At 33.1% G+C, this 141,560-nt stretch overlaps 5 protein-coding genes across 9 annotated transcripts; 2 read left to right on the top strand and 3 right to left on the bottom strand.

The window, feature by feature from the left end:
• Window positions 1-35,182: 35,182 nt before the first annotated feature.
• On the bottom strand, window positions 35,183-66,477 carry LOC120336938 (uncharacterized). Of its 3 annotated transcripts, XM_078109965.1 has the most exons (44): window positions 66,338-66,477; window positions 65,828-66,015; window positions 65,545-65,685; window positions 64,952-65,107; window positions 64,489-64,569; window positions 63,991-64,216; window positions 63,476-63,660; window positions 63,001-63,072; window positions 62,721-62,915; window positions 61,884-61,964; window positions 61,457-61,675; window positions 61,117-61,188; window positions 60,685-60,756; window positions 60,405-60,599; window positions 59,570-59,644; window positions 59,143-59,361; window positions 58,803-58,874; window positions 58,484-58,675; window positions 57,133-57,204; window positions 56,435-56,538; window positions 55,338-55,467; window positions 54,929-55,000; window positions 54,609-54,800; window positions 53,583-53,654; window positions 52,980-53,083; window positions 52,345-52,474; window positions 51,940-52,011; window positions 51,624-51,815; window positions 46,670-46,741; window positions 46,048-46,151; window positions 45,414-45,543; window positions 45,002-45,073; window positions 44,685-44,876; window positions 43,335-43,406; window positions 42,748-42,851; window positions 42,105-42,234; window positions 41,321-41,383; window positions 40,821-40,918; window positions 37,495-37,606; window positions 37,059-37,112; window positions 36,746-36,855; window positions 36,230-36,344; window positions 36,010-36,081; window positions 35,183-35,616 (listed from the first exon to the last, which is right to left on the bottom strand). In XM_078109965.1, the coding sequence occupies exons 2-44, from the start codon at window positions 66,011-66,013 to the stop codon at window positions 35,341-35,343; spliced, it is 5,355 nt and encodes a 1,784-aa protein (XP_077966091.1). In that variant the 5' UTR covers window positions 66,014-66,015; window positions 66,338-66,477; the 3' UTR covers window positions 35,183-35,340. The 3 variants fall into 3 exon arrangements, with proteins under 3 accessions (XP_077966091.1, XP_077966092.1, XP_077966093.1); XM_078109966.1 differs by lacking the exons at window positions 52,980-53,083; window positions 53,583-53,654; window positions 54,609-54,800; window positions 54,929-55,000; window positions 55,338-55,467; XM_078109967.1 differs by lacking the exons at window positions 45,002-45,073; window positions 45,414-45,543; window positions 46,048-46,151; window positions 46,670-46,741; window positions 51,624-51,815.
• On the bottom strand, window positions 66,476-81,653 carry LOC120336050 (atlastin-2-like). 2 transcript variants are annotated; one of them, XM_039403653.2, is made up of 15 exons: window positions 81,507-81,653; window positions 77,062-77,193; window positions 75,690-75,889; window positions 75,121-75,258; window positions 74,746-74,901; window positions 72,225-72,296; window positions 71,849-72,074; window positions 71,212-71,396; window positions 70,856-70,927; window positions 70,224-70,415; window positions 69,886-69,957; window positions 69,173-69,385; window positions 68,563-68,631; window positions 68,190-68,269; window positions 66,476-68,098 (listed from the first exon to the last, which is right to left on the bottom strand). In XM_039403653.2, exons 2-14 carry the CDS (start codon window positions 77,147-77,149, stop codon window positions 68,204-68,206), a joined length of 1,749 nt encoding a protein of 582 aa, XP_039259587.2. In that variant the 5' UTR covers window positions 77,150-77,193; window positions 81,507-81,653; the 3' UTR covers window positions 66,476-68,098; window positions 68,190-68,203. The 2 variants fall into 2 exon arrangements, with proteins under 2 accessions (XP_039259587.2, XP_077966094.1); XM_078109968.1 differs by lacking the exon at window positions 81,507-81,653 and adding an exon at window positions 77,442-77,531.
• Window positions 81,654-93,703: 12,050 nt separating this feature from the next.
• Window positions 93,704-103,377, top strand: LOC144431259 (uncharacterized). Its single transcript, XM_078119121.1, has 8 exons — window positions 93,704-93,738; window positions 94,586-94,768; window positions 95,178-95,408; window positions 95,798-96,013; window positions 96,511-96,817; window positions 97,266-97,516; window positions 102,160-102,442; window positions 103,062-103,377. Exons 2-8 carry the CDS (start codon window positions 94,750-94,752, stop codon window positions 103,375-103,377), a joined length of 1,623 nt encoding a protein of 540 aa, XP_077975247.1. The 5' UTR covers window positions 93,704-93,738; window positions 94,586-94,749.
• A 3,548-nt stretch (window positions 103,378-106,925) lies between these two features.
• LOC120336954 (uncharacterized) lies at window positions 106,926-112,212 on the top strand. Its single transcript, XM_078120462.1, has 5 exons — window positions 106,926-107,136; window positions 107,672-107,911; window positions 108,282-108,518; window positions 108,984-109,167; window positions 109,608-112,212. The coding sequence occupies exons 1-5, from the start codon at window positions 107,094-107,096 to the stop codon at window positions 109,882-109,884; spliced, it is 981 nt and encodes a 326-aa protein (XP_077976588.1). The 5' UTR covers window positions 106,926-107,093; the 3' UTR covers window positions 109,885-112,212.
• A 1,690-nt stretch (window positions 112,213-113,902) lies between these two features.
• Window positions 113,903-132,509, bottom strand: LOC120336945 (receptor-type tyrosine-protein phosphatase alpha-like). Of its 2 annotated transcripts, none has more exons than XM_039404754.2 (17): window positions 132,303-132,509; window positions 130,998-131,140; window positions 128,432-128,649; window positions 127,402-127,498; window positions 126,251-126,327; window positions 125,548-125,682; window positions 124,422-124,607; window positions 123,339-123,481; window positions 122,789-122,924; window positions 121,447-121,550; window positions 120,970-121,109; window positions 119,930-120,006; window positions 119,238-119,372; window positions 118,992-119,126; window positions 117,942-118,102; window positions 117,137-117,272; window positions 113,903-116,093 (listed from the first exon to the last, which is right to left on the bottom strand). In XM_039404754.2, the coding sequence occupies exons 1-17, from the start codon at window positions 132,326-132,328 to the stop codon at window positions 116,019-116,021; spliced, it is 2,124 nt and encodes a 707-aa protein (XP_039260688.2). In that variant the 5' UTR covers window positions 132,329-132,509; the 3' UTR covers window positions 113,903-116,018. The 2 variants fall into 2 exon arrangements, with proteins under 2 accessions (XP_039260688.2, XP_039260687.2); XM_039404753.2 differs by having other exon boundaries at window positions 130,998-131,143.
• Window positions 132,510-141,560: the final 9,051 nt, after the last annotated feature.

Here is a 141,560-nt window from a genome sequence, read left to right on the forward strand (position 1 = left end):
ATTTTCCAATGCTTGTTTCCTAGTGTGTCTCTCTTTGATACGTTACTCGGTATTAAAACAAAATTTCAAAACATTATGGAAACGAAACATGATATGAAAGTTGTACTTTCCCAAACAAAACTCAAAATAGATGACTTTGTGAAATACAAGCAATTGCACTTATCACTTTGAACTGCAATGATGACATGCATTGAATGAATGCTTGATATCAAGCGTTGCTTTGCTGCTTGACTTTAATTCTTCAGTGGACCGCGAGTCATCAAAAAATTGTACGGTGACCGTTATGCATATTTTTTCAAAAAGTTCGAGTACTAATGTTTTAGAAAGGCAATCAATTAACGCCAACCATACTATCTAACTTCACTTTTTTAGATTTTTTTGTAAGTAATATGCGTTTTGGATTTATTATACTTTAGATCTATGTTCTGAGATGAAGTGCTTTAAAGCATAGTGCCATATTTCACTCACGCCCACGTGAACAACAGTGTGACTTCCAAATTAAATATTAAAAAAAGGAGATATTGTATAAATATTTTTATCTATTGCATTTTGTTAAATTAATTCCTATTTCATGTACATATCGGCTCCATGTAGGCCTTGATTATAAATATTAGGTTTTGATAAGGGGTCCTGCGGGATGTTTTGTGTGTTCTTATGAAAACCAGCAAATGTTCACAAACCCAAATTAGACAGTTACACAACTAAGAGGAATATGTTAGTTCCATGAACTTCTTCTGATAAACGATTTGATTAGCAATGCGACAGTGCCCTCATACTTTCCTAATTTTAAGCAATAATGTGGGCAAAGCAAATGTAAAATGCAACTAGTTTTTAATTAATTAAATCTGTTATTACTTTATCAAGTAGGAGTTATCGGGTATTGTTCGGTACGGCCTATCGTTACAGCTTTTTGAACAATTTTAAGAACAGTGGATGTCAGTGTCTATGTCAATGGTCGTAGAACGGTTTATTCATTCAAATGCAAGATATGAAAATGCCAGACAATTTTCTGATTACGTTTACAGGACTGTTGCGTTTGAATAGTCATATCCTGGTTTACGCTATAGCATTGTTTGCCTTCTTGCAGTGTAGAATAATGAAATGGCCATGAACAGAAGATGTTCGTTTACGTTCCTTTAACAAAAATTTGTCCGATAGTTCAACTGCCCATTAACGCCAATCAAATATATCTAACTTCAACCCATTGTTTTTTATCATTTTATCTGTTTCTTATGTAAGTAATGGATTTTATTCAACTTTCACTTCATGTCAAAAGATGAAGTTCTCAATGTATATATTAAGTTTTATTAATGTTTTCTCATTCGTCTCATTTCAATTTCATATTGGATCGATTAGAAATATTATGTTTGAGTAAGGTTGGTCGGGGTCACGGTTGGCAATATTTTATGTAATTTCAAAAAAATAAAATAAAATGGATACAATTATATACATATTCATGTTTAACCTAAAATAAAAATGAAAATCTTCTTAACATCCATGCATCTATTGAGTTTATATTAATTTCTAGTCAAACACGTTATTTCATTTCTCTATTCCTTACATGTGATCTCATGAATATCGTCGAATATTTTGAATCCTAAATAAGATCTATATGAGAGTAAGGGATTTTATAGATATCACAGTTACACATTGTGCTTTGTAATGATCGGAAATCCTATATATCTGTCTTAGTATAATCTCGTATAAACAAAGGTAGCAATGACATTTGAAACTTATTTAGTAACTTTGTAAATTATTTTTGATGTTTCTTATTGTCGTACTTGTATAAATATTTGGAATAAAACTGTATAACAGTTTTACTTTTGATTGATATCCTATGTTATTGGGCAATTTTTCAGTAGCGTCAGCGTCATGTTAGTAAACGATTTTCACAGACAATATATGAAGAGGTAAACTAGGTCGATTGCCGCAGTACAGGTTTCTCATTCACATTCAAAATTTAAAATGCCAGAAAACTTTCCGAATTTTTTTTTTATAGAACTTGCAATTTTCGGATCGTCATATTCTGGCTTCACGCTGCAGCATTGTTTGTCGTTTCGCCACGTAAGATTGGATTACCCTTGTGCAAAATTACATGCAAATGAACTTTGAGTCTCCAGTTACCAGACTTAGTTGCAAATCATGACTAAGTCCGCTTGATCTCAATATTGCCATGCGGTGATGCATCTCACTCATGGACGTAACGGGACGGGACACCTTAATAAAAATTTCTTCAAAACAATGGACTAAACGAAGATATTCAAGTCCAAAAGTTTTTCACAATCCTGATGCTTGTCATTATTTAAAAAAAAAACGTATTTTATGACCTCCAACAAGTTCCGACTAGGAGAAAACAGACGGATTGACATTCTTAAATCAGACGGATTGACGTTCTTATCCACTTCACGCGTGTATGAACCAGAAACAGGATTTAAAAACAAGAGACATAAATATAAAAATTTATTCCAAATTCAGCCGTAATTTTACCTCGCGACAGTCATAATCTATGCTGTTTATAACGAAGACGAATAACTGGAAAATTTTCCGCTTATAGGTTTTCTGTGTGCAAAATTGAGAAGCGCATTTGATGCAACATGTGCTAGACTATTCTGGTGGAATCTACCAGGGTTTCTGTTTGCAAAATCATGGCATAATGTCACCATAAACAGAGCGGATAAAAAAAAAAAACTGGTTGACAATGAAACTTCTGTTTAAATACACGTGTCATTGACGGACCTTCATAGTCCATTCGACCTCCAACCATTGACATTTGTCTTGCCAGAAACGGTTAATTTTTAACAAGTTTTAATCGTCTGAAAATAAAATGAAGATAAATTAAACTCCAATTTCCATATTTTCAATTACTAACAGCATACTTAATTTAGAGTAAAATATATCTGGATCTGTAGTAGAAAAGCCGAAAAATCTGTTGTTTTGGAACATGTGGAATAAAACATACGTACATAACGCACAAACTAATTGAGTAACAAAAATTAACGGTAACGGATAAAACTTTAACAGATTAGATTAATTCATTAATCTAACTAACCTGTCGTTATTGTCGTAGTTTGAATTGTCTTTCATTCATAATTTAAATTAATCATTACCGGATGTATTTCAGTCTATTGAATTATAATTTACTTTTATCGTGCCTTTGTCTTTGCCTCTTGATGGTAACAATCTATGGCGCGCTATAATTTTTGCAATGATTCCATCTTTTTGCCACCGACATTTGCTATAACAGTATAACATATGCGAATGTATTAGTCAATTTTTCAATCTATCAACATTAGACTACATACTTTAATAAGAATATATATCTGAAATTTTTATACGGCTTCTATCACAGAAGTATATTTATTAGCGGCTATGTCATACATCCAAGCAACATATAGATTTCACCGTTAGCCCGCTCATGTCTTCGGTTTACACGGGAACTTTTGCTAGAAACGCTGATAAAGAGCAGTAACTAATTTTAACAATGTTTAAATGTTGCATATATATACATTTTTCAGGTAAATTGCGTAAAACAATCAAATTCTAATAAAGGTAGAAACGAGAATATCGGTCAAAGACTGATAGTCCGGCAGATAAGGGGACCTTTTTGGCCCAAGTTTGATTTCAGACCTAAAGTTTTTTTTATTTGTTATTATTTATCTTGGGGTCATTACCCATCATTTATACATGGTTGTGGAGTTTGCAGCCTTGAGCAATTTTTTTTACGGCTCGATATTTGTATTAGTGTTTTTCGTCAAACCTGTGCATCATAATGACGCACAACCTGAACAATAACCTGTTACAATACTATGTTTAGGTTGTGCGCAATCTTGGTGCACAAACTACGCAAGCATCAACTTTACTAGGAAATGAAATCAATAACTTTTAGGTATTTGTTGATATGGAAATACTGTCGAAACAAACGCGTAAAATAAAGAGTACTATTTTAAAATACCCGTTTTTGTTGCAATTAACAATACAAGCCTGCTAATGCAGTCGCCAGTGTTTCAAGTGGATATACACCCGGTGGAGAACAGTCAATTATTTGTTAGCGAGAATTGTTATGCAGCGGAATGATCACGACGACGCGGTGAATAATAATGATATCACGAGAACAAGAATGAGAAAATTGCTACTTTTATAGTATATCCCTGGGAAAGAATGTAGTTCATTCTAATGTTCTATGCCAATGCTTTTCAAACTACCAAAGATTCTCAACACTTTTGCTTGTTCTCTTCTACGACGCGGTGAATAATAATGATATCACGAGAACAAGAATGAGAAAATTGCTACTTTTATAGTATATCCCTGGGAAAGAATGTAGTTCATTTTAATGTTCTATGCCAATGCTTTCCAAACTACCAAAGACTCTCAACACTTTTGCTTGTTCTCTTCTATAAAAATACATTGTTATTATATATTCGCATTTCCACTGTTTGTTCATACTCCCAGATAACCGATCAGCGGCCTCCAAGGAGTTCGGGATCCTCTTTTAAGAAACCCTGTCATAAACCAAAAGAGGCGACCGTGCCTCTCTTGCCTGTTGTCCTGCTGTCTTTGGAATTCAGCTACAACAAAAATTTCACGAAAATGTATTTTTAAATTTTATGATTTTATTAATATTCTCAACAATGAATAATATACGGGTGGTAAAATGTCAAGTCATTCCAACAACATGGTCATGTTTTGCAATTTACAACCAATATTTTGTATGTAACTTTGTTTGACAGAGCCCCAAGAGCTCTAACTACAAATATCAAAAATGTGAGGCCAAATAGGTCACACTACAACATTGCTGTATTTACGATAGATAACAGCTTTACCAAAAAGAATTACATGAAAAATGGTAAAATAAAGATCAATTCAACAATATCTACTTGGTGATATGCATCTGTTGATGATTTTATGTGTTTGTTTAGGAAGTTTAATAACAGAATTAATTGTGGTTGTTGGGGATGTTTTAAAAAAAGGTTGCATGGAAAAAAGTTTTCACAAAATGTTAAGATTTGATAGTAGTGGAGAAGTAGAAAAATACTTCCATGTTTTTTTTTTCGTTTGATAACCACGCCACAGAACTTCCCCGATAAGTATACGCAGCAATTGCGAGAGGCAGAAATGCCAAGATGTGATTTCATCGCATTGCAAACCAATATTAGCAATTCTTATATATATTCGCGCATTCCCATCTGAACAGCGTGGAAAAGATTATACCCATCTACACACTTTAAGAACTATGTCAGATGAGCGTCATATTATCGAATATCAGTAAAGGAATAGTGCAATGGGAAAAGACATATAAGGCGGAACTTTCAGTAGTATGCAATCAAATAATCTTATTGTAGAATATATATTAAAAAAGATTTCGTCACGCCAACTGCAGTTCGAAACTTTTTGTCTCTGGCTGAGCTTAGATACCAATTGGCACTCATGTAAACTGGTAAAACTGTAAGGTGCACTAAGCAGATACTAAGAGTATCCATCCCCCAACTGTCATTTGAGTGGTTACTGCTGTTTTTATTGCAGATGTTACTGATCCTTTTGTATTAAAGATTTACTGGCAACACTGATTTAAGGATGTTGGAAACCAACACGCAATATTACAAAACTTACTCTCAACACACGGTTTGAATGAATGAAAATGCTTAAACTAGTATACTTTAGAACAGCATACAAATTCCATGGAATGAAATCATACACAAAAGCTCGTCAAAAACCTATAGCTGAATAATCAAGTGGAATTTGATGCATATGCGCAAAAATGTGCGCGTTACTATACGTACAACCGAAGCACGCAGGAAAATGTGTGCGATGTACTAGTATTCAAAACGTTTGACTCAACAATTTTGGCATAACAGGTGCACATCTCGGTTTCGCATACGCATACCTTCTATCTCCACAAGAATATATCAATTTTGCCAAAGTCAGTGCAGCACTGAAAGGTTACGGTTCTTCCAAAAGAAAACACGTTACACATTTTTAGATACCAGTGGATAGTTTTACATTGTCATGTACGGAGTGAAAGACGAGGTCAAATATTCCAATCCAATTCAACTAACAAAAAATATTTCCCAAGTCCCTGAGCTTAAACTAGGTAAACGAAATGCGCGCGACAACGCAAATGTAGTTTGAAGAGCGCAATAGAAAGTGGCTAGATGCTGCCGATGGATCTTGGCTTTTATTAGTGAAATAAACTACCATTTATTCTACTAAAATTGAATTTCTGACATTAGAAGGAGATTCAATGTTACTATGCATGCAAAACTAAACCATGTAGTTATGAAATAATAGTTTTTAACAAAAAGGCGCTTCTGAAGTATTCGTACCAAGATGGCGCACAACCTGAACACTGTATGTTTACCAGATTAGGGTTCAGGATGTGCGTCGTCTTGGACCGAATACTTTAAATCCACTCAACAATAAAAAAAACTTTATGTCCCAAAACAATGTTAAGGCCCGATTCTGCCGGACTACAAGTCCCTATTGCCCTCTGGACAAGACACAATTTCTCTCATGCGGAGAAATAAAATTTTGTGTTTTTAGCACTTCTACCAATCTAATATATATGTATAAGAGATTCGAGCAACCGTTTCCTCATTACTATTAAAATATTGTAGCTACTACAACTACAATTTAAATAGGATTGTAACTTTATGAGATTGAAATACGAAGACAACAAAATTTTATCGTTTCTCATGCCAAAACCTCAACCTCATTCTGAAAACCTCTTTTCATACTGGCTCGCTCATCAAGCAAAATGACTGACGCTTCGAGATTGACTATGCATTCTAGGTCAATACGTAGTAATATTTCGACATACGCAAGAATTTATTATGAAATAATTGACTCATTGAAATAACGTAGCCCTATAACGGGTTTAAATAAACCATGTATCCTATTTGGTGTAAAAATATCACCCTTTTAAATTAATATAGACTATAAAAATCTATCCAGTGAATGACCTCTGTGAGATTGATTTGATATCAAATTGAATGAAATCGAAGAAAATGACTCAAAACGAATACCATATTATTAAATACAAACGCACATATATTAATAATGCAACACAATGCATATTGAATATTGGGTTAAGTAAACACCTCTTTTGCGATCACAACGAGGGATACATTTGAATAACCTGATGACGCACGTTTCCTACCTGCCAATTGATTTTGTTACATTATAATATTTATTCATTTTTCATATCGCGCATTGTTTTTGCATGACGAAAATAAATATCTGAATCTGAATCTGAACACTGGTGAACATGCCGATGTAGAGGAACTTCCGCAATGCGATAGAAGATGCGGATTTTTTAGTATTATATATACATTAAACTCTTACGTAAATGACATAAATATTAGAAAATAAATTAGGATCTGTCCTGAAAATGCCCTTAAAACACAGCAGTTTACAGAGAGTTGTGGACAAACAAAAAATTTGACTAGCTCCAAATGCTAGTGTTGAACTAGTGCAAATGACTTGAGAAAGCACATGAGTGATCTAATTCAGTATCATATGACCCACCTTTGGGAGAATTTTAATACCTCACTGTTATCGACACTGATCTATAAGAGCGCCTCGCCATAAGACGTTCAATACGCAAATGACCATCATTGCCGGACGAAACTACAGTCAACATCAGCATGACGTAAGAAGCGTGTGGCTCAAGATTCGTGTTGTGAGTGACGTAGTGTGTGTGACGTAGCGTGTGTGACGTAGCGTGTGTGGGTGGGGTACAAAATTCATGATGCATTTTGGTAAGTGTCAACTGCTATTTCCTTCTGAATCTGCTCAATTAAATTCACGTCATGTGTAGTGGCAATCGACTAGATACATCTTCTGTTGCATTGGTATTCAAAAACGTAACAAAATATAATTTTGTTGACTTTAAAGTAAGATTCGATACAATTTCGATTCCATTGCCGTCTCACTTATATTTCTATGCAATTACAGTGTGCTATGAAACCTAATCAAGACCCAAGCAAGTTTAAAGCTCATGCGATGGAAAAAAGCTAATGTACCGAAAACCTTTTCTCATTTTTGCACAGTAATTAAAATTAAAATAAAAAGTGCAGGATGGTACCCAGAATAACAAACAAGTATTTTAAACATATTCTGGAGATACCGAAACTTTTGAGCAGACCATCCTATATTACTGAAATTTTTCGGTACAATAATACACAAATAGAAGTTCAACTGTGAAGATGTTAAATATTTTTTTTTCAGTTTCGTAGAAGTAATTAGGTAATTTTTGGTTCTGTTATATTATTTTTTACCACGAAGTAATATTATTTTCATTACTTTAATTGCAATTCAGATTTTCTCATTATCCACAAAATCAACAAATTGTAATGTAAGTATAACTGTCTCTACAAGATTACAGTCTACTTCAGGAAATGATTTTTCGTGTTCTTTTCTACCGAATACAGTTCGAATTTTAAATAAAACAGAAACATGGCTTTTACTTAAACAGATATGCGTTTATTAGACATTCTAGACCGACCTTCAAATAACGCATGCAAAACCAATTCCTTCCACGATCGAAATTTGCCCTCTAAAAACTAACCGTGTTTGTTAAACATTGAGACACATTTATATTATTATAATAATTTATGGATGGGTTTGAATCACGCCACATTAATCTTCTGTAAGAAATGCAATAAACGACAAAGACATGTTAAGAATGAATCGAACTGAAAGGTGTTATGACAAGGAGATACCAATAAACTCTGTACATCCTATTAATATGGTACACCATTTATAGTTTTGGTACACCCTGGGGTGTGCTGTACACTCAGTTGCCAAGCACCGTTCGAGACAGACCTTCAAATAACGAATGCGAAATAAAATCCGCCCACGATTGAAATTTGCCCACTAAAAACTAATTGTGTTTGTTAAACATTGAGACATGTGGTTGTGACTGGCATACTGGTAGGATTTATTCGCATCACATTAAGTATCCCTATACACCCGTGGACACACCGAAAAGGTTGGACTACACCTCGATGACGAGCATTGTTTTAGACAGACCTTTACACAATATAGCGATCGGAAACCGCCCACCTATCGATCTTGTGGCGTGTATCCTTCGCTTTGACTCACTAGCGACACCGCGTGTCTCATCACTAATTAATTAAAACTCGTTAATGATACAAATAATTTATCCAAAATCAATAGACTTCTGGTCCGAGATATGATGAAAGCACATGCAACCTAGCTTTCGTGAGATATCGCGAATGTCTAACAGAAAAACAAATACCTATCAACATATCTACCGATCGGGATCGATAAGTAATACCGAATACAAAACCAGAATTCACAGACAATCGAAAATTGCCCGCTACTGACTGTGCTTATTGGACACTGAGACACATTTATATGACGATCATAACCTTTTTGCCCAAAATGCATGAAACGACAAAGGTATGTTGAGATACCAATGTGATCCGAAATAAAACATGAATAAATGAATAATTCAGCATGTAGCAGTGAAAACATTTGTTTTAGAGTTCGCCTAATAATGATGTTATTCGAAGAAAGTGGTGCAAAGCTTCTCATTTCTCCTGAAAAGACTGGTTATGTTAGCATGAATACTCCTATTTGCTATATTAGAAAGCAGTGACATTTCAATACTGAAATCTGATAAATCTTTGTGTACTTTCTTTGCTGGGAATTTTGGTACTCCCGTTGTATGTATACCAGGTTAGGGTTAGGCCCTAAATTTATTCCGTTTTTCCTTTTCTTAGTTCAATTACGAGTTCAGGACTGTCTGCGTTAGGTAAATGAATACACCCCCTGCCCATAGGCTTCAGTCTCCGAACACAACTTTATATAAAATAGGCGAACAAAATTAGTTCCCTCCCTATTGATACACATACTTCTAAAGCGACAGAATTTCTCCAAGCTCATTTATGGTCTATGTGGTTAGATCAGACATGCAGCCTTCACATATACATTCATTATTATATTTATAATTAGCTCATATATGTTATGTGCATAAAATAGTGGAGTCATTAGAAAGCGAGTCGAGGCATTAAAATTTTCCGAGATTTTCGGGATAGTTATAGACACTTATCAGTGGTAATATTTTTATCTTTTTCGAACAGACTAAATAATAGTCATCTACCACACCTTTGGGCAAGCGTTCATAGCGATTTGTTGTCCGAGCCATTACAGAATGGCAAATGTTCATATACACAGATGAAAGCGATTAATATTGTCGAAAAATTCTAAAGCGGCAATGGGGAATGCGCGAAAAAAAATGTTTTTACACCCCCACATTTTGTTTGTTTTTAAGGTATAAATATTCTCTGACCCTACACATCGTTGTTGTAATAAATATTGAGCTTATTTTCGACAAAATTGTATTTATCTTTTCGTGTGATCCATAGACATCGTAGTTTCATTTGAAATATGTGAGCTAGGAAATCAGAAATTTTTCAAAACTCATTTTTAATTCATATACTTTTGTATGGTCATATATAGATAAATAATAATTCAGGCGTTGTTTCAAATGAAGATAAACTAATTAAACTTGTCCACAATTATCACACTAAACACGCATCACTACTATTTTGTGATATTTTCTCAATTCGCAATGTCCTATGTTTTAAATTTACACCCGAATGCATTTAAATATTTTGTATTTGATTCGCACGAAAGCAGCAATCCATGAAACCAAAATCTCGACATAAAAGTTGCCTTCTTGCTCGGATGAATTGTAACAGTGTTCCCAATTGCAAATATTTTATCGTTGGTCATAAATAAATCCTCATAACTGGAGGCATCTCAATATTTGAAATGTTTTTGCATTTAGATTTAATTTCACTAATACATGCTCTTAATGAAATATTTTATCTTCAAATGGATTTCAATGCGTAAAGAATAAGAGGAGCGCATTAATCCAAAACAGAACTAGTTCTGTTGTATGGCCTAAAATGAACTACAGTGTCAAGCTGAATTGTGAAAATAAATTCCAGTACAGGATTAGAAATACTCCTTATGAAAGGTTCATACTTCTATGGTCGTTATAAAATTTAATTTTTTTCCAAAATAAATCTTGATAATGTTTTTCTACATTCGTTTCAGCAACTATTTTGCAAAACCGAGAAATTGGGTTCAGCAAGAATTTGGAAGTTGAAAATGCTTTAGTGAGTTAAATTTAGTATAAAGTGCGGTGTGAGTGAAACTAATGTAAAATCATATGAGTTTGATTCATTTTTTATAAGAAATCAGTGGAACAAGAGAAGCCAGAATTCTCCGATACACCTATTGATACACAGTCGTGAAGTCTCAATGGTGTGATATTTTGTAAACAAGAAATGGAAAGATTAATTAGTAATTTGAAACGTTTTTTAAAGGGGGGTCTGGGAGCTTAAATCACAGACGATTCATTTCAATCTTGCTATAATGTAAAATGTGACTCAAGTTATGTGTGTTCTTAAGGTGGCTGTTGAATTTCTACAACAGTTTAGATTGCATTGAATGATTATACTGTACAATCGAGTGAATTTAAAATTCGAATTTCGTTTAACTCTTTATTAGTTAACACGAACCAATAAATGTTTTTATAGAGTACGAAGAGCGAAAAGAAATTGACACCTAACTTCTAATAAATTTGCCATTAAAGTGTGTTTTTGAGGTATTTTAGAGAGTATTTTTGATTATTATGAATTATTCTATTCACATTTTTTTCCTAAAACCTTGAAATTTTTTTCTTTTTGTTTTTTACAGTTTTACATTTTTTACAATATTCAGTGTCTTTTGTCTTTCTGCAAAAATGACAATTGACGATTGTTGTGAAGCTGAGTGCAATGTTAACAAATGTAATGATAGGAAAGGCTGCGACAAGTTCTGTGCAGTATTGCTGGCGGTGTATTCGATTTACAGCTTGATATCAACCATTGCAACCATTATATCGAACAGATGGCTCGTTGCCAACAACGAAAGTGCATCGCAAGGGCTGTCACAGCTATGTGGTGTTGGAAATGAAGTCAACTGTACCAGCTCAAATAGTTGTGTACAATGCAAGGACATCGAAGGAAAGACGCATTGCGAGTCATTTGGTGAGTATAAATAGAAATTGGATATTTTATTTTTTTAGTCGCAATTTTGTCGCCTGTGCTTGTTGGCAGTCAGGATAAAAAGACTTCCTAGAAACTCTGCATAAAAAAAATTGTGGGCTAAAGTTTGAAAATTAACAATAATATAATAACAGTGAAGCTCCAGAAATTCACTTAAATTTAAAATTGATTTCAACTTACTTGCATTTAGTGAAAGACAGAGTAGTAATAAACTCAAAATATTTTTTAAAGAGTAAACCTATAAAATTTATTTAAGAATAACAATACCAAAGCAAAAATCCAACAATATAATATCAAACGTCTTCATAGTATAGTTTAAGTATCTTCTCCCTAAAATATTATACAATGCAAAGGTCAATAAATTCTTAAAAATCACGTATTTTTCTCACTACCTTCCTCCACCACCTTTCATTTTGAAAACGCTCATATTTCTTTTAAACTATTTCAGACCGTGGATTTGACGAAAAAGTTGGGTTCAGTCTTTTAATTGTCTCTGCATCACTTCGATTCATTTCCTGCGGCCTTTCCACCGTCGTTGATTGGTTTGTCACCATCAACAAGTGTTGCTCAAACTGTTCTAGCCCGCAATTTGTGACCATTGTTACAATAGAATCTATTGCTGGTGCTGCTTATTTTCTACTATTTCCATTATGTGATTTGTTCTATCAAATTTTAAAGACTTGAAAAAAAAACTTTTTAGTTCCATTCAACTCATCAGTTTTTTCAAAACATTATAATGACTTATCTGAACGTTTGATTGCGCAATCTCTTACCCAAATAGACTCATATAGACAATTCATTTCATTTAATATTCGACAGTCATCGCCCATAATCGTGGATATCTCCAATTATTTAACTTCTAAACTCAGTTTTCCGTCCTAATAAAAAAATAGAATTAACAGCAATATTCGAGTCCAATGTTTCTCACAAACTCGATGCTTGTCGTTATAAAAAAAAAACATATTCCTAAAAAAATTCTTTGAAACAAAAAACAAGACAAATGAGACAAAATATTAGAATACAAATGTTTCTGATTAGCATTCATTTCCAATTCATGAGTTCACGAGTGTAAGAGTGAAAAGTCAAGTGACCCAATGCGAAAACAAGTACAAACTTTTTTTTTTATTTCAGCATTTAAAATAGGCTGATTGACATTCTTTTCCAATTTAGGAGTGTAAGAACCTGAGACAATGTTTACAAATTAAATGACATAATTAATAAAGTTTATTTTATTTAAGCTATAATGGATCTCACAACAGCCATAATCTACGTCTTTTATAATGAAGACAAAAAACTGGAAGATATTCCGCTCATAGGTTCTTTGTGTGCAAGATTGGGAGGCGCATTCGGCTCAACATGTGCCAGAGTATTTTCGTTGATTCTACCAGTGATTCTATTTCTAAAATCATGGTATGAAGGCCCCATTGACAGAGCTAATTAAGTAAACAAAAGAACAAGCTGAAAAAGAAAACTCTAATCTAGCAACGTAACTAAACGTATCGTTTGATGAACTTTAAAACTTCAATTGTGGGCCTTTTTCTCAATAAAAATGACCAAATTTATCCAGTTTCAATCGTTACAAATTTAAGTGAAGATAAATAAAACTGAAGCTTTTAAATTTTCAATTCAGTAATATAACTCCAATTCAATTCACTAACTAACAACATACTGTTAATTCTAATATACTAATTGTGCAAATGTGCATATCTGACATTCTGTATATATGGATGTATAGCATATCGAAGTGTTCTGCTATCATAAATTTTACTCAGTACGAACGTACATCAATTAATGCCAGAGTATATGATGAGATATCAATTGGTACTTATTCGGGGTACAAATATGTGGAATAAAGAAAACTCCTAGATCAAGTGTTTGTTAGTTGACAAGCAAGTTTAATAGAATTGCATTTGTATGTAGGATTAAGTGATATTTTGTACACTCGTAATATTATTATCGTGAAAATATTAAGATGTAATTTCCACGCTTCCAATCAACTGCACAAGATACCAAGTAAGAGAAGAAATATATTATGCTTTGTGAACACAACAATTGATCCTGGTGAACAAAACTAACAATCTGAAATTATAATAGTTAAGTCGTTATTCAACGATTAAGTAAATCCGCAATTATTGACTTTATTTCAAAGCCATTCTTAAGTCAACAAGCATTGTATACCCAATGTATACTTGATATGTTCCGTATAATGCAATATTTCTGTATGTGTTACTGCCTGCAACATAGTATCTGACGAACTTGGAGCGCTAGGGGGCAGAGCCGGCAGTAAGATCTGCAACCATTGCACAACTGCATGTGAACGTACTCAGTTTTCAAACCAAAAATTAAAAGTAAATTCATGAAGTAAATTTATTTACGGATTAACGGTGTAAGAACAACTCGCCAATTATTCCGTACCCATTAATATTACATTCATTGTCATCTTTTAATAGAATAAAAACATAAAAAACATTTATTAATGGAATACATTTATTTTTACGGTTCACAGATGTAACAACAAATAAGCGGCGTTCCCTCACATATACAGTATACGTGAAATATTGTCGATGCGTGTGGAATATACAGTTCGCCGAAACAGATGCCGAAACAAATTGTATGCACATTAAATTTACAGCAATAGCTTTGTATATAAGTAGCATTAATTTCCCACTCTTTTTGAGATCCAATTTTAGTGAATATGAATCTCCCAACTTGAATTATTTGCATTAATTTTGCATACACATTTGCTTGTGTTCTTATAAACATATGAGCATGGAAGCAGGCTCGTAGCCAGTATTTTCAAAAAAGCGGGTTTCAAAATCGAAAATTCCCTTTCTGAAACAGTCGCCGAGATTACGCGCTAGTGAAACGAGCCGACTTTCTAAGCGTATAACGACTTTACTGTAGTGTAAAATATTCGCTTCATGTCAGCAACGAGAATCTATTTTTTTTCTCTATCATTATATTAGTGTAACGTAACCTGCGGTTGGGTCTTCTTGCGTCAAAATGAAAACATTACTTCTCTGAAATACCACGTCAATCTGTTGACATAAAAATAAGTATTTAGTACTTGTATACTATTTAGTTTTGAAACTTATATTTGCAATCTTGCGAATTCGTTATCGCCGTTAGAAAAAATTTCAAGACCTTCAATAAAATCCCGTAGAGTACAATTAAATATATATAAAGTACATCAGTATATCGAAAATACATATTCATCGCTTCGAAATCCGCACATATTTTAAAAATCTTGCGTTATTTATTCAATTGTCTTCAATTTAGCATGCTTTTGCGTCGACAAAATAAAAGCATCACTTCTCTAAAATACCGGGGCAATTCGCAGAAATAAAAACGTGTAATAAACTCCCCGATTAAGTTTTGCCCGATTTAGTTTGAAAGCATCATGGCAAAACAATTATGTATACTTAAAATTTCAAATTAAAGTTATAATGATGATAAAAATGAAAATAAATTTTGACATTTATTACAGATTACCATAACTCTAATATGCAGCAAATTTAAATACAATATTGGTTAAACAAGTAAATAGAATACACAAAGGCTCGAATCACAATAAAACTTTCCAATTTTAAAGTTTGAAAATTACTGATATACTTGCATTTGATACGAAGGTAAAAATTTAAGTTAGTCAAAAAACAATGAAATATTTGTAGAATCTGTAATTAACGTGGACTAAAAAATTATTAGATATTGAGAAGATGCCTTAGCAATGACCGGACAGTAATGTGTTAATTTCCAATATTTCCCGATTGAACAATAAATAGGCCTACGCATGAAATACATCACACCCACCATTGTCTTTAAGGACAGAAACGTACATACAATAATGATATGCCATCATATTAAAAAAAAGGACTCACACGCAAGAAAAACAATCTGTAGTTAGAGTGAAAAATGTAAAATATTCTCGCATGTTTAACACACATTTTATTGAAACTTAAGTTATCGATTGTAGTTTTTGAAAACAGCGATGAGCAACAGACGCCATGTAATCTTAATAAACAGATATAAAAATAAAATGAGACACGGCATAACAAGAATAGCTACAACAAAATAATTATAATATTGATAGGTACAGAATTTAAAAAAATGACGACGTCACGTATTTTGCAATGCCAGAACTGTGACATACTTTTAAATTTTAATTTACTTTTTATTTAGCTGGTTTGAAAAATACAAGAATTGCCTCATTTTGCGAAGTTAAGTTTTTTTCCTTAATTTCATTTCAGTGAGTTTTTCGAGAATGAAAATTGCGCTTCCACAACCACCAATATATCCCAGTATTATAGTTTCTTCGGTCCTTATAGTAGATCCCGTTCAAATTCAGATAACCACAGCTATTATTAAACCACCATGGCCCTTTACGATCGAGTGCACAATTTCCCGCGGATCCATAGTTATCAAAATCTTCTGTAGTGAAGTACATTTCGTTGTGGTAAAGCATTTATTTCATCTTGGATTGGTCCAGAATTGTCTCCAACTTTCAATCGATATTTGTCTCGCCCAGAGGAAATATTGAATATCTTGTAGAATAATTCGTTGCAACTTAAAAGTCATTTGTAGGACCCTTAGGGCGACTCGTTAATTTGGAACTCGCGGTAATCAAAGGAAAAATAAATATGACGTTTTGATAATTCAAATTTACTGAGTCATTTTAAGTCCTCGGAATTTGAACAAAACTTGTCAAACAGTAAAATTAAAATTGTGATACTCACATAAGATACAACACACATAACATGAACGCCGCTATTGCCAAAATTATTGATCAGTTACTTGTATTGAGTGCAAACCATCTATAATAAAATATCTTGTAGTCGATGAGTCTACGAAGCGAGAGTTTCGTCGAGGTATGATAATGATGAACAAAAAGGAAACTTGGATCGCTTGCTTTCTCTCCATTCAATGACCAATGTATTTAAAATTCCCGAGACTGGCAAATTTTTCTTTTAGGATTTTAGGAGTTAATGTTAGAACAAATGCATTACTACTTTATTTTATGATTTTTTTCTGGCCTTCCAAGGAACTTCTATGGTTTACCCCTTTATTTAACCTACTTCTAAAAACGTGCGACTTCAAGTGGATTTTTCTCAGATAGATGATATCAACGAGTGTTTTTATGTCTATTTACATTTGTATAAACTGGTTCTTGAACATAGACTGAATGACTGCTTTTTGGTGTTGCCGAATTCGCACGTCATTCAAAAATCATGTTCTGTTGTTTCAGTAAAAAATAGACAATGACACATTTCAATGAATATTGAAATAATTGCTTTTTAATTTTTTGTTCTTTCTTTTTTAATCTTACCCAATATTTACTTTTATTTCTAGGTCTAATAGTTAACTACTCAACCATATTTAGCATACGTGATATTTCCTTCAAAATCTCCCAAATCTATTCTGAGTTCGTAGTTTGCATTCTTCGTCAGCTGGTGTATTGTCTCCAAACCTGTAATTAAATAACATCAAAACTATAAACAAAGAAAGAGATATAACACCAAAACGAAGGAACAGTTTAAACTATTATATCAAAATGCATACAAGTTAGCATAAGTAACCCTGACCAATACGTTGTGAAATAAAATTAAAATCGTTGTCTGCGGTAAAATATTTAGAAGAAATTTGTAATTTAAAACTTGGAAACTACCGTAATTTTTTTTTAAATAATTTCTTCTTTGTACATTTTTCATTGGAACTTTATAAATTATGATTTAAAATATTGCCGTTCTGATAATTCAGAACATTTGATTCAAATTCGAAGAGTCCGAGTTAATCAGTTAGTCTCTTTAGAAAATATTTAGGCAACAATATACTTTTAGTCACCACGACCTCATGATCAGCAGTTTGTGATTTTACATTAATTGTTGATCCACCTTACCCAACCAAAATTCGTTGTTCAATTTTCCGAATCCTTTTGCATAATCTTCCCAGTTTCTACGAAAGTTTTCTGAACCATCGCGTCTACGTTGAAAAACCTTTAAAAAATTTACGAGTTTGAATTTGTTATATATAGTTTTTTTCTATCGTCATGAGCTAATATCGTTTCCCTGGAAGCATATCCGCTTCTAACAATAATGTATTTATTAATTCCAAAATGTGTTTATCAAGTTTTATTGTGACCCGGTGGCATAAAATTTAGTTTTGCTTTGACAAATAATAATGCCAAGAAGCTGTAAACCGTGGTTTCATCAGTAATTTTCTAATATTGCACGAAGTCTAGGAATACTTAATCTAACCAATATATTACCAGCGTTTCTACACGATTTCATGTTGAATTTAAATCAATCGGCGTAATTCAGGTTTACTAATTAATGAAATCAAATCAATGTTCAATAACAAAGATAAAACACTAACTTACAATCCAACCGCCTCCGTCAGTTTCAAGATCGCAATAAACCTCAATTGGTTTATCTTCATATTCCGGATAAATATCAAAAACGCCACCAGTTGCATTCAACACATTTGCTTTGGAACGAATGACTTTTGTGCCATCTGTTGGAAAGTTTAAAAAAAAAGACTATTAATTTGTAAAAATGGTTTATATTTTGCATATTTATTAAAATTATCATGGCAATATTTTTCGAAAGTTTATCTTTGTAACAAATTACATTTGGTAATGGGGTAAAACGAGTAAATGTATTAGTGTTAAAAATGTGCCTGGCTCGCATGATTTTTTGTAAGGAAAACATCCTGAAACACCGATTACTAATACTTGAGATAAGAAATATTAAAAAGATAAATTGAATTAGGAATTCATTTTTTATATGCTCTTAAACTGACATAAAATATCAAAAGGTATACATTTTAAATAACAATTTCAGCTGACGTTTTTCAACAAGATTTTTTTTTTATGAGTGCAGCAATTTCTAAAATATAATATTTAATGTTTCTTAAGTTTAAACATGTTGCAAACGAATTCATTCAGAAAGCGGTAAAGAATTTCATACCTCGTCAATGTAGAACCTTCATTTTTAGTAATATGAAATTTGAGTGTTAATTAAGGGGCCATATTTGCAAATTCGCCTTGGGTTATTTGACTCAATTATGTATTTTAAGTATCTTTGGACATTGCGCAATAAGTTTGTGATTTTTTTTCAGATAAATTATTGCGATTACCGTGGTGTAGATTGTCATCGGTTATACTAACAATATTTTATTTATAATTAATATAGAAATTATAAAACTCACCAGAACCGTCGTCTTTCTGTAAAAAAATAAACAAACTGATAAATAATTAGGTATTTTATTTATAGTATCCCCCAAAGTATGCAAAACAAGAAAAATTGTCTAATATTTTGTTTTGAACACAACGTAATCTGTCAGAATCATTTGAAAAAACAAAGCGAACTTATTGATTATTTTGCTAAATTGTTGTTGTTGATAATTTGAGATATCTTCTTACTTGGCAATCTCCCACCGATACCAATTTCCCGTTGACCAACTTTTTGATGCAAACTCCATCTATAAGAAATAAACGTTTGTTAGAAATACTATAAGATAAGCAAAGCAAAAAAATATTTAAAAATGTTTCATGTGTAACGTTTGAAATTTAAACTTCGTCTTTATAACAAATAAATTGTTTGTATTCTAAATTAGTTTTGAAGTTTTGCTTTTTTCAATACGACAGAAACCTAAATCTGAACTATATTTTAGTTGAAATTCATTTGTTCAAACAATGAATAAATATTATTTTTCTAAAAAAAAACTTACCAGGAACTTTAACACCAAGTGTATAATCAGTAAGGCATAAAAAAAAAGTAGAACCCCATAAATTGATATGAAAATCATTTCGTTAAATTCTATTGTGCGAAACTTTTTGATGCAAGGAATCAAAGATAAAAAAGAAATATTGAATAACTTGTGTAATTCGTCTTCAGCATTTTAATATCTGCTAATAGAAATCCAACATTGATAATCCAAAAAATACATATACATATTATTCTTTTGAACCAAACGTGGTGGTTGTTGGCCCAGATCTCAGGGTATTTTTGAAAAGTACACAGTAGCGCTTATTAGCAATGACGTCTTGTACAAAACTATTTGAAGCGAAACACGTATGAAAACGTTGTAATAGAACGACCACCGACCCATAATATACCCATAAATAACTTGAATTAACACATTATGAATCTAAGTGATTGCTTTCAATTTGCGCAAGGTGTATGAAAATAAAGCAATCGCTGTAACAGAATTTAAAACCACAGCAATTATAAATGATGCAATAACAAATAATATGTCGTCAGTCATTTTGCTTGATGAGCGAGCCAGTAAAAGAGGTTTTCAGAATGAGGTTGAGGTCTTGGCATGAGAAACGATAAAATTTTGTTGTCTTCGTATTTCAATCCCATAAAATTACAATCCTATTTAAATTGTAGTTGAAGTAGCTACAAAATTTTAATAGCAATGACGAAACCATGGCTGAATTCTTTTATATTTATATATTAGATTGGTAGAAGTGCTAAAAACACAAAATTATATTTCTCCGCATGAGAGAAGTTGTGTCTTGTCCAGGGGACAATTAGGACTTGGTATTATAGTAAAGATATATGAAATATAAAAAACGAGTAGATAGATTTCGTTCACATCTGAAACAATTTTATTATTACTGATGACCAACAGAAACTGACATGTTATTTGTTATTGCATCATTTATAATTCCTGTGGTTTTAAATTCTGTTACAGCGATTGCTTTATTTTCATACACATTGAGCAAATTGAAAGCAATCACTTAGATTCATAATGTGTTAGTTCAAGATATTTATGGGTATATTATGGGTCGGTGGTCGTTCTAGCACAACGTTTTCATACGTGTTTCGCTTCAAATAGTTTTGTACAAGACCTCATTGCTAATTAGCGCTACTGTCTACTTTTCAAAAATACCCTGAGATCTGGGCCAACCACCACCACGTTTGGTTCAAAAGAATAATATGTATATGTATTTTTTTTGATTATCAATGTTGGATTTTTATTAGCAGATATTAAAATGCGGAAGACGAATTACACAAGTTATTCAATATTTCTTTTTTATCTTGGTTTCCTTGCATCAAAAATTTCGCACAATAGAATTTAACGAAATGACTTTCATATCAATTTATGGGGTTCTACTTTTTTTTTATGCCTTACTGATTATACACTTGGTGTTAAAGTTCCTAGTAAGTTTATAGTTCAGATTTAGGTTTCTGTCGTATTGAAAAAAGCAAAACTTCAAAACTAATTTTGAATACAAACAATTTCTTTGTTATAAAGACGAAGTTTAAATTTCAAACGTTACACATAAAACATTTTTAAATATTTTTTTGCTTTGCTTATCTTATAGTATTTCTAACAAACGTTTATTTCTTATAAATGGAGTTTGCATCAAAAAGTTGGTCAACGGGAAATTGGTATCGGTGGGAGATTGCCAAGTAAGAAGATATCTCAAATTATCAACAACAACAATTTAGCAATATAATCAATAAGTTCGCTTTGTTTCTTTCAAATGATTCTGACAGATTACGTTGTGTTTGAAACAAAATATTAGACAATTTTTCTTGTTTTGCATACTTTGGGGGATACTATAAATAAAAAACCTAATTATTAATCAGTTTGTTTATTTTTTTACAGAAAGACGACGGTTCTGGTGAGTTTTATAATTTCTATATTAATTATAAATAAAATATTGTTAGTATAACCGATGACAATCTACACCACGGTAATCGCAATAATTTATTTGAAAAATCACAAACTTATTGCGCAATGTCCCAAGATACTTAAAATACATAATTGAGTCAAATAACCCAAGGCGAATTTGCAAATATGGCCCATTAATTAACACTCAAATTTCATATTACTGAAAATGAAGGTACTACATTGACGAGGTATGAAATTCTTTACCGCTTTCTGAATGAATTCGTTTGCAACATGTTTAAAATTAAGAAACATTAAATATTATATTTTAGACATTGCTGCACTCATAAAAAAAAAATCTTGCTGAAAAACGTCAGCTGAAATTGTTATTTAAAATGTATACCTTTTGATATTTTATGTCAGTTTAAGAGCATATAAAAAGTGAATTCCTAATTCAATTTATCTTTTTAATATTTCTTATCTCAAGTATTAGTAATCGGTGTTTCAGGATGTTTTCCTTACAAAAAATCATGCAAGCCAGGCACATTTTTAACACTAATACATTTACTCGTTTCACCCCATTACCAAATGTAATTTGTTACAAAGATAAACTTTCGAAAAATATTGCCATGATAATTTTAATAAATATGCAAAATATAAACCATTTTTACAAATTAATAGTCTTTTTTTTTTTGAGTTTTTCCAACAGATTGCACAAAAGTCATTCGTTCCAAAGCAAAAGTGTTGAATGCAACTGGTGGCGTTTTTGATATTTATCCGAAATATGAAGATAAACCAATTGAGGTTTATTGCGATCTTGAAACTGACGGAGGCGGTTGGATTCTAAGTTAGTTTTTTATCTTTGTTATTAAACATTGATTTGATTTCATTAATTAGTAAACCTGAATTACGGCGATTGATTTAAATTCAACATGAAATCGTGTAGAAACGCTGGTAATATATTTGTTAGATTAAGTATTCTTAGACTTTGTGCAATATTAAAAAATTACTGATGAAACCACGGTTAACAGCTTCTTGGCATTATTATTTGTCAAAGCAAAACTAAATTTTATGCCACCGGGTCACTATAAAACTTGATAAACACATTTTGGAATTATTAATTACATTATTGTTAGAAGCGGATATGCTTCCAGGGAAACGATATTAGCTCATGACGATAGAAAAAAATATATATACCAAATTCAAACTCGTAAATTTTTAAAGGTTTTTCAACGTAGACGCGATGGTTCAGAAAACTTTCGTAGAAACTGGACAGATTATGCAAAGGGATTCGGGAAGTTGAACAACGAATTTTGGTTGGGTAAGGTGGATCAACAATTAATGTAAAATCACAAACTGCTGATCATGAGGTCGTGATGAATAAAAATATATTGTTGCCTAAATATTGTTTAAAGAGACTAACTGACTAACTCGGACTCTTCGAATTTGAACCAAATGTTCTGAATTAACAGAACGGCAATATTTTAAATCATAATTTATAAATTTCTAATGAAAAATGTACAAAGAAGAAATTATTTTAAAAAAAATTACGGTAGTTTCCAAGTTTTAAATTACAAATTTCTTCTAAATATTTTACCGCAGACAACGATTTTAATTTTATTTCATAACGTATTGGTCAGGGTTTCTTAAGCTAATTTGCATGCATTTTGATTTAATAGTTTAAACTGTTCCTTCGTTTTGGTTTTATATCTCTTTCTTTGTTTATAGTTTTGATGTTATTTAATTACAGGTTTGGAGACAATACACCAACTGACGAAGAATGCAAACTACGAACTCAGAATAGATTTGGGAGATTTTGAAGGAAATACCACGTATGCTAAATATGGTTGAGTAGTTTAACCATTAGACCAAGAAATAAAAGTAAATATTGGGTAAGATTAAAAAAGGAAAAACAAAAAATTAAAAAGCAATTATTTCAATAATCATTGAAATGTGTCATTGCCTATTTTTTACTGAAACAACAGAACATGATTTTTGAATGACGTGCGAATTCGGCAACACCAAAAAGCAGTCATTCAGTCTATGTTCAAGAACCAGTTTATACAAATGTAAATAGACATAAAAACACTCGTTGATATCATCTATCTGAGAAAAATCCACTTGAAGTCGCACGTTTTTAGAAGTAGGTTAAATAAAGGGGTAAACCATAGAAGTTCCTTGGAAGGCCAGAAAAAAATCATAAAATAAAGTAGTAATGCATTTGTTCTAACATTAACTCCTAAAACCCTAAAAGAAAAATTTGCCAGTCTCGGGAATTTTAAATACATTGGTCATTGAATGGAGAGAAAGCAAGCGATCCAAGTTTCCCTTTTGTTCTTCATTATCATACCTCGACGAAACTCTCGCTTCGTAGACTCATCGACTACAAGATATTTTATTATAGATGGTTTGCACTCAATCCAAGTAACTGATCAATAATTTTGGCAATAGCGGCGTTCATGTTATGTGTGTTGTATCTTATGTGAGTATCACAATTTTAATTTTACTGTTTGACAAGTTTTGTTCAAATTCCGAGGACTTAAAATGACTCAGTAAATTTGAATTAATAAAACGTCATATTTATTTTACCTTTGATTACCGCGAGTTCCAAATTAACGAGTTGCGCTAAGGGTCCTACAAATGACTTTTAAGTTGCAACTAATTATTCTACAAGATATTCAATATTTCCTCTGGGCGAGACAAATATCGATTGAAAGTTGGAGATCATTCTGGACCAATCCAAGATGAAATAAATGCTTTACCACAACGAAATGTACTTCACTACAGAAGATTTTGATAACTATGGATCCGCGGGAAATTGTGCACTCGATCGTAAAGGGCCATGGTGGTTTGATAATAGCTGTGGTTATCTGAATTTGAACGGGATCTACTATAAGGACCGAAGAAACGATAATACTGGGATATATTGGTGGTTGTGGAAGCGCAATTTTCATTCTCTAAAACTCACTGAAATGAAATTAAGGAAAAAAACTTAACTTCGCAAAATGAGGCAATTCTTGTATTTTTCAAACCAGCTAAATAAAAAGTAAATTAAAATTTAAAAGTATGTCACAGTTCTGGCATTGCAAAATACGTGACGTCGTCATTTTTTTAAATTCTGTACCTATCAATATTATAATTATTTTGTTGTAGCTATTCTTGTTATGCCGTGTCTCATTTTATTTTTATATCTGTTTATTAAGATTACATGGCGTCTGTTGCTCATCGCTGTTTTCAAAAACTACAATCGATAACTTAAGTTTCAATAAAATGTGTGTTAAACATGCGAGAATATTTCACCTTGATACTAGGGCTGCCAATTGATTTTGTTACATTGTATTATTTATTCATTTTTCATATCGCGCATTATTTTTGCATGACGAAAATAAATATCTAAATCTGAATCTGCTGAACACTGGTAAACATGCCGATGTAGAGGAACATCCTCAATGCGATAAATGAAGAGGATTTTTTTATGGTCATAAAAATTCCAATACCTTTCAGTTCTCAACACTGATCTCTAGGAGCGCTCCGCCACAAGACGTTCAATACGCAAATGCCCTTCATTGCTGGACGAAAGTACAGTCGACTACAGCTACATAATGACGTACCGTGTGTGGGCGGGGCACAAAAGTCATGATGCATTTTGGTAAATGGCAACAGCTATTCCCTTCTGAAGCCGCTCGATAAAATTTACGTCATGTAGTAGTAATCGACTAGATACATTTTCTGTTGCATTGGTATTCAAAAACGTAACAAAATATAATTTTGTTGACTTTAAAGTAAGATTCGATACAATTTCGATTCCATTGCCGTCTTACTTATATTTCTATGCAATGACGGTGTGCTATGAAATCTTATCAAGACCCAAGCAAGTTTGGAGCTCAAGCGATGGAAAAGAGCTAATGTACCGAAAACCTTTTCTCATTTTTGCACATTAATTAAAATTAAAATAAAAAGTTCCACAAGTACAGGATGGTACCAGAACAAACAACAAAATTCAAAGTATTTTAAACATATTCTGGAGATACCGTAACTTTTGAGCAGACCATCCTATATTACTGAAATTTTTCGGTACAATAATACACAAATAGTTCAACTGTGAAGATGTTAAATATATTTTTTTCATTTTCAAGTAATTAGGTAATTTTTGGTTCTGTTATATTATTTTTTACCACGAACTAATATTATTTTCATTACTTTAATTGCAATTCAGATTTTCTCATTATCCACAGAATCAACAAATTGTAATGTAAGTATAACTGTCTCTAGAAAATTACAGTCTACTTCAGGAAATGATTTTTCGTATTCTTTTCTACCGAATACAGTTCGAATTTCAAATAAAACAGAAACATGGCTTTTACTTAAACAGATATGCGTTCATTAGACATTCTTGGCCGACCTTCAAATAACGCATGCAAAACCAAATCCACCAACGATCGAAATCTGCCCACTAAAAACCAATCGTGTTTGTTAAACATTGAGACACATTTATATTATTATAATATTTTACGGATGGGTTTGAATCACGCCACATAAATCTTCTGTGAAAAATGCAATAAACGACAAAGACATGTTAATCGAACTGAGAGGTGTTATGACAAGGAGATACCAATAAACTCTGTACATCCTATTAATATGGTACACCATTTATAGTTTTGGTACACCCTGCTGGGGTGTGCTGTACGCTCAGTTGTCGAGCACTGTTCGAGACAGACCTTGAAATAACGAATGAGAAATAAAATCCGCCCACGATCGAAATTGACCACTAAAAACAAATTGTGTTTGGTAAACATTGAGGCATGTTGTTGTGACTGGCATACTGGTAGAATAGTTCGCATCACATTATCCTTTTGTAAAAAATACATAAAACGACAAAGATATGCTTGAAATGAATCGAAATGATACAAAGCTATTATTACAATCAGATAACAATAAAACCCTGTACACCCTATAGATGTGGTACATCCGGGGTATGATGTACACTTAGTTGCCGAGCAATGTTTGAGACAAACCTTTATATAACGAATGCGAAACTAAAATACGCCCACGATTGAAATTTGCTTACTAAAGTATCTGAAATTGACATTATGATACGCAGATTCGATGTGAACGGGTTAAACACATATGTTTTTGTTTTATTTTTAACAGGTTGCCAATTTTCTATAACTGTATAAATACATATGAAAATAGCGTAATTGTCTACCTCACAATACTCGGTACCGGTATACCCCTATACACCCGTGGACACACCGAAAAGGTTGTGCTACACTTCTATGACGAACATTGTTTTAGACAGACCTCCACACAATATAGCGATCGGCGACCGCCCACCTATCGATCTTGTGGCGTGTATCCTTCGCTTTGACTCACTAGCGACACCGCGTGTCCCATCACTAATTAATTATCAACTCGTTAATTATACAAATGATTCATCCAAAATCAATAGACTTCTGGTCCGAGATATGATGAAAGCACATGCAACCTAGCTTTCGTGAGATATCGCGAATGTCGAACAGACAAAAAAATACCTATCAACATACTTACCGATCGGGATCAATAAGTAATAACGAATACAAAACCAGAATCCACAGACAATCGAAAATTGCCCGCTACTGACTGTGCTTATTGAACACTGAGACACATTTATATGACGATCATAACCTTTTTGCCCAAAATGCATAAAACGACAAAGGTATGTTGAGATACCAATGTGATCCGAAATAAAACATGAATAAATGAATAATTCAGCATGTAGCAGTTTAAACATTTGTTTTAGAGTTCGCCTAATAATGATGTTATTCGATGAAAGTGGTGCAAAGCTTCTTATTTCTCCTGAAAAGACTGGTTATGTTAGCCTGAACACTCCTATTGGCTAAATTAGAAAGCAGGGACATTTTAATACTGAAATCAGATGAATCTTTGTGTACTTTTTTTGCTGGGAATTTTGGTACTCCCATTGTATGTATACCAGGTTAGGGTTAGACCCTAAATTTATTCCGATTTTCCTTTTCTTAGTTCAATTACGAGTTCAGGACTGTCTGCGTTAGGTAAGTGAATACATCCCCTGCTCATAGGCTGCAGTCCCCGAACACCAATTTATGTAAAATAGGCGAACAAAATTAGTTACCTTCATATTGATTTGGAATTTTTCCAAGCCCATTTATGGTCTATGCGGTTAGATCAGACATGCAGCCTTCACATATACATTTATCATTATATTTATAATTAGCTCATATATGTCATGTGCATTAAATAGTGGAGTCATTAGAAAGCGAGTTGAGGCATTAATATTTTCCAAGATTTTCTGGGTAGTTATAGACACTTATCAGTGGTATTATTCTTTGCTTTTTCGAACGGACTAAATAATAGTAATCTACCACACCTTCGGGCAAGCGTTCATAGCGATTTGTTGTCCGAGCCATTACAGAATGGCAAATGTTCATATACACAGCAGAAAGCGAATAAAATTGTCAAAAAGTGGTAAAGCGGCAATGGGGAATGAGCAAAAAATAAATGTTTTTACACTCCCACATTTTGTTTGTTTTTAAGGTATAAATATTCTTTGACCCTACACATCGTTGTTGTAATAAATAATAAGCTTATTTTCGACAAAATTGTATTTATCTTTTCGTGTGATCCATAGACATCGTAGTTTCATTTGAAATATGAGAGCTAGGAAAGCAGAAATTTTTCAAAACTCATTTTTAATTCATATACTTTTGTATGGTCATATGTAGATAAATAATAATTAAGGCGTTGTTTCAAATGAAAATAAAAAGCAAACTAATTAAACTTGTCCACAATTATCACACTAAACACGCATCACCACTATTTTGTGATATTTTCTCGATTCGCAATGTCCTATGTTTTAAATTCACTTCCGAATGCATTTAAATATTTTGTATTTGATTCGCACGAAAGCAGCAAACAATGCAACCAAAGTCCCGATATAAAAGTTTCCTCCTTGCTCGCATGAATTGTAACAGTGTTCCCAAATGCAAATATTGTAATGTTGGTCACAAATAAATCCACATAACTGAAAGTATCTGATTATTTGAAATGTTTTGGGGCTAAAAGTTAATGCAAATAATACAGGCTCTCAATGAAATCTTTCATCTTTAAATGGATTTCAATGCGTAAAGGATGAGGGTAGCGCATTGATCCAAAACCTAATCGTTTCCGTTGTATGACATTGAATGAACTACAATGTCAAGATGAAATGCCAAAATGAATTCCAGTATAGGATTATGAATACTCCATATGAAGGGTCCATACTTCCCTCAACGTTATTAAATTTTTAAGTCCATTTATATTTTCGGATTTTTAATCAAAATTAACAGGGTTATACTCCTTCATTGGCTAAATAAAACCAATATATATTTTTAACGAAAAATATGAGTGCAATAGAAAAAAGGCCAGAAGTTTTACTAAAATGGTAAAGAAATTTTGCGACCAATGCCTAATAAATATGTAATGAAATCTTGTTTTCGGGTACTTGTCGTATCTTTGATTTTTATGAATTCGTCGATTCGATTATTTCCCCAAATACTTTTAATTCTTTTTCTACAGATTATTATTTTTGTACAATATTCAGTGTCTTTCTGCAAAAAATGAAAATCGACGATTGTTGTGAAGCTGATTGTAATGTTAACAAATGTAATGTAAGAACAGGCTTCGACAAGCTTTGTGCAGTATTATTGGGGGGGTATTCGATTTACAGCTTGTTATCGACAATTGTGACCATTATATCGAACAGATGGCTCGATGCAACAACGAAAGTGCATCTCAAGGGCTATCATAGCTATGCGGTATTGGAAATGAAGTCAACTGCACAAGCTCAATTAGTTGTATACAATGCAATGACACTGAACAAGAGACGCATTGCAAATCATTTAGTAAGTATAAATATAAATAGGATGTTTGTCGGTCATCGGTCTTCAGACTGCCCAGACTGGCTGAAAGAGTAGTTATAGAATTAGAATACGAGACAGTGAACTTCTAAAATATATTTGACAATGGCATAGCAAAAAACAAACAATATAATATCAAACACTTGGTATAATTTGAGTAACACCTCACTTAATAAATTCTACAATACAAAAGTATATGAACCACCTATTTCATCGCACTCCATTTTTTGGTACCACTTATAATTCATTCCATTCATTTCAGAACGTGGAATCGACGAAAAAGTTGCATTCGGTCCATTGTCTCTGCATCACTTCGTTTCATTTCTTGCAGCCTTTCTGACGTCGTTGATTGGTTTCACCATCAAAAAGTGTTGCTCTGAATGTTCGAGACCGCACTTTGTGACCATTGTTACATTGGAGTCTATTGCAGGTGCTTATTTTCTACTTTGCTTATTTTCTACGGTATGATATTTCTATCAAGTCTTTATTCATGTATTATCGGTTTTAAAATAATTTTTAGTTCGATTCAACTTATCAGTTTTTTCAAAACATTATAATGACTTAACTTAAAGTTCGACTGCGCGATACTAGAGATACTAATATAGACACCATACGTTTTTGAAATGATTTTACGATTAACATTTGGAGCTCATCGACTATGATCGTAGCTGGTTATGAAGAGTTTAGGATCTCTCCAATCTATTCAACTTTTTAAAGCCAATTGGTCATCGTAATAAAACGTATTAAATAAAGATTTTCGAGTTCAAATGTTCCCCACAAACTCGATGCTTGTCATTATAAACAAATACTCACTAAAAATGTATTCGAAACAAAAAACTAGACGAAAATATTCGAATGCAAAGGTTTCTGATTGACATTCTTTTCTAATTCATGAGAGTAATTTCAAATGATATAATTGAAAAATCTATTTTAATTTCACCTTCATGGATCTTGCCACAGCCATAATCTACGCTGTTTATAACAAAGACAAAAACTGGAAGATATTCCTCGCATAGGTTCTCTGTGTGCAAGATTTGGAGTCGCATTCGGTGCGACATGTGCTAGAGTATTCTGGCTGATTCTACCATGGATTCTATTTGTAAAATGATGGTATAGCGCACCATTGACTGAGCGGATAAAGAAACAAAAGAACAAGATGAAAATGAAAATACTAATCTAGCCTAGTAAATACACGTATCGTTTTATGAACCTTCATGTCAATACAGCTTCAATCGTTGACATTTGTCTCGACAGGAATGACTAATTTTTTAGCAGATTTCGAAATAAACTAAAAATAAATCAAACGGAAGTTTTCATGTTTTTTATTACCAACAGCATACTATTTTAGAGTAATACATATTTGGATCTGTTGCAGAAAAAAGCCACCCCGCCGTCACTCAAAATAAAAAAAAATATTCATTATCCAGTCATTCATTCCTAACCCGAACCCTAATTGATAATTACTAATTTTTTATTTTAAACGTGCGGAGGTCTTTTTCTCAAATCTCACATTTTTGCAGTCTACTAAAGTTTCAATTCTTTTTGCATGCTTATGTATATAATCATTGGAAGGGCGCTTAATTGAGCAAGAACACAAATTGGCTATGGCAACATTTAACATAAACCAGGAAAGTAAAACGTTGTTCCGGTGAATAAACATATATAGTTATTCGCAGCTTTCACATTGCGTGTCTGTCTGCTTTTGTAGCAAATATCGGCCGTTTATAGATAAACGGAATATGGAATATTTGTTTAGTTTTAAAAATCACAAATTGAATTTTTCCCGATTATATTTATTGATTCCAAATTATCTTCTCATGTCAATTAAAATATACTAATCGTGCGAATATGCCTATCTGTGTAGTGTAGTGAGGTTTTTCTGCTATCATGACTTTCACTCAGTCAGAACGCTCAAAAATCCATGCCAGAGTATATAATGATATATCAATTGGTACTGGTGCGTGTACAAATATGTGGAATAAAGAAAACTCCTAGATCGAGTGTTAGTTAGTTAAAAAGCAAGTTTAATAGAATTGCATTGGTATGTAGTGTTGAGTGATATTTTGTAGGTGCTCCCGCGTAGTATGTAAACCAACATGGCGGGCACCGGAACGCAGTATGTGTATCAGGTTAGGGTTAGGCCATAATTTCTGGTACAGATACTACGGAAGTCACTTGGCTATTCCCCGAACTGGTAATAGAACTAAAATAAGTTAAATCGGAGTGAAATCATGGCCTAACCCTAACCTGGTACACATATTACGTTCCGGTGTCCGCCATCTTGTTTCACATACTACGGGAGCACCATTTCGTACATTAGTAATATTATATCTTGATAATATCGTGCCGTATTTTCCACGCTTTGAGTAAACTGCACAAGATGGCAAGTGGAAGAAGAAATGTGTTATGCGTTTCGAACACAACAATCGATCCTGGTGAACGAAGCTAACAATCTGAAATTATAATAGTTAAGTCGTTATTCAACGATTAATTATTAGCCGCAATTGTTGACTTTATTTCGAGTCCATTCTTAATTCAACAAACATTGTATAATCAATATATAGTTTATATGTTACGTATTAATTAAGCAATATTTCTGGATGAAATTGCCGATGCACGTGTACATATAGGTCGTTAAAACAGATGCCCAGATAAAATATGAATACAAAACATTTAATTGCTTTCTATAAAATAAAAAACAGATAAAAAATTAACCATGAGTTTTTGAGTCTTAATTAATTCATCATTTACATTTCGAATACATTTCCATATAAAGTTTAGATTTTCCACAGAGAAGAACTTAACTTTTTAACTTTAAACGTGAATGAAAAATGCCCCTCCGTCATGAAATTATATTTTAGTAAAATCTCCAGATTTAGAATCTCACAACTTAAATTATTTTTTTTTTGTGCAATTTATTCAAAAAAAAATTGCATATTTCCTTGTGTTCTTATGAATCTATATGTAATCATGTCTGCATGGCGCACCTAAATTCCCAACCCGCGAATAAGATGATTTAGTTTGGCCGTTGAGCTTCTGGCTACTCATTTAAAGTTAAAGTGTTAAAATGGTTTCCGACGGCATGGTTTCCGACGTTGTTATATTTTTGGCATAGATACAACAGTCACGAATTTTTTTTTTTATGTTCGTGCTAGCTGTATAACTGCAACAAACAACGAATGGTGAAGTAATTTGCTGAAAGTGGCATTTACAATCTAACTTATTTTTAGAGTTGTTGAGTGAATACCAGATATTGGATGTTGTAATAAATGATTTGAGGCAGATACAGACATACATTTAGCAGTACGTTTATCAACCTTGTGCAAACAATCTTTGTTTGATGAATTGCATTTAATTAGCATAGTTGAAAAAATATCTAAGCTCCGAAGTCTTATTGATACTGATCATTTTTTCACAGTTTACCTTTGAAATATCAGCTTACAAATACATGCCGCCATTGGAGATCATATCAGCCACCAAATTAATCACGGTCAAATAATCTAAGTCTGTTTTGCTAAGAAATGATTTTAAAAAATTGTGTAAGTAAGATACTTGGATGATGTCGCGCTACCCGCATTCTGTTTCGAGTATATTAACTTATGGGAGAAACGAAATAGGACCATTTCAATTTTATCATGGTCATAATGACATTTCAGTATTGGGTTACACCCCGTGCGATAAATACGAAGTTACATCTTCGCCTAGTGTATCCGGCACCAAGGTAATTCTATCAGAAATTAAATACTAAATATAAACAGCTTTGTCAATTGTATTTTTCTGCAAATCAATAACGGTTACTACAATCTTCATTCTTAACGATTTAGATAAATTAAACATTCAACATTTTAACCAAAATATAAACGATGAAAATCAGTAACACCAATGTAAATTAATAAAAGGCTAGTAATGTATTAACAAAATAATTTTAATTGTTCTTTACAGATCATTCAATATTTGTCACATTTGATGAGATGTTAATAAATATACACGCGCTGATGATACCGAATGCTGAATTTATTACAATCACAAGAATTACAGCAGTCCGACTAACATTTTAAATTTTCTACTTCGCTTATCACGCCGATAATTGATTGATGATTGATTGCTCACCGGAGAGAAAAACATTTCTTTCATCTTGAGAAACCTTTCACACAACTGTCTAAATATTCTAAAACTCTATAACCATCCCGGTAAGTATGACCAGTGGCGTAAATTAAACTGTGTGGTGTGATACAATATGAAATGACGGATACTACGTTAGTTTTGTGAAAAATGAATAAATGAAAAAAACATTTTGCTCACCCCGAGTAAGATTTAGTTGAGAATCTGAACCTCAGAATTCAAAGAACCAAGAGTTGAAATAATAATTTAAAATTCGGTGCTCCCGAAGTATGCGAACCAAGATGGCGGACATCGGAACGTAACATGGGTAACAGGTTAGGGTTAGGCGATAATTTTTTTCAATTTTCCTTAATTTAGTCTTATTATCAGTTCGAAAACTAGCCAAGAGCCTCCCGTAGTATTTATAGCTGAAATTATGGCCTAACCCTAACCTAGTACACATATTACATTCCGATGTCCGCCATCTTGGTTCGCATACTTCGGGAGCCCCAAAATTGCAGCCACAACCATTCTATGATATCGCAATCCAAAATTAGACCAAATATCAATATCTTTCTTTAGCCTTTTATTGTTGTCTGCCTGTACCGTCGTGTTTTAATATTATAGATTTGAATTACATCGCACGCGACCGAATTTTAATTTGTGCGACAACTCTTGCAGCCACAGCTATTCTATGATATAGCAAGCAATCAAAAATCCGATAGGACATCAATTTATATCAGCAAGTTTTCTTTCCTGATTGATCGAGCGTGTTCTGGGTATCCAGTTACAAATACTTCTTTGAATAAATACGTTTGATTTTTCTACTACATTTTCAGACTTGTATCACGGGTGTCTCTACTCGCGCCTTCCATCACCCTAAAGTACCATTTTCTTTTATTCTTTTATATTGTTTATTCATAAAGTGAACTTTAGTATGGTGGAAAATTAAATTACTAATTACGGAGTGAATGAAAATTGAATGGACATGTAACCAATTGGTATTAAACAAGAAGCAAGACTAATTCAACAAGCATCAGTGCAAACGCCGATCACAAACGATTGTGCTATATTCGCAAAGTATGAATGGATTATATATTAATGTTTAAGAGTATATCGAATTTTTTCTGACAAAATATGACCATGCTGCACGGTCTATTATTAGATCTTTTTTCATTTATGTTAAGCCACTGTTGTGAACATGACGAAGACAAAATCAACATAATTTGTTTTGCTTGCAAATGTACATAAGTATTTTATCTTCAAATCTAAAATAACGTAGTTCTTGGTGCTCTTTAATTCAAATATATATTCCAGATGTCAAGAATATTTGTGAATGTACATGAATTAACCCCACATTTTCATTTTAATTCCTGAAGGCTATTGTCTGTATTTCCTGATATATGTTTATATTTCACTTTTAGACTAGCATTAAAACTGTACAAGAAAAGTCAAACTTCTGTTAATATGTTTTATTACTCTGCGTTATAGAATTGTTAAATAAACAGTGCTTAAACAAGGCCAACAACTATTAAATTATTAATATTCCTAATTCCTATTAAATATTCCTATTAAATAAAAATAACATACATACAGTTTGCAACATCTTTAAAAATGACCAACATTTAACCAAAACAAAAATTAAATACCTCAAATACATTTCTAAGTCCCAAAGCAAATACAAGTACTACCAGTATCAGAAAATTACGACGTACTTTATTTTCTTCATTCACAATTTTGATATTATCTTCAATCTCGTTGCTCAGGTTGTTTCGTTCTTGCTGCACAATTGCTGACATTTTTGTCTTCAATAGGTTTGTCTTTCGATCAAACATTTCCATTGCTGTTATTTTATGCTGATTACACAAGTTTTGAATTGTAGAATCATATCTTTGAGTATGCTGAAATATAAATATGGTATTACAAATAAAACACGGTATGTTAGTTACCATATATTGCTTAAGGCGGTATGTATCAAAATTACGAAAGAAGGCATACGATTAGATGTCATTGTTTAAAAACGTTCGCTATAACATTATTTAATTAAAGTAGTACGATTTTTTTGGAATTTCAATTATTACTTAATGTGTCTGGGGGATAAGTGTTATGATTTTTTTGCCAATTTTTGCCAATTAGATAATTAGTGAAACTTAACTGGCCCATTCAAGTCAGAAATGATTATAAGTGGTAAACATATAAAATATTTGATTTTTTTTTTTTTTCTACAGAATAAACAAATCAATGTATATTTTTAACTATGATATAGAATTTTCAGTGAGACTTGTCCTACTTACGTTTCGCATTTTGTTCACAAAAAGATTGTATGCTTCGCTTCTCGCTGTTTTAACTTGAGATTTGTTTGTCTCCTAATTTAAAAATAAAAATAAAAAAGAATTATAAAAAATACAAAGAGAAACCACATCTACCATCTATTTTTTATTTTATATAAGTTAGTTGTTTAATTTCTTTTATCCCATCATTAGTTTGTCAAAAGTAGAACAAATATTCACACACATGCTCTTGTTTCTCGAGTTGTACTCTAGCTTGTTCTGTCTTGTTCTTACTCTTGAATATTGAAAACTTATTCTCTATTTCTTGTCCCAATTCCTCTTTATTATCCTTGGTGATACTGTTACAAATAATTAGAAGCATACTGAAGTTATCTAGTAATTGGCCACTGCTAATGGAAAAATTTAATTGTATATTACCCAAGTATTATGCAAATGTGATATATCTAATATTGGAAGAAGTGAAAATGTTAGTTTCTATCGTCGATTGAAGCATGAATATCTTATCAGGAAAATTAGGAATGTGGAAATAAAGTTTTTGGTAAAAGTAGCAATAGAAATAATTCAGGATATGTTTAAAATGATAAAAAAATGAGGTAGACACGTTGAATTATAAATAATTTATTTTCTTACTGAATGACTCCCTAAACTGATGGATCGCTGCCCACAATTGCAATTTTCCAAATGTATAAATTTTTTGGGCAAACCTGTGCTGCAGCTTATTAAGACATTTAAAGCATACTTGTCGCTGCCTGAAGCTCTTTCAAAGCTTGTAAAAGCATTCTCTTTGAGCGCTGTGTGCTTTTCCATGAGATTTGTGTCGCTCGGAGGTGAAGAGTATTGAGATATATGCTGTAGAAAAACAGTTACACATCTTTAATAATGACAATCACTTAAATATTATTTGTTCATATCAGTAAAACTGAAATATTAAAACATAACAAATGTCAGAAAATGGTTTATGCAATAATATTACCAAAAACTGGTTTTTCATTAATAATTTTTTATAAGATTAATCAATTTAATGTTTAATTAACTCCAATGAACATACTTACCATTTCCATGCTGTCGCAATAATCTCTCACTACTTTCTTTGTTTCCCTGCGTTTCTAAAAACACGTAATATCCTATCAGCAGATTTAACAACAACAACAACAGTTGATAACGCAGGAGGAAAATTAGCCAATTTCACAAGATTTTTTAAACATTGAACAAATAGGAATATCTAAAAGTTATAAAGAAATTGACTGAACAATGAGTTTAAAAAATATATCTTTTCGTATTTTTTGGCGAGTGACATAAGTAATTTCTGTGAATATAAATTCAGGTAATATCTCGTTTTATTTGCAATATTAACCAAGTCGCAACGTTATACATACGCTTAGACGAACGCATGTTTTCTTTTGCTTTTGAATTTCCAAAAGCACGCTATGCCTCGATATTGATTATTGTTTGCAGCGATTAAGCAACACAAAGACAATCTATATTCACCTTTTTTTCAAAATCTGCATCCTCGTTGTTTTTATTTATTGTCTTGAATATTTCAAATCTATTATCCATCAATGATACCAGTTTTTCGAGATCTTTTGCAGTGTCACAATTTCTGCACAAAACATACACAAGAAATATTAAACAACACAGAAATTGAGTAAATTTTAGTATAAATACCATTAAGCAGTGATCAATCTGGCCAAACGGAAAAGTCTTAATAAAGCTTGCAAGCTTGAGGATATTTTCATAAAATCTCCGATTTTTTTTTATCAGTGGCGTTGGGCTATCTGATGTGGTTCCTAACCGTTGTGGTCCGCAGACCGATGAAGCTCCAAAAGGTATTTATGCCGGTCCGCGAAGCTTTTAAGGCGGTCCTGTTGAAATATGTTGTTTTGCAGTTTATAGTCAACAGGCAACCGCTTGGTTACCGAAAAGAAAATCTTGCGGTGATTTATAAAAACTTTTGAACAGCGGTTAATCTTTTTCAATGCGCACTTAACTGCTTTTAAACGGCTTATTTTACCACATTAGCAACACTGGATTGATATCTGTTGTTTGAATTAGCAAGAAAGTCACACGAGTGGGCTTCGAGAAAAACGCTTAGCTAAACGTCTAGAATTCATCGTTTTATAAATACGACCGATTTCAGTAAAGCATGACAGGACAATTTTTTTAGGAGGCTCTCGATTTGGAAGATATGCATATAAGTGGCTCGTTCTGTTGGATATTCCATACATTATTGCCTTTAGTCATTTAATTTTAACCCTGCCATATTTAGATTTGTTCCCATTGTGTTTCGTAGACGTTATCAAATAATAAAAAAAATTAATCGTTGATAATAATAATACGGTATCAGTATATATGTAAAGCAACCATAAAGAATTCAAACGTATTATACCCAATTTTATATTTTTATATACACCAGAATGAGAGCCAATTCAAGATGTTTACGAGGGTTTCATTCATGCCTTACCTTGTTCGTTGATATGAAACGCTTATATATATTATTAGCAATACCGAAGGCTACCCCCGTCAACGTGCATTGACGACGAAGGAAGTGGAGCAATCTGTATATTATACGATATGATACGAGTAAAAACAATAATAGCAAACTTGAATAAACAGCTAATTCAATTCTAGCATTCATCGACCATTGAATAAAATAATTATCGAATAATCAAATCACCGATCCCTTTTTAAAAATTTAAATAAATATTAATTACTTCATAGCAGAGTTGCTGACGAATAGACCCACAAGCTGCTTTGTTGCTACTTATTGTGGCCTGTTATACTCGTATTATAATTATACGCATTTTGATGTCTATTGTGTTAATAATACCAAATTGTAAGTCACCCAACGCGCCAATCATGACAAATATTTCCCTAAATATAATTTGGAATTACTCAGCAGCGGTTGTAGCTGTAGGGTATCGCTTTGTTGGGAATTCACACAAGAATACGTTTGTATTCTTGAAAATAATTATTCAAAACCAGAACTTAATCCTTCTTTGGGCCTGTGTTTACTGACTAACAAATATTCTATTCACTAATTACCTGGTATTGCATCACAAATGAGAGCGATATTCAACGAGATTACACCGCAGCATCATTTCGCGGTAAAGAACAAATCATACGTCTCTAAAAATCTACGAGTAAAAGTGGCCCTAATGTTTGGTGAGTAATTTGATATTGAAAATGACAATCAAAATCGGAGTAGTTATTGCATAATTGATGGTAGAGTTGCCGTCATATTGCGTGTTTGATAAGTGTGATATAAATTTCCCCGACGGCGTCTTGGCGACGAGTAATCACAAATTTCGATGTCCCCGTTTTGATACGTCGCCCAAACCCGTTGTTGAATCTTGCGGGTGGCAAAAACAATAAGTACACTTGTTTTAGCCCACACCACCCCCTCAAAGCACGTCGTAACGCTACTCAACTTTTTGATTTTTTTAATACGTTTATATTTGATGGTTTTGAAAGTTAATCTAAATTGGATGAATTATTATCAGTAGCAAACCTTTAGACCACGGCATTGTTTTGAGACAAAATTACTATCAGGAATGAGTTTATCATTTTTGAGATTATTTTTTCCACAAATTAAATAAGAAGACAAAATTTATTGTATTTTCATTTCATCATAAGTGAGTGCAATTAGAGTTTCAAAGATTTTGCGCAGAACATCAATTATTCTTCGCAAAAAAGTTTTCTCTTTTGAGAAGTGACGTAATTCCGGACATTGTTCCAAGCCATTGTATGGAATCACCAAAACTCTAAATTTGTGACTTAGAGCCCTTAATTCCTTTTAAATATTTTTCACGACTCCCTAGTTCTAGCATTGTGCATCTAGGTACCACCATTAACATATACAGTGTCTCGTACTAAGGAATTTCAGAATCATGAAACTTTACAAAATCTACTCGTTTATATATAATTGTGACGCAACTACCGCCTCTCGTCGAACACTGGTTGTAGCTTCAATATCACCAACCTATATTTCTCCATATTGTTTGCCAACAATGGCTGTTATTGACTATAGAGCGGGGGTTCTCAAACGGAGACCGGTGGCCCCTAAAGGGGGCCACGAAGCAGTTCAAGGGGGGCTTCGGCACAAGGCTAGTCCCGTTCAGGCGTTCACCGCAGTTTTATTACCTGAATAGATTATTTGTGATCACAGGGTGTATTCTGTTTCTGAATTGTTTGATCATAAGGGAATACCAATCAAAATAGTTCACGGGTAGGCAGTCTAACCTGCAGATGGACGATTTCGCTAGACTGCGAGACAATCTTCAGAATCGTATTATAGACGCACAAATCCAAATGTAAAGTCCTAATGCCCAAAATACGAAAATGAAACTACGGTTATGTTGATTTTAAATAAGTAAATCGAGATGAGAGAGAATTACTTGCATTGCTCGTATGTAATGAGCAATGAATCATTACGTCCATCTAAACTCCAAAACCACCGCGACAAACATCGCCCCCAGCAGGTAGAAGGCATTGACATCAGTTTCATGGTTGTCAAGCGAGTTAGATTTAGAGGAAACTAGATCCAGAAACCGTCTTGATGTTGACAGAGAAATTTGTCAGGCTATATCAAAGGGGGTGCCTAATATAAGAAACGTCGTCAGTTGGTCCCAAGTGCAAGATTTCCAATGATTATATTTTTAAAAAGCTTCAACTCTTTTTGTCTGTAGTACTATTCAACACGTGTATTTTTTGGAATGGCGAACGGGGGCCACGAGTGCAAAAAGGTTGGGAACCACTGCCTTGTTCAAAGCATAAGCGAGGATAAGTCGTATAAAAATAGTTCATTCACCACTCACATGCTTGAACAAAGCTCCTTGAATTTGTCTTTAGCCATCTTTTGAAATTTTGAGTTTTCTGCTTGTAGATTATCGCAGCTTGCACCATTGATTAAAAGCTAAATTATTTTATAATGAATGAAACAGTGTGATTCATAACTATTACTTGTTGTCGCACTTTATTTCAGCAAACGAACCTTGTACAAGAGAACATGGCGAAACAACATAGCTCTCAAAAAGGTATTGTAAAAATAATTGCTGTTTTTTTTATATTTTACTGTTGCCATGTAACAATATTTAGGTCTGTAAAATACTACAGATTCATTATTTTTCCATTTCTCTAAAAAAACAATTTACAATAAATATTTTTAGAAATTATCGTCTAATTTTTCAAATGTCTTTGATTAAACACATGTTGAAACTCAATGAGTCAAGAGGAGGGCAGCTTTGTTAAAAAGTAAATAGTAAACAGCCAAGAAGTTAAATGACTGAATTTATACTTTCGTATTGATATGGATTACCTTGTTCATTTCCGTTTCATAAATATCTAATGCTTCCTGAACAAATTGACCAGATATCATTGTCTGCAAATAAATAAACAATGTTTATTCACTATTTTTGTTTGTTTTTGAAAATCCTGATCGAAAAAATATACGATGACAGAAATAAGGGAGTATGCCATTGTTTGTAACAAAATTTCAATTGTTACTTTGCAAAATTATCGAATATGTACTGAACTAATTGTTGAATGTGAATTTTAATCCTTGGAGGAACACAAGTATTTTTTCTATCTGCATAAAAATATGATCTCATATTCTCGAGACAATGAGATCATTGATATTCCTGCGAAATCTATGCCATTCCAATTTATTTTACAATATATGTACAATACATTTGACCTTAATTACTGCGCCGATGGTATAAACCGGCAATAATATTAATCTTGCTCAACTAAAATTTATCTTATCAAAAACGAAACGAACCAGTTCTTGATTGGTCAAAAATATACCATCTTGCCAAAAAAGTAATAAATAAAGATAAGGATTTATCTACAAAACGGAGAAATCCCAAACGCCTTTAAATAGATAACTTAACCCATAGTGAAGGAGAAAAAAGGAGACGAAACAACACGCAACAATAATATAATGATATTGATTGATAAAAAATGAGCTAGATGTATGACATCGTTCAATGAAGGATGTGCCATGGTTGTTTGCTACAAATTTTAGTAAGTGTGTACTAGTGTATTCTTAGTGTATCAGATTTCACTCAATGAATGAATTTTTGAAATTGTAAATTTCCTACCTCCCTCATTTCTTGCAAATGTATGTTATTGTCATTGCTCTGCTTGTAAATGCTATTGAATCTCTCTTCCATTTTATTATTCAATTTTTGTCTGTACTCTTGCACATTCTCAGATGGAAGACTTGGATTTCTGAAACAGTATTTAAAGAGCCCGAATGTTACTAATACTAATAATAAATATATTATTGATTGATTATAATTAGTTTTTGAACCCTCAATTGGCAACAATAACCCTCGAGTTGAAGGTTGTTTTCTACAAATTTTTAGGTATTAGATCGCATATCTAAATTACGAGTGGAGACGTGCCCTATAGCATCCTATCGTTGAATACGCTGAATAGAACTTTAGCATACGATTTTATAAATCTATGAGTGATTTTTTTGAGCTTATTGGTTGACGATGAAAAACTAATTTTAAAGTGACAATACAGAATTGAATGAGTAAACTCGGCTTTGTAGAGTTCAGAATATAACATCACAAATTAAGCCATTGAAATATCTCAAAATATCATTTACTGGCAGTGGTAACTTTATCGGAATGACTTAATTAAAAACATTCTTCAATTTTTTTTCATTTTTTTGCCCCAAATTTCCTTGCATTCTGTAGAAAATAGCATACGTCATCTACACCTATTTAATCTCACATATTCGCAATTAATCCATTGAAGTCTTTTGCAGCTTTTTCTCTGTATTCGTTATGTTTTTGGATGAAATCATTATTTTTCTCCCATTTATCATCTGAAGTAATCTGAGATGAAATCATAGGTAAAAGTTTATGGAAAAATTCAAATAACAATCATTTATTAAAAAAAATGTGTTGACACTTACTTGGAAAAGTTTTTTATCAAATGAATTGAATAACAACTACAAACAAACACTATCGAAATTTTTTACTCAATACAATTTCATCTATTGCATTATTATTTTGCCAATATCAAGATTCGGATTCTATTAATAGAACCAAAATCAACATTTTTGGGGCCTAGAACAGTACACTTAGTGGCCAATTAAATCTTTCTCTCAATATCTAGGTCCTCGCATCTGGAACATATACATTGTTAGCAATTACTGAAATGAACAGGACAGCTAGCGGGGGTAAAGAGCGCGACAGTGAGATTTTAAATTTACAGTATAAGGCAGATATTATGTTGAATAATACGACTACAGTTCTGTCTTTGACTTTTTCCGAAATTAAACTATTATAACTGGTCTTGATCTTTGTTTAAATTACCTGTCTCATCAGTTGATCATATTCATTCACTGCATTTTCAACGTGTTGTTCATATTTCAATCCTAAATCTCTCTGAAAAAAATTAAATAGGTCATTATTAAGTTTTACTTCTAAAAAACCGGTTATATCGGATTTCGATCTGTCAACAACAAAAATATAAATACAACGAGAGGATTGAAATTGCATCCGGGCATGTAACAATTAATTTTGGCTCAATTTTACTTTATGTTTATCACCCTATTGTCGATAATATCTGCATTACTACTAGAGCTGGGAAAAATACTCGAATAACGAATAAAAACTCGAATAACGGATAGCAAATCGAATATTAAAATATTCGAATATCCGGTACTACATGACCTGCGCCGCTTTTCTTGGACACGAACTCGCGCGTTTATAAATCAGTCGTGAATTGCAAGAATTCATCTAGCGTTCACTGACAGACCAAAACAGACACATATGAGAAGTCGTTGTCTTTGCGTTATGGAGTTTTTTTATTTTATTTTACGTATAACGTATCGTTTCATTCCCTATTTTGCAAAAAACGTACCGAAAATTCCGTAAGTTAAGAAGCGTAAAACCAGATGAGGTATTTTAATCAAATTTACTAGATTTCAAACCTCCTATGCCCGGTGATATGTAATTAACCGTTTCTTGCATGACCGGGACATTAAATTTATTAAATTGGGATTTAAAATGACGTTTCGAGAGATTATACATTGGAAAAGGCGATTTTATGTCATCAGAAAATCAGAGTTATATAAATAGCATCGATTTCAAAATGACCAGACAAGGTTTTTTTTTTTAAAAGCTGGTATTAGTTACATGAGTGTGAAAAACACTTATTGAGTTGTAACCGGATAAGAAAAGACAAACCATGCTCCCTTCAATGTACTTTCTATCAGCTCTGCAAAGGTCCTTCCATCCTTGAACAAGTAATGTTTCGATATTTCGAAAATGTGAACATCTTACTCAACCATGCATGGTTGGTGGAGTGTTAAAATTGTAAACAAGAGCAGAACGTAAAACAATTACGTTGTAACAACGTACACTGGCACATTTACGAAATGTCGCATCTATTTTTATTGAATATGATTGCATTCGTTGTATTTTAAAGCATTATAGTGGTGTCAGCCGTGACATTATCAATATCGTCAAGTGAAGTATGAAATTTGCAAACTCTTTAAACAAAATTATGAATTACTCCGTAATGATTTTAGCTATAATAACCGTTGGGGTATTGTTTTGTTGAAAAAAGAATGTTAAAACTTGAGGGAATTATTTATACATACCGTATGACCCATGAAATGTATCTGTAAAAACCAAAATGAATTTCCTAATTTTCAATACCTTGTTGTTTTCATTCACACGCTTTACATTTTCTGTAAAGTACTGTTCCATGTTTGTAGACAATTTTTCACGAGTATTTTTCACTGTAGCATAATCATCATATTTCGCTATTTCTGTATCATACTCTTCCAAGCATTTTTCGTACTCGGTCTTTCGAAGACTTTCAATGTCCATGCAGTATTCGTCTCCATACTAAAAAATGTGTGATAAATGTTATATATCTTCGTTAAACATATTAATTTGAAGATTTAGAGATGTCCCTGCGCTTGTGAGTTGATCATTATATTTTTATTTGCAGCACTAAGCATAACACTTACCTGGGAAAACGCTTCTTGAAACTTGGTCATAACTTCACTCGCTTCTTGATTAATTCCCAGTTTATCCATATGCTGAAAAATATTAGGACATTCATGTTAAAATCGACACCGATAGTAAAAGTGCCCCCCGTGCGGTTGAATTGGGTAATTATGTTGATTCAATTTTATTCACTATTTTTTTTGAGGGGGGGGGGGGGTTTCTAAATGAGGATTTTTGATGACAGAGGTACGGGAGTATGCCATCGTTATAGTTACCCGTCTAACCTCACAAATATAATAATGATATATGAGATCGTTCAATGAATGATGTGCCATTCAATATTGATTGTTTGCTACAAAATTATGATACACAACAAGTGTATTTCTTCAAATTTTACTCAATGAATAAATTTTTAAATTAAAAATGTTCTACCTCTTTCACTTCTTGTAAATGTATGTTATTGTCATTGCTCTGCTTGTGAATGCTATTGAATCTCTCTTCCATTTTTTTATCCAATTTTTGTCTGTACTCTTGCACATCCTCGTGTGGCAGACTTGGACTTCTGAAACAGTATTTAAAGAGCCCGAATGTTACTAATACAAATAATAAATATAATATTGATGAATTATAATTAGTCTTTAACCCTTTTTTGGCAACAATAACACTTGAGTAAAAGGTTGTTTTCTACAAATTTTAGGGCATTGGGTCGCATATCTAAATTAAGAGTGGAGACGTGCCCTTTAGCATCACCTCGTTGAATACGCTGAATGGAACTTTAGCATACGATTTTATAAAGCTATGAGTGACGTTTTAGGGCTTATTGGTTGACAATGAAAAACTAATTGTAAAGTGACAATACGAAATTGAATTAGTACACTCGGCTTTGTAGAGTTCAAAACATAACATCACAAATTAAACATCTGGAATATCTCGCCCATTTACTGCCAGCGGCAACTATATCGGGATGACTAATTTAAAAACATTTTTCTATTTTTTATTTTTATGACCAAAATATTCTTGCATTCTGCTAAAAATACTATATGTGTCTACATCCATTCAATCTTACATATTCGCAATTAATCTATTGAAGTCTTCCGCAGCTTTTTCTCTGTATTCGTTATGTTTTTGAATGAAATCAATATTTTTCTCCCATTTACCATCTGAAGTAATCTAAAATAAAATCATATGTAATAATTTATCGAAAAATTCAAATAAAAATCATTTATTAAAAAAAATGTGTTGACACTTACTTGGAAAAGTTTAATGAAAAAAACCTAAAGAATCCAATGAATTGAATAACGAACAAAGAGAATAACAACTACAAACAAAAACTCTCGAAATTTTTTTATTCAATACAATTTCATCTATTGAAATATTATTTTGCCAATATCAAAATTCAGATTCTATTAATAGAACCAAACTCAACATTTTTGGGGCCTATAGAACAGTTCACTTAGTGACCAATTAAATCTTTCTTTCAATATCTAGGTCCTCGCATCTGGAACAAATACATTGTTAGCAATTACTGAAATGAACGGGACAGCTAGCGGGGGTAAAGGGCGCGACAGTGAGATTTTAAATTTACAGTTTAATGCAGATATTATGTTGAATAATACGATTACAGTTCTGTCTTTGCCTTTTTCCGAAATTAAACTATCATAACTGGTTTTGATTTTTGTTTAAATTACCTGTCTCATCATTTGATCATATTCATCCACTGCATTTTCAACGTGTTGTTCATATTTCAATCCTAAATCTCTCTGAAAAAAATTGAATAGGTCATTATTCGATTTTACTTCTGATAAACCGGTTATATCGGACTTCGATCTGTCAACAAAAAAATATATAAAAAATACAACGAGAAGATTGAAATTGCATCCGGGCTTATCACAATTAATTTTGGCTCAATTTTACTTTATGTTTATCACCCTATGGTCGATAATATCTGCATTCACTCGGTAAATTTTATTGTCATTTTAGGGGTAAAAAATTAAAGAATCGTGTCGGTAAACCGATTCACCGACTAAAGTCGGTAATATTCACCGATATTGGAGGCGTGGCGTTAGTCGATGTTGCGCGCGAACTATGGTAAAGGAGAGCAGCCAATCAGACGATACATTTCAAACGAGGAAATTATTACGCGCGATTTTTTGTTGCTTTACTCCAGTGTTTCCCAACCCGAGTCCGCGGTCTCAAATGAGTCCGCGGAGCGTTTGAATGAGTCCGCAACGAACCAGAAATTCAGCCACTTTGCGATTTACGTTAGAATGTACACAAAACATAAAAAGTCATGTGTATATCCGCGGGTTCAATCTATATGCGGTCGCTAAAACCCATGGGTTAGGGTTCAAATATTCGTAAAACAAAACATAAAAAATTCCATAGGTGCAATAGTATACAAGTGCAATTGTCGTGGGTTCAAATGTACGTGGGTTTAAATGTAATAGAACCGGATTTCACAACTCACTTGTGGATTTTCGACGAAAACACGTCAATGGTGGCAACCCAAATTTCCTAAATTGAAAAGCGGCAATACAAAATACTAAGAATAAAACGAAGAACACGATAAGTTTTGTTTTATGATGGTCCGCGACCGATTAAAAACGCTTTTTCGACATTGCAAATCGCAAAATTTTGGCTGCTACCGTACCAGGGCAATTTCCCTTAGGATTATTTGCTTTACTGCCTCCACATTGGTACGTACAGTACTGGCGTAGGTGTTGTACGAACAGCTCAGATTTGACAAATTCACAAAAATACGAATCAAAACAAAATATAATCGGGCACTTTACCACGCATTTTGGTGTTCACGGATTGTCATCATATTTTCTGAGTAGTATTGCTTTCATTTCGTCAACACAACCGCAGATTAAAATGATCACAATAAAATTAATAATAAACCATGGCGATTAATATGTATTTTTGATTTAATAATATACCTCAAATATATTTTTAATAAGTACTAAATCAAGTTGTACTTTCTAAAAATTTATATATATATAGCAGATAGTAGGATTTTTCTAACGGTTATAACAAATTCGCAAGATCGCAAAAAATATGTATCAAAACTAAGTATATATAATCGAACAATATATTCTCACATTATTATGTTCACAGATTGCCATTGAATTTTTTTTATTTTAGAGAAGTAATGCTTTCATCTTGTCGTAATTCAACGCAACCGCGAATTATCATGAACACAATTAAGTTAAAATAGGAATACATCTTAAATTCTCGTCGTTGTCATGAATCGAATATTGTGCGACAGAAAAGGCCATTGTTGAAATTCGTTAAAATTCTGTTGTGTTCGGTTTTATTGCCTGTTCACACAGAGTATACGGTTGCAATAAACGCACCTTGAGTCCGCAGAGGGTTTCGCCGGTGAGAAAATAGTCCGCGACCAAAAAAGGTTGGGAAACGCTGCTTTACTCCATAATTTGTCCGTTCGATTGACGAATACCAGACTATTGAACTTTGATATGACGATATTTACGTCAGTCGACAGCAGTTATACCTTAGTTGCCTTTGTTATTACTGAATTGGCAGTATTTCTGTAAGGCAATGCAGCTTGGAGTCAATAATGTCAGTGTAGGAGATGTGTTGTTTAGCGTTGAATATTGTATTGTATTGAATATTGTATTGTTTAGTGTGATTGTAGTAGGGCATGATCTACCGTACCAATTAATATATTCTGCTTTAAAGCTATACCAGTCCAGCAGTCTGCCAGTATAGCAGTACAAGTTTGGTTAGACCATCGTACGACGTACGTACTGACGTAAGTAGGCTACATCCATGTTACACTGTTATGTCTATGGATACATAACACAGCATAAACTTGATTCGTATTTCCAGCAATTCTCGATTTTTGTCATTACTGCAGTACACTGACAAATGCCAGAATGCAGAAATATAAATACAGTATTCCCTCGCTCAGTCTATACAGATCTAGGCTTTCTGGATTTTTTTGGTATCTAATTACGGAATTAAGATCAACAGACGCTTCGTGTCGATCGCAGATCTACGGGGAACAAGAGACTAGGAAAAGGGGTGATGTTAAACCATTAATCTGTTACTGCATTGCAGCATTAATGGACTGTAGCTTGAAGAATATGGCTTTGAAATATACAGGTATCAATTAATTATATGCCTATATATTTATTTACTGATTAGATTTATATACAGAATTTGAGCATATTTTATATTACATATTTAAAAATTGTTTCAAGCTTTATTGGAAGTAATTAGATATTCCGATATTTGATTTAGGCCCGCCCAATTTACTGGTACATACATGCTTTGAGTTTGTAAAATTAGAAATGCACATAAATTACTCATTATACAAGTATAATAAAGTTTGGGTATGTATACATTTCCAACAACAGTGGTTTCCCTTTAGAAAACTGAAGAATCTAATTAGGAAGGCATGAACAAATTGTCTGCCACAGCACTTGACTATGGGAAACTCCAGGCTTAGGCTTCAAAAAATTTGACATTATTGGATTTACTAACATGTTATTTCAAGGAAAAAGAAATATTTGAGGTTGGGTATAATGTTAATTCTAAATTGCAAAAAGAGATACTTTGTCATCTGCTTTGGGAATATGTATTTGGGGTGTAATTTCAGGGAGTATTAAATGTTTGATTTCTTTTGAATATAATTCCAGATACCGCTTCCATCTGATCTACAAAGTTATGCAATTTACTGGAAAACTCTGTATCGATTGATTGGCCTTTGATTTTTGGCAACTGAAGGAGAAAAACAAATATGAAAGTTTACAGAAAGGTTGGATATTGTAATGAATGCTAGTACTCGTTATTGAATATTTTCAGAAGTTGCAAAAAGACTGGATTGGTTGATTGAATACTAAAAAATGTTGAATTTTATTCGCAAATCGAATAGTATTTTCAAATTTTGCCTTTTTTATTGAAACTTCTTGTACATTCCATTTCAGATAACTTGAAGATATGAAAAAGAAAATGCCATGATTTTGTGAAAGCAATGGAATAGTGCAATACATTCAGCACGGACAACACTAACCCGAAAAAACTCCTCTTCTGCGAAAACCATTCTCTTCTTGGATTTCAGGGGCTGTCAATAGAAACTTGTTTGAAGTGGCTATGTAAATGGACACCCTGCAAGCAAAAACTTCTAAACGAGAAGTTCCTGCCTACCTCGCGTTTCTATAGTTTCACTATACAATTTTCCATATTCTATCATTTTTCAAACTTTTATCATTCATTTCACGTTCAGATTTATTTTATAAATAAATCTTGTTACCTATAAAATAGTCTGTGATTTTACTGTTCTTGTCCTGTAAAGTGTAAAAAAGCCAGGATATTTACGGTAATTTTTACCAGGTTCTGAATATAAATTCACCGAATTTGAAATGTAAATTCACAGGTTAGCGCCGGTAAATATTACTGCGTATTGCCGGTGAAAATTACCGGAAAAAAATGTAAGAATTACTAGGTGTACCCTGTAAAATTCACAGATGATCTACAGCATTTTTACCGAAAATTCGAGTAATTTTTACCCTAAAATCATATTAAAATTTCACAACTATATTCCTGAATATATAATGCAAGGCGATTGCCGGTAAATATTTCTTAGAGTGCTGGCAAAATTACTCGAATAACGAATAGCAACTCGAATAACGGATAGCAAATCGAATATAAAAATATTCGAATATCCGGTATTACATGACCTGCGCCGTTTTCTTGGACACGAACTCGCGCGTCTTTGAATCAGTCGTGAATTGCAAGAATTCACCCAGCGTTCGCTGCCAGACCAAAACAGACACATATGAGAAGTCGTTGTCTTTGCGTTATGGGTTTTTATTTTTTTATTTTACGTATAACTTATCGTTTCATTCCGTATTTTGCAAAAAAACGAACCGAACATTCCGTGAATTAAGAAGCGTAAAACCAGATGAGTTATTTTAATTAAATTTACTGGATTTCAAACCTCCTATGCCCGGTGATATGTAATTAACCGTTTCTTGCATGACCGGAACATTAAATTTATTAAATTGGGATTTAAAATGACGTTTTGATCGATTATACATTGGAAAAGGCGATTTTATATCATCAGAAAATTAGAGTTATATAAATAGCATCGATTTCAAAATGACCAGTCAAAGTTTTTTCAAAAGCTGGTATTAGTTACATGAGTGTGAAAAACACTTATTGAGTTGTAACCGGATAGGAAATGACAAGCCATGCTCCCTTCAATGTACTTTCTATAAGCTCTGCAAAGGTCCTTCCATCCTTGACCAAGAAATGTTTCGATATTTCGAAAATGTGAACATCTTACTCAACCATGCATGGTTGAGTGGGAGTGTTAAAATTGTAAACAAGAGCAGAACGTAAAACAATTACGTTGTAATAACGTATACACTGGCTCATTTACGAAATGTCGCACCTATTTTTATTGAATATGATTGCATTCGTTGTATTTTAAAGCATTATAGTAGTGTCAGCCGTGACTTTATCAACATCGTCAAGAGAAGTATGAAATTTGCAAACTCTTTAAACAAAATTGTGAATTACTCGGTAATGATTTTAGCTATAATAACCGTTGGGGTATTGTTTTGTTGAAAATGTATCTGTAAAAACCAAAATGAATTTCCTAATTTTCAATACCTTGTTGTTTTCATTCACACGCTTTACATTTTCTGTAAAGTACTGTTCCATGTTTGTAGACAATTTTTCACGAGTATTTTTCACTGTAGCATAATCATCATATTTCGCTATTTCTGTATCATACTCTTCCAAGCATTTTTCGTACTCGCTCTTTCGAAGACTTTCAATGTCCATGCAGTATTCGTCTCCATACTAAAAAAGTGTGATAAATGTTATATATCTTCGTTAAACCTATTAACTTGAGGATTTAGAGATGTCCCTGCGCTTGTGAGTTAATCATTATATTTTTATTTGCAGCACTAAGCATAACACTTACCTGAGAAAACGCTTCTTGAAACTTGGTCATAACTTGACTCGCTTCTTGATTAATTCCAAGTTTATCCATTTGCTGGAAAATATTAGGACATTCATGTTAAAATCGACACCGTTAGTAAAAGTGCCCCTATGCGGTTGAATTGTGTAATTATGTTGATTCATTTTTTTTCACTATTTTTTTTTTTTTTTAAATCCTAAATGAGGATTTTTGATGACAGAGGTACAGGAGTATGCCATTGTTATAGTTACCCGTCTTACGTCACGAATATAATAATGATATATGACATCGTTCAATGAATGATGTGCCATTCAATATTGATTGTTTGCAACAAAATTATGATACACAACTAATGAATTTCTTCAAATTTAACTCAATGAATAAATTTTTAAATTAAAAATGTTCTACCTCCTTCACTTCTTGTAAATGTATGTTATTGTCATTGCTTTGCTTGTGAATGCTATTGAATCTCTCTTCCATTTTATTATCCAATTTTTGTCTGTACTCTTGCACATCCTCAGATGGAAGACTTGGACTTCTGAAACAGTATTTAAAGAGCCCGAATGTTACTAATACTAATAATAAATATAATATTGATTGATTATAATTAGTCTTTAACCCTTTATTGGCAACAATAACACTTGAGTAAAAGGTTGTTTTCTACAAATTTTAGGGCATTAGGTCGCATATCTAAATTAGGAGTGGAGACGTGCCCTTTAGCATCACCTCGTTGAATACGCTGAATGGAACTTTAGCATACGATTTTATAAAGCTATGAGTGACGTTTTAGGGCTTATTGGTTGACGATGAAAAACTAATTGTAAAGTGACAATACGAAATTGAATTAGTACACTCGGCTTTGTAGAGTTCAAAACATAACATCACAAATTAAACATCTGGAATATCTCGCCCATTTACTGCCAGCGGCAACTATATCGGGATGACTAATTTAAAAACATTTTTCTATTTTTTATTTTTATGACCAAAATATTCTTGCATTCTGCTAAAAATACTATATGTTGTCTACATCCATTTAATCTCACAAATTTGTAATTAATCTATTGAAGTCCTCCGCAGCTTTTTTTCTGTATTCGTCATGTTTTTGAATGAAATCAATATTTTTCCCCCATTTACCATCTGAAGTAATCTAAAATAAAATCACATGTAATAGTTTATTAAAAAGTTCAAATAAGAATCATTTATTGTAAAAGATGAGTTGACACTTACTTGGAAAAGTTTTTTTTATGAATATTTGAATAACGAACGACCCGAATAACAACTACAAACAAACTCTATCGAAACTTTTATCTCAATACAATTTCATCTATTAAATTATTATTTTTTCCAATATTAAGATTCAGATTCTTTTGATACAATCAAACTCAACATTTTTGAGGTCTAGAACAGTTCACCTAGTGGCCAATTAAATCTTTCTTACAATATCTAGGTCCTCGAATCTGGAACATATAGATTGTTAGCAATTACTGAAATGAACGGGACAGCTAGCGGGGGTAAAGAGCGCATCAGTAAGATTTTGAACTTACAGCATAATGCAGATATTAAGTTGAATATTACGACTACAGTTCTGTCTTTACCTATTTCCAAAATTTAACTATCATAACTGGTTTGATCTTTGTTTAAGTTACCTGTTTCATCAGCCGATCGTATTCATTCACTGTATTTTCAACGTGTTGTTCATATTTCAATCCTAAATGTCTCTGAATCAAATTAAATAGAATATAACTCAATTATACTTCCAATAAACCAGTTGTATCAAACTTTGGGCTGTCAACAAGAATAATATAAGTACAAAGAAAGGGTTGAAATTGCTGAAAATTCACCCTCAGCGTTCGCGAACAGACCAAAACAGACACATTTGAGAAGTCGTTGTCTTTGGGTTATGGTGATTTTTTATTATTTTATTTGACGTATAACGAATCGTTTCATTCCCTATTTTGCAAATAACGCACGGACCATTTCGTAAATTTAGAAACGTCAAACCAAATAAGGTATTTTAAATAAAAATTTACCTGATTTTAAATCTCGTATGCCCGGTGACATGTAATTAAAAAAATAAAATTATTTTTTCTGTATCATAGATAGCAATTTTCCGTAGCATGTAATGCTTTTTAGACCCCCAAGACTGCTAAAACACGCGTATTCCAGCGTTCGATCGGACCCGCGACCTGTTTTGATCTAACTTGACAAATAAAAATTTCAGCCCCCCCCCCCCTCTTTGAAAATTTCTGGATACGCCCCATGAACAAGTAATGATTCGAAAATGTAAACATCCTACTCAACCATGCATGGCCGGTAGAATGTTAAAATTGTAAACAAGAGTAGAACGTAAAACAATTACGTTCTAACAACGTACACTGGCTCTTTACGAAATGCCGCGCCTATTTTTATAGAATATGATTGCATTCGTTGTATTTTAAAGCATTATAGTAGTGTCAGTGGAGATATTATCAACATCGTCAAGTGAAGTATGAAATTTGCAAACTCTTTAAACAAAATTGTGAATTACTCGGTAATGGTTTTAGCTATAATAACCGTTGGGGTATTGTTTGTTGAAAATTTTTTTTTAAAACTTGAGTGAGTTAGTTATACATAACGTATGACCCATGATATGTATCTGTGAAAACAAATATGAATTTCTTAATTTTCAATACCTTGTTGTTTTCATTCACACGCTTTACATTTTCCGTAAAGTACTGTTCCATGTTTGTAGACAATTTTTCACGAGTATTTTTCACTGTAGCATAATCATCATATTTTGCTATTTCTGCATCAAACTGTTCCAAGCATTTTTTGTACTCGGTCTTTCGAAGACTTTCAATGTCCATGCAGTATTCGTCTTCATACTTGAAAAAAATATGATAAATGTTATTTTTATCTTCGCTAAACCTATTAATTTGGGGATTTCGAGATGTCCCTGCGCTTGTGAGTTGATCATTATATTTTTATTTGCAGCATTAAGCATAACACTTACCTGGGAAAACGCTTCTTGAAACTTGGTCATAACTTCACTCGCTTCTTGATTAATTCCCAGTTTATCCATTTGCTGAAAAATATTAGGACATTCATGTTAAAATCGACACCGATAGTAAAAGTGCCCCTGTGCGGTTGAATTGGGTAATTATGTTGATTCATTTTCATTCAGTGTTTCTGTTTGTTTTTGGAATTTCTAAATGAGGAAATATACGATGACATAAGTGCAGGAGTATGCAATTGTTATAGTTACCCGTCTTATGTCACAATTATACTAATGATATATGACATCGTTCAATAAATGATGTGCCATTCAATATTGATTGTTTGCTACAAAATTATGATACACAATTAGTGTATTTCTTTGAATTTTACCCAGTGGATAAATTTTTAAATAAAAAATGTTCTACCTCCTTCACTTCTTGTAAATGTCTGTTATTGTCATTGCTTTGCTTGTGAATGCCGTTGAATCTCTTTTTAATTTTATCATCTAATTTTTGTCTGTACTCTTGCACATCCTCGTGAGGAAGACTTGGATTTCTGAATCAGTATTTGAAGTTGTACAAAAATGAACAAGTATTTAGGCAATGACGTTTCATAAGTAAACGCAGGTATATATAATTCAGCTTTGGTTGAGCGTAGATTTATCAGATTAAAACTAAAGGATCCGTATTTAAAGGTGTTTGTTTATTAATGTATGATTTCAATTTGAATGGTTAATAAAAGCTATTATCTTATAAGTATATCCTTATCGTACACGTTTGTAGTTAACACAAACAAGTAAACAAATTAGCATCGTCAGAAACTGTCCGGAATATAAATAGCATCGAAGTGTTGAACTTTGAAAGCTGGTATGAATCACTTAATAATAACAAATAAATAAAATTAATAATAATTAAATGACAGCCGTGAATTCTTATAAATGAGTTTAAGTTTGCTTAGAATGTATTTTTAGTAATCCACCACATCCTTTGCACAATATTGTTTTTAAAAATGTGAATATTTTTCTCCACCATGCATGGCGGAGGTCGCTTTGCTGCGCCTAATATAGTCGGCAATTCTTTTCAAAGTTTTTATGCATAAATATTTAGGGCGTGAAGTCATGAAATCGTTAAGTGAAGTGTTGATTTTGCAAATTCCGTAAATACAATTAAGAATGTCTCGGTAACTATTGAAGCTACAAAATTGGTCGTGGTGTTATTTTATTGAAAAATAACGGAAGAAAACGATAAACATAATATCAATTAGCAATAATTAGTGCTTAACCCTCCGCTAAACACAACAACCCTAAAGTACAAAATTGCTTTCTACAAATTTTTGGTCATTGGGACGCATATCGCAAATAAGATTGGGAACGCGCTCTTTGGCGCCATCTCGCGGAATAGAACTTTAGTATACGCCCTAAAAAGTTAACAAAATTATTTTTTACTGCCATTTTTATTTCCCAAATAGATTTCATTGCATTCTGATAAAGATACGATATCTTGTCCACAACCATTAAACTTACATATTTGCAATTAATCTATTGAAGCCTTTCGCAGCTTCTTCCTTGTATCCTTTATGTTTGCGTATGAAGTCATTATTCATTTCCCATTTACCATCTGAAGTAATCTGAAATACATCAAATGTTATAGTTCACAAAAAATTTCAAATGAAAAAAAAACTGCTCACAAGATTTTCATCAGTTTTAGGCATCTTTGATACATAAATCTCGAGTTTAATGTGATATTTCTATTCGAATATATCATAAGAAAATAATCATAATTAATAGAAAGGTTGAGTTCACACTAACATACAATTTTTTTTTAAACAAATAATGAACAACACGAATAATAAATACAAACAAACACTATCAAATTTCCATCTTCGTCTTTTTTTTTTTTTTTCTATTAAAATTTTGTACAAATAACAAATTTTCAATTCGAAGGTTATTCAACCAAGATTTTAAAAATTTCAATATATTCAGAATATATTGATGCAGCCACACTTAACCTAGAACAATTCATGTATCAGCCAATTAATTTTTATTACATATCTGTTACCTTGTTACCAATTCTTAAAAACTAGACTGGGGGTGGAAGTAGAGAGCGCGACAGGACGATTTCAAAGCATGATGCAAATATTATTTTGGAAAATACGACTCTGTGTGTGACATTTTTTCTTTTTAAAAGTGACCATTCATATCTGAATCTGTGTTTAAATTACCTGTTTCATCAGTCGATCATATTCATTCACTGCTATTTCAACGTGTTGTTCATATTTCAATCCTAAGTCTCTCTAGAAAAAATAAAATAGGTTATAATTCAGTTATATTTACAATAAACTATTTTTATCAAACTTTGTTCTGTCAACAACAATAAATATAAAATTAACAAAAATGTTGAAATTACATCCAGGCATATCACACTTAATTTTAGTAGCAATAATACTTTATGTTCATCACCAGAATGTTGATAATATATGCAATACTACACAAATTCACAAATTTCAAAACAGATTGCAAACAGCTTAGATACACTCTAATATTAAAACGAGAAAATTGGTCGGAGACCGAAGACTTATCGATCCAAACTGCGGTTTCGATTCATGACCTTATAGTGACACTGCGTGTCCCATCACTAATTAATTGATAACTCGCTAATTATACGACATAATTTATCTAAAATCAATAGGTTTCTGGTCCGAGATATGATGAATGCACATGCAAATTTGAAGCAGATTCAACCACGCCTCCGTGAGATATCGCGTGCATCTAACATACAGACAAACAGATAGACAAACAGACAGACAAACAGACAGACAGACAAACAGACAAACAGACAAACAGACAAACAGACAAACAGACAAACAGACAAACAGACAAACAGACAAACAGACAAACAGACAAACAGACAAACAGACAAACAGACGAACAGACGAACAGACGAACAGACGAACAGACGAACAGACGAACAGACGAACAGACGAACAGACGAACAGACGAACAGACGAACAGACGAACAGACGAACAGACGAACAGACGAACAGACGAACAGACGAACAGACGAACAGACGAACAGACGAACAGACGAACAGACGAACAGACGAACAGACGAACAGACAAACAGAGAGACAATCACTATCCCTACTTTCGATTGTAGCACCAATGATTAATGATGCTGTTTTTACTACTGAAGGGTAATTTTCATTTTAATTATTAAAAGGAAAGTATCTATATTTTCGCAGAAACATTTTGATTTTTCTTGTAGTTTTACTCCTTATATTAAAAAGGCAACGGGCCACAAGAATTTCGGCGTAATGAGAATGGGCCACGAAAGAAGTACGTTTGAGAAGCACTGGATTGAACAATATGTCTGAAACAGGAAAGTGATATACGATGGTTCAAATTAGGGTAAAGTAATAGATTCAGATTGAGGTTCAGATAATTTATTTGTATATTTGTGTTTCTTTACGTTAAAATTAATTTGAAAACTCAAACATAATCGAAATTTACAATGAGATTTTAAAAATGACATGTATGTAGAAAAACAAATATTAATTTCCTAATTTTCAATACCTTGTTGTTTTCATTAAAACGCTTCACATGATCTGTAAAGTACTGTTCCATGTTTCTAGACAATTTTTCACGAGTATTTTTCACTGTAGCAACGTCATCATATTTCCTGGTTAGTGAATCATACTGTCTCAAGCCTTTTTTGTACTCGGTCTTTTGAAGATTTTCAATGTCCATGCAGTATTCGTTTGCATACTTGAAAAAATATAAAATATTTCAAAAATTTAGGATTTAGAGATTTGTCTACGTTTGTTAATTATTTCTTTTTCGATTTTTTTTAGTATTTTTTTAGAATTTTTGAAGCACCAAGCAAAACACTTACCTGAGAAAACGTTTCTTGAAACTTGGACAAAACGTCACTTGCTTTTTCGTTGATACTAAGTTTATCAATTCGCTGAAAAATATGGAGACATGTATGTTAATGTATTTTCAACAAATATGTAACTATGATGTATTGTAAATATGTGATTCGATTAAAAATCATCAATCTTTTTCAAAGGTGATGCCGAGTTTGCGCAAATATATACTTGTGCAATTTAGTTACACATTTTCACCCACGCCGATAGTAAAATGCCCCAATGCGGCGGAGTCGAGTTATTAGGTTAATCCATGCTGACAAGATTCGAGCTAGAATAAATTGATATTTTAATAATGCATCATACCTTTTCCAATTCTTTCTTTTCTTCCGCGTATAATCTTCTCTTTTCAAATATTTTGTAATTAGTAGATAAACGTTGTTCTAAAGCTTTCCGTTTGTTTTTGATCACACTCGGCATCACTCGTAGCCAGTCTTTAGTTTGCCTATCAAATTCCAGCAATATGGAATCACTCAATGTCTTGTTTATTCTTTCAAGATCCTTTTTCGAGAGTTTCGTGAGATCCTGAATTGAAAACTTACTTTATAGCACTGTTTATCCTTGATTAAAGGTTATTGGATAACACGACATTACTAATGAGTTATCAGATGGTGTTTATACCGCGTATTAAATGTATTATGCATTATTTTGTGTCACTCAGTGACAATAGATTAAAAATAACATCAAGAATATCATAAAATTTTAATTGGCAATCGCCATATTCGCTACTCACATGTTCTCCCATTGTTCCTATGTACTGAGTTACCATGGCGGATGATAAGTTATTGATTTCTTCTATTACTTTGGACTGTATTACAACAGAAATTTTTTTATTCAAAATCAAATGATTTTAATCATCATTAATAAATAAATCTTGAAAAACCACTGATATTTATAAAAAGTATATTATTCTTTATATTTGGGACTGTGAAATGAAATAAATAGAAATACCAAGGCTATGTATTGGCAGTCATTCAAGCGTATGTTTCCAATATTTTGGAAATACCCAATGTTTCTTTTTGACATTTTCTAACCAATTTGTTACAACTTGGGCGATCGGGTAGGTATGAATTTAAAACAAATTTCTCTTCCCAAACAATGTTTAACCCCAAGATCGGGGCTTACGCTTTGACCAAAGTCTAAAGAAAAATCGAATCAAAGGTCGGTATTTGAAATCTAATCTTGGCAATATTGATTCAATAGAGAAACTGTCAAAAACATTCTGTTGTATTCCACTCAACTTACAGAAATGGTATGATAAATTGAAAAAAAAATTATTTTTTTTTCTATAAATTCATTTTAGAAACCATTCTAAATATTACGCCTGATACAAGATAGAATAGAACAAAGTTTTTTGAATACGTATTCAGTTTCGGGTACGGTATCAACAATCATCATGTGAGCTCACAATGCCACACGTGTTTTCAAAAGTAGATCTGTATGTTGTATTACCATAGTAAATATATAAAAAAACAATCAAAATAAAAAATTAAAAAATACATAACATAGTCGATTCACTAGAACCTTTTTTCTAAGATAAAAAAAGTAATGAAAATCGAATTTAGCACCTTTCTTGTTTCATTCTCCTGCTCCACAATTCTATAATAATCTTCACATTCTTTTATTGCATGTTGATGTGCTTTATCTCTGTCACTCTCTTCTCCCAATGTTGATATTTCATAAAATGTTATCGTGGCTTCGCCAACTGCATTATCGTGAAATTCACGGAGAACATCGGTGTCGGCAATTTCTTCGTGAACAATCTAAAAACGAGGTAACAGTTAACAATTGCATTACTATTTTTATATATTATTGGTTCCCAATTGGATTATCAGACATTTCTATTACCTCTGTCATCACTTCTTTGTATCTGCGTACAGCTCTTTGAACAGCTTCATCATTATTAGCTCGAACTGTGTTCTGAAAGATTACAAATTTTGCAATATTTATAGTTTCATTTATTTGCTGAGTTTGAATTACATTACAGAAGTACTATGCACGACGTTATAAACACTTGATTACCTTTATGTATTAATTTGTATTGAAAAGATGACAGATAAAAACGACCATTCGGTTATAATAGAGTGTTGTTTGAATTTATTTATTTATTATTATTGAAGATTTTCAATGTCCATGCAGTATTCGTTTGCATACTTGAAAAAATATAAAATGTTCCAAAAATTTAGGATTTAGAGATTTGTCTACGTTTGTTATTTATTTCTTTTTCGATTTTTTTTAGTATTTTTTTTAAATTTCTGAAGCACCAAGCAAAACACTTACCTGAGAAAACGTTTCTTGAAACTTGGACAAAACGTCACTTGCTTTTTCGTTGATATTAAGTTTATCAATTCGCTGAAAAATATGGAGACATGTATGTTAATGTATTTTCAACAAATATGTAACTATGATGTATTGTAAATATGTGATTCGATTAAAAATCATCAATCTTTTTCAAAGGTGATGCCGAGTTTGCGCAAATATATACTTGTGCAATTTAGTTACACATTTTCACCCACGCCGATAGTAAAATGCCCCAATGCGGCGGAGTCGAGTAATTAGGTTAATCTATGCTGACAAGATTCGAGCTAGAATAAATTGATATTTTAATAACGCATCATACCTTTTCCAATTCTTTCTTTTCTTCCGCGTATAATCTTCTCTTTTCAAATATTTTGTAATTAGTAGATAAACGTTGTTCTAAAGCTTTCCGTTTGTTTTTGATCACACTCGGCATCACTCGTATCCAGTCTTTAGTTTGCCTATCAAATTCCAGCACTATTGAATCACTCAATGTCTTGTTTATTCTTTCAAGATCCTTTTTCGAGAGTTTCGTGAGATCCTGAATTGAAAACTTACTTTATAGCAATGTTTATCCTTGATTAAAGGTTATTAGATAACACGACATTACTAATGAGTTATCAGATGGTGTTTATACCGCGTATTAAATGTATTATGCATTATTTTGTGTCACTCAGTGACAATAGATTAAAAATAACATCAAGAATATCATAAAATTTTAATTGGCAATCGCCATATTCGCTACTCACATGTTCTCTCATTGTTTCTATGTACTGAGTTTCCGTGGCGGATGATAAGTTGTTGATTTCTTCTATTACTTTGGAGTTGGACTGTATTACAACAGAAATTTTTTTATTCAAAATCAAATGATTTTAATCATCAATAATAAATAAATCTTGATAAACCACTGATATTTATAAAAAGTATATTATTCTTTATATTTGTGACTGTGAAATGAAATAAATAGAAATACCAAGGCTATGTATTGGCAGTCATTCAAGCGTATGTTTCTAATATTTTGGAAATACCCAATGTTTCTTTTTGACATTTTCTAACCAATTTGTTACAACTTGGGCGATCGGGTAGGTATGAATTTAAAACAAATTTCCCTTCCCAAACAATGTTTAACCCCAAGATCGGGGCTTACGCTTTGACCAAAGTCTAAAGAAAAATCAAATCAAAGGTCGGTATTTGAAATCTAATCTTGGCAATATTGATTCAATAGAGAAACTGTCAAAAACATTCTGTCGTATTCCACTCAACTTACAGAAATGGTATGATAAATTGAAAAAAAAATTATTTTTTTTATAAATTCATTTTAGAAACCATTCTAAATATTACGCCTGATACAAGATAGAATAGAACAAAGTTTTTTGAATACGTATTCAGTTTCGGGTACGGTATCAACAATCATCATGTGACCTCACAATGCCACACGTTTTTTCAAAAGTAGATCTGTATGTTGTATTACCATAGTAAATACATAAAAAAACAATCAAAATAAAAAATTAAAAAATACATAACATAGTCGATTCACTAGAACCTTTTTTCTAAGATAAAAAAGTAATGAAAATTGAATTTAGCACCTTTCTTGTTTCATTCTCCTGCTCCACAATTCTATAATAATCTTCACATTCTTTTATTGCATGTTGATGTGCTTTATCTCTGTCACTCTCTTCTCCCAATGTTGATATTTCATAAAATGTTATCGTGGCTTCGCCAACTGCATTATCGTGAAATTCACGGAGAACATCGGTGTCGGCAATTTCTTCGTGAACAAGCTAAAAACGCGGTAACAGTTAACAATTGCATTACTATTTTTATATATTATTGGTTCCCAATTGGATTATCAGACATTTCTATTACCTCTGTCATCACTTCTTTGTATCTGCGTACAGCTCTTTGAACAGCTTCATCATTATAAGCTCGAACTGTGTTCTGAAAGATTACAAATTTTGCAATATTTACAGTTTCATTTATTTGCTGAGTTTGAATTACATTACAGAAGTACTATGCACGACGTTATAAACACTTGATTACCTTTATGTATTAATTTGTATTGCAAAGATGACAGATAAAAACGACCATTCGGTTATAATAGAGTGTTGTTTGAATTTATTTATCTTTGGAACAAAACATTTACTATTAATCGATTACTAGTGATATTCTAAAAACTTAGCTCAAGGCAAATGCAAAGTGGTAAACAGCATCATTACAGTTGATTGCTTTGATTCAATCTGTAAAGTTTAAAATGTTTTTTCCATATTTTGGATTAATTACATTCTCTTTAACGGCTTTCGATTGTGTTGTAAATCATATATTTATTTACTGTAATGCATACTTCGAGCATTGTTCCGATTTCTGGAAGTTTTCTATCTCTAAATGATTTACTGACTGCTGCAAGAAGATTCGTCAACGCACTTGCAGAGATAGGCTTTCCAAACATTTGTTTCGAAATCAGATTCCTTGGATGCAATGCGGTCTCAGTGAGTTGCATTGTGTACTCACGGAAAATGGGTTTAATATCTTTTTAAAAAAAAAAATTATTATAAGGAATTACTAGGAGCATGACTGATAAAAATAATATTATATACCTCTGATAATTAACTGTTTTAACGGGTACTATTCTCAAATTTCTTTGAAATTATTGTTTCTTTATTACTAAATATGCTTCATGTTATCTATTCTATAGCAAATAGAATAAGAAAATATGCATTTTTTTAGACATGTGGCACACATACAGCTGTATTATACCGTTAAGCCACTACGTTTGTTATTCATGACATTATAAATAGCAAATGGTATTAAATAAAGGTTTTATTAAATACAACCCTACATAGCAAGTAGAAATCCCACCTGCATTTGTAAGGGTAGACTTTTCTCCTTTGTAAACTCCTTTTCCTGGTGGCGGCATGAGAAAACCTTTGACTTCGTTAAAAGCGCGATGCACTGACTCTTTCACTTGATTCACGGTTTTTGATTTTGATTTGACTTTTAATATTCTATCCAAGTACTCGTCACCTCCATTCCCATATTGGTATTCATCATCATTAACCCAGTCTCGTATCAAAAATGTCAATTTCTATCAAAAAAAATCACAAAGTTTAACAATAACTTAGTCTTGTTCCATATCAAAGATATCATGTTAATACTACAATATGGTAATGAACAGTGTGTAGTGTACTAAACTACAAAGACGTATATGGAATTCTAACGTTGTTTTGCTCATCGTTATATCGCCATATCATGTAACATTTTCTATAGTAATTTTGGTGGTGTGTGATAACGCCTGAGCAGAAAAATATTATAGAGCAAAGTAGGGTAATGAAAAATATGTTTATAATTTATAAAGACCTGAAACGTTGTTTTTTGTTTTCCTCTTTCATCTCTTCCTTCCTGGAGGCCAACAGCGACACAGGCGTATTCTACAGAAAGCTGAAAATTTACAGACATTGCAATAACTTTGCAATGTAATGACAAAAAAATGACATATTAAATCTGAATTAGCAACAGGTTTATAGGCCATGATCCATTGACTGAACGGATATTGCGTACAGATGTTTGTAAAAATTATATTCAATCAAGTAGATCAGGTAAATAGCTACTGGTAGATAGTAAGAAGGTAAGTAGTTCATCATGTTATCTTATTGCCTCGCAACTCATAGCGTCTCTCGGATTTCAAGTCAGTGAATACTAGACAACGAAAAGTTGTGCAAATTTCTGGACAACCATTTCTATAAGGTTCAAAATATCGAAAGCCACACAGGATCTTCTAATTTAATTCTGTTTAACTGAAGCACAATTTACTTTAATTTACCTGCAAATGTTCCAGATCTCTTTCCTGGAGCCGGTTTTGAATGTTCAGAATCTGATGCGAGCAAAGTAAAGTGCTGATTGACATGATCTTAGCATTAGTGTCTGGCGTGTTATTATTGTCAAACAGACCTTGAGTGTACACAATCATCACCGAAATCTGTTCAAAAATGATCAAATGAAAAAATAAAACAAATTTGCTTGAAAAATAACATTTTCAACTTGGTCATGCAAAAATGTAGTTTAATTCATTGTTATACATGCAGTCTTAGAAAATTGAAAAAGTGGTAAAGCTAAAGAGGATATTAAAACTGTGTCTTTCAATGGCTATAGATACAGAATCAGGTTTCGGTCGGGATTTTAAGTTATCCGACATTGTTAAGTGGATTAATCCTTAACATGCTCAGGCATAGAAATTCAAGGTGAATTTGAATTTTCTAAATTATAGATATTCCAGTGGGAGTGGTTCAAAGTGTATAACACTTTAAAGCAATTAAATATAACCTGCTCATTTAATGACAAAAAACTATCAATTTTTATTAACCCTCTACTAAAAATGTGTGATAAAACAATTTATTATTTTAAATGATAATCTACCTTTATTCCATTTTCCAAAGGAACGTCAAATATCTCTGGCCAAACATTGATTCCATTTCTATGAGGATGTGAACCTCGTTTCCAATCAAATCCATCTTGTAATTTTTTATCATCAGATCCTAGCCAATTGCTATTTTCCCACTTGAAAATGATTAAAATTAATAAAAGTGAAACTTTTGCAGTTTTTTCTTTACTACATGGGTAAATTTATTTTTTTTAATCTCAATTTTGCAAAACATTTTGTGATAGTCTTCTTATAGTGAACGTACGTATTTGCACTCACCCCGTGTTCACGAAGATATCGGATAAAAAAGTTCAGCATGAAGGATTTTCCAGTTCTGTATGAACCAGCGACAGAAATGATTGATAGATCTTTATCTTTAAGTGACCCGAATATTTCAACCAGTTTATCATTATCAACAATAAATTTTCCCTGATCTGTTATTCGGGCAATAGCTACGGGTTCCATTTCTGTATGAAATAAAGTGAGTATGGTTAACTAAAAAAATTAGTGAGCTTAAATATTGTAAATGATAGAGTTATATGGGAAGCCTATGAAAGAAAATGGAGAATATTAGCAATATAATATCATTTAAGCATTCATCAGCTAAGTGCCATTGAGCTTGCCCAAAGACACATATGTAAAGCAAAAAATCTTTTCATGCAGCTTTTGATAGCTGTAGATATTTGTATTTATCGAACATCAGCAATCATATCTTAGAATTGAAATTAGTCGAATTTGTTAGGTAATTGTAAGAGATGATTGTGGTGATTTTATTCTGAAATTACATACCTATTGAAATCAAAAACGGAAGTTTGCAAAGTCGTAGAATTTGATCAAACGCCTGGTTGTACTTAACGTCAACTGAATGTTCACCAATCAAAAAAACTTCTAACCATTACTAGAATATATGAAAAGTAAACCTGGAAACTGAAAACAATAATACAAGTTAGATTGCAATGAATATCGCATAATCAGAGTATTGCGTAATACTTTACTACATAACTGTGACCAATTTAACCTATGTTTGGAGAAAAAAATTGAACATCAACTATACAGATGCTATGATTTTTAAACTCATGTGAAATGTTGGAAAATATGCTATGAATTATATAAATTGAAATAGAAGTTATGTTTAATGAAAACGGTGCTCCCGTAGTATGTGTACCAGGTTGGGATTAGGCCTTAAGTTTATTCCGATTTTCCTTGTTTTAGTTCTATTACTAGTCTGGACTGTCTGTGTTAGCCAAGTGAATATACCTCCTGTCCATGGGTTTCAGTCCCTTTACACAAATTGATTTAAAATAGGTGAACGAAATTAGTTATCTCCATATTGGTACCTGTACAACTGGAGCGCCGTAAAAACAATATACAAAAAGTATAAATGGAAAAAATATGTTTTTAAAGTTGAGCTTATGCACGAATTGTAGTTTTAAAGTATACATATTTATGTATATAAAGTCTTATAAAATACAATCAGCGCAAAATAATAAAATTAGTTTTAACTTAAAAGATAAAGTAAAATGAGCTGCATTCAGATGTAAAGCTGCCGAATAGAATGAACGAATTTGTATAAAAGCCGACAACATGGGGCCAGTGAGAAGAGTAATAAATCTTGCAATTTTGACACCACTGATTTAACGATCCATAATTTGAAAGAAATGTTTATCATTTTTCCCGAAATGAGAATAATTGGGTAGGCAATGCCAAATTCAGAATTAAAATATTTAACCGTTTCCGAATAGCATAGCTACTTAATTATTAGTGACCGCTGTTTGGGGGAGAAATAATTTAATCTCCAAAGTAAAATTTAATAATATAAAGTGCACGAACAATGATAGATAGAAAAAAATGTAGCAAATGACTTGATCAAAAATTTAGCTCAATATTTTGTCTAAGTGTTGCATGGTATATTTACAGATGTAAAAATTAGGTGTATTTTTTCGAAACGTTCAACATTTGTAACTACAAAAAATTATCAGCTCATGACATTCAATTGATTATAGGCTTCCATATGTTATCGTCGGACTTCTATCCAGAAAACAATAACTCTAAACCGGAAGTTTTTCTAGTTTTGTAGCACACATTATATCTGTTTTACTGCTGTTATGACCTTAACTGCATATATGCTTACGTCAATCGGGATTTGTTAACACGTAGTTTATATGTCTATATTTCTTTATAGTGTCTGTTGTTTTTTACACTTCAGTGATTGCTGGTATTATCGCTCAGGTATTCTTTTTATTTGTATTTTAGTGTGTGCTCCTGACCTTGCTTTAAAAAGGGGCGCGTGTGATAGAGAACCAATAGAAAGCAAATTAGATAGACGCTTCAGCGCTTGTAGGAATGTTAAATGCGCAAAACGGGTAAACTACCTGTTACGTGCACCTATATGAGATTGTTTAGGGCTTAAACTTGTAGAATTTAGTTGTTTAAAATTATCTGTTTGAAATTATAACATATATATATTGTTTATTCTCATATCATCTTGGTGAGCAGTATCCACATAAATGGAAGAGAAAGTTCGACCACTTCGTGCGTCGTGGAGTTGAACTGAAATTATATATATATGCTTGCATTAACATTACCAAAGAAGAAAAGTCACTGTAACACTAGACTAAAATAGAGTTATATATATACATACCGCTTCATTTTTTTCTATAAATTCCGATTAAATTGATGTTTTATGTGTCTTTCCCACTCTGCCAGGTCACTTTGATAATACTGTGTATTAACAAAAAATTACACGTGTGATAATAACTATGATAATAACAACTCAACGTCTATTAAGTTACAGTGGTGGACTGTAAGTAACCCCCGAGTCGCAAGCCAAGTCGATTAGCGGGCCATTCAATTTGCAAGTGCGAACCCAAAATCGCGTCTATCACTGAGCCTTGTCTCTCTGGCGGTTTGTTGATGACGTGCCCGAGTCCCCCCCCCCCCCCCCCCCCCCTTTATCACGTGATCAGCCTCAGATAATCGAATATATTTTGTCTTAATGAATAACCGAAACTTACCCCACAAATCGATTGTAAAAATTCTTCTACCGTCTGTTCATGTTCATTAAAAGTCAATTCTTGTTGTCGCTACAATAAAGTATAATCTAATATAAGATGTGTTTCAAAGTCAAGATATAAAATAAGATTTATTCTCAGATTTTGCTGGGCTTACTGGAATAAAGTGGCCACATGGGCTGTTTTGCTAAATGGCATTGGTTGTAGAGGCGACATTTTTGTTGTTAAAAAATTGGATTTCAATGTGAGTAAAAGAAAAATCGATTTTAAAATTTCAAATTTTTTTCAGTACTCGGTGGATTTTCAACAGAAAGGTATCTGTTTTATTGAATTCACGAGAACATTGTCGCCAAGCGTGGCCACCTACGACGTGGGCTTTGTGGTCGTTGGCCTTTTTTTTCGTGCCATTACATTTGAGCATCTTTTTTTTTATCTTTATTTCTTATTTTAAACGAGTTATGATAGCGGTTAACGGGAACCCATTACTCCAGTCCACGTATTTCATATGTATACTTGGTACTGATACTGATTTTTAATATCAGATTAAAGATTATTTACGGATATTGTTTCCTAGAATAAATGTTATCTGTAAATGATTGGTAGGGTATATCACCCTTTTCAGGTCGAGGTTTCTCTGATTCTCCAATTGAAACTCGTGATATTTTTGTTTTATTTTGTTTTCAAGATCCTTATCATATTTCAAGATCTGATCATGATCAGAATTTAAAGATGCAACTTCACGTCGTAGTAATTGCGGAGCTGCTTCACGATGCTTGTCATGAAACATTTGAAGCTCGCGATGAGACAATGCTTCATCTCTGAAATCCTGAAATAATATAATTTGTACTATTATATTATAAATATTTAATTCTATTCCACGAGATGGCACTAGATCTGAATTGCTAATCAATTGTTTTGTATGTCAGTAAAATCGTACAAATAAAATGTTTGCACTCAAGCGCATATGTGTTTAGTGAACGGATAATACATCGGAGTCATGCAATTTATTTTCGCCAAAATAGATAGAATAATTTGAAAACAAAAATAAATAGAAATAGGGTGCAACATGAAACATTATTGTTTTTAGTTTAGTATCTATTTCCCAAACTGGCTTTCAAAACCGTGTATCAGCGTATCGCATTTTGAAACCTACAGGATTATTTGGATTAAATTTCTGCACTCTGAAATGACATATTGTACTTATCAGATTACCCTGGCTCCTAAAAAACTGTTACGATTTAATTGATGTGTCAACATTATTTGCAAATATAAAAAAAATAGTAAAAAATAATATAAAATTCCAAGGGATTTCTACTAAGAAGATACCTTGTTCATGTTACTTTGATAGTCAGACAGACATCTTTCTTTAGCCCCTGACACGACCTCAGTTTGTTTTCTCTGCAAACAGTGAGATAAATAACATGAACAAACTACAATGATTAAGGGAAACGTATTTAGCTTTTTAACGTTGTTTGCAACGACCAACATGTCAAAGGTATAAAATTTTGATTAGTGGTGTGTAAAAAGATTTCAGAATGAAGTCACAATAAAGTAGTGGTTAGGATAATAGAAAAGTGGTGCAAAAGTGTTATCTCGTGTATTTTAATCGTTGGCTCAATGTTGAGTTCAAAGCATAAGGAATCGGAATGTTGTTTTTATCTTACCAATAAACTCGAATTTTGAATCTTCATCTTTGACAAATACTCATTGCAGGTTAATTCAGTTTGTCTCAAATAATTAATTTTGATATCATCACTTCCGAATGTTGCATTTTGTTGAAAATTTCGTTTTGCGTTTTTTATTGCTTTCTCGTGATAATTTGCCAGTTTCCACTCCTGGATAGCTTGCTTGCAACTCTAATATACAAATTAGAATAGTATGTTAGAACAATATAACTAACCAATTGCAAATATTTAATGACTCAAGCTACAACAGACATTAGTTGGAAAAAATTTCGCGTTGCGCATAGGCCTAAACTAAACAAAGTATAAAACAAAATATGGAACAGCGTTGTAGGGACCGTTCTTCAATTCTCAATTAATAAATATTTCAAATGTATTGTCCTGTTATATTCCGAGAAACACAATATTCGTGAGCATTCCCTTTTTCCACGGGGTTAATAAATTGAGTAGGCAATGCGCACCGGAAAATAGTAGCTTCTTACTTATCGTAGATTTGCATAAACACAACAGTGAAGACGATAATTAAGTAAAACTATCAATATGCTCACCGCATGTCCAATAAGATCGTGCTAAGATTTATTGGGGGATAAAACCGAATTAAGGCCCTAACTTACCTTTTCAATTTCAACTTTATACTTCTCAATAGATGCCTGCATTACTTTTGTGCTGAATGAATGAGCAGCTTCCTGTGTGATAAAAATAAGTATAAAAAATTCACATTTGGAGAAAATCATCAATATCAAACTATATCAATGTAGATGGAAAATTCATTTGTATAAGTTCTGAAATCAACGCAATTTTTTTTCTACGTAAAATATCTAATGGTGTAAAACTGTAAAATATAAATTCAAATATTCTAGTTGATAAGCTTCTTCTGAAGATTTTCAACCCAAATAGTCAATCCAACTAGTCACGTTTTCACCAAGACAAAGATTCATTTAAATATACAACATCGAAACCATTTAATCACCTCATATAATGTCCTGATTTCTGGCAGTTGTCCCTGATTGAAGCAATGACTAACTGTAGACATCAGTTCAAGTATTTGATTTCCAGTCAACGTTTCATCTTCAATTTTTTTGATGACAAGGTTTTTTGGATGTAAAACTTTTGTGGCAAGTTCCTGAACCATGGTCATGAAGTCTTCATCAAGATCTATATAAATAATAAACAAAAGATAAAGATACAGGAACAGGAATATGAAAAAATTCTGGTATATAATTTATTTATTGATTGATATGTATAATAAACGGGTGATAGATCACAGTCAACCAAGTTTAACGGCTAAACAGCTTTATGAAAAATAATTTTTGAAAAGTTCGAAGGAACATACGAACGAACGAATAGATTAAATGACCATTTTGCGCCAACCATGTATGAAATTTGTTCAAATAAAATTAAAGTAAGAAAAAATTTAAATAAGATTATACTTACTATTTATTTATCTTTGTAAATAGGAAGTGGAGCATATTTAATGAGCCCAAAATTAAATTATTAATTTTATTTGTCAACTTGAACAGCCTATTTCAAGTCACTTCAATAAAAAACTGCTACTTAAACATTTAAATTTCAAAGATTTTAAAAATAATAAAACATTTAAGTCCCACCTTCATTTGTAACATTTATTTTACTTTTGGTCAGCACATCATCTCCTGGATGAGGCATCAGGAAACATTGAACGTTACTAAAAACGTCTCGTACTGATTTTTTCACGTTGTTTACTTCAGTTGATTTTGATGTTCGATTCAAAATTCCATCGAGATAATTCATGCCGCCATCACCATATTTGTGCTCGAATTCATATTGCCAGTCACGAACAAGGAAAGACAAAGTCTGAAAAAGAAAAAGAAAACGTATTGCTTTTAAGAATGACTGCAGAAAAATGGTACACTAAGTTTTCATTTTCACAATAAATTGAATTCTATAGAAAAAGTCAGTTGAGTACACCATTTGGTTGCAAACGATATTAATGGAACGTCATACCTGAAATGGTTTATTGCGAATAATTTCTTTCCTCACTTCTCTTGTCGCAGCGTTTGCGTGAATACTGCATAACTAAAACGTATAAAACAAAATAGTTGCATATGATTAATTCCAGCGTGGTATTTCATCACATCTAGGATTGTTTCGTTAAATATCATTGTTTCTGATGTTGCTACAAGTAACCTTTTGTTAAAATATTACAAACAGTAGAGCAATGCTGAAATAATGGGACTCGAGGTCCAGAACAAAGTTTTTTGCAATACCGATACCGTAGTCTTCCCGTTCCGACCATTCCTATGATCGGGAACGCAAACGTGGAACGCCACACCACACAGTGCCTATTTTTTATTTTCGATGAGATCATTACAAACCGAAACCAATACCACAAATCCTCAAAGAAATTTTAAAATAACTAAAATCAATAGCTTTTAGCTATAACAAAAATTTTAAAACATTGAAAATAGGTTCAGTATTTGGGGGGGGGGGGAGGTGGGAAATACTGACTACACTAATAACAACATCATCAACAGCAAATAATCGCAAAAAAAAAACGATTTATGGGTGTATTTCGTGTCCATTAATTATCAAAAACTTCCCGCCAAATCAATCTGAGTCTTCGGAAATCACCTTGCTAAAATTATGATTTAAATAAATATCAATAATATTACATATTGTTAATGCGTTTTGTTTAACGTTTGGATATTACTGTTTTAAATTCTACCTTGCTTTATTTGTGCATCGCTACTCAAAAACTTGTGTTTCGTGTTAAAGGTAGGTTTAGGAATATTTACGTTACATAAAAAAAAATTGTCACCATTTTGTGTTTTAGTAAAATTATCATGAACTGGTTGCATTAAAAAGAATGTTGAATATAATTATACTCAGCGATTTAATTCAATATTATGATTGACTCGTGGTATTGTTGTTTCATGAGTGCTATACAGATTTTTGATTATACACAAAATAAACTTCACCAGACCATTTCAAGAATACTACGTGCACAAGATGTTGTTGTCTACTTATTTAGAAAAAAAAATGTTGAAACCAAATCTCCTTGGAACGTTTAAAGAGAAAATATGTGTTGTTGTGCAAAATAAATATTACCCATCCATGATGGATGGTTGGAATCTTTGTACAAACTGTTTGTATTTACTACGGGTTTGAAGAACGCCATGATCAATGAAACATAAACAGTACGCGCAGACAGTATAATGCATTGACGAAATGGGAAATTCCAACAACTTTTTGTCTTAGACTATATTCGAACAAAGGCCACGTAAAAGACATTTAGCCTACATGGTTCAATTATGAATCACCTAAACACAACGCGGTAATAATCTCGCAAAACTTTACATTTTCAACCTAGTTCAGGTAATTTTTGTTTAAGAAAATTGTGTTTAGATTATTCCTTTCTTATTTTCAGAAATATATAGAATTTATTTTCTTCCTTTTTTTATAAACGGTGCCGATAAAATATGGTGATCCAATTGTATGTTAAATACTTGTATCAGTCGTTTATATTAATAAAACCAAATAACATTCGTGATATAAGTTTATACACAAACTTGGTCTGTCTATCTTAAAGTAAGCGCCTGAGCTGGGGCTTTATATTTGATATTGCGTATTTCACTTCGTTAAGGATATCACATTTTGAAGATGTTGATCTTTGCATTTAAAAACATACATTTCTAAAGCAAATCACATTGACAAGTTTTAAAAAAATTGTGTTGTTGTGCTATCTAAAAAATATCCCTTCCGTGATGGATGATTGGAATTTAGTCGAAAATGCTTGTTTTTACCACAGGTTTCAAGAACCAGTGAACCATGAGGCATACAAACCGCAGACAGTAGATCGGCTTGACGAAATGTTGCATAACGTCGTAAATGGCGAATTCCGGTTACTTTTTTCAACTTACATTAAATTAAGACAAAGACCACATAAAATACATACATGATTCAATTTTGTGTCATGTTCAACTGAACGCAGTATTAACCTCGCGAAACATTACTATTTTAACCTAGTTATAGCTGGTACTTTTTGATTAAGGAAATTGTATTTAGACTATTCCGATCTCATTTACAAAAAATACATACCATATTTCACTTTTTTAATAAACAGTGCAAATAAAACAAGCTAATCCAATCGTATGTTAAATACTCGTCTCAGTCGTTTATATTGAAAATTCGTGAGAGCCATTTTAAGCTTGATCGCAGCGCATGCGTGCAAACACTCGAGATACGGATAGAATGTCTATGCAATATTTATAGTTAAACAACAATAAAGAAGGTTAAAGTTGAACCTAAAAACATAAAATTTGCTGGAAAATATGTTGGAAAATTCGGAAATCACATTGCTGCAATTATGCTTAAAGGCTTCCATAAATTGCCAATTAAAAATATAGGTGTGTTATACCTCGTATTCTTGCTAGTTTTCATTAATATGAACGACTGAGACAAGTATTTGACAATCAGTCTTACAAATTCGAGGTCGTGCATAAATTAAATAAAAACATTAACAAACCTGCAAATGCTCCAGATCTCTTTCTTCAATTCTGTTCATAATATTTAGTATTTGGTGTGAACTTAGCAAAGTGCTGACAGATAAAATTCTTGCATTTGTGTCCGATCCTGTATCTGTATCAAACAATCCTTGTGTATCCATTAAAAGAACAACAACCTGTTATTGAATAAAACAGAAAATATTCAGGTGATTACTTTTATCGTCTCAAAAGAAAAGAATTTTACAATTAGGTCAATTCAAACAAAGATCTTCTCTTCTCTTACATTAAATTGTTCAATTTTTCGATGAATAGACACTTTCAATTTTATTTTATATCATTTGGACGTATTAAAAATGTTCTTCTGTTAAATATTACATGACGGAAATATTACATACGTCATTTCCGCAATCTTCTACAACAAAAATTTCCGGCCACATTAATATTCCTTTCGTATGCGCTTCTGTTCCTTTTTCCCAATCAATTCCATCTGTAACTTTGGTTGATTCATTTCCAATCCAATCACAGTTTTTCCACTAAAAATAAAGAGTTGAAAATGATAGCAGCTTTTCTCTCTAATGATAAGAGTCGATTGTTATAATTGCGAGCAAAAACATTTTTGCATTCATTTCATGCAATTGAATTTTGAAATAAATAGACGAAATTTAGCACGAAAAATAATATTTCAAAAAAATAAATAAAAGAAAACCTCACCCTTTGCAAAATAAATTAGATATTTGAGCAATTTAATTTTAACAAAAATAGGCGAAATCTAGCACGGAAAATAACTAATCGAAAAATAAATAGGAGAAAATTGGGGTTGTTATTTAAACACAGTAAAATTATATCACTTCTTTATCAAAATTGACTGAGTTAAAAAAAATAATATTTTAAATGAAGTTGACATAAAGTATAAAGTACTGACTGAAAAATCAAACTAATCAAAATTTGAAAAGTAACAACCTACCCCGTTTTTTCGCAGATACCGAATGAAGAAATTCAGCAGAAACGACTTCCCTGTTCTGTATTGCCCAGCAACAGAAATGATAGATATCGGTTTATCACCTATCAAGGGGTTTGAAAGTATTCTTTTTAGGGCATCGAGATTTAATTGTAAATGACCATCTTCGTCATGTGCAATGGGTATAAGCTTATGGTCTGAATTACCTGTAGAATATATTGAGTGATATTTAAATCGCTAATTGCATGGCAGATGCAGTGAAGGGAAATTGGATAGCCAGAGTCACTTCAATATAGTCAAGATATTTTTCGATCAAATCGAATAATGTTATACACATATATAAGATATATGAAACACAAATATATTAATGACTGGGAGAAATAATTATAATGGTACAGATAATGGTGGACTGAAAGAGTGTGATGTCTGATTTCAAACTTTAAGGCCACGCTTATGTTATATTGTTACTTCATTGTCTGTCTAGGGATCAGCGTTTCCCAAACTTTTTCGGCCACAGAACACCAAAAAATGAAAGGGTGAAATTGATAAAGAAAAACGTTGTAATTGCAGCGGTTGCCAACGAATTCGTCATGGAGAGTTGCCAAATGCACCGCGAAAACTAACAGAATTGTGTTAAACATACCTAAAATATGATTGAATATTTTACATATTTCATTTATTATAAATGTTTTATTGTACCTTCATTGAATGCTTTGTATATGGATCAACAAATTTATTTTACAGTTCTATGTCGTTTACTTTCAATTACGTAGTGTCTGCCTCTAATATCACGTCTAATAGAGATTGTACTTGCTGCAACTTCGTAAGCTGCAGTTTATTTATCTGCTGAATCGAGTTTAGCGAACATGAGTACTTTTTTCAGCATTTCGAAGTAAAACCAGGCAGAGATGGCGAAAGAAGAGTTGACCGTTTGCCTTAATCTTTAGACCTGTTTGTTTGTCTATACCTCTATAGCAAAACCAAAAGGATTGCTGCAAACTTGATAATGAATCTAACAGTCAAAAATCTAGGCCGACGGTTAACGAAAATGCCACTACCCTACCTTAGTTAGTTCGCTTTATGCCGACGTTGACGCGATATTCAACGGTCATTTGGGCGACATATTCACGATCCCTAGATCGCCATGGCGACCCATTTAGACCTATTTTTGATTTATTTTTCTCTGAACGCTCGGAGACGCTCGCGGAACACAGTTTGGGAAACGCTAGTCTAGATTGGGAATTGGGATACGTTAAGACACTGTGTAGAATGTAGATAGTGTTTTGAAACAAAATTAATTGATTCTGTGAAATGTCTCATTTGTTTATTTAAACAACCAAAATAATCCATTATTATTTAATTCATGTATATAACTCACTTTGTCTTCTGTCAATAGACCCCTGAGCTCTGTTAAGATCTTCTCGATTATATAACTTGCTTGAAATTGTTTTGCCACCACATGCCATTTTCTCATATAAACATTGCAATTATCCACAAACTCCAATTGTATCTATACAGAAAAAAATATTATATTTTCAAATGATTATATAATTAACAACATACATTTTTCAATATAATACTGCCTTTTACTTCTTCTTTTCATAAAATAAATACACAAAACATTAATTTTCTGCATTCATTTTTAAACTGAAAAAAGCATATGTATAAATAGCACACTACGATCAGAATGAAATATTCAAAGTAGGTATTTTCCCAGAAATGTCATATGGTCAATCAATCGAGATTATCTCCAATTACCTTGTTCTTAGAATATAGTAACTCGTAAGTTCCAATCCATTATACCAATTAGAGCTTAGGATGAACAGCCATTTACTAGTGAGATTTAATTCAATAACTGTTCAGATTACAAATAAAATGTTACCATTTCATTTCTATACATATTATTTGCTACTTTCGTAAAAGTTTAGAAATAATCTAATCTAATTATCTTACAAGAAGGAGGAAAATATAACCTGACGATGCACTAACTAATATCGGCAATAATATTTACAAATGCTCTTCTTTTAAAAATTATAAGACACACTTTTTAATGAAATAATGGGATAAATAAATATGAAGAGAAGCTCTCAAAACTGTCATCATATTGCTATGCTTATAAATGTCAGGTATGGAAGTCAATATTAGGACGGAAAAATTGATATAATTACGTTAACGACTTGTAAAGGGAAATCGAACTCAAAGCATGAAATATTTCAAGATTTTTGCTGAAGCGATACTACTTCATATTAATCACGTTGCAGATTGGAATTGATTACAACAAAGCTTGCTTTGTCTTAAAACAGATATAGATAATTCAAGCCACGTAATATTTTTCCGATTGACATCGTCAAAACGAAAGTCACTAAGACTAATTAAAAAAAAACTTGAATTGAAATATAAAACACGATAACATTATACTCATTGTGAAATGAAAGGACAAGTGACAAACTAAAATAATTGCATGTCAAATATTGTATACTGTCTGGATATGTAAACTAAACCAAACCAATAGTATTGGGATATCAATATATGCTATTACATGGTGAGAATTATTTTTTTTTATCTATTATCTAGTTTGGTAGAACATAACAACTTCAAGCGCATTGGATTTATTTATTCTGTATGTTAATGAAATCGCTAAAACCGACCAACTCAAAAATCCCCTAACCAATAAAACCTACTTTTACAGTATTCAGTTAATTCTTTTCTATACAATTCATCCAATATTACAAATTAAGCATGTTTTAAGAGCAAGTGAATTGTCCAGTGGAATTCTAATATTAAAAACATGAATAATGTCATAAATACAAACAGGTTTACACTACCAGTACTTACTCCCAGTAATATCGCTATACTAACTTATTGAATGTCATCATTGCAAGCATAAATATAAACACTAATTTTCATCATTTCTTACAATTGTATACATTATGTAACTGTGAAGGTAAATCCAATACACAGCTGTAAAAATTCTGTATAACTAGATAAAATGTGTAAATGAAAAACCAATACACAAAAAATGCGTTTTATAAGCATTCGGGCAATCTCTTACTTATACAAAGATTCGGATAAATCAAGTTTGTTTTCCCATTGAATTTATGCCAATATTGTAATGGTTTGTATGCTAGTAAAGCTAAGTATGAGTCAATAGTTTATTTCAAAGTTACAGTCAAATAAATAAATGCCTTTTAAAAATTTACATTAGGCTTCAATTTAGGTACTTATTACGTCAAGTGATACTGTATTATTAATAGTCATTCTAAAAAATCATAAAATAATTTCAAATATTCGTTTACGTATCTCTATTATAAAATATTTAAAATGAGAATTGTGATATTATTCTTTGTCCCAATGTCCATTGAAATCGGCATAGGGTAAAGCATGAGGTGTGTGAATAAAATAAGATATACTTATACATAATATTTCTTGCGTATAATAAAACGTTGTTCGGACATATATAAATATAACCAATTAATCGTCAATAAGAGAAAACACTTATGCACATGAAATCGCTATCCCAATTCGCTCACTTTCAATAACTTCCCAACATTGGGTGCTATGTGCACTTACATAAAGTTTACCGATCGGAATAATACTGAAGTTTTCAAAGGTCATTTGATCAAATTTTTGATAGTTTTTATACCTATTATTATTCCAAAGTTATATTTACTAAATAATTCAAATATTTCAAATTACTTTGTCACATATTTCTACGAGATGTACAATTTCATCAAAGAAGTGATTCAAATATAAAGTGGTCTCGTTATACTTTTTGTTGTTATTAACGTCTCTGAACTCAACTAATTATTATTGTTCATCGGTTTGAATTCTTCCCACAAAGGAAAATTGTTAATCTATTGTAATAGTTTGTTCCGTCGTGTTTTAATTTTATCAATCTTCACCACCAATAGTCACCAGAGACAAACAGCCCCCCATATATAATAACCTTCGTAGCATTCGATTTTCCGTAACCTTGTTATACTATCAAACAATGTAATACCTGATAATTTACACAATTCAATTATTGACAAAAATGTTTACTTCCAAATACAAGCTAGGTTTGGCTCTTAATATTTTTCTAATGATATTATGTTAATACATTTTTTTTTTAAGTTAAAAATTTTACCTTACGATAAGAAAATTTACATTTTATTATTTAATGTATGCACAAAAACTTTGTAAAAGCGAACAATAATACCAAATATCATCTTTCGTTAATCTACATATAATGCTTACTATAAACTGGATTTACTTGCAATATCATGGGCTTTATTTTAAAACAAAGAGGGGTAATTAAAGACCCACATTTACGTGTTTCCTTGAAATCGCAAGACAGTGTGTGGGGGAAACAGAATAGTCAAAATGGACAATATCAGATTATATATTTATTTTGTAGAGATGTAGATAAAAATTTTATTGTTATTACTATTACAACTTGTAAATGACAATCGTGTGCAAAGCATAATTTTTTTTAAAAAATTTTGCTCACTTGACAGTGGATACTCCTAAGTATATTCAATTTGTGACAGGGACAGATAAATTCTGGTGAACGACATATTCTGGCTCATCGTAAAAACAACTGTTGAAAATTTTGTTTTAATATATGACGAATATTTCAATTAAAGTTCAATTTTTATTTTATTTTTTTTTTATAAAAGGCAAACATGGCGAAAAATATATTAAAAATGCTTGCTGACAAGATGCTACATACAAATCACAATACGGATTAGGTTTAATTTCGTTAGCTGTGTCTTTGCTTTATTAAACTATTAGAGATAACTTAATACATCGAGATTTTCTTCGTACCATCGTCGAAACAAGTGTCGCAAAAACAAAATACCATTTTTAAGGTGAATAACAAGGTTATACTTCGCCCAACTTCCCTTCAGAATCAGTTTGTAGCGATTTTTTTACTGTTAGTTTCAATCCCGAAAAATATAATTTGTTATAATCTTTTCGAAATACATTTCTTGAAGTGAAAAGGAATAAAATAATTCCAAATATTTGCTGACTTGCATTAATGCTGCATTAAATTTCAATGAGATTGGAATTGTTTTCGGCAGCTGCTTGGCTTTGTTTAGAAACAAAAGGGTACTTCAAGACACCGTAATAATATCCGCCCAAGCCATTGTCAAAACAAGTGTCGCAATTACAAAACAATTAAAATGGCAATTGTAGCATTTTTCTTAACCCCAGTGTCTTTTAAAAACAGCAACTGTTACGAGGAATGAAAAAACTGATAAAATATGATCATAGTAATTCTTGCGTTGCCTACTATCCGATCATGATCGAGCACCTATTCAAATAAACCAAAAAATTTATTGAGTAAGGTTTTCCGGTGGGTCTCAGTCTCACGGGTTAGACCTAATAACAACGTATGGATACGATTGTAATAAGTATATCCGACATACAGATAATTCATGATGTGCCTTAAAAATATTATCTCAACAAACAGATTTTAATGCACGATGCTTAATTTTATTTTTAGTTTTATTATATACCCAAGTTCTAATATAGTCAGCAAAAGACGTTTTATTCACGAAAGTCGAGTATCCTCACTGATAAGGCCGTTGTTGTATGTCTGGTTGAGCATCTAACTATCCAACAATGCGTACATTTGCACAGATACCATATAATATAGTACAGCAGTAAATCCAGTAGTATTATACAACATATGAATTCGTTTTAATAGAATAATTTGCAAATTGCGTTAAGCAAAATGTCACTATTGAATATGCCTTTTTAACAAAAAGTGAATGATTCAGATCTCGTATATTTGAAAAATAATTCTCGAACAAAATTTAAAACTTAAAAATTTCTCACCTTGATATGAATCGGGTAAACCTATGGCCATCACACGAAGATAAAAAATGTTATAATATTCAACAGTTATAATCTTCTGATTTGTGGAGTGCATCAAAACCATATACTTTCTATAGCATCCTTTTGTATCAAAATTAGTTCAATACATAATCTGGTCAAACAATAAAATATTTGGAAAAATATAAGATACAAAAATGAAACAGCTAAGTATTTTCCCGCATTCCATATTAAATTACATCACTGGATATTCTTACATATCTATATCGGTGAAGTGGAGTCAATTCTGTAATTAATTGTAATTTAGACAATCTCATCTCTAATCATTTCATTATCTCTCAATATCCCCCTCCAAAGAATAAAATCTAAAACTTTATACATTATGAATAAAATCTTGGCTATGCCAATTACCTGTACATCTCGAAATATGCTTTTCCGAATTCACAGTAAACTAACGAAAAATGCACATTATTATTGGTTCGACGTCTGTTCCATAGCGCCACTTTGAGGATTTAGTAATTCACGCCTAAGGCATAATCGAATTCCAAGAAATTAATCTTATCATCACGTGAATGGGTGAAAAAGTTTATAAGGTAAAAAAAGGTCTTTGTGTATAGATCAGTCATGGAAATTATCTGAAATCTTTGAACAATCAAACTTATACAAGCTTTTACATCAATCTCAATTAAATTGAATAAGTTCGAAATATTCAAGTATCTTGTTGCGGCGTTTGGTATATAGCAAGGTTGCGCAAGATGTTTGCCCACCTAGAATGTTTGGCCATGTAAGTGTGGCGTAAAAATTTGATGAACAATATTTACCGTGTTACAAAAGCAGAAATGAACATTAAGCCTCGTGCCAAAAATGAATCAAATCTGAACTTCAACAATATTCTTGAGGTATTTTATGAGTAAAACATCAAAATTTGATTTTAGTTTGGTTGTGGAAGCAACATACGGGCCAAATTGAATCAACCAACGGCCGGATTTGTCCAGCAGGCCGTAGATTGCCCATGCCAGGTACATAGGCACCAATTGCATTGAGCCAATGTTTTTTAACATATAGTTCGGGAACAAATCTTTGGTTAGCATGAAATTTGCTTTTGGTCGTTTGTTTTTTAACAAAAATCTATTACTATTACTATCTATCTATTACTATTACAATCTATTACTGCTATTATTATCTTAGTAAATTCCATTGTAAATTTAATATTTGGTATCAAATATTGCCCAATGCAAAAAACTTGGCAGATGCTGTAGGTGCGATTGTTGGTTGATTGATTTTGTAACAATAAAAAGCATAAGCATCACATACCATAGTATGTGAGCATTATATGATTTTTGAGTTGCTTGAGAAAAAGTTTGAAACCACTGCATTAAGCAACAGTCATACTTAACACTCATCACCCAAGTTTGTAATACTTTTCACATCGTAATAGAAAATATTGCTATGTTTTAATTTCACCCCCAAATGCATATTTGATATTTGTTTCGCACGAAACCCCCGAATAATAAATTAAATTATTTCAAACTAGAACCCATACTAGAGAATTTAACATCTTGTTATTATAAAGCGTGGCGGCGATGTTCTCGCATTTTTTTTGTTAGTGGCGGAGGCTTTCTACAGAAGTTCCCAAAACTAAATTAAACAAAAGTGCAGTCAGAATTATTACATTTAAGAGTAGGAATTAAAAATGGAGTTTTAATGTAATGTGACGTTTTGAGATTCGCAAAATACTTTTAGCTACATAGGCATGTTACGATATATATTGATGTTTTAACTATTACAATAGAGATCGGATATATACACTGAACATGTTATAATTGCAATTAATTTGTATGAAATATTGCAGCCAACGATAATCCGATCCTTAGAAAAAAAAACATATTAGGAATAAAGGAAGAAAATACCAATATAACATCAAGAGCCTTATATAATTTGCATATCGACTAACAAAATAAATTCTACAATGCAAACCCGCGAAAATCATGTATTTGTTTACACCCCCTTCCATCATCATCTATTTTTTAATTTGACACCGCTCATCACTCTTTCAATTTGTTTCAGAACGTGGAATTGACGAAAAAGTTGCTCTTGGTTTTTTATTTGTCTCTGTGTCACTTCGAATCATTTATTGCAACTTTTCTACCGTCGTTAATTGCATCAACAAGGGTTCCTCAAACTGTTTGATACCGCACTTTAAGACCATTGTTTCATTGGAAACTATTGCAGGTAATTATATGCTACTAATTTAACTATTTTATATTTCTATCTAGGCTCTATTCAGGTATTATCGGTTTTAAAATAATTTTTCAGTTCGATTCAATTTATCAGTTTTTCTTAAACATCATTATGATTTAACTGAACGTTCGATCGCGCGATCTCTCACCTGAAATACTAATATAGACATATATTTATTTTCACAAAATAGTTTTTAAATTATTTCACAATTATTATTTGACGCTCAACGCATGTAGTCTTGGCTAGGTATTTTGGCTTTAAGATCAATCCCATTATTTAACTTTTCAAGCCCAGCTGCAAAACTAAAGGAAGGTTTTCCAGTCCAAATATTTTTACGAAACCGATGCTTGTCAGCATTTTATGTCTTCATACTATTGACCAGGAGGAAATAAACTGATTAACATTCTTTTCCAATTCACGAGTGTACCAGCGAGAAACATGATTCAAAAATCGAGTGACATAATTGATAAAATTCATTTCAGTTTCAGTTCTAGTGGATCTTGCAACAGCCACAATCTACGCTGTTATCACGAAGACAAAAAAAATTTTCCGCTTTTAGGTTCTCTATGGGCAAGATTTAGATGGGGCATTCGGTGCAACATGTGCCAGAGTGTTCTGGCTGATTCTACCAGTTATTCTATTTTTAAAATCGTGGTATAATGGCACCATTAGAAGAGCGTGTCTGCTTTTGTAGCAAATTCTAGTTTTCTAAAAATGGATGGGAAGTGGAATATTTTCAGTCTGTTTTAGAAATCACAAAATGCATTTTCGCGATTAGATATAATCGTTGAAAACTATCTTCTCATGTTTATTATAATATACAAAGTATAGCAAAGTTTTCTACTATCATAACTGTTGAACAGTTAAAAACCACATCAATCCATGTCAGAGTATACAACAATATATCAATTGGTACTGGTACGGAGTACAAATATGTGGAATAAAGAAAACTCCTAGATCAAGTGTTAGTTAGTTAACAAGCAAGTTTATTAGAATTGCATTGCCATATAGGATCAAAACAACAGTCGATCCCGGTAGACAGAGCTAATAACCTGAAATTAATATAGTTTGGTCAGTAGTAAGATATCTTGTAAATATCTTATAATCAGGTGATCCTGTACTATGTGTACCGGGTTAGAGTTGAGCCATAACTTTATTCCTTATTCCTCTGTCCATAGTTTACATTCCCTTCACATTTAGAGTGGACTAACAAAATTAGCTACTTCCATTCCATATTGTTTGTCTCCGGGCGCTTATTTTTTATTTTTCATTCATTATCTTTTAACAAAATATAAAACATAAACAAATTCATTAGTAGAGTACATTTATTTACGGTTTTAACGGTGTGACACAAATACACATATACATATATACATCACATATTGTTAAGGCGTTTGAAGCATACAGGTCGCCGAATGGGATGAGCTGATAAAATATGAACGCGAAACCATTAACAAAAAACAAATTGATAAATTTAATAAACAACAATTGAAAAATCAAACATTGGTGCCCCTAGCGCCCCTTTTGAGGTCCAATTGATTGAAAACTTTAAATTCTACATCATTAATTATACGGATAAATGTTACAAAAGTATTCACATTTTTTCGCGTTCATATAAATTACATGTATGGGAGAATATCTGTATGGCGAAACTAATTTCCAATCCTTTAAAAGAAATGATTTAGTTTAGATGTTAGGTTATTGGTTGCCTATTTGAAATAAAACTGGTAAAAAATTCATTACTTTAGGCGACCAAATCTAATGATGTGTTGAATGTTTATTAGTAAGCATGCCGTGAGTTGTAAAAGCATTCTTCAAATGCTTAGTTAATTGAAGTGTTCCCCGCAATCGATTTTATTTTTATTGATATAAGTTATTCATCACTGAGAATTTCAATATTACATTCATTATTCTTGTTTGATATGAATCTCTTTCCGTGTTATTTCCAAATTCACAATTAAACACATCTACAGAAACTCAAAAGCGCCAATTCTTTCAAGGTGAACAATTCGAATATAACTGATTTACAGATTAAATATTTACTCCAAATATTAATTTTAAATGCATATATTAATATAATATTACATAAATTGTTCCCACTCCGGCGACACACAAAGTTTATTGGTAGCTAATTTATTAATGGTTCGGATTTCTGTGTTGAAATTTCCAGTTTCTGTCGTTGCTTTATTCTTGGCGTAGTTGCAACACTCACAAAAATAGCATATTATGTTTGTGCTAGCTTTGTACCTGCAACAAACGACTACTAGTGAAATAATTTGATGCAGGTTGCATTCACAATACAACTTTGTTTTTAAGTTTGTAGGGTGAATGATTTATTTTAGAGTGGATGTTACTAATAAATTATCTGAGGTAAATACAGGTGAAATGGCGTACCATTAGCAATAGGTGTGTTGATGGCTGAAAAACTAGAATCGTGAAAAGTGTTTCAATGAAAGACCTGCAGGCAAAATGTGTTAACCAGCTTTTCATTTTAGGTGTTCATTTCATAATTGCAACCCTTGCCTTGTTTTAAATCCATACCTATGTTTTGAATACAATGTATTTGATTCGCAGGAGAGCAGATAACTGTGAAACCGATATCTCGACATAAAAGTTCCCTTCCTGCTTGCATGAATTGTAAAAGTATTTCCAAATGCAAAAATTTTGATGTTGGTCACAGATAAATTTACAAATGGATTTCAATGCGTAATAAATAGGAGAAGTGAATTGAGACAAAACAGAATAATTTCCGTAGGATGGCTTTGGATGAAGTACAATGTCAAACTGAAATTTCAAAATATATTCTATTATAGAAATATTAAAATTCCTTAAGAAAGGTACATACTTTTGTGACCGATATAAAATGTAATGCTGCCGCCTTCTTAAAATTATTTTTTTTCGGTCTGAATTTGAGGTTACTTCGTTTCTACATTCGTCTCGTCAAATCCTTTGCAAAGGGGCAAGGTAGTAAGTTCAGAAAGCGGTTGAAGTCGAAAATGGTGTGCGTGAAATTGAGATAACATCAAGAAACTTTGCTTTTCTTTCGTTTTAAATAAGCAGTGGAACTGTAAAACTATATAATCAAGTACATTTAAATTTTCGGATTTTAAATTTAAATTAACACGTTTATACGCCTTCATCATATAAATAGAAACAAAAAATGTTTTTTCTACCAGGGCAATAGAAAAAAAGGCAGAAGTTTCACTAAAATTGCGAGAATGTTATTTTGCGATCAATGTGTGATAAGTTTGTAATAAAATCGTAAATAAGGATCATTGTAGAAAGTAGTTTGGACTATTATGAATTCGATTTATTTTTAAACACTTTCAATTCTTTCTTCCTTTGTTTTCCACAGTTAGACATTTTTGTCCTATATAAGGTGTCTTCCTGCAAAAATGAAAACAGTCGGTTGTTGTGAAATTGAGTGCAATGCTAACAAGACCAAAGACAGAACAAGTTGCGAGACATTTTGTGCAGCCTTATTGATGGTTTATTCGATTTGCACCTTCTATTGCACCATTGTAACCATTAAATCAGACAGATGGCTGGTTGCACATACCGAAAGTGCATATCAAGGGCTATCACAGGTATGTGGTGTTGGAAATGAAGTCAACTGCTCTAGCTCAAGTAGTTGTGTACAATGCAATGACACTGAAAACGAGACGCATTGCGAATCATTTGGTGAGTATAAATGTAAACTGGTTGTGCTTGTTGGCAATCAGGAACGTAGTCACCTTCAAAATTTATTATTTTCAAAATTTAAATTTGGACATTTCGTAGAAAGTCCGGGCCCAACCATCATATATATATCAATTTGGAGACTTGAGCATGTAAATGAACTGCATTAACAATAAAATTGAAGAAACATCTGAAATTCACTCAAACTATGTTTAATACAAAATTTATTTCAATCTTGTTTCATTTAGTGACAGACATCGGTCTTCAGACTTGTGGGACGAGTAGTAATAGATTTAACATACGAAACAGTAAACCCATGAAAATATATTTAATAATAACATAGCAAAGAACTAACAATATATTACCAAACCTCTGGTATAATATACGTACCACTTCCCTAAATAAATTCTACAATGCAAAGGTTATAAATTCATAAAAATCACGTGTACGTAATTATTCACTCTCGCTTTCCCCACCACCTTTTACTTTGACAACGCTCATATTTCTTTCAATTTTTTTCAGAACCTGGAACGGACGAAAAAGTTGCCTTCAGACTATTAATAATCTCTGCATCACTTCGGTTCATTTCCTGTTGCCTTTCCACCGTCGTTGATTGGTTTTTCAACATCAACAAGTCTTGTTCAAACTGTTCGAGACCGCACTTTATCGCCATTGTTACATTGGAATCTGTTGCATGTAATCATTTTTACTATTTTTACTATATGAAATTTCCATCAAGGTTCTATTCAAGTAATATCGGTTTTCAAATAACTTTTTAGTTCGATTCAACTTATAAGTTTTACCAAAACATTATAATGACTTAATTGAACGTTAGATAGCGCGATATCTTATCTAATATCCTATTATACACAATTAATCGCTTTGCATATCATACGTTTTTTAAATGATTTCACCAAAATATTCGACGGTCATCGGCTATAATCGTAGATATCTTCAATTATTCAACTTTTTAAACTCAATTTGTCACCTTAATAAAGAAAAAAGTAGACTAAACGAAGATATTAGAATGCAAATGTTATTATTGAAAGTCTTTTTCATTTCATGAGTTTAGGGTGTAAAGTTAAGTGACATAATTTAGAATATTTTATTTCCAGCCGTCATTGATTGCGCAACAGCCCTAATCTACGCTTTTTACAACGAAGATGAATAACTAGAGGATATTCCGCTCATAGGTTCTCTGTGTGGCAGATTTGGATTCGCATTCGTTGCAACATGTGTTAGAATATTCTGGCTGATTGCACCATTGATTCTATTTGCAAAATCATGGTGTAAGGGCACCATTAACAGAGCGGATGAAGAAACAAAAAAACTAGTTGACAATGAAGCGTCTGATTAACTGAGTCAAGCGTCTGATGCATGTGTCATTGATGAACCTTCTTCGCCCATTCCAGCTTCAACCATAGACATTTGACTTGACATAAAGGAGTAATTTTTAACAAGTTTTTATCGTTCAAAATAAACTGAAGATAAATTAAATTCAAATATTTATATTTTTAATCAATAACAGCATAATAATTTAATAATTTAGAGTAAACATATTTGGAAATGTGGTGGAAAACCCCAACCGAAAACAAACACCGCTCCATCACTAAAATGAAAAAAATATAAAAAAAATAGAAATCACCCAGTCCTTCATTCTTAACCCTAACGCTAATGGATAATATCTATTTATTATTTTCAAACGGGGCCAGAGTATTTTTTTTTCTAATTTTCAATTTTTAAAATTCTACTAAAATTTCCATTTTTTACGCCAATAATCATTGGCAAGGCATAATTGAATACGAACACACACTGGCTGTGACAACATTTAGGCTGAACTCGAAAGGTAAAAAGTCGTTCGATTGAATGAACATTCATAGTTATTAACTGTTTTACATTGCGTTTCTGCTTCACTAGCGAATCTTAGCCGTTTATATATGAACGGAATAGGGAATACTCTATTTAGTTTTAAAAATCATGAATTGAAATTTTCATGATTAGATTTAATTGATCAAAACTATTTTTTCATATTAATTCTGATATAGTAATTGCGCTTTTATGCCTTTCTGTATAGTATATTGGGATTTTTTGCCACCATTACTGTAACTCAATAAGAATTGCAATCAAGTGTTTATTAGTAAACAAGCAAGATTAACTTGAATTTCATAAGCATGGGATTGGGTGCTAATTTGTACCTGTCTTATATTGTAAGCCTATTTTAACAATCTTGTGACGTGTATTTCTTATGCTGGGAGAAAGATGGGCAAGCGGCCAAGTATAAAGAGAAATCTACTATGCTTTGTAGGCACAACAAACGATGGTAGACAGAGCTAATAATCTGAAATTATTATATTTTGGTCATCATTAAACCTTCCACGAATAGCCCCGATTATTGACTTCATTTCAAGAAATATTTTTCTTTAACAAGCATTGTATAAGCAATGTATACCTGATATGTTACGTTTTTCGCAATATTTCCGGATATTTTATTGAATCCAACAGGAAAGTACATGACGGGCAGACCCAGCAGCGGTATCTGCAACCATCGAATAACTGCATGTGAACGTAATCAGCTTTCTATTCACGGAACATAATGACGTTTATTCTTGTAAATAACTTAGAATCGCTACGTTTAAAATGAAAGTTGAATATTTGTTATTTGATGATATACAAGACTTCAGTCCAGTTTGTCTCCAAGCCCATGTTTTTCAATTTTTCACATCCTGCCAACCATACCTGACCAAACAAAAAGCACAAAGAAAAACTAATTATTGGTGAAAATTTATACGCTTCATGGGTGTAACAATAAATAACCAGATTCCCTTTTATATACAGTATACGTGAAATATTGTCGATAGGTGTATAACATACAGGTCGCCGAAAGAGGTGCCGAGATAAAATTTGTATTCACATTCAGTTACAGTGGAAGCTTAGTATAGAAATGACATATATTTTTATCAGATCCAATTTTGGTGAAAATTTTTTATTACTTGTTATACTTATTTTCGCAATCTTGTTACAATGTTAGAAAACAATTAAATGCAAATATATCAGTGAATCAAAAATACATATTCATCGCCTAGAATTCCCCGCGGAAAGATTCTTACTACGGATAATAATGATTTTTCTGTTGTGCAAAGTAATCAATCCACGGCTGATACGGGCATGATTAAAACTGTTTGCGGTATTTGTTTAATTGTCTTTAATTTAACCTGCTTTTGCGTCGACAAAATAAATGCAACAGTGCTCTAAAATACCACGACAATTCGTGGACACAAAATTGTGTAATAAACTGGCCAAATATATCATGTTTTGATCTGTATTTTTCCGTGTGTAGCATTACCACGAAAAATTTAGATTAGGTAGCCACACGAAATTTTACGCCGAAATTTTTTTTCTAACGGAAAAAAAACCTATATTGTCTACAGTTCGATTTTCATTATTTTATATTGCCATTTTCAAAAAATTTGCATTGTGGATTCCCCTCTTATTTGTCTTTAGCATCCCATCTCTAAAGAATGTATAATAACTATCATTCCCAATTCTGCGCGAGGTCAAAAATAAATTATTTATTATCGTTGCCGTGGCACAAATTTTTTAGGAAATTTGTGATTTAGGGAGAATTCACACCAACGCAAAGGTTTTACCGCGGCTTAAATAGTACGCCACGGCGACATAAATAATCGTCGATTTTAGCAAAATGCAATCCCACTCGACTTTTCCAGTTGCAGTCCAATAATTTGACAAGGATTGTCTCCGAACCATTGGCTGCGTCTTTGCATGGAATGATAGGTGACCAAAATGCAAACCGCGTGAATGAATGTTTTAGTTAAAGCCGTTAGGTAATTGGCTATTTATTTTGAAAAAAAGAAGGTAAAAGGTTGCATTACTTTGTGGAGACCAAGTCAATCTTTGTGGTGAAGGTTTATTTGTAAGCATGGCGTGTGTTGTGGAAGCAAAGGAGTTTATTTATAGTTCCTCAAAAGCTCAGTTGCTGGTATTTTTATTGTTCCCATTAGCAGATTTTGGGTTGCTGGTTTAGGTTATTTGTAATCGACAGAATTCAGCAAAACGAAATGTATTTTTTGGATAAATTGCTTCCATACATAGTATTGTTAAGTTTACATCTTTGCAAACCTATAACATAGATAAATACGCCAAATCTTTCAATATGAACGATTCGCATAAAAGTGATTTACTGATCAAAAATAGAATCTGATATTTAGTCTGAAATGCAAATATTACATAAAAGGTCCACACACCGACGAATTAAAAAATTTATAGTTAGCTTATACTTCGAATGTTTTTATTTCCGTCTTGAAATTGCGTGGTTTCCTACGTTGCTTTATTTCTGGCATAGATGCAACAGTCACAAAAATATAATATTATGTTTGTGCTAGCTTTGTACCCGCAACAAAAGAACGAATGGTGCAGTAATTTGATGTAGGTTGTATTCTCAATTGTTTCAGTTTTTTTGGGTGAATAACTAATTCTTTGGGGTATGGCTCTAATAAATTATTTGGGTCGAATACAGATTAAATCACGCACCATTAGCTGTATGTTTATCAGTCTTGAAAAGCAGTTTTTGATAGTTTTGCATTCAATTAGCATAGATGTAAAAAATCAACCGTGTCCAATCGCCGTCTCATTCACCATTTCATTTTCTACAGTTTACTTATGAAATGTCAGCTAACGAATCAAGGCATTCTATATTTTGTCTTGAATTCACCTGCGAGAAAAATAATTGCAGGTGTGGCGATGGCTGGCAGACTAGAATAAGGAAAAGTGTCATCAAACTCACACCTCAAATCAACTTGATATTGCGCATCTACTCAATTTCTTCAACTGGTTGGTTAGTATCTGTGGATTCTAATGTTTGTCAAGGATTATACAACTACTGTGGTGAAATCAATTGCAATGTGACTTCTGGAAATTGCATTGTCTGTGTGGATTTTGCCAAAAATGATCGTTGTGAATATTTAAGTGAATCCATCTATCTACGTCATATATTATATTATATACCAACCTGTTGTTAACACATATTTTACCACACAAAATTGATACTTTTGAAGCTGCTGGGTGAAAGGTAAAAAATATTTTTGCATATTTCCAATAGTTTTAAAATCAGTTCTGACAGTAAAATAGCTCGTGAAAACTTGCGCTGGTGATTTACTATAATATAAGTCTTGTTCACAATGTACCAATCAGTGTGTGGCACTGATTTATAAAGTACTTTTAGAAGTAACTAATTTGATTCCAAAAATGAGCACAGCAGCAGATAAAATCGATCTTGAGTTTCAAAATTTATAACCAATTCTTGTGTAATCATTAAAAATTATTCAGTTATTGCCATTCGAGAGTCAGTTATTGACATTATTTCTTCAGATGTTTTAACATTGTTGATTTAGATCGAGGAGCTGACGAGCTGATAGTGATCGGACTTCTGGTTGTAGCTGCTATTCTTAGACTCATTGTAACAATCGGCGTATTGCTCTTGGACTGGTTCTGCAAAATCGAAAAATGTTGCAATAGTTGTAACAACCCGCACGCCCAAACCGTCATAATTTTGGAGTTATTGGCGGGTGAGGTCAACTGTACTCTCTCCTCAACTTTGCTCCAGAATGACTCCGCATCTCATTTTTTGTGATATTTTCCGAACATTACTACTGGTTAACCACTATAGGAAATAAAACTTCACTGATTACGCCCAAAGTAGTGTACGCATGAATTTATTTGCCGCAAAATGACGCTAAAATCTATTTCCAATTTAAGTTCATTGAAAGAGGGTATTTCTATGGCATTGTCAGCCATGAATCTACATCTTGATATCGAAGGTTATGTTTTAGTTTACGTTTCCATCTATCTGACAAGTAGTTACGTAAGTCCAAGTACGCGTCCCTGCTTCAGAGGGGTCGCAACAGCAAATTCATATTACTTTGGCTAAATACGCCTCGTAAATGCAAAATTCGTGTTGTATTTTAATTTATTTCAAATTCTAAATATTCAAAACACGAGAAAAAATTTTTTCAAGTCTTTGCTTTCAATATTATTGAAAAATGCATGCAAAAAGATTAAATAAAAATCCACACTAGCGTAATGTGTATGTTGACATATTTCTGTTTATTTAGATGTGCTTGATCTTGTGGCTGGCATTATTTACACCGCCTATAACACAAGCTCAAAGCTTGAAGAGTCAATTCCGGGAGAAAGAACATACGTTAGATTCGGTGCTGCATTCTTAGCTACCTGCGTAAACGTAGCGACGATGCAAACAAGAAGAGTGAGGATAAAAACACAAGTCGAGACACCTATCAAGGTAATTGTCCTCGCGATGAAGGCAAAAATCATATAGATGATGAAAACAAGAAGAGTGAGGATAAAAACGGAAGTGTAATAGAATCTGTTGTTCAGAAACGCGCGAAATAAAATATGCGTACATAACGCATAAACTAAATGAAATAACGAAAATTAACGATAACGGAACGAAATTGAACAAATTAGATTCATTCAATAATACTCTGTTGTTATTGAAGTACTTTGTATCTTTCATTAATGATTGAAATTACTCCTTACCGGAAGTATTTCAGTCGATTGAATCATGATTTTTTATTGATTGTACCAATATGTGGCGCGCAATAATTTTTGCAATCATTCCATCTATTTGCCACCGCCTACCTTAAAAAGTTTTTAGGAAAACTTTTCCGTCCACAATCTGCTTCGGGTCATTTCTCTACCTAGCAAAATTTTTTCAAAGAAATGAATCAGCATTCATATCTATATTTGGCTTCTGTTAGCCTTGGTTTAAATATAAGTGGTTAGTAAGACTCCAACTGTTTGTTAATTTTGATTTTCCCATAATAAACAATAACATCTTAGGTTGCAAGGAATCCAACAATACTTGTATAAAACCGAAAACCGAGATATCGTGAGTCAATGAAAACTCCTACTATTCAAAAAATCTATATTTGGCTTCTGTTAGTCTTGGTTTAAATATAACTGGTTAGTAAGAGTCCAAACCTTTGTTACTTTTGCTTTTCCTACATTAAACAATAACATCTTGCGTTTCAAGAAATATAACATACTTGTACGAAACCGGGATATCGTGAGTCCATGAAAACTCATACTATTGAACAAAGCGTAAAATATTTCTCAATTTTTTTCAGTTTCAGCTAAATAAAGACGATGCAATAACTTCAAAACATAAAGTGGTTTCAATGAGTTTTTTCTGGCAGAATCTTGATTTGACAACAATGCATGGTTATATCACAGAACTCGTGCAGTATTTGCATTCGGCAGAAATCTTCGTTCAGCGAAGACAAAGAATTTTATGTGGAAATGTTGTTTAGGTATAAATAACTTGGAAGTGATTGATTTAAATTTCAAGCTAAGCTTGCCGATTGCAACGCGGTATTTAAGCACTTGAGACAAACTAGAACAGTGAAAGGCGATGAGAAAAACTAAATTTAACTTAGTTAGTAAATTTAACTCAAAATATTTAACAAAAATGAATCGAATTTTTTTGTTCATGATTTTATTGCTAAGCTCAAGTAAGTCATTTCTTATGCAGTTTTTTTTCATTATTTTCTTGATCAAGCACTAAAACCTAAATACGTTTCATAACATAAAACAACTCGTAAAAATGTAAGATAACATTACGACTAAATCGAGAAGTTGAATTTTAAAATATGTTAAAAATGAGCGAAAGACTATGTTAAAGTAATTGTGAATTTATTCTTAAGTTTATTATTTTCAAAGACACTATTGAAGGCAGAAAGTGCAAAGGCATTGAAGTAACACGAGATTTAAGCGGGGACGTGGAATCTCCAACAACTAATTCCGAATGTCTCCCGCGTTGGGCGTATTGTTCTTGGGAGTTTCATTTCCCAACTGATCCACGTCATACCATGTTTCGAATGACTTTTACAACCAATTTTGTACAAACAGAGAGAAATCTTATACAGATGGGTGGTGGGTTCGAGCCAAGCTGTAAGTATAAGTTATTACAGATAATTTTGTATACATAAACAGTAGTGATGAATACCCCAACTGAAAAAGTTTCTTCTTTTCACCTAAAATTTCTTTTTTCGTGTGTTTCTGAATATTCTCCTGTTATAGTATTCATTTATTCGTTAAATTTTTTTGTATCGGAACCTGTGAAATTGCATGGCTGTACTTTTTACGTGCTGAAGTTTTATAATTTTAATTTAACATTGATTGTGATTGTGCGACAAATAATCCGTTTTGGAAGGTGAAACAATTTTCTTCTTGGGATACTATACATATAAATATGCTTTACGAGCTACAAGATGTACACGACTTGATAGTGGTAGAGTTAATCGTATTACTATGTTACGCTGGTCTTTTATTACATTTAGGTTGTTGGAAAAGCGATCTCGTCAATTTTAAATCTGTCAACGACAAAATATGTTGGATAACGTACAACTCTGATCTCTGCTTGGACAGAATCAAACAATCAGGATGCGAGACTAGAGATTGGGGCATCAATGTTACTCATACAATGGTTTTGTACAAACGCCAACCAGCAAAAGCCCGATTCAACTTGATCTACGAATATATCGATTGCATAACAGGTAATATTTTCTAATATAAATTAAATAAGCAAAGTCATTAAACTACTTCGGCCCATGTTATATCAATCATTATCTTGAATTTTTTTCATACTAGTGACTTTCGAATATCTTGATGTTGACCACAGAACTACCAGAACTTTATTTCTAAATAGCTGGAATATGTGTAATATTTTTCCTAAACCTCTGAAGTTTATATATTGTACAAACAATGTAGGAAATCTGCCGCCAAATAGGCTAGTTATATCGATCGGCCTCTGTGGGACTAACTACTTGTCCTTCTTCTATGATTATCTGACGGTTGATCTATATGAGTATAACGCTGTAGTGTGCTGTAGCTAGAGTAAAAATAACCATCCTTGATGATTCGAGAATCTTGTGGTAAATAAAGTCAGACTAAACGTTACAGAAATACATTTGTGTTAGTGTGCAATAAGACTCTTGGATCACAAGACTCTTGGCTTTTGCTTGTATTTAAAATTAAATCTTATTCATTTCAGGAAACAGAATAGAATCCCCGGAAACTACATCGCAACCTACAACCTATCAATCACTACAACCTACAACGCATTCAAAACCAACAACAACAGTCGCTGAAACTACTAGAAATATAAAAACACCATTCAGTCATTATGGTATAACAAACACAGTCAATGAGCCTTCAATTTCTTCGCAAGCAATCGAGGATTATCAGGACGATCCCATTACGATGTCTCCCCAAACAATGGGAATGATTATTGGGATGGTTGTTCTAGCATTCATCCTACAAATTACAGCATGCAAAGCATATTTTTATTGGAAAAATAGGTGAGCTCGGAGTTACTATTTTTTCCTTATATATTTTTCTCATATTTCTCGTTGTGCTATTTCTTGGAACAAAAGTTATTCAACTAATATTTTTCAATTATAGATCTATATGTGTTTGAAATTAGAATCAAAGCTTTCTGATATTAAAAAAAAATTACAATCCGCGACTTCTCTTTCACGAGTCACAGTTGAATAAAATATTAATAGTTTCCAGATAAGTAATACTCACGCACAGGGTCAAAATATCCATCTTACTATGATCAAACGTACGATATCAATTCAAAATGAACACCAAAATGACTTAGATCCAGATAAGTGATTATAAAACAAATTTTATTCACAATTAAAATTTTATCCTGTGGTTTTATACATGAAAATAACATTGCATACGTTTCTTCACATTGACTCATAGGGTATCATTAATTAAATAAAAAAAATTGATCTTCAGTAATCGTCGAACACAAGAGGAAGAGAATCAGATCAATACTTTTGCTGTGAACCGCCCGTTACCAGATCCGTCTTCAGCTCTATTGTACGAAGAAGTGGAGAATCCAGTGCTTAGAACTGAAGCTGGACCAACACCGCAAATCACGATATCAATGAATAACGCGCGATATATTGCGCACACCGATGTTAACACGTCACGTCCAAGGAATAACCAGGCATCGTCACAACCTGCCATGGCACCATCGAGTCAGGGTGATTATGAGGTCTCGTTTGTAAACGCGCCCGAATACATTCCTATGAAAAGTGTACAATTTCGTTCTGCTTTCTAGAATAACCCGATTGGATGATTTGAATCGGAAATGTGTTGTATAGATTATATTTGTCCTTTATATTGAAGGAGGCCCTAAAGGGAAATTTCATTTCGCGTGCTAAGCGAGTCCGACTGAAATATTTCAATCGGGAATATGTTAACCTATCTTTTTTGTTGTTGACGAGGACAAAGTGAGAAAGCACTACTTTATTCAAATCACACAAACGTCCCAGGGACTGTGCCATAGACGGCAATTTTTTATGTCATCTCTGGGAAACCGTCGATTTTTTTTCAAATCTAAATAAGATCCATGCACGAGTAATAAATCTTATTATTTTTAAAATAAATAATCAAATTTTCAAATTCGGCATCATAAGGATTGGAAATTATGATTCTGGTATATCTGTCTTAAATTAATATTAATATTTTTGTATGAATATTCGGAATAAAACTGCAGAATAATTTTATTCTTGATTTATATTATGGTATTAGTAAGTTAATTAGTTTTTTATATCTTATTGAATCATTTTTAGGATTTCTCATTGTTTGTCGATGACAGCGCTTCCGACTGTTTTACAATTTGACATAGCAATGTGACCATTTTAATCAATACTGTTGGCCAAGCAAACGTAAAATGCAACTAGTTTTTATGGGATTTTTAGGCAAGATTGGTCGAGTTCAGGTTACAGTCTGTCGTTACATCTTGGTAAACCATAGATGGGGATTTACACTACAGCAGGGGTCGTATTACAGTTTATTCATTCACATACAATAAAATTATTCGATCACTTTTAACAGTACTGTTTTTTTTTTTTTGAAGCGTCATATCCTGGTTTTAGACGAGCATTGTGTTCTATTTAAAAACGTGAAATCTTTTGATATTGAATCAAATGTCAATGAACAGATTTTTTTCTTCAAAAATAATACCATCGACACCACCCAAATAAATATAACTTCATCCAAATTTTTTTTTTTTTGCATTTATCTGCTCATAATAAAAGTATTGGATTTATTTATACTTTAGCTCTGTTTCCCGGATTCTGTGATTAAAAATTAGAACGCGCGATTCTCATTTATGTAATCCGAACACTAGTGCGTTTTACACCGTTTTCCAAACGCATGGGATTTTGTTACACCACTTTTATTTATTATTTTATCAGTCACGTTCATTGTATATATTGAATATTATTAATGTTTTCTTATTCGCTCCATTTCAATTATATATCTGTTCCAGTCACAGCATTGATGAAAAATATTATGTTTGAGTAACGTAGGGGGTGGACATTGGCGCAATTTCATAAAACTCAAATAAAATGAATACAATCTTAAATACATAAAATGTTTGACTCAGAAAAAATAAAAAAAATTTTAATATTCATGCATTCATTTTTATGCTAATATGTCATTTCATTTTTCTATCCTTTCCATTCACCGGAGTATGTGTATCGTGTAAGGTAGAGTGGAGTCACTAGAAGAAATTTTATACATGATCTCATGAAAACCGTCGAATATTCTTAAACTTAAATTCTTCTTCTTTTGCTTCTATTTACATTTTGTATTCATTTAGGGTATTCATGTATGGTTGAAAAATAAACTATTGGTTATTGAATACTGTTTCGTCGAATAGTAACTATCAGACATTTTTGCTCTAGTCATAAATGTATCTGTGCAATAAAGTGAAATATTTATTATTTTATGCCTTTATAATTTACTCTTTCACATGTAGCAGTCGGATTATATTCGGAGGTGAGGTATAATGAAAATGTAGGTGCAGTAAGAATAAATCGTCTAAAAATCAGCATATGCAGCAAGGAGCTCAATTTTGATTCGGCGATTCGTAATTTAAAATCACTTTGATACAGATTCCGTGATAATTCTTTTGCGCTGTGTTCATGATTTTTTACAGATTAAATTCAAAGTATTTATTCAAAGCATTAATAGAACAAAATGGCAAATTATTTCTCTCATATTAAAATTTTGGAAATAAAAACATTAAGGTTTACAGCATTGCAGTTGTGTCGAGTCCAACTTAGGGCAGAAGTGTCGGCGCTCTAGAAGTATATTTTTCAAGATAACGCACAACCTGAACACTAACTTGGTACACAAACTACAGGGTGTTAAAAATGCAAAATTTAATCTTCGAAGGTATTATTTACGTTATAAATCAGATTGAACTGACTTTCAATATGAATTACATTATTCGTTTGTGTGTTCCATCTCACTCGTCCTAAAAAAATTTGAGGCGAGAGAGAAAGAGAGAGAGAGAGAGAGAGAGAGAGAGAGAGCACGTCCAATCGTCAGCTGTAATGGCCAGGTGGTTGAGTAATTGCCTATTAGCCGTAGTTTGAATACCACCTGCTGGTAAAAGATCAAAATTACGTTGCCTTGGGTTTTCCTTTTTTAAACAATCACATCTTACATTGTAAGTAATCCAACAATACTTGTACGAAACCAGGATATCTTGAGTCATTGGAAATTCATACTATTTAAAAAAATTGTGAAAGATTTCTTAATTTTATCAGTTTCAGCTAAATATAGGCGATGCATAATTTAATAACATGGAGTAGTTTCAATCAGTTTTTCTGACATAATTATTTTTTTGAACACAGTGCATTGATATATCACAGAACGCTTGCAGCATTTGTATTTGTTGTTCGTAATTTTATTGATTTTTTATTTTTTTCCCCCTAATTTTCTTAATCAAGCACTAAAACTTAAATAAGTTTCATAACATAAAGCAGCTCGTGGAAAATTAAGATAACATTACGTTTAAATCGAATAAACATCACGTTTGGTTACGATATCAGGTTAAATTTTAAAATTTGATAAAAATGAGCCAAAAACTTTTTTGAAATAATTGTAAATTTATATTTTGTTTATTATTTTCTCAGATACTCTTAAAGACAGAAAGTGCAAAGGCATTGAAGTAACACGAGATTTCATCGCTGGCGTGGAATTTCCAACAACTAATTCTGAATGTCTCCGGGGCTGGGTTCAATGTTCCTGGGAGTTTTATTTCCCAACCGATCTACACCATTCCATGTTTCGAATGACTTCCACAACCAATTTTGTTCACACAATCTTCTACAGATGGGTAGTGGGTCTACGCAAAGCTGTAAGTTCTGACAGATATGTTTATATACATTAAACAACTAAAAAAGTTATCTTTGCATCAAAATTCTTGCGCGTGTCTTATTCAAAATGTCCACTTTGATATATCAGAACCTGTGATATTGCATGTCTTTTTCACGTTCTGAAGCTTTATATTTTAACACTGTTTCTATATATGTACCAAATAATACGTCTTTGGAAAGTAATAAAAGTTTATTGGGATTAATTCACAAATATTCCAGAACCTAAATACGAGGGACAAGTTACTTGTACAGGGTATAGTAAAAAGTGATAAAGTGATTTATATTACAATGTTATGCTTGTCTTTTATAACGTTAAGGTTGTTGGAGAAGCGATTACATCAATTTTAAATCAGCCAACGACGAAATATGTTGGATAACGTACAACTCTAATTTCTGCTTGGACAGAATCACGCAATCAGGATGCGAGACCAGAGATTGGAGTATCAATGTTTCTCGTACAATAGTTTTGTACAAATTCAACTTAAGCTACGAATATATCGATTGCATAACAGGTATTATTTCTCTCATATAATTTAAATGGGCGACGTCGTTAAACCTCTGTGATACCATTCGTTATATTGCATTGTTGTTTACGTTTTCTTGTTGTTTTAATTTTTTTCATACTAGTGACTTTCGAATATCTTGCTGTATAACACAGAACTATCAGAACTTTGTTTCTAAATTGCTCGAATATGTTTGATATTTTTTTCCTAAATCTCTGAAGATAGTTTATATATGGCAAATTCAAATAAATATCGTCACCTCATATATTGCCGATTCGTACTGATATAAAAAAGATCGAGTACAGTGATTCTCAAATAGTAGGTCGCGCCCCACACGGGAGACCTTTACAATTTTTGAGAAGGCGTGAAGCTAATTAATAATAAAAATATTTGTTAGATTTTATTTTGCCCGCCTTATTTTAGATATTTACATGTCTTTATTGTTTAGAGATTGCGATATCATCCACGTATTTTTAACGTGTTTTTCGAATGAAACATACTTTCGCCTTACTACCTGTTATTGTAGCTAATTGTTAACAAGTTATTTTTGGAGATGGGGGACGAGACTTCACAAATTTTAATTAGAGATCGAGGCATAAAAATTTTGAAAACCATTGGTCTAGTCTGGTAGGTGGTGTTTGAATCAAGCATTTTGAATTAATGTGCCACCAAATATGCTTGTTATATCGATCGTTTTTTGTGAGACGAACAACTCATCCTTTGTCTACCCTTTTGTGACAGTTCAACCATATGTATATATTATGCAAGAATGCTGTCTGTGGCTAGAGTGAAAATAACTATCCTAATACCGTTATTAATATTTGGACATAAAGTCAGAAGAAACGTTACAGAAATATATATATTTGTGTTGGTGTGCAGTAAGTCACTTGAATCACAAAAGAAGGTGGCCTGTTGCTTTTATTCAAAATATAATCCTATTCATTTTAGGAAACACAATAGAATCCACGGAAACTACATCGCAACCCACAACCTATCCACCACTAACAACAACAGTCGCTGAAACTGCTGAAAATATAAAAACACCATCCAGTCATTATGGTATAACAAACACAGTCACTGAGCCTTCAATTTCATCGCAAGCAACCGACGATTGCAAAAACGATCCCATGACGATTTCTCCTCAAACAATCGGAATGATTATCGGGATGATTGTTATGGCATTCATCCTACAAATTACAGCATTCAAAGCATATTTTTATTGGAAAAATAGGTGACCTTGGAGTTGAGTTTTTAATTATCGATCTTTAGATCGTGGTTAAATCTGCTTCAAATTTTGCATGTGCATTTATTATAATTAGCGAGTTATTAATTAATTAGTGATGGGACACGCAGTGTCACTATAGAGTCATGTATCGAAACCGCAGTTTCGATCGATAAGTCTTCGGTCTCCGACCGATATTCTCGTTTTTTATTTATTTAGTTTTTTCATATTTCTCGATTTGCAATAACTAGTTTTCATTTTTCCTCTCTTGGAACATAAATTATGCAACTAATATTTTTTTAAATACATATGTTTGAAATTAGTATCAAAGCTTTTTGATATTTATTCCGGAAAAAATGAATATCCGGAACTCTTCACGAGTCACCGTCGGGTAATATGATTAATTAGCTTTCTCATGCACAATGTCAGAAAATATACTTTACTGAGAAAACAAACTGTAACAAAATAAATTGAACAACAAAATAAGCTATAACCATATATGTGATCTTAAGTCAAATATTATTCAAAATAAAAATTTCATTCTATGGCTCTATAGAATACTTTAAGATTTCTTAAATTTCTTCAAATTTGATGTACAATTAAATTTGAATACATTTTTAACCTCCAGAAATCGGTCACAAGAACGACAACATCAGATCAATACTCGTGCTATGAACAGCCCCTTACCAGTTCCAACGCCAACTCCTTTGTATGAAGAAGTGAATAATCCACTACCCGTGACTGAAGTTGGAGCAACATCGCAAATCACGATACCAATAGATAACGCGGTATATTTGTCTCCCATTAATGTTAAGACGTCACGTACAAGGAATACCCAGGCATCCCCACAAGCTGTGAGGGCATCATCAAGCCAAGGTGAATATGAAGTCGCGTATGTAAATGCGCCCGAATCAGATTATATTACTCCAGAAACTTTGCCCTAAAATACGATTTTGTTCTGTATTCTAAAACAGACCAACTGCTAATATTTGTATCGGAAATACATTGTATAGACTATTTTTGACCTTAGTGAGATGGCGGCCCTGAAATGAGATTTCGTTCTGATTCTTAAACGATTTCGACTGAAAATATTTGAAAAAGAAATATGTTAACTAGACTATTTATATAGCCTCATGGATATGGAGCATCGGACTTTTCACTATTAAATCAAAGGACGTTAAACAAATCTTATTTTACGTTCTCCATTATGCTCTTAGAACTTTGGTTCTTGAGGCGGTGTCAGCGGTCGCTTGAGTGTCACAAAGCAACTTTAGGGAGAGCACAGAGCAATTTTGACTGTGACACAGTAAAACATGAGTTGCAAGAAAAATTTTCCAATGCTTGTTTTCTAGTGTGTCTCTCTTTGATACGTTAACTCGGTATTAAAACAAAATTTCAAAACATAATGGAAACGAAACATGATATGAAAGTTGTACTTTCCCAAACAAAACTCAAAATAGATGACTTTGTGAAATACAAGCAATTGCACTTGGTTATCACTTTGAACTGCAATGATGACATGCATTGAATGAATGCTTGATATCAAGCGTTGCTTTGCTGCTTGACTTTAATTCTTCAGTGGACCGCGAGTCATCAAAAAATTGTACGGTGACCGTTATGCATATTTTTTCAAAAAGTTCGAGTACTAATGTTTTAGAAAGGCAATCAATTAACGCCAACCACAATATCTAACTTCACTTTTTTCGATTTTTTTGTAAGTAATATGCGTTTTGGATTTATTATACTTTAGATCTATGTTCTGAGATGAAGTGCTTTAAAGCATAGTGCCATATTTCACTCACGCTCACGTGAACAACAGTGTGACTTCCAAATTAAACTTTAAAAAAAGGAGATATTTTATAAATATTTTTATCTATTGCATTTTGTTAAATTAAATCCTATTTCATTTACATATCGGCTCCATGTAGGCCTTGTTTATAAATATTAGGTTTTGATAAGGAGTCCTGCGGGATGTTTTATGTGTTCTTATGAAAACCGGCAAATGTTCACAAACCCAAATTAGACAGTTACAAAACAAAGAGGAGTATATTCGTTTCATGAACTTCTTCTGATAAACGATTTGATTAACAATGCGACAGTGCCCTCATACTTTCCTAATTTTAAGCAATAATGTGGGCCAAGCAAATGTAAAATGCAACTAGTTTTTAATTAATAAAATCTGTTATTGCTTTATCAAGTAATCATCGGGTATTGTTCGGTACGGTCTATCGTTACATCGTTACAACAGTGGATGTCAGTGTCTCTATGTCAATGGTCGTAGAACGGTTTATTCATTCAAATGCAAGATATGAAATTGCGAGACAATTTTCTGATTACGTTTACAGGACCGTTGCGTTTGAATAGTCATATCCTGGTTTACACTATAGCATTGTTTGCCTTCTTGCAGCGTAGAATAATGAAGTGGCCATGAACAGAAGATGTTCGTTTACGTTCCTTTACCAAAAATTTGTCCGATAGTTAAACTGCCCATTAACACCAATCAAATATATCTAACTTCAACTTGTTTTTTATCATTTTATCTGTTTCTTATGTAAGTAATGGATTTTATTCAATTTTCACTCCATGTCCAAAGATGAAGTTCTTAATGTATATATTAAGTTTTATTAATGTTTTCTCATTCGTCTCATTTCAATTTCATATTGGATTGATTAGAAATAATATGTTTGAGTAAGGTAGGTCGGGGTCACGGGTGGCAATATTTTATGTAATTTCATGAAAATAAAATAAAATGAATACAATTATATACATATTCATGTTTAACCTAAAATAAAAATGATAATATTCTTAACATCCATGCATCTATTGAGTTTTTATTAACTTCTAGTCAAACACGTTATATCATTTCTCTATTTCTTACATGTGATCTCATGAATATCGTCGAATATTCTGAATCTTAAATAAGATCTATATGAGAGTAAGGGATTTTATAGTTATCAGAGTTACACATTGTGCTTTGTAATGATCGGAAATCCTCTATATCTGTCTTAGTATAATCTCGTATAAACAAGGGTAGTAATGACATTTGAAACTTATTTAGAACCTTTGTAAATTATTTTTGATGTTTCTTATTGTCGTACTTGTATAAATATTTGGAATAAAACTGTATAACAGTTTTACTTTTGATTGATATCTTATGTTATCGGGCAATTTTTCAGTAGCGTCAGCGTCATGTTGGTAAACGATTTTACAGACAATATATGAAGAGTTAAACTAGGTCGATCGCCGCAGTACAGGTTTCTCATTCACATTCAAAATTTAAAATGCCAGAAAACTTTTCGAATTTTTTTTTATAGAACTTGCAATTTTCGGATCGTCATATTATGGCTTCACGTTGCAGCATTGTTTGTCGTTTCGCCACGTAAGATTGGATTACCCTTGTGTAAAATGACATGCAAATGAACTTTGAGGTCCTGATATATATATACTTCTGGAGGTCCTGATATTCTATGTTTCGGAAAGAAGTTCTATGTGCTAGACTAGACTCTCGAGGCTTTATTTACATAATAATTTTGAAACAAGTTTTTTTTCTCTATTCGATCCTCTCCCATGGTATGGATCACTATAGATATCCACTGAGTTCCTCCATAAATGAACCAATTGATATGAAATACCTCTGCGGTCAAATTTTAGTTTCAAAAATTAAAATAAAGCTTAGAAGCCAGGGGTTGGACAATTATTCCAGGGAGAATACTCGTTCCCAATATGACCGTTTTGAAAGATGTGGAACTCGTTCACAAATATCATATTGCATATTGTCCATAGGCGAAGAATACCTATTTTTTGTCGTGTAGTTTAAATTAAACCTCATTGTTCCAGCTATATCTGTGATCCAACTTGCAATGCAAAAAAGTTAAAATATATATATGATTTCAACGCTTTTTTCACTTGTCTTAAAAAGGCTGTCAATCATTTTTTTTTTATTTTTTTTTCTGGGGGGGGGGGGGGAATAAAAACTGTAGATACAGTAATAAATCGTTCAAAAATCAGCAGTTCCTGCAAATCGCACGATTTCGATTTGGCGATTCGTAATTTAAAATAACTTTAATGCAGATTCCAGGAGAATCACGATTTACGTCCTTCCTAGAGCAAAAGAGTCAAAGTAATGAATCAGCATTCATATCTATATTTGGCGTCTATTAGCCTTAGTTTAAATACTGCCTGCAAGTACGTGATCAAAATTTTGGTGCCTTGGGTTTTCCTATTTTAAACAATCACATCTTACATTGCAAAAAAATCCAAAAAATGTTCGGACAAAATGGGATATCGTGAGTCATTGAAAATTTATACTATTTGAAAAATTGTAAAATATTGCGCAGTTCTATTAATTTCAGATGAATAAAGGCGTTCCAATAACTCGATAACATGAAGTAGTTTCAATGAGTTTAAATAACATTTTTTTTGACCACAATGCATTGATATATCACAGAGCGCTTGTAGTATTTGCATTTGGCAGAAGCGAAGACATGGAATTTTACGTGAAATGGTGTTTTGATACACATACGTTGAAGGTGGTTGATCTAAATTTAAAAATTTCAAGCAGTGTTTTCCGATTGCATTGCTACAGCACTTGAAAAATAACTAGAACAGTAGAAAGTACTTTCATCTTAAGTTTTGTTTCCATTCAGAATATTTAACAAAAATGAATCGAATTTTATTGTTCGGAATTATACTGCTGAGTACAAGTGAGTTATGAGTTATGTTTTTTTTTTATTCAATAAGATCGTTTAGGATTTTTTTGTGTGTCGCAGAGGAAAAATATTAAGAGAACCTGGTCGACTGGTTTGCACAGGAATTCGTAAAACGAGAAAAAAAAACTCGCCTATATACCTGACGCTTGTTATGTGATGATTCTAGTGTGTTGTTTATAAATTTATAAATTTATTAAGATCAGATGAATGGATGTCTGCAATCAAATAACAAGTTAAACAATTTTCGTTTAATATAACTAGCGATATCGAGATTCTTGGATTTCATACACTGTTGCAGGTTTTTAAAGGAAAACGAAGGCGAATTAAAAAAAACTATATTTTATTGATAAACAAAAATTTTTAGTCTCGACGTCAATAAGTTTTCGAAATTTTTCTTAATATTTTCCAACTTTTGATTATCTGTTTGCTTGTTGTATACTATTTTTATTTTAAAACGAGGTTTTTTATATTATCTAAATCTTGAACAAAATCTATGAATTGTAACAAACTAATTCTTATTCAATCACAGTTGTTTCATCTTTGAACGGCAAGAAGTGTTCAGAATATATCGATATCAGAGATGATCTAAGCGGGCGAGTGGAGTCTCCAACGAATTATGAAGAATGTCAGGAGAGTGGAATGTATTGTTCATGGAATTTTGTTTCCCCAACTGATCTACATCATACCATGTTCCGAATGACTTTCACAACCAATTTTGTACAAACAGAGAAAAATCTTATACAGATGAGTGGTGGGTTTCAACCAAGATGTAAGTATAAGTGATGCAGATAATTTTAAACTGTAGTAATGAATACTTAGAGAACTCCAACTGATAAAGTTTCATCCAAATATTCGTGTGTTTAAATTTCGCCCTGTTGTAGTATTCATTAAGTCCAACTTTGTTATATCAGAACCAGTGAAATTGCATGCTATACTTTTCACGTGCTGAAGTTATATATATTTTAACATTGCTTCTGAATATGTTCCAAATATTCCGTTTGTTGGAGGTCATTCAAGTGGCAATTAAGAATACTTCACATATATTTCAGTAACTAAAATTTGCGAGGCACAAATTGTACACGGTTTTATAGTTATATAGTTATTCGTAATAATATGTTATGCTTGTCTTTCATACAAAGGTTTAGGTTGTTCGAGAAACGATTACATCAATTTTAAATCAGTCAAAGACGAAATATGTTGGGTAACGTACAACTCTGATCTCTGCTTTGGCAGAATCATGCTATCAGGATGCAATGTAAGACCACGGGAGTCCACACGTCATACGTCACAAGTCACACCCACGTCAGTTTCATACATATGCAAACCATCAAAAGCCCAATTTAACTTGAGCTACGAATATATCGATTGCATGACGGGTAATATTTTATATTGAGCAGATATGTTTAATAATTTTGCTGAAATGTCTGGGGATAGTTTCTACGACGAATTTAAAAACAAAAACTGATTTTATTTGATATATATAATATATCTAGTAGGTAATGTTTGAATCAATCAACTGAAGAAAATAAAAAAATTTTGACCTGTACGATTATAGTTGGATGTGCTCTAAAATCAATGTACCACCAAATATGATTGTTATATCGATCGGTTTCTGCGAGACTAACTAATTATCCTTCTGCCATGCCATTTGGGCCGGTGGATCCATATGCGTATAATGCAAGAGTGTCATAGCTAAAGAGAAGATAACTATCTTAATTGATTCAACAATTGCTGCACACAATGTTACATAAATATACTTGTGTTGGTGTGCAGTAAGACTCTTGGATCACACAGTAGCGTGCCTGTTGCTATTCAGAATAATAATATCTCATTCACTTTAGGAAACAGAATAGAATCCCCGGAAACTACAACGCAACCTACAACCTATGAACCAATCGCTGAGAAATCCAAAGACGATCTCATATCGCTTTCCCCTCAAACAATTGGTATAATCATCGGAGCGATTGTTCTGGCATTTGTTCTGCAAATTATAACATGCAAAGCATATTTTTATTGGAAAAATAGGTGAGTTTGGGAATTGAAATTTCAATATTTTTTTCCCAAATTTCTCGTTACAATAATTAGTTTTTATTGTTCCTCTCCTGGAACACAAGTTATTCAACTAATATTTTTTTAAATATAAATATGTTTGTAATTAGGATCAAAACTTTCTGATATTTATTTAAAAAACAAAATTATAATCTGGGCGGGTTGCGTAAAATATTTAATACCTTACCAATTAAATTTCCCTCATGCACATGCCAAAATATCCATCTTACTGATCAAACGTACAATGAAAAATTAGAATGAAAAACAAAATAAGTTAGATCCAGATAAGTGATCGTAAAACAAATATTATTCTAAAGTAAAATTTTATTTTGTTGTTTTATACAAGACTCTACGATTGCTGACTTTTCTTCACATTGACACGTAATTAATATTGAATCTATTTTTTTATTCTTCAGAAATCGTCGACCTAAAGAGGGAGAGAATCAGATCAATACTCGTGTTGTGAACCGCCCGTTACCAGATCCGCCTTCAGATTCTTTGTACGAAGAAGTGAATATTCCACTGTCTAGAACTGAAGCTGGAGCAACACCGCAAATCACGATACCGATGGATAACGCACGATATATTGCGCACACCAATGTTAACACGTCACGTCCAAGGAATAACCAGGCATTTCCACAACCGGCCATGGCATCATCGAGTCAGGGTGGATATGCAGTCGCGCGTATGTGAAATCGCCCGAACCCGATTACATACCTATGGAAAGCATACGATTTTGTTCGGCTTTCTAGAATAACCCGACTGCGAATATTTGAATTGAAAATATGTTTTATAAACTATAATTTTCGCCTTACTTATTTCATTTCGCTCCGTAAGCGAGTCCGACTGAAATAATTAAGTCAGAAATAAGTTAACCTAACCTTTTTGTTGTGGATGATGATGACAAAGTAAAAAGCACTTTTTTGATCAAAATCCCCCAAACCCATTGTCCCACACGCATTGTCCCTAGAGATTGTCATAGACGGCAATTTTTATGCCATCTCCTAAAAACCGCAGAATTTTTTTAAACTCAAATAATATTCACGCAAGAGTAAGAAGTCTTATTATTTTTAAAATTATTTATCAAAATTTCAGATTCGGCTCCATAAAGATTGTAAGTCTTGAGTCTGGTATATCTGTCTTAGATTAATATTATCATTCCTGTATAAATATTCGGAATGAAACTGCAGAATAATTCTATTCTGGATTTATTTTATGGTATTAGTAAGTTAATTAATATTTTATTTATTATCAAATAAATTTCAATATTTCGCATTGAATGTCGATGACGGCGCTTCCCACTGTTTAACGATTTGAGTAGCAATGTGACCGTGTCCGTTTATAATTCTAATCAATAGTGTTGGCCAAGCAAATGTTAAATGCAACTAATTTTTATGGAATTTTTAAATAAGATTGGTCGAGTTCAGGTTACAGTTTGTCGTTACATCTTGGTAAACAATAGATGGGGATTTTTACTACAGCAGAGGTCTATTACAGTTCATTCATTCACATGCAATAAAATTATTCGATCACTATTAACAGTACTGGTGTTTTTTGAAGCGTTATATCCTGGTTTTAGACAAGCACTGTTTTCTATTTTAAAACGTGAAATCTCTTGATATTAAATCAAATGATAATGAACAGTATTTTATCGACACCACCTAAATAAATCTAACTTTACCAATTGATTTTTGCATTTTATCTGTTAATAATTAAAGTTTTATATATACTTATACTTTAGCTCTGTTTCCCTGATGCAGGGATTAAAAACCAGAACGTACAATTTTCTTTTATATAATGGCAACACTAGTGCGTTTTTACGCCGTCTTGCTAAAGCATTGTATTTTAAAATATTAATTTATCAGCTGTAGCAAACATGATTTTTGAATTCGTTCCAACGGTTGATTGTAAAACTTATGTTCCGAAATGGAAGAATGGAGTTAATACCGGTAATTTTTCATGTAAATTCATCGATTTCCTCAAACTTAAATAAGATGGATACGAAATAAATTAATGTTCAACTTAGAATAAAAATGTAAAACTTTTTAATATCCATACATTTGCTGTTATTTTATTTTTTATTTTTTGTCAAACATGCTATTTCAATTTTCTTTCTCTAACAAAAATTTTCACGATAGTTTAAAATAACCTCCCATATATATCTATTTTAAACCCATTGCTCTTGTTTTTTTTATTTTATATATCAATAATGTAATAATTGGAATTTATTCAACTTTCAACATGCTCTGTGTTGTGGGCATTAAAACAGTGTGGGACCGCTTCCCTCTCTTTCAAATAATCCGACGCTTGTGCAAATTATTCAAATCGCTTTCTAAAGGCATGACATTTAAAAATACCAATTTTATTTAGTAATTTATCATCTATATGTATTGTATATATTAAGTTTTATTCATGTTTTCTTATTCGTCTTATTTCAATTATATATCGGTTCCATTCACCACATTGATTGAAAACATTACGTGTGAGTAAGGTATAATTTGAAGTCACCGGCGACAATATTTATGCAATTTCATAGAACTCAAATAAAATGGATACAATGATAAATAAAAATAATTTTTTTACGTGATATTATGAAAACCGTCGAAAACTTAAATAATATCGATAAAAAATTTGGGGAGTTCATAATTTTCAAAATCATTTAATAGTTTTCAATTTCCTATTGATCAGCTCGGATGCCCCGAATCTGAAATATAAGTCTAAAAATAATCTCGTATCAAAAAAGTAGCAATGAAATTTGAAATTATATATTTTATCAGTGTGTGTATTATTTTTTATGTTCTTATAGTCGTACTTGTGGACATATTCTGAATAAAACTGTTAGATAACTTTACTCTTGATTAGTATTTTATGTCATTGGGTAATTCTTCGTAGGTTTCAGATTTCGCTTTGCTTGTCATGGATCCGACTGCTTGACTGTGTCCTAAGCAGGATGACGCAACGATAATTTGGGCCAAGAAAACGTAAATTTCAAATTTTTTTCGTCTTTTTCATAATCATTTTGACACTCCGACCATGCCCTAAAATTTGGAACATTTTTTTACCAAGCCCCGACACTGATGAAATAATGCAAGATTTCAGAAACACTCCCGTCAGATTTTAAAATAACAAATTAATAATTATCCAGGTAGAGTTAGGATTAGGAATAATTTAAAAATTCCAAGCGCAGTCTGTATCCTCACCCTGAGCCTAATTGGATTGTTACTCATTTTTTTATTTCGAGAGGTGGCGGGGTTGTTTTTGGCGGCTCTGTACAAAAGATGCAAAATGACTACTTTCTGTTGTTTTATCATAATTCTAAATGTGGTTACTAAAAATATACAAGGATTTACACTACACATATGGTAGCAATACAGTTTATTCATTCACTTGAAAGATATGAAATGCAAGTAAATTTTCGATTTCTCTCTATAGATCTTACAGTTTTGGATCGTCATATCCTGGTAGCATTGTTTGTCTTTTTGCAACCTTAGATGAGATTACCCTTGTGTAAAATTAGAATTCAATAAAATTTTGAGTATTTCATCACCAGACTTGATTGCAAATCATGCTTAGTCTGATTGATCTTAGGGACTTGAAAAAATATATGTTTTGAAATGTTACATGCTGGTTGGATGCAGATGACTTTTCAACCCTAATTGTACTAATCATTATTGCTTAATTTAAGAAAAACTAGGCAACCAACGTTATGCAATGCTCACATTTGCATTTACATGCTACGAACTAAGAGGGTTTCTTCCAAAAAGTTTAATTCGCTTAGAACAGGGCCGGGCACAGTTTTCTTCCGCATGAAGAGCCGGATCCGAAAATTATTTTCAGCGAATATTACTTGATTTTTTCAAAATCATATATGATATAGGTATTCGTATACGATGGTGTCGGCGTTAATGGTGGCTGACATTGTCGGACAGAAGATAATCAAAAAAAAATTCTCTAATGATTCATAGTTAATAAATTCAAAATAAACAGTAATTTTGCACGCTGTTTTAGAAAACTGAATTTAGAAAAGTGGGCAGGGGCGCACAAAATATTTTCGTGGGTCACATAAGGCACGCGGTTTATATCTTGCCTATCACTTGTTAAAAATACATCAATTGTTTAATTAAAGTTTTTATTAATCTCAATTTACGCCCGATTTCATAATTATTCATACTGCTGGTTCTGACGAAACCAACTCTTCTCGAACTGACTTATAATTGGAGATAGAGCTGATTCAACTATAGTTTCTTAAGAACTAAATGGCTCGGTAGTAAGACCCCGAATCTGTTGGGGATTTGACATTCTTTTTTGTTTAACCAAGGATTCCTTCTATCAGTGGATCCATCTTAGCTGTTACGCGGAGTATCTTGCGCATGAAATAAATTACAAGCTCAAGAGCGTAACCACCCAATTTATTTTTTGAGCAGGGGCAGGCAAACATTTTTTTGACATAATACAACGCCTAATAGAACCTTTCGATCCGAAACAAGGTTAGGCACTAGCGGCAACTGATATCTCTGAGGAGCTGTCTACTGACGTTCTTCGTTGACAATTTCATCTCGGTTAGTTAGTTTGGCAGAAGAATTGATAATGAGTTTTTTGGTTTTGGCAAGGCAGACTTCTCGATGACGCCTACGGTCAAACGTTACATAAAATTCCATGATTTTTAATTTAGATATAAGCAGAAAGCTAAACCAAGATTACAAACAAGGAATGACCTGGACCAATTTATTCATTTGGAAACAAAAGGAGAAAGGGGGTATTCATATGATATCACAATTACACGAACGCTATAAATAAATGCATAAAAATTATCAATATTTTTAAGTTATGACATCATAAATGTTAGCAAGTTCATATACTTCCATTTCGATTTGACTTCGGAGCTGCAATAGTAGAAAAAATGCCAAAATTCCCATAACTGCTCGGAACAAAGCAACCCAGTCATTTTTTTACACGCAAAAAGGAAAACTTATGACTATCCTCTTATTGGTTGGTCAAAAATGGTTTATAGGTTTGCCAATTTTTTTTGCTGAAAAAATTTGCTAAAACTGGGAGATTCTTCGATATTATCGCCTGTGAATGCCAATCTTTCGAACCATTTGTTTCATTTAACGATAGAATATCTATCTATCTATTGAAGACGATTTTTGCATTTAATTAAGGCTATATCGGATCTGTTTTTCATATCAGAGCACCGATGGAACAATTTCAGACTCTCAATTTGCAGGTTCGGAGTCATCACGCAACGGCAATGGTTTTACATACGGGGCTGAATGATACAGGTTGAAAAAAAAACATAACGCAAATTTCTCAATTTATGTTTGTGTGTCTTTGTACCCAAAGTTTCACAAATCCAGGACACTTCAAACAAAAGTTATTTTTATTCTACAATATGTTCCAAATTACATCAATTCGTTTTTGTGTGTTAACCCTACAAGTTAATCATCCCTGCTATAAAGAGTCCACGATAAAGAAACAATAACACGCCTGCCAAAATTTTTTTTTTATTCGATAGCATCTCTGTCGTAGACTTGCCCAACTTTAGCTTTTCTGTATTTTACCGATCACCTTAGCATCGACAGAACGGTTATTTTGGTTTATCAATTAAAGTATTTTTGCTAAAATTTTGCGGTCCAAATTACGTTTGATTTATTTTATTTGTAACTTTATAAATACGAGGGGATTTATACATTTCCTTATAGTGTGTGTGTAGTGACATCGCGACACGGCAAAAGCATTTAGGAAGACGCACGTAGTGTGTGAGAAGAATCGGAAAATTCTCCTTAAAAGTAATCTTTTGCGTGTGGCGTATCATCTCTGGGCAAATACAGAATTATAAATATATAAACATTGATGAAGAAAAATATCACAATATAAAAAGTAATCTAGAAAATCGTCATACAAACTTTTCGAATTGGTTCCGATAAGGAGGTGTGATGTATGCCTTATAATTTGTGAATATTCGACAGGTGCGGTGGTTTCAATTTCATTAAAGACATTTGAGAACTAATTTTTATTCAACTAGCGCATCCGGCGAACTTTGATAGCAAAAATAAGCCAAACAATAAAGTGTGAGGAAGTAGATACTATGGGTGCCAGAAAGTTTTAGGTAATAAAGCATAAGTGAGTACAAGACTGACCAGATAACCTAAGCAGGTTTCCCAGCTTCGGTGGGTTGGTTAATATTTGAAATATGCACAATTCGTATTGTGTAAAACAAAGCGAAATAATCTCTCCATTTCATAAGTAAGACTAGCAACATGGCCCTATTCACTAAAACGAAAATATGGAACAATATTTACAAAGGCATAGATAATAAATATCAAAAAAGTACAATGAAGAAGCTGCATTTTGCACTATATTCAAAAAGTATTGAAGAAACGTGATGCTTGACATCATCAAATAGTGACGTCAATGTCTGGAAGACGTCATAATACTAGAATGGATACAGGAATGAAAAATATAAAATAAAAAAACAGAAATCATTATCAATAAATAAATGTAATCGTACGATGACGTCATATTACAACTGCTTTTGATACGACATTTTGTTTACACGAGATAGCAAAGTAATCTGCAATGTCTTCGCGTTCAGTTTTATAAATTACTATTAAGAAAATAGTATGAATAAACTAGTTTCGCGAGTTACTTGATATTAGGGGTCACGAAAAGTCGGCGCCCCACTCTCAAGACATGTGTTCTCGATAAATTTAAAAAGAAATTGCAGTAATCTAAAACTGTTTTAGAAATAATTCAAACTGGAAACAAATCTGGACCTGATGAAACACGATCTGAAGACAAAAAAAATCAGGAGTTTCTCGCCGTCATTATCTTCCATTGGAGTAGAGATCAAATGATCGTAAATACGTTGCTATGGCGTCGTGGCAGAATTTATACTGGTCCTGTAAATATATTTAAAAATAATTGAAACGGTGGTTTTGTTGCAGGTGTTTTTCTCAGGTGCAGGTTACCAATACATTTCTTTTAATCAAGTGGTCATCAAAGGGTAGAGCGAGACACAAAAAGGGGCGTTGACAATTCTTTGAGGGGGACGTGAAAAAATAAAAATATTCTTGAGATTTGGTCTTGCCCGCCCTATTTTCAATATTTACGTTTCTTTATTTTGGATATTTACGTTTCATCCACATATTTTCAACATATTTTTGAATAAAACACACTTTCGCCTCACTATCTGTAATTTGTAGCTTATTGTTAGCTAGTTCTTTTTAAGGTGGGGCACGAGACTTGACATATTTTAAAAAGGGGGCGCGGGTAAAAATTTTGAGAACCCCTGTTTAATACAACATGTCCCCTTTTACAATTTGGTTATTGTTGTAGAATAAATAATATTCTAAAGTCTGAACAATCGTCATTTGGGAGTTTGACGATATCCATCAATGTCCATTTCAGTATTGTACGACGTAGGCGATCAAAACGTAAACAGCACGTGAAACAACTGTTTCAAACCTATATATATGACGTGTTTTACAATATATGGTTCGGAACTGAATATACTGAAGGTATGATTGAGAAAAAAAATAATGGGATGTTCTCGTTACTCGACACAAACGATTACCAAGCTAGATTCGTGAAACTAATTAAAAACAAAAATATTTGGCCCGCCAAACTTTTTAACACTTTGTTTGTACTTTTTTGGTATTAGGATTACATACGGGTCGCGCCCTTGACGGCGCCTCACTCTCCTGGCCCGCGAATATCGTTCCGCCTCTAATTTGGGCCCCCGGTAAACAACTTTGGAAACCAGTGAGTGTAAGAAGATTTTGGAAACCAGTGAGTGTAAGAAGATTTAATTGATCTTGACCAGTAATTAAGTTAGCTCCTGTTCATTCCCAATTTTGATACTTATTAAGAAAGAAAATCGAAGAAAAGGCTAAGCATATGTTCGAATATTTAAACTAATACTCTTCCCAACTGCAATACTCACCACCGTTTTCACCATTCCAGGCCTGCAATCTCTTAAATCTTTTATCGCCCTGAAAACGTCGACTTTGTTCTCGCATTTTAAACGTTGAACGAGATTCACAACCGCACAGAATGAGCCTGTAATGCCTGCTCCATCGCTAAAAGCAATATATACAAGAGCTTGGGTTAGCCAGATATGGTCACAAAATTAACAGACCAATATGAAACAATCATTTTTACATACAATTTATTATCCTCAAAATTAACTCAAAATAAGAAAGCTGCGCATGTTTGCCAAAAGCGAGTTTTTTAAACCGTGACGTAAAACCGTTTTTTAAACCGAGCTTCCAAGTTTTTACGCTGTGAAACTTGTTCTAGAAAAATTCCGCAGGAAATTTCGCCGTAGGAAATTTTCGCTGCATAGGAAAAATTGCCGCATGAAAAATCGCCGCAAGAGCATTTTGCTGTAAAACAATGTTATTTAGGTACCTTTTTATTTAAAAAGGATTTGTTATTTAAGAGCATACCCTAACCGTACAAACCTAATTGTTTTTAACCCAAATACTTGTTTTAAGCCATCCACTGTTGTGGCCTCGACCTATAGGTTGGAAACACCGCTGTATAGTATATTATATAGTCATAGTCTTATTTAATTTTTTTTTTCCATCCATAAAAAAATAACATACGAAATTAAAAAGTAAATAAAATCCAACACACATTTTTACTTGGGAATGGAAGCCGCGGGGAACCAGAACTGGTTACCGAGCAGCGACACCCACATATAAACTGTAAAAGTATTAAGTATATGAAAAAAATACTTGCATTACCTGCAATGCACAAGAACCCTCGTTTTCCCGCCATTTTCTTCGTTTCTTTTGTGTTTGTCTACGTGAGCAATGATATCAAGTATTGTGACGTCACTACGGTCTGGTGGAGGTTGATTTTCCAACCAGTTTTTATAATGAAGATGTGTGATGGAGCGACCGAGCTGGAAATAGAGATTCGCAATAAGCATTTTTTGATTCAATAGTAAAGGGCTTCAGCCTGAAAAGACGCTCTCGCGACAGAGAACACTGTTTGCTTTTTAATATGACTCATTATACGTCAGTTGAACTAAAACAGTGGGACGCGCCTCGCAAAAAGGGTGTAGACAGTTTTTTGAGGGCGTGTGAAACTAATTGAAAATAAAAATATTTGTTGGATTTGATCTTGCCCGCCTTATTATGGATATTTACATTTCTTTATTTTGGATATTTACGTTACATCCACGTATTTTCATCGATAAAATTCTTGTTTTATTGTTTATTTTAGACATTAGACAATCAATCGAGCGGGTAATGTGAACCACATCTAAAACAAGCGCTATGGCCTTTCGGAAGTTGGGTTTAATAAAATTATTTGAAGCCTTTCCATATTAATGTTGCTTATGTAGTGACATAGATATATTTTTTGAAATGAGGGGAGCTGTTATAGTTCGATAAAACAGTGAACATGCTAGTCTCCCCCCCCCCCCTCGACATTAGGCTAACTTTCGCAGATTAAGTTAGCTAAGAGGGACAATTTTCGGCGCTCCAAAAGTGTGTGTAACAATATGGAAATACCTAATTTTGTTCGACTACTTTACACCAAGTTGTGTAAAGGGACCGGGACCTATGGACAGGCGGTATAACACAGACAGTCCTGAACTGGTAATAGAACTAAAAAAAGGAAAATGGGAATAACCCAACCTGGTACACATACTACGGAAGTACACACTTGAGTTGGAATGACCTATTCTTTTCACCCACTTAGGCCAACTTTCGCAAAATAATTCAGCTGAAAGGGACAATTTTCCAGCTATCTGGAACACTAATGCTAGTTCGATTCTGTTACTTTACCTTCTCTCTGTCGTCTGTTAATATTGTTAATCTGGTTTCAACAAAATCGTCATGGTCTACTGATTCTTCGTGTTTAATTGTGATGTCACCAAACTCCATTACGTCATCACTAGGCCAATACTGAGGACAATATTCCTGAAAAACAGAAATCAGATGAACAAAATATACATGTGAAAGATTTCCTACAAGGGTAGTAAACTCTGCGTCTAGCTCTGCGGCCAAAATGTTATTGATTGATATACTTACGATTTCGTCTTTTATGGTAGGCGCTAGCATGACGATGCAAGTTACATAATTATCAATGATGACTCGCCAAAAATCTTCCAGTAATGATGGCAACGGATCCTGCGCGGCAATGAGATTGACTGTGTCGTCATAACCCTGTATACAAATTCTAGTGAGTTAAGAAAATTTTACACCTCCACCTCAGCTTCTAAACGTCGCCTAAATACTTTATTTTCTCCACTATTACCTTGGAATGTCGGCGTGAGGCCTATGTAGCCTATACAGCCGCAGTCTTCCATGGCTCCGTGCTAATTCTAGTTTCCAATTATTAAGTTTGATCATTATAAATTACAATCATGTATAGTCCACCGTGGTCATGCCGTGAACGTAAGACTCGGGAAGTAACTTCAGAACAATCATGATTTTGCTTTTAGTTAAAAATGTAAACCTTGATTTCCATTATTATCGTTAAAATGAGACGGAACCAGACGCATATTGGTTTGCATAACACTCTGCAATAGCCCAAACCGCTCTATATTTCCAACTGGCGTTCGTTCAATGAGTCTATTGTCTAATAATAATAAAACAAACCAATAAGAATTGTTTACACCGAAACTCAGATATCGCATTATAATGTAACATCTACTTCTAGGTACTTGCAGCATGTTATAGACAATTTTCACGCTATAGTAGCAGCAATTATTATTACTCACCAACAAAGTCGAAGCGTTGACATAAGGCGGCCTCATTTCTGTTGGTCTCATTCGTATAAAAACTTGGCTGTGCTCATCTATAACAAAAAACCGTAGTATCAAAGCAGCGAATATTTATATTTGCATATATGAATGGAATTCCCCGCCAAAAACTGGCTCCAGGCAAGTAATGTATCAAGAAGAAGAGTGCAGGGGCAGTACACATTGTTCATAGCTTTATTACGATAGTATAAAAGTATGTGCAAATTGAGAATGAATGATAAAATCAATCAAAATATGCTTAAAACTAAGTGTCAATTTTTTATGCACATATTGAGGGATGGAAAGAAGAGAAAATAGGCGACAGGAATGATTTTAACAAAAAAGGTTGAGAACCATTGCCCTAAATCAGAGCCCGCGGGCCAAATCCGGCCGCATAAAGATTTAAAATTGCCCGCCGAGCTCAAGTAAAATGGTGTTCTACAGATTTTGTTTCTGCCTATTTGCGATCTAGATACCGCCAATTGCTATGTCATTATCACAATTTAAGCACGTGTTTATCGTAACAATTCAATTATACCGGTATCTCAATTATAGGTACCGGCCGGTATTAGGATTATATGGGGCAGAAATTTACTTATCAGTCACATAAGAAAGCTTAGAGATGTCAAAAAGCAAACGAAAACTAGACGCTGAAACATACGTTTTTTGGCTAAATGCCAGCGTTCGTATTTCTGCATTGAAAAGAATTAAACTTCAGCGTTTTGTCTTCTTTGCCAACGAACTATTCCGGTTCTGAAGAAATACGACTTCAAGCGCCATTATGAGTCAAACAACATGTTTCAAAAAAATGCCAAAGAAAAGTGAATCTACAGAACCCCAGCTAAACCGTCGCGTACTTTCTGGCGCTACAATCTTCCGGCCCGCGAACATCCTTCCTATTCTAATTTTAGCCCGCGGCCAATAAAGTTTGGGAACCCCTGCCCTAAATAATGAAAACTAATGTAATGTAATGTTAAATGATAATTTAGTTAATTCGTTTAAGAGTGACTTTTACTCACATGGAATGACTTTTTCATCTCTATTTTTAGAAGCGTTGTGTGACATCGAACCCGAACTGAATCTGGCATTCTGTGGGGGAACAAGCGATAAAAGTTCGAATTCTGATTCAAATTTTGTTTTTCCTGACTCTTCATCGACTCTGTAAAGTAAAAGTAATTAAGTCAGGAAATGCTTTTATGAAAGATAGAGTTGAAAGAGGTAAATGGTAGTATTGGGAATCAATCAATATATTTATTTAAAAATCTTTAATTCGGGACAGTTCACATATATGATTTGAACTAAAGGTAACAACTCACAACTCTTATATGATATGATAATGCTTGCAAGAACGCTTTTGTAAATGCGATCTTTGCAAAAAGAATTTTGCGCACCCCTGCAACAAGGCATTACCTACAGGCACAAGTGTTAGTGATCATATATCAGAGATAATGTAACGGATTCGCCATGCCTCTCTCGACCAGTACTAAGTTACTTACTTGTTCATTTCCTCAAGATGTTTTTCAAAATCCGCAACATTATAATCCGTATTCCCTAAGTAATGATGTTCAAGTATAAGTTTGTGTAGAAGAACGTACTGGTCCTGAAAATATAGGTAAATAAATCAATGGGATACAGGCAATGGTGTGATTCAGAGGGTTCGCGCTTGTTCTGGGAATGCCGTGATAATCAGGGAACCTGCGAGGTTGATACAAAGGGGAAAAAAACTTCCCCCACACCTGGATAAAAGTTACAATTATTTTTAATCTCACATACGTTTCGTCCATTTCGAATTATGATTTTATAATTTTTAATTTTGATGGCGAACTTTCATTTTGTCATCACAGACGGCCGTTTTGTCAGTTCCGTAGCGGAGCCTATATCCATAGAAAACTACTTGGGAGCCAACAAGGATTTACTTCCGATGGTAGACCATCATACTATGCGTCTTAATAGCAAAATTCGAATGAATGATTATTTGTGCCCGCAGAAGCGCTTGTGTCCGAGATTCAATACTTTATTCCCAAACAGTCGTTTTTCAACATCGCATCTACATCTACACCTTGGGTGGTGGGCATGGTATTTTACCCTGGAATGTCACAGTAAACCCCACCGCTTCAAGACTGTATATAGTAAAACATCGAATCAAAGTTCGCTTTCGTAGTTTTGCGTTGCTTTTGACCTCCATGTCGTCAGCTTTCGTAACGCAGATATGTTATATAGCGTAATCAAAACTAACAGCTACAAAAAAAGCAAGCCAGATTGCTTTTGGCTGGCCACTGTTCTCTCTGAAGGTCGCCACAGCGGAAAAGTGATGAGCAAAGGGTTCAACACCAAAATTGTAAACCTTAGATTTTTAAACATAGTAAAGCCCATCGCTTCAACCCCTTGGTCATCTTGTTTAAACAGTGGTCTTCAACTGGTGGGTAATTCCTCAAGCGGAATTGAGGGTCGCTAATGGGGGGTGGACAAAATTGAACGCAATAAACACATTGAATGAATCGTATTACACAATGAAAATGATAATAACACTCAGAACAAAAAGATGCCCGTGTTGCCAACAAGTATCTATGATTTTGAAAAAAACTCCTTGTGAACGTGTTGTTGAGCTATATAACTATAGAGGCGCAACATCATGGGCAGCAACTTGTTCCTATCACCACAAGTTTTTCGAAGCTCCGAACTGACTAGGGGGTCTTGATTTACACCCAATTAAGCATAGTTTCACCAGATTTTAGTATTTAGGGATGAAACTCCCTCTCTAAATCGAAAGCGGGTATTTCCGAAGAAAAAATATTGGTGGGAAACCACTGTGCTAGAATAAATATTCTTTATACCAACCATGCTCTGCACCATCTCAGTTCTTTGTTCTCTCATTTTAACCACAGTATCATGAACGTTGATCAGTTTCTCGGTTGCCAGTTGTGAGATAAGATTATCCAGCCCGACCAATGTTCCAGTACGTCCGACTCCGGCGCTATTAAAATGAAGTAATAATTAGTAAGGCTCCGTGGTGGACGCATCGTGCTTAGCGTAAGGATACGCTTGCTATTGCCCAACTGATTGCCTTACGTGGGTTTGAAACTTAGTCGGAATGAGCATGTGCGATAAGATTGCTGGACTGCATACCGCCCTAGCACGGTTCACCAATGATCAGCTGCGGCAGAGGTTGTCAAACTTCATTTAGTACTGGGCCAAATATGCCCATTGAACAAGTACGCACCTGCAACTTTCATTCCTGTGTTATTTAAACTGACGGAAGGCACGTTTGCAAGTTAACTGGCAACTGACATGTGTTTGCTCTAATTCTACAAAATGAATTTCTGAAAAACATAACCTTTGCCTGCTTATAAACTAGGTATCTAAGTTACAAAATAGTTTTCCAGCCTACCTGCAGTGAACCAGTATCGGTGTATCGCAGTCCTCTGGCTGAGAATCCAACATTTTCTGATGAAGCCTGAATATGGCTGATGTTGATTTGGGAACCCCGTGATCGGGCCAGCGTTTGCATTGAAGATGAGTGATGTATCGTACCTGAGAAAAAAACGAGAATTTAAATAATTTTCTATTATGATCACCCTTGCTACAAATTGCCAAATTTTGTTCACTGGTGCGAAAGAAGTATTTGTGTCACCACAGTTATCATTAGATATCGGAAATAAATCAAGATCAGCATTCTCTAATTTAAGTTCCGCCAAAGGCGTTTCGAATAACATTGGCGAGAACGACTTGAGCTATAGCTCCACAGAAACGTTTGAGCTGAAGAATGGAAATCTCTAGTCTTGAAGGCCTAAATGAAATCAATGCGGCCCCTCTAAATACAATTTCGATTTTTTTGGCAATATTTTTAGCTATACGAATAGTTGTGGACATTTGGTATCATTTTGTCATAAAGTCACACAAGAAACGTTAGGACTAAAGCTAACTGGATGAAATTACCATTTACGGGCTTTGCATGCCCCGTTAAAACTGAATCTCTATGGAAATTGTGTAATTTTCAACTCTCAACGCTTGTGAGTTTTTGAACTCAGATTTCGGAGACCTTCAGATTTTTTGACCAGTTTATGTAGTAAAGCATGTATGTGACCTTCAAATATACTTTAGAAAACATAGGTAGGCAAAATTTTAGCGGGTTTTCAATTACAATAGCTCAATGATGGAAGCGAGAGTTGCACCCATGTACATTTAAACCCATACATTTGCATCCGTATATCCGCGGGTTCAATCTATATGCGGGTGCTAAAACCCATGGGTTAGGGTTAGTATGGATTCAAATATCCGTAAAAAGAAAAAATTCCATAGTTGCAATAGTATGCAGGTGAATTGTCGTAGGTTCAAATTACGGGTGCAAATATCCGCGGGTGCAAATGTGATGGAACCTTGAGACACATTTAGAACTGAGCAATAATATTCGATTTTTCGGTTTCGTTTTCGATATTCGATTTGGACAGCCACCACACTATTCAAATCTTACCTCTGGTTCTTCCGTTTTCTCTGTGACTTCTTGAACGCTGTCGTTATCATAGACCTCTCCTGGAGATAGACTGACAGCGAGTGTACGTTGATGGTACCCACCGTATGATGTAACTTTCGTGGTTTCTACGCAAATATTGCCGCATTCCATTACCCCTTCTTCGGGAAAGTATCGTTCGCATTTCGGCTGAATAGAAAAAAGCAAAAAATTACTCCAATATCTAAAATTCACGACCTCATGAACCTTACTTGTTACAAACTATGGATGTCGCTACTTGATAGCCATCCTTCGTCATCCCATTCCCAGTTCAGGAAATGTGTTGACGTCTTCTCGTAGTTTTGTAAGTGATATATAGAGAGTGGCACATTGGGGTCGAAAGAATAATTTTCTAGTTACATTTTAATGCGTAAAGTATGAGCCAAAGGGAGAAGAATTAGCCTACCTCATGGTCTAGATTTCAAAGACAAAGGGCACCAACCTTTTGGCAAATTACCAAAAGGGTTGGTTCATGGCAATGAAAACGTTAGGAATCACTCTGCATTACTACGAGAAATTACTAGTCAGATATATATTTTCATTTCCGAAAGACTGAAATTCGCGTTATATGAAACGAGAATATTACATTTTTCGTTATTTAATTCGGTTTTGCGTTATTTAATATTCACATGGCCGAGACTATAAAATGATGCAAAATTTTTCGGCGCTTCAGAAGTGTTTGTACCAACATGGAGGTAACTAGTTTTGTTCGCCTACTCTACATCAAGTTGTGTAAAGGGACTGAAACCTACGTACAGGGGGTATATTCAATTTTGTAACACAGACAGTCCCCGAACTCGTAAAAGAATTAAAATAGGAAAAACCGGAATGAAATTATGCCCTAACCCTAACCTGGTACACACACTGCAAAAGTACTCAATTTTCTGTAAAGAACACACTAATCCAGGTTTTCTCTCATTTCAGAAAACCATGCCGAACTTATAGGTTATATCTCTAAAAAACAAAATCGGGTTCGCTGGTTATCACGATATTACAATGATGCTGAATCCTCCCATAGATACGGAGTTTATTATTAAATAAGATTAATCGCACATCCCATTGATTTTATGAATGAAAATAAGCATCTTACTTTTCCGCTTTCTCGGAAGTCCGTTACCATGACGATAACCTTCAACCCATGTTCCCAAACCATTCTCCAAAAATCGTTCACAGTGCTTGGTTTAGGTCCCTGAGTTGCAATAAATTTTCGCTTTTTGGTGTAGCCCTGAAAATAGTGGATCAGATATGAATAAAAGTATAGATAACAAAAGACATGTTCTACGTATTGCGCTACGAAAAAGGCCATGTGCAAACATTCCCTATCTATATTTCTAATAAAATAACATTGTATAGCACGTTGAATGCATTTGCGTACAGTGTTCTGCATGACTACAGGATTACATAGTCATATTTGATCTTGCTACAGCATCCTTGCATTTTACGCATACGGATCGCCTTGTGCAAATGCGTAGAGCAAGAATAGATAGACCGATAGCTTATTCACGCGTGGTAACTTTTCTATCGGAGTCCACTTCACTTTCATTATACGGCGGCACGATGGCCTTGAGACAAAGCATTGGCTTTGCATAGATCATTGGCCCCTCCCCCCCCCACCCCCTCCCACCCCCTCATTCCAGTTGTGATAAATTGAGTAGGTAGTGGCTATTAGTATGGGACTATGATCGTAGCAAAAAGTGCAAATAAGCGCGGTATTAAAAAAAATCCCCCACTTTACATACTGAAAACTTGCACAAAAATGAAATTTAATCATGAACTTCACAGAGTAAACTTACGTCTATATAAGAAGCGTTGATATAATCTGAGAACGGGTCGTCATTGATGCGCTCCAACACTACTCGAGCTTTATCAGCTGAAAAAATAAAAAATAAATGGTATTATTTACACGATTGCGACACTAAAAATAAAGATATATACAATATGACCAAAAAAAACAAAACCCATAAATTCCGTCATTACTTTTATTTATTTAACATTTAAACTCCTATTTGTGTATGTTCTTACCCAAAAGTTAAAATAATCTAGGACGCTTTACACAAAAGTTATGTTTTGCCTAAAATATAATTAAAGAGACGCGAGATCCGACCTTTTGGGGCCCGTACATTGAATTAATTGCCTTGGTGCACTGGCCATCATTTAGTTCTTAACATTTTTTGCGATTCAAATAGATTTCTGATTAATGTAATTTTGAGTCATTTTATGACATCATAATGCAAACTGAAGAATAAAATAAAACTGACTAAATCTAAATAATACATATAAATCTAAATATTGCATAATTAAAAATAGCATTTAAATAATTTTACAACCAAAGTTGATTTTAACTAAAATTGTTGATTTTTCAGAAAACAAATTCAAATGCGACCTGGATTGCTATCGCAAAATATATGTCAAGGTTTAATGCGCGTCAATTATTTTTATTTAATATTAGCCCCAAAAATTTGTATTAGTCGATAAATTGAATAACTTTAATTCATTATAATGACATTGTGGCATTTTAACTAAATAATTTACATTTTATTACTTTAAGATAATCGCATTGTTCTAATTTGGAGATTTGAGAGTCAAACCTAAACACATACATAAGGCAATATCTAAAATCAGGACTGAAACAGGGACAGAATAAGAACCCAATACCAAAAGATAGCCAAAATAAACCACTATAAACCACTATCAAGCCGTGATCCTCTGGGAAGTAAAAAAAAATTTTTGATATTGTTTTTGTGCACGACCTTGCTCTAAGCAAAAGTTTATCAAAAAACGTTACAACTAGAAAAGCTGAAAGACTTGAAATGTTGAAATAATAAAATAAAAATAAACGAAGAAAATATGTAAAATTAGACCACGAGAATACAGCGGTCAACTGAAATGTTTTTAAGAAACCTATTTTTACATATCGACAGAGGATATAAAAATATCAACTTACATGTAACAATATTCTTGTATCGATTTTTCTCTCTGTTCTGGGGCAATTTTGCATATTCACAAGTTGACGGGTTTTTAGATACATATGTTGAGATACCCTTTGAAAATTGAAATATACAAGAGGTCACAATTAATCTATGTAAAGTGAAAGATACTTGCAATACAACCGTGAAAATCCAGATATTTTCAATAGTAGTCCTCTCATGAATTTGTGGTGAGACTGAAAAATGCCACAAGGCAATAAAGGAATCATGTGGCTAAACTGATCATACAGTTTCAGGAAAAGACCATTTCAATATTTCTGAACTACAAAAGTGTCGTCCTCAATCTATCACAACTTCTGAAATGGTAAATGGCACAGAACAGAAATGTGTATATCGGCAAAACATCAAGAAACAATAACGTTTGATAAATATGACAATTATGGTACATATGCTACGGAGGGCGTGCCAAACAGAATTCGTCCCGGAAGTCGGAATTAGCACGAAACTTTTCTCATGGAATGAACTTAATAACATGACTCGTTGAAGATTACCAAACTTGTCCATATCGACAAAAAACAATTACCACGATTAATTTATCCTTTTAATCGATTTTTAATTACTTTTTCATTGCATGGACACAATGCTAGGCGCAAAACTAATTTCCTTTTACCTTCCACAGAAATACTCTCCGTTCTTCCTAGTTTCATTGCTTAATAAAGTTATTCACAGGGTGTTTTCACTTTGTTGAGCATGATTTGTTCGATATTAATAGAATTAGGGGTATACTAATCAAAATAACACTGTAAATACCACTGAAATGACAAAAATGGGAACCACGAGTGATAAAGCCCCCCAGAAAGGGCCCACGAGCCATAAAAAGGACTCTGGACTAAACAAAATTGTTTGCTTCTTACAAATTGTATGCGTATTATTATGAACTAAGCTTGGGAGCTTAATTAAGCTCCTCGCAATCTGGCGATGATTACCGTACATATTACTGATCGCTATTTATATAACAATGACAATCAAACTTCAAGTCTCTCATACCTTCATCTCTTCTCTGAATAATCGATCCTCATCTGCGTGCTTCTTATTATAAACATTTTGTAAATCTTCGATTCGAATAGACATGTCGTCTCCCCGACTGCCAGCAGTCTGGGAAATGCTTTCTTCGCTGCTTGTCGTAACGGGAATCGTTTCTATGTCGTCACAGGGGGTTTCATTGTTGCATAGATCAATCCCTTTTCCCGCGCTAACTTTGAGTGCTAAATAGAAAATGCAACGTTGAGTTGTTAAGTAAGGATTTTAGACATTTATTACCGGGAAGAAGAAGAACGATAACATGGCTTGACCGCGAGAAAGTTCATTGTTCCAAATGCATGGACTTAGTTGGTGAAAGAAGTCGTGACGCCCAGTGGTCATTTGTCCGCCATACGACGACGAGTGCAGAAATCTCTTTGCACATAATTATTGCCCACGCAAGGTAAATTGACTAGGGTATTGCAACGCTTAGCATAATGCTCAAAATTGTCTTTTATAAATACAGTGTAAGGAAGCTATATCGCGATGACGGCGCTCAAAAATAAAATGATTTGTTTTGGGTAATGCATGAAATTTTATTCACTCAATAAGCTTAAAATGTTACCGAACAGAACAAATAACTGTTGGAAACGAACATTCAGTTATCGTATGAACGAAGCCTCCAAAACCTAATTCTGGCATTTGGCAAACTATTTTGGTGTCGCCGGTTTAAAATCTAGAAATAAAACCTCTCGCCAACAACGAAATCTAAAAATTGTAGATTGCTGGGAATTAATGGCTGCGTGTCTAGTAGGGCTGTTCAAGCGAACCGGATATTCGAGATCGAATCGAATCGCAAACTATTCGAATCGTTTTTCGGCTAATTTGCAAATTGCTAAAATGCGGTACATTAAGCGGGAAAAGTCTCACGAGCACCTTTGCACTGCGTTTTTCATCGGACAAGTGAAACATATTTCTTTCGCCTTCTTTTTGCGGTAAAAAGGTGTCTCTCCTAATGCCCGGTGGTATGTAATTATCCATCTCATGTACCGTCATAACTGGAGGGTTATTATCGATAATGACCTTTTTGAGAGATCACAAAAGGGAAAAATGGCAATTTAGTATCGGTACAAAATGCTAGTTCCATAAATGAATCGATTTGAAACTGTTGAGTCAGTAATCATACGAACGTGGTACCGGTAACTTGAAGCTGAAACACATGGTGGGGGGATCCTTATGATGACAATACCTGCTTCCAATGGAATTTGTAATTTCCTATGATGACAATACTTGGTATTATTTATCTATTACTATGAAAAAGAATACTCTTGCATTTTGACGGCTGTTGTACAGTAACAAAACAGCCATCAAATAATAATGTCATCCCTAGCTCCGAAGTCGATATCTCCCTGAATGCAATATAAAATTTCTTGGGCAACAGTTTTATCTATATTAATGGTTGTAAATCATTTTGCTGAAAATTACACAAAACACCTCCAGAGTTAAGACTAATGATAATGAGATTAAAATAGCTTTGTATGCCTTATTAAAACTGAATTCATCAGAATTTAGTAAATAAAGTATTGAGAGTACGTGCAATTGTCAACACACAACACTCGACAGTTTTCGAAACCCCAATTTTAAGGACTTCTAAATTTTTTGACAAGTTAATGGAACCATGATCTCCTTTTATAACTCTGAAAACATACATATGCATACAAATATCAGTACTCAGCAGTAATTTAGATGTAAATGCACATATATTTTCACAATATCGCATGGGGAGTTTTTATTGTACGATAGAGATAGAATTAGGATTGCGCAATAATATTCGGTTCGATTCGTGAAAAATTTTCGATTAGATTTGAATCAAAAAAATATTCGAGTTTGGACACCCCTAGTGTCTAGTGATTTATATAGAGCTAAGATAAATCATAAAAATAAGGTTATGATACTTTGCCGCTGTTGTTCTATGATGCAACAATGACTTGTCAAAGTTGCGCTGGAAAATCCATTGATATCGTATTAGTCAGTACGTAAGTTTTTGTTAGTTTATCACAGTCTATTTGTTTGGGACACGCAATATAAAAAATTATATGTATCATAGCAGTATAAATGTTCTTCTAATGTTAAGACAAACAACCATTTGACTACAGGTTGGGAATTACCGCGATAGCGTATTTCAAGCTCACAGAATTAGAATAGACTCCGCATATTGTGGACCACAAAGTATGCAATGAAATATAAAATACTTCCTTAAATACTCATTACCTTTGAACAAGAATAAAAAAGTTCTAAAATTTATAAATCAATTTTGTTCTAATTATATGTCCTGATAATTCATTACTCACATTATTTTGATTCCATTTCGAAGCGATTTCCTTGAACACTACCGGTAATATGGGTGACAATTACAAACTAGAAGAAACTAAAGGGTATTTGAGATCGAATGCATGCGCTTAACTAGATGCAACGCTCGGCATCTCCGTGGTTACTCGAAATTTTAGATAAAACAAGTCTAAACTATGACAATCATCTCTGAAATCTGGGAAGGTAAAACATTAACAGAACGATAAAAATCGAAAAAGCTTACAATCTGGATCTCCATCGCATAATTCAGGCATTGATTTGCTATGTGGTACTGTGTCGTCACTGTAGTGAGGGACATCAAGCTTTGTGACATCATTTTGAGAAGACGAAGGCGAAGGATCTTTCGGTTTTTTCTTTCCGAACCGTCTGCTGAAATACGATGCTTCAAAAATGACTGAACGATGTATAAAAACAGAAAAGGCTACAAAATGGACGACAAACCGAAATTATACAACTTAATTAAACAAACATTTCGTATTGAAAAATCATGCAGTATTAGAGTTGTAAATACAATTATTAAACAAAATGTCAATTTTATGTACATGTAGGCATTGTGCTGTACAGCAGGTGAAGACCAGGTATTCTCAGTTAAAACTATCAGTGCTCTTTTCTCGTTACATTGATATATAACGTTCTGGGCTACACCCTGGTATTAACTTTTTACAGCCCATGTCACAAAATTTTATTGCTCATACTGCGTAAAAATGACGTTTTATTTGCGTACCTGTGACGGTGAATGTTTATATAAAGACGACATTGTTATAGCTAAAACGCAATAAAACTGATAGCCTCTGGATCAAGGATGGATATGTGATTACAATCGTTATATGAGCGATATCTTTCGAAAAGGGCTATTGGGGGTGGTCATTGATTCTCAAATTGCGAGTTATGATACTCTGATGCGCCGTTTCAATTTTCCATGGCCGTCGTACAATAATAAATTGAGTTGATTGTAAGAAAAATTACGGCGCTGTTAATAACTTTGTGAAATAACAGCGGTTATTTTGGGGTTCAGTTTTATCACGTCATATCGAATGCTGACAGATGTGTATGTAATTATTGCGCAACTGCAGTGTAGTCCAACAACGAACGAAAACGTAGTACAAACTGTTATCCAGTTAGCTACAGCTGCTACACTATCTATGCGGGATTTCCTGTTATGTCCGTCATTAACCTCAGATACATTACAAATTTTAGACATGATTTATAGTGGTAACACTGGTAACTCCAAAATTTATCTAGAGATTCGACGGAATTCGCAAAAATAAGCAAGCCGGTACGTCACATTAAATAAATCATATGCATAAGCCACGCAAAAGCTGACACGAGAATTACAGAAAGCGAAAACAATGAAATGTGTAGAGTAACTTCAGGATGAGATTTTGAGACCAGTCATACCGGTCAACCATTGAGAAGGGCATCGCAAAAGATCAGAAACCATAATCGCACGACAGATTTAGTAAATAAAAGATTTGACACCCAAAATAAATAACATTTACAAAATAGAAAATAAACCGAATTAACAAACCTCAACTTGTTGATGCGTTTAAACATCGCTGAATGTATTTCTTTACTGTGACAATCTTTTTTACATCCAGTGATTGGTTGAGTCTGTTGACAATTAGTTGTCGATTGAAAAAATAAATCTAAAAGGCTAAGCTAAGCGCAAAAATATATACAAGCTCACGCACTAGGCGTGTTTGTCTAACTGAAGCTATAAAAATAAAATAATAGAAACCTTATTATGAAACAACAAACGAGATATATATTGATCTCAATGACGTCACAGCAAAAATATCGTAATGGTAGGACTGATTCATTGCAAATTAGATGTAGGCTACTTGGCGTTGGATAAACTTCAGTTTGCTTTTATAATGAAACATATTGCATTGAACTAATAATAAACGGTGAAAAGTGTTTGGTACTATTCAACGCTGATAAGATGATCGGTGATAATCTGAAAAATAGCAACAACAAAGCACAATCATCTATATTTTATGACACAGGAATGGCACAATTTGCGCCGCTTTATCATAATATATTGAAGCTATACCGTATAATTAGTTTCATGAACTATATTGGATTCTTACTCTACACCAGCTTGATTTCAACCTAATCCGAACCTTGGAACAACTTATTTTTTGTGCATGCAACATCAGAACCCCTGTAGTAGAATGGTATTATTCTGACTAGTCACGCTCTGTTAATTCGCGCTTCGGCGACATGGTCATCAATGACCAACCGTGGCACTCTTCACGAATCGTCGCCGTTGACTCTGTTAATCTTACGGCTGGTAAAATAGCCCGATCAAGACCAGATGTTTTTGATAAACCGCTAAATTATTTTAGTCCACGTACTTCCCTTACACACTACACGTTGCGAACCTGGTATTCGTATAGTAATCAATAATAATATATAATCGCCGCATAACAATAGCAAACTTCGATAAAAAATATGAGCTGTCCTATCTCAACTATGATGGAAATTCAATCGATGCATATTGAGTCAACAATCGTGATGTCAATAAAGCTCTTCACCTTTGGCTTGGTCGTTCACATAAATAGCAGTATTGAATTTGTATAATGGTAGTTAAATGTACTTTACAGTTGGAGAATTAAGTTGACTCGCTTTGGATAGGTTGAAATATTCCACCAGACAGTGACATATCTTTGAAATTTGAATACCGTTACCAGGTGGTTTCCAAACTTTTCTGCCAAATCCTTTCCTTCGCCTATCTTGGAATCCTTTATTCATTTCTCATTAGGCATAAAAACTATTTTATTTGTTCAACCTTTTAACGAATTCCTAGTTATTTGTTAGGCTATCGTACAATTTAAAAGCAATTTATGATATTTGCATAAGTAAGTATTTCAGCAATATTAAGGACTGCAAAATGGCATCAATAATACTACTGCAAGTACAAAGCAAAATTTCTCATGAAGAATGACAAAAATCTCTCTGATAAACGTAGCGGCCTAAAAACATCGTCATGAACCGCAACAATTAAAAGAATCTGTGTTCGTCTGCAGTATCGCGTAACCAAACACACAATGACACAAGTAAGTGAAATAATCGCAAAACTAAGCATTATGAATGCGGAACAGCAAATGAAACAAACACACATTTCAAACTTTGTCATAAAGTAATTAATCATCGAAATCGTCCTATCATTATGACGCAATTATCATACTTTCGATATAACAATTAAAATATACTCGCATTTCTAGGTAAATCAAAACGTTTATAAATCCAGTTTCGTAAATTGAAGCATTAAAAATTTATTTTGTTTGATTCGCGGAAATATATATCTTAAATATAAGCGCTTCCAGAAGAACTCACTTATAAATTACTCATCACCCATCAGAAATATAGCAAAAGCTATCATTTCACAACTTTTGGCATTACATAATACTTTGCTCAAACCTTTTAATTAATCTAAATTTTAAAATAAATAAACTTGCAATATTTTGAAGTTCCGTCTTTGAAATAAACTGGTCATCATTCGCTTTCATTGGCATCATAGAGAGCCTACCATTGCTAAAATAGTGACGTCATATTTAGTTGATGGATAATAGTTGCTCTAACAGGTCATAGTTCATGCGTAGTTTAGTTGTCAAATCCCTATATCGTTAGTTTTCTAATCAAAGAGATGTTATCCACTGAAAGTGATATGAAAAACATGACAAAAATCACGGGATTGAGTACTTATATGTTATAGTATATACTATACCTACAATCTTTAAAATATTCTTTGTATATTTGCTTTAGCCTGCAGTGACGACAGCGATGATTTATGTCAACTCGAAACATTGTGCATACAAGTACGAATAAGGTACCTAACGTCAAGCTATAGATACGACGGCTTAATTCAGCATTACGCATTACGATCTCATATTCAGAAATAGTTTTCGAAATTTGAAATGCTTGCGTCGATATCTACAGTTTACGGTATTCAACATACCACCGACCTGTTATATGACTCATCGAACGGTATTGACGAGTTGAACTACGCCACATGAGAAGTTTCAAGATTTTGGAATATATCTCGCTACTTCAAATAAGGCGGCTAAAGACATTGTCACCTACAATGTTCATATACAACCCGACAATCGGCCCAGAGATTTTAACCAGCGTAGAAAACCTGTACATTTATGAACTAACGCGACGGTGCCCCCATGTTTCTGACTCTATCGTGACAAGAATAAGTCTACGGGACATACATAGGCCCGGGATGTGCAAAAGACAATAATGAACTTCGAAATTTTCAAAAGCTTGAATAACTCATCTAAGTGCTGTATTCGTATTATAATGAACTAAGCGTCAAATCCCCACTAAAATATTCTTAATTTAAACCTCGACCTTTCCTATTTTCGACTTGTGACGAACTATCGGTTCTACAATTCGTGATATGGCTAACAACACGTTTGGCATTGAGACTGTTGGCTTAAAAGTCTTATGCAGATATGACCTAATGTAGAAAAAATATTAATCATATCGTTGGTGGGATCATTACAAGTAACTTTAATTTCGTTTAGTCACTGCTGACAGAAAGCTGACGAGTTCGCACCATCCTGCCAAATACCATATAATATGGTGTTTAAAAATATTATTGGACGCGATGTGCAGTATGGATCGTTCTGCCAAATTCATGATATTGTTGTGAACAAACTGCTTTTCTCCTAAACAAATGATTCAGTCGTTTCAGACTTCCATTATTTGAATATGGATAAGCCTTTGAAAAGTCCATTACTTTTATTTCTTCACAAGTTTCATTTGAGACCCTCTATTCTGCTGTTTAATTTTCAGGCGTATTTTTCAGGTGTAACACACCGATTCGCCATCTCAGTGCCATGAATTTGAGAATTGCCCTCTTGTTGAATTAACAATGATAACAATTTAGGAAAATATTACGTAATGTAAATACACGTGAAAATTTTATCACAGATCAAGAGTCATAAATACATTTGTGCATGTGTGTAACAAGACTCTCGAATCATTTGGAATATTTATCTTCACAGTCGCTACATCATCCTTGCTTTATGTCCTCACGGATTCACCGACGCAAAAGCGTATAAGAAGAATAAGTATAGTTAGTCCCGCAGAAACAAGATTTCATTATAAATTGGACATTTTCTGTTACTGCTTAAAATCATTCCATGTATTCGTTTATCCCATTATACATTACGAAATTAACAAATCTCTGGCAACCCTTCCTAAAGTCTTTGCTTCTATGGTTATCCGCAACAAGGGATTCAAAATTCAGATTCACTTCTATATCAAACTCACTAACAACAGGTTTCTTTATTTTAGAGAACCATGGTGAACTTATAACTCTAGGAAAGAATATCGGAATCGCTGATTATTATGATAGTCTGAGAACGGGTTCGCAGGAACCCCTGAATCGCAGCTCGGAATACAACTCAAGCCTTGCTAATGCTTCCCGACTGACACGCTAATGAAATAGGTATAACACATAATGTTAACGTGCAGTACGCTCGTTTATAATTACTTTAACTATTGATCCCCAGTTCGTGCCAGAACCATTAAAGTCGGCATTTGTTACTATTAGGCGTATCCTACTGCATGGCCTACGCGTAAGCGTAACTTATGCTACAATACCCGAGTTTACCCAAAGCAAACATACCAGGATTGAATAAATTCCTTGTGAATTCTTTGTGGCCAAAATTTTATTGCTCTGAAAATATTTTATTACTGCCTCGTCATGTCTGGACCAGAAATACCTTATTAACAACTTGGAATGACCTCAAGTCATAAATTTTCAACCTTGTCGGTGCATCGAAATCCCAATAAATCATTCCATGAGGACATGGGGGTTCCCTGTCCCACTTGCTGGCTTTACATGTCTGAATTATACGAATTATAAATTGGCATATACATATAAGCATACCTGATCCTGGCAAAACAAAATGATCTATGAGATGTAGCAAGTTTGATAATAGTGGCAAATCTAATATGTATGTGAATATATGTAAACATTATACATATAATAATATAGTCTCTCGGACCTCGTAAACTTGTGGAATCCCTGGTTTGTATTGGATGAATCCTAGTGCGGCGCCACGGAACCACGGTTGCGAATCAATCTCCTAACTAATGCCACAAAGTAACGTATACATACTAAGTTATAATCCATGACAAAAAAAGCAAAACGTTCTCATAGTATAACATTGCGCACCATTCATAAAATCCGTCAAGTACAATTCGACTCATGTTTATTTATTTTCCCACCTTTGGTACACAGAAGTGGTTTTCAACCTTTTAGGCGGAGCGGAACCCTATAAAATAGCTTAATTGTCTTTCCCCCCTGTGTTGTAATAACTATAAATATATATGAAAGCAAATCGAATACTGACAAAATAAAATGATCTTTAATATGTAGCGAGTTTAATAATAGTGAAAGACTCAAATTTGAAACGTAACTGAGGCGCACCTGAACTGTACTGACAAAACCCTAGGGTGCGCGAACCTCAGTTAACAATTACTGGGCGAAACTATTGATTACTGGTCCACAATATGACGGAAGCATTTGAGTAATTTAGCAAGCCGACAATCAGTTTCAAAATCAATATGTTGGACTTTACTTCTGAACTGACCTGTTCTATACACACTAAAACTGAAAACTCATTTCCCATTCGGTATACAGCCAGACTTCATTATTTTATTTTATAATAATTACAATAACGCTAGCAAATATGAAACTATTGACGAATAGCCGGAATCAGACGAAGTGGCGATTTTTCATTTCCTCTAAAATTAATAGCTACTCAAATATCAGTCTATTGGATTCAAGAGCGTTGCTACATACTAACACAAATGTATTTTTATAACGTTTCTTCCGACCGATGTAAGAGATTTTCATTCGAGCATATACAACTATATGATGTGATGGTCATCTTTATTCTTGCTACAGCATCCTTGCATTAAACGCATACGGATCCCACTGCGTCAAAGCATAGAACAAGGAAAATTAGTTATAGTCTCGTGTAACTTCAACTGATAATTACATATTAGCTTGTCTTGAGATACGTTCAGATTGAAGCATAAAAAAAAGCATAGTAAATAGTGAAACTGCGCTGAATCTGCTAAAATCTCGGAAACAGAAAGATATTTTTTACACCTCTGGGTGCCAATTATGCTGACAATGCCGAGATGTAGTATAGAAATCGATACCAATGCGATATTAACCGAGAACATGTCTACATAGCATAATACGATTCTTACTATTCGTCTTTACATATTACTCATCGCATTGGTAGGATAAAAAGTCAGTTACTACTATCCTGGGATCTCCATGCCAGCTCATGTTAGGGTAAGATAATTTGCATTTAGGTTTATCTCAGAGAATGATCGGACACAACCTCATCCCAACCAAATTCACGATAGTGGCGGAACAATAAAACACGTTTAATCTCTGGTACTTCTCTACTCTATTATTTCCTACGACTTCTCTAATGTTAGTTCCATTGGGACAACGCAGATTTCATATCGATTTTTATGTCAAAATTGGGAACAAAAAAGAGTATTTGAAAGAGAATCTGTCACAAACGTCAAACTTAATTTGGAACTATACAGACGGCTTAAATTTTTGCGTTCAAATATTGTTGCTGTAGCGTGTAGAGAAGTGGTTTTCAACCTTTTAGATATGGTGGAACACCAATAAAATAGTATAATGTTCTCAATTCTTTTTCCTGAATGTATATAAAAGCAAATCTAATACTGGATAAACAAAATGAACTCCAAGGTGTAGCAAGTTTAATAATAAGGACAAATCTAATACGTATTCGATTGCAATTAAATCTTTAATAATAGTGACAAATCTAAAACGTATTCGATTATATTTAATAAACAATATACATGTAATATTATAGACTCTCGTATTTGAAAGTAAACTTGCGGAACCCCTGGACTATACTGACGGGACCTTGGTTGAAAAGCACTTCTCTGTACACATCGATTTAATAAAACGTTGTTCGTTATTTCGTCATAATTCGTGAGGGTAATGTTATTATTACGATGGATTTTTGAATGATGGCGATCCGGTTGCACAAGCATGAATGTGGACGACATTTATATACTTTCAACGGTTGAAGCCAATTTAAATTGTCGTGACACATAAGTTGCATTTTTAATTGTTCGTAATAGTGTACAAATTGAGGAAACAATTGATTTGTAATTGTCGGATTATGATGCAATAAAAATTGAAGTATAAAATGGGAAAGAAATTAAAAAGAGTTCTATACCAGCCGAAGTGAACGGAAACCGTGGTTTTGATATAGAATCAAAAACTACGCTTTGTGACAAATCAAATCGATTGTTAGAAGCAAATTTACAATTATAAGATTCCCATAAGGCTGATGTATCGATTAACGATGCGAAAGAGACACATTAAATCCTCGTCTAATAATTGATGCTAAGGCGACTGTCTGTAATGGGAAATGCGCCATAACTTTGTTGTAAGAAAATTCTCACAAAGCATGTTCTTTTGCAGTCACTTAAAGGCATAGATACGGACAAACACTGAAATGCCAAGAGCTGTTGAGGCTACAAAGGAAATGCATGGTCTTAACGGGTATTTTCTTGGAGTCTGAAACAAATTCATATAACAAAGAGACCCGCAACGGGCATTTCAGATGTGTTGCGGTCCTACTGAGATACCTGAGTTCATGGCCGTAGTTAGTTGAGTGCTACGTCTACGTGCCTAATGATACACTGTGACGTCATAAAAAGCATCGTTAGACTGATTATAGACTTAATAATCTCTATCGATTGAAATTTTTTTGCTAATTTTAGTTCAATACGTTTGTTAGAATATAATTGAACCAAACCGTGACATTTTATTTTTAGAGATGAAGATTGTGCAAGAAAATCAGGAAATTTCCCAAGATTACTTGCATTAAATATATTGTATGTTCAGTCTTAGTATATGTAAAATAAAAACGATTCGAACTTCATTAAAATTCGAAGACTTTGCTAATTCATGAAAATAATGCCAATGGTCCGTTCAGATCTGAACAATACTGGTATTTTTGCAACATATTAGTTTACAACAGAAACATAATGTTTATCAGTACAGATCCTTATATTAGACCAAAATGAATCATGAAACACAATGCGACTTGAGAAAGCCCGAAGTTGAATTCATTGTCCGAAGACCTCCCAGACCCCCCATTTCACAAGATTGCTTGCTTTAAATATACTGTGTGTTCGGTCTTAATGTATATATATGTAAAAAAAAATTAGCTAGCTCATGAAACTTCGAAGACTTTGCCATTTCATGGAGATAATGCCAATGATCCGTTCAGGTTTAGACAATATTTTGGAAAATAATAGCAGAGCATTATCTTGAGCGAAAATGTGAAAAGGCATCGCAGAAATAAATTATAAAACTTAATACGTTTTGAGAGAAGCGCGATGTTGCAATCATTGTCCAACGACTCCCCGCGTTACCTGAATATGCCTTTAATGGACCCCGTGAAATGTGGACTGTTGATATAGAAACTACTTTTCTTCATTCTCTACCATTACCTACACTCCTACAGCGAACCGTGGACCTGATTCACAGCTTCCATCTGACTAACGCACGCAGTTGAACTCCAGCGGTGAAAAGCCGCGGACTATACCTCTTCGTTACTTGGTAAAAAGTCACTTTTCAACCTGCAATTATCCGGCATCGAGTTATAGACCTATTAAATTTTCTCGTGATGGACCCTAGTAATATATTATATAAAGGGTAATTTAATGTAGGAAAGTAAGCCGGTGATTTAGGTATTTATATTAGATACTTGATACCACTTGAATTAACGTATGAGTGCTTCATTTGAGTGTACTTTGCAAAACAATCGTAAAAACTACCGATATTTTGTAGTAAACACCAATTTTAGACTCGTGTTACCTAATCCCATGCGCTACATAGACTGGTAACCGGACAATGGGCCGTGGGTTGCCATATGATCAAGTCGTCCTATCTCTTTTCTCTCCATCGGGATAAATTTGAAAATCCCACTTGGGTATCACTTCCTAAAATATTTTTGGGATTTCCCACAATCCAATTTCATTCCCGTAATCTCATTTATTTATCAAGATATACCATATTTTTATCATATATCCATTAGGCAAGACTAAATTATGAGCAAGGTAAACGTTTTTTTGAAAAATACAATAAATGGAGTACTCAAACACTCACACAAAGCATATCTTGATGTGATTATAGAAGCTTTCAAATATTATAATAAAACAAAAGTGCTATTTGGAAGTCAAACACATTAAATGTGTGAGTTAGGTAAAACCAAGGACATTCGTAACGACAGTGTGAAATAATACTAGGTGCATTTTGCTCCGAAAACGTCTCTATACGATCATCCACCTTCTGGGAAGGAACCACTATAGTCTGGGAGGACTGGAACCTCTCCGGTTCCGAATTGCAACCCTGGGTGATAGAGCCGGCATGAGATTGGAACCCGGCATTTTTAACCTCCAATATTCAAATAGGTACGTTTAGCTAGCGCTAAACCAAATAGGTACATCTAGCTAACCATCATCGTGCACACATGCCACTTCTGACTATTTCTTCAATGCTATTTAGAAAAGCGTCTTGTCATGTACTTCGTACTTTCCAGTCTATGAGTAATAAAGCCTTCCAAAAGACCATTAAAATTCGTTTTACCTTACTCCAGGTATAGCCACGTTTAGACTGACGCAGAAACTGAACAGATCATTTGAAATATTGCATTTTAACGTTTATATACCATTCTGTAAGAAGATGGAA

Source organism: Styela clava, chromosome 2, assembly GCF_964204865.1.
Source record: "Styela clava chromosome 2, kaStyClav1.hap1.2, whole genome shotgun sequence".
Lineage (NCBI taxonomy): Eukaryota > Metazoa > Chordata > Ascidiacea > Stolidobranchia > Styelidae > Styela > Styela clava.

Coding starts and splice junctions, on each gene's coding strand:
- LOC120336938 (XM_078109965.1), bottom strand. CDS start 66,013: ATGGAACCCGTAGCTATTGCCCGAATAACAGATCAGGGAAAATTTATT. Junction 61,189..61,456: donor AAAAGAAAGAATTGGAAAAG/GTATGATGCGTT, acceptor CATATTTTTCAG/CGAATTGATAAACTTAATAT. Junction 53,084..53,582: donor ACGATCGGCTGATGAAACAG/GTAACTTAAACA, acceptor ATTTTATTTTAG/ATTACTTCAGATGGTAAATG.
- LOC120336050 (XM_039403653.2), bottom strand. CDS start 77,149: ATGGCATGTGGTGGCAAAACAATTTCAAGCAAGTTATATAATCGAGAA. Junction 71,397..71,848: donor AATAAATGTTACAAATGAAG/GTGGGACTTAAA, acceptor TTATTTATATAG/ATCTTGATGAAGACTTCATG. Junction 68,632..69,172: donor GAAACCTCGACCTGAAAAGG/GTGATATACCCT, acceptor ACTTTATTGTAG/CGACAACAAGAATTGACTTT.
- LOC144431259 (XM_078119121.1), top strand. Junction 97,517..102,159: donor CATGGCACCATCGAGTCAGG/GTGATTATGAGG, acceptor TATTCATTTTAG/GAAACACAATAGAATCCACG. Junction 102,443..103,061: donor TATTTTTATTGGAAAAATAG/GTGACCTTGGAG, acceptor TTTAACCTCCAG/AAATCGGTCACAAGAACGAC.
- LOC120336954 (XM_078120462.1), top strand. CDS start 107,094: ATGAATCGAATTTTATTGTTCGGAATTATACTGCTGAGTACAA. Junction 107,912..108,281: donor TGGTGGGTTTCAACCAAGAT/GTAAGTATAAGT, acceptor TTTCATACAAAG/GTTTAGGTTGTTCGAGAAAC. Junction 109,168..109,607: donor TATTTTTATTGGAAAAATAG/GTGAGTTTGGGA, acceptor TTTATTCTTCAG/AAATCGTCGACCTAAAGAGG.
- LOC120336945 (XM_039404753.2), bottom strand. CDS start 132,328: ATGTTTAAACGCATCAACAAGTTGAG. Junction 123,482..124,421: donor AGAAAACGGAAGAACCAGAG/GTAAGATTTGAA, acceptor TTTTTTTCTCAG/GTACGATACATCACTCATCT. Junction 118,103..118,991: donor TAACAGACGACAGAGAGAAG/GTAAAGTAACAG, acceptor CTCTATTTCCAG/CTCGGTCGCTCCATCACACA.